Below are 114177 nucleotides of genomic sequence, written 5' to 3'. Positions count from 1 at the left end.
TGAGGAAAATGAGAGCCCGATTCAGGGCGGTGGCACTGCAAGCTATAGGAAAATAGATGTGGTATTGGCATATTTTACCAAATAAATTTTATATCTTTGAAACTGGAATACATCTTTCAGTTAATTGTATGTCTCAACTGGCAGCATTTCTCCTTTGTTAACAACAGGTAAAAATCACTGTGTATCTTAAATCTGATGGTGTCCTAGATTCAATGATTATAAGACCTGAAAATGAGTAAGAGATAAGGACTTTAAAGGCTAAGTTTTAAACCTGGGTGATTGAAAGAACTATATTAATTCTAACAAAAAAAGTAAGGGCATTTCCTTGACCCTATATAGAAGTCTTCCCAAATCTTCTGTTTGAGCAATGACCCATACATGATAATGCTACTCACTGACCTTCCCCATCTGAACTTATTAATTAAAAGTAAGAGGAAATACTTATTAATGACAACTTTAATATGAACATGTGTTTGACCTTCAAGAAACTGTCATAATTTGGGGATTCTCTGGCAGTCCAGTGGTTAGGATTCTGCACTGCCAAGAGTGTGGGTTCAATCCCTGGTTGGAGAACTAAGATCCCACAAGCCATTTGGCATGGCCAAGAAAAAATAAAAACTACCATAATTTAAAAGGAAGAGGGAATTGTCATTGAAAGGAGTACGCGGTGCTTAGGGATGGACGGCATGTAGTTTCTGGATTCAGCTGATACTCAAACATAACAAAGCAATGGATAACGTCAGTCATTTGAACAATCGGAACTTCTTCAAATACTGGCTCACTTCTTCCTTGGGGTAGGGACGGAGCGCAATGCAAGTGGGTATATTCTCTGGCTGCTCCATCCACAGCTTGTGGTCAATGTTCTTCTGTTGCAGCATCTCTGCCAGCAACTTTAAGGTGGTCTCATCCGGGGCCTGAAAGGAGCAGAACACAGGCTGAAAAGCCCACTTAGGAAGTGACAAAAAGCAAAAGCAAAAAAAAAAAAAGTATGAAGGGGGACTCCTCTTAACTGAAAGTGGAGTAACAGCTCTACCAAAGAAGGCGCTGTAGAGAATGTCTCCAGAAGCAACAGCTTCATCGCTCCATTTGCCATTCACTCTCTGAAGGGGTGGGAGTGGGGTAAGGTTTAATATTCCTATGTATAAAATGGAGCTTTTTCTCTCCCCTCCTGAGATGCTGAGGGAATGCTCTATCAGTAATTATGCTCTATGCATTTTCTAGTTCTGGTGACTAAACAGCCATCACTAATCCCACAGCCAGCTCTGACATTAAGAGTTGACTACTGGAAGGCTTTCTAAAATCACATCACTTCCACCTCCCTCCTACTTCCACCCCAGTCCACACAAACCAAGAAGGATTTTCTTACTGCTGGGATAGTTCCCCCTTGTTAACTCAATGGTGGGCAAATGAGTCTCTCGTGTCTTTCTGAAATCATTTCTCATCATCTTTATCACCCATGCGAATCCCATTACAGGAAACAGTAAAGCTATCACTCAGAAAATAAAGATCGTTAGTGTGTTATGTTGCATAAGGTGCGTGTGTGTGTGTGTGTGTGTATACACAACAAATATATATTGCCTAGAAAAGCAGAAGCCACTAAGATAACCAGAGGTTTGTCTTATCAAAGTAGAGGATGCTGGGATTGCTACTCTTAATCTATTGAGTCCTTTGGGCATGCTGAAGGACTTGCATTGACTTCCCTTCCTTCCTTTTTCAGCACCAGGAGTAGCATAGTAAAGTTAAGAGTGAGTTCAAACCCTTGCTGTACCACTTTCTGGGCTTCTCTTGTGGCTCAGATGGTAAAGAATCTACCTGCAATGCAGGAGACCTGAGTTTGATCCCTGGGTTGAGAAGATCTCCTGGAGAAGGGAATGGCTGCCCACTCCAGTATTCTTGCCCAGAGAATTCCATGGACAGAGGAACCTGGTGGGCTACAGTCCATGGGGTCACAAAGAGTTGGACACAACTGAGCAACTAACACTTTAACTTTGCACCCCTTACTCGTTGTGTGATCTCTGATAAGTTGTGTGGCTTAGCTGAACCTTTGTTTCCCCCCTATAAAATGGGATGATAATGCTTCCTAGTAGTAATGAGATTCAGTGAAATTAGGCTCAGATCTGTGTCTGGCACACAGTAAACACTCAGTAAATGGAGTTAATCATGGCATTGTCTTATATCTTATTGGTCTTTGTGGCTACAGGAGCACCTTTATTTAGTCAGTGGTGACTCCTAAGTCCCTTTCTTGAGTCACAGCTAACAACAGACTCATGACATGTCTTTTAAACTCAGAGGAGTCACCTAATCTCTGGGCTTCAGATGTCTCATCCGAGAAAATGGGTAAATATTTTATCTGCTAAAAGCAAGAGAGGGAGATGTCCAAACCACATGATTTCTTGAAGTCTTCCTATAAAAGTCCTATAAAAAGAATCCAAAGGAAAGACTATCTGTTTCTTTTCTGCCTTACAGATTCTCAGGACTTCTCCCTGCAGGTTACTATTTGATGTTTCAACACTCAACAGCAAGTTTTCTCTTGAAAAATAATGCTTTTGCCAGCTAGCCAAGAAGGAATTACCCCCAACCCTCCACCTCAGTTATTAAGATAAATTTTATAATAAGAAGAAAGCTGCTTTAAAATGAAAGCAATCATTTTTTCATTATAAAATATGTGCTTAATGTAGAAAAGTAAAAACAGAGAGAAGCATTACTAAAAAAACAAAATTCCACTATTTAGTATTTGGATGTATTTTCTTAGTTTTTCCTTTCATAATCTGGATCATTTTGTATGTAGAATATAGTTCAGTGAGCACCACATCATGAGCACTCTTGCATGCCAGCTAAATGTACTTCAAAAACACGACTTAGGAGGCTCAGTTCAGTTCAGTCGCTCAGTCGTGTCACTTAGGCCAGTTTCATAATAATCCATTATCAGGGCCGAAGTTTAGCCAACTCACCGTATTGGAAATTTAATGATTTCCACATTTTTTACTATTGTAAAACGCCCCTATGAGTATCTTTGTGCAATGCCCTTTGGGTGCATCTTGTTATTTTCTTAAGATACATTTCTAGAGTTCTACCTTCTAGAACTGACAGAAGGTAAGGGTAAGATCTGTTTGGCCATCTGTAAAAAGAACCTTACCAGTGATGCTAGGTTAATCACACTAGGGTTCACATTTATTTTCAAATTTTGGGGTCAGACCCAGGTAAATGTTTCAGTTTGATTTCACTTGCAATAAGGAACCCTGAGTCCCTACCCTTCTGGATCGGTTTTCTGGAGAGGGATAAGGACTGTACTTTTCGGCACAGCCATTAAAAGGCCAGCACAGCACTCAGGTAGAAAGGCGGGTAGAAAGCCCTCCGCCCTCACAAGCATCTATTTAAGAGGGACACAGGTGAGACCGGAGCGGCGCAGAAAGCATTTATAACCAGCCGGGTGTCCACTTCTCACACCGTCAGGCCCCGCCCTGTCTAGGTAAGGCTCGCCGGGCAGTAGCTCAAGCCCCAGAACCGTTTCCACACACACACGCGCGCGCGCCACACCCACTCTATGATGTTAGGCGCCCCCCACACACACAAATGCCACACCCACTCCATGATGATAGGCGCCCCACACACACACACACATACACACACACTAATGCCACACCCACTCCATGATGTTAGGCACACACACACACACACACACACACACACACACACACACACACACACACACACACACACACACACACACACACACACACACACACTCTAATGCCACACCCAATGCGTGATGTTAGGCGCCCGGACTCAAAACTATACCCACTTCCGGTCCAACGTCCTCAAGGTCCCACCCCTCTTCCTAGTGCCTCACCTCGAGGACCACCTTGCGCATGCGCTCTAGCTCCCGGAGGTAAGCTGCTGTGTGCGGGTGGTCGCGGTGAAGGTGCAAGGCCGCGGTGGCTGCGTGACAGGCCTGTGCAACCACTGCGCCTGCTGGCCAGGAAAACGGAGGCTGTGATAGATCCTTTCGTAACACCAAGTACTGTACCAGGATCTGCGGCTCTCCGCCAGAGGCCGCCATCTTCCTGCTCAACTGAAAGGCCGGGCCTACCCCGCGGTGCATGCCGGGATCAGGGAGGGGCGCTGAGCGCTGCCATGTTTTTGTACGGCGGTAGCGCAAAGCACGCTGGGACCGCTTGGCTTGATTTTTGAAGCCGAGGATGGCGGGAATTCTTGACCCTGGCTAGAGTGAGCAAGAGGAGAGGTGATAAAGGGAAAGCCAGACCCAGTGGCGGACGGGGCTCTGACCAGGGTGGAAGGCTGACAGGCCTCTTAACAGCCCCTTCCGTGTGCGAGGAAACCCAGAGAGGGCATCCAGAGGCGTGGTGCCGCGGTAGCGCGCAGGGACCGGGAGGTAGAGGCCGACTCGCACCTGGGGATGGGCCGGGCGGGTCAGGGAAGGGGCGTCCTAGCGAATACGCTTGCGGTGTCGGGGCTCAGGGGTGCGTGTCTGCGTTGTGTGGGCCGGCCCTGTGGGTTTGTCGTGAGTGTGAATACATTCTTGCCATTTTCTTTTGCCCGCAAGGATAACGCAATTACTGGTGCATGGACAACTTTTCTAGGAAGGCCTTTGAAAATCTGAGGAGGAGATGGAGCTGGCAAATACTTTAAGACAAGACGGCGAGTCTCGCGGAGGTATTCAAAGGTTCACATTTAACTGCTGCTCCTCAAAATAATTCTCAGGCTGAAAGCCCGTTTCTCCTCTAACCTGAAGTTTGGGAGTAGGATGGTGAACGAAACTAACATGGAAGACTTAAAGGCAGCTGAGATCATTGGAGCAGGAAAAATGACTTTTATTTCTAAGCTCTTTTCCCTTTTTCGACCAGTAGGCTGCATGCAATAGTATGCTGCTGCTACTAAGTCACATCAGACGTGCCCGACTCTGTGCGACCCCATAGACGGCAGCCCACCAGGCTCCTCCGTCCCTGGGATTCTCCAGGCAAGAATACTGGAGTGGGTTGCCATTTCCTTCTTCAATGCATGAAAGTGAAGTCGCTCAGTCGTGTCCGACTCTTAGCGATCCCGTGGACTGCAGCCTACCAGGCTCCTCTGTCCATGGGATTTTCCAGACAAGAGTATTGGAGTGGGTCGCCAGTGCTTTCTCCGCAATAGTATGCTAAATGTTCGTATTCAGAGCTGCAGTTCTAGCCAGTGAGCCTTCTTTTCTTCTCAGAACTTTTGGGGGGCCATTTCCCGCATTACTCCTGTGGAAGGGGCCTTGCCAGGCAGTGACCAGTGTTGGTGAGACCTGGGTTTGAGTCTGGCTGTGTCATTATAAATATTGTGACCTTGAGCAAGTTATTTTACCTTTCGCTGCCTTGATTGCTTCATCTGAAAAAATGGAGGAAAATAATATTGTGGTGGTGGATGTGGAACTTAGGTAATTGTTTTGATGCTTTTCATTGAAGCATTTAGCAGATGCATAATGTATAGGAGATAAAAACGCTTTAATTCTTTACATGCTTTGCAAGTAAAGGATCTAGTGTAAGTGTCTTAATATGTAGGAAGTGTTCGCAGATGCTTCATTGCTAGAGTTGATTAGCATTTTAAAACTAGGACCTCAACTATATTGGTCTTTAGTCTCTTGGAAACTGAGATGGCCAGTGTCTGTCCGTTGGTGAGCTTGTTTTCCTGTCTAATGCCCAGTAATTTTGGTGGACAGTTCTTTTAGTGTGTGCTTTTATAGTTCTGTGCTCCTGATACTATTCAGGGCTTCAGAATACTCAAGTCTTGATGGCTATCTAAATCCAAACAGTTACACATTACCACTTTGGGAAAACTTGTGTAAAACCCAATTAAAAAAAACCTTTTTCTGACCCTGTTTTCCTCTGGGTCACTATTATCACAGATAACTGAGAGTAGCTATATTTAAATGATTCCCTTTTTGAACAGTGGCCTAGTAAGTAACCACTTGTAGGTCAGAACTTTTAGGTTCTGCCTAAGTGGTTGCTGACCATTGACTTCTTGTCAGCTCCTCTAGTTTTATAAATTGTTGGCAATTGTTATCTACAATTTAACTGACCACAAAGTTCTGGGGAAAGGGTCACCATCTGTTCTTCCCTCAAGTGCTTCCTGTTCCTGGACTTAGAAATCCTTAGCTTTGTTTGAAAGTTCCTTTTTACTTCCCGCAGGTGTTTTAGCTCACTTGGAAAGACTAGAGACTCAAGAGAGCAAATCCCGTAAAAAATTGGAAGAGTCACAGAATGCACAGGCTCTTGAAGCCAGGATTCATGAACTGAAACGTCTGCGAGATAAACTGAGGGCTGAAGTGAAACAGCGTCAAGCCAGAGTGAGTAGAAGTGTGATCGATATTGGCAGGCTTTCCTGGAGTGTAAAAACCTAACATGATCTGGGATAAGCAAATCTGAATAATATGTTTTACCTGTGGTCTTAACTGGAGCAATTTCAGTCCTTGATTCCTCAAGTAAGCACACCTATAGAGTCAGCTGATATCAATATCATCTAACAGTTGGCAGGCCTTACTGATGGGTCAAGTGAATTCATAATAGTCTCTTAACCTGCCGTCATGGACATGAGTCTCTTACCTTAGTTTCAGCCAGACTTGAGTCATTAGTACTTTTGTCATTAATACCATCTTTCTAGAATCATCTTTCACCCAACTTGAAACTTCACAGTAAACTTTGACTTTTCCCTCTTTTAAGCTTTCTCTCTAGCCCAGATCCAATTGGTAAAACCTGTCAAATTCTTTAGATTGTCTTGGTGCCCCCTCCTCCACCTCCTCCTTACCATAGCTTGTGCATTATACACATGGGTCTTAATATTTACCAGGTTTTAGATGGTAGGATTATTGCAGTAAAGTTGGTTCTCTTCTAATATTTATATTTTCCAATAAATTTTGCGCAGCCAAGAAAATGTTCATAAAATACTACATTTTTCATTAAATTACAAGTTTTCTTGCTCAGTCACAAGCGTCCTCAGCCTTCCCTCTTTTTCTTCTCTTTCTCTTCCTTGTCTCCATTTCTTCTCTTCCTCCCTCTTCCCTTTCTTTTTTTTAGTAAAGAGGAAATATATATCTATACATTAATATAGATAGATAAATATGGGTATATAGTGCACAGATCTAAAGATCCTTTTATAGAGATGAGCATACTCTGGTAAGTACCACACAAATCAAGGTGTAGACTATTACCAGTACCTGAGAAGTCTCCCTCCTCCATCCTCCTAGTCATTTCCTTCAAGGTAACACTATTCTGGTTTCTGTTATCATAATACTGGTTTTACTTATTTCTGAGCTTTATATAAATGAAAAATGTATGAACTCTGTTCTGTCTGTCTTCTTTTGCGGATTGATTTCTCTGTGAGGTTCATCCATTTTGGTGCATGCTGAGGTCTTTCTTGGAGAAGGCAATGGCACCCCACTCCAGTACTCTTGCCTGGAAAATCCCATTCATGGAGGAGCCTGGAAGGCTGCAGTCCATGGGGTCACTGAGGGTCGGACACGACTGAGCGACTTCACTTTCACTTTTCACTTTCATGCACTGGAGAAGGAAATGGCAACCCACTCCAGTGTTCTTGCCTGGAGAATCCCAGGGATGGGGGAGCCTGGTGGGCTGCCATCTATGGGGTCGCACAGAGTCGGACATGACTGAAGCGACTTAGCAGCAGCAGCAGTGGTCCTTCTTAGCGACTGAACAGCAACAATGTATGTACTTATTTTATTTGGTTCTGCTGAATCTTTTAGTTGTGGCATGTGAGATCAGTTCCCTGACCAGAAATCGAATCAGGAACCCCTGTATTGAGAGCACGGAGTCTTGGCCACTAGGCCACTAGAGAAGTCCCCTGGTCGTTCTTTTTTATTGCTATATAATTATTCCATTTTAGAAAATATCCCACAATTTCTTTACTTATTGAACTGTTGGTGACATTTACATTATTTGGGTTTTTCACTTTGTGGGTATTAAGAATAATGCAGTATTCTTGTTGCTCTTTTGATGTAAAAAGACGTACTTTTCTGTTGAATTGCTGGGTCACAGGGTACAAAGATTATCTTTAGTAAATACTGTCAAACAGAATTTGAGACTGATTGTACCAATTTTACATTACCAGCAACAGTATATAGGGTTTCCTTTTTTTTTTCATCTTTACCAATACTTGATATTGTCAGTTTTAAAAAATTATCATTCTAGTGAGAGTATAATAATAAGTCACTGTGAATTAATTTGAGTTCTTTTAATTAATGGTTTTAAGTACCTTTTTTGGACACTTGAAAGTCTTGTGAAATGAACTTTTCAGAACTTTTGCAGAATTTTTATTGGGTCGTATATCTCTTATTAAATTGTAGAATATTTTACACATTTTGGTTAGAAGTACCTTGTTGTGTATCTGTATTCCAAATCTTCTTTTAAAGACTAACTTGCCTTTTCACTCTCTGGTGACATCTTGTGATGATGAGGAGAAAGTCTTCATTTTAATGAGGCTTGATTTAAGAATCTAACTTCATGTTTCCTTTGAATAAATATCTGCCTAACTTAAGAACACGAAGATGTTCTGTGTTACTTTCTGAAAGTTTTTATTTTACTTTTTACTTTCAGAAATACAGTCCTTCTGGAATTGATTTTTGTGTAACATGGTGTGAAATAGAAGTCATACTACTTCTTCTTTTAAAACATTATTTATTTTGTTGCACCAGGTCTTGGTTAATGGCGCTCTGGATCTGTAGTTGTGGCATGCAGTCTCAGTTGCAGCATATGGGCTCTAGCTCCTGACCAGAGATCAAACCCAGGCGCCCTGCATTGGGAGCACACAGGCCCAGCCACTGGACTGTGAGGGAAGTCCCTGAAGTTCACACTTGCTGTTTTTTTTCCATATGGGTGTGCAGTTCACTTAGTACCACTATTTGAAGGTCACTCTTCCCCATTGTATTGCAGTGGATCTTTGGGTCTGCTGTGGGCCCATCTTTGAATTGTTCTGTTCCATTGGTCTGTTGGTCTTTGTGCAGGTACCAGAGGTTTATTACTGAAAAGTTTTGATTCCTGTGGTTTAGGTCTTACTCTTCAGAATTATCTTGGCCATTCTTGGCCCCTCAAATTTCACATAAATTTGGGAATTGGCTGTCAGTTTCCAAAAAGAAACCTCCTTTAATTTTGATGGAAATTGCACTAAATCTATACATCCATTTGGAAAGAGTTGAAATCTTTTTAGTATTGTGCCTTCCAGTCATTGTACATAGTTTCTTGGGATGAATACTTAACTGTTTTTTAAGTCTTTTTTTTTCTTCTGTATGTGTTTAAAGTTACAAATTTCCCTCTAAGCATACTGTCTTAATCCACATGGGCCACAATAACAAAAATACGTAAACTAGATGGCTTATAAGCAACAAATATTTATTTTTCACAGTTGTAGTTGCTGGGAAATCTAGGATTATGACACTGGCAAATTTAGTGTCAGAGGACTTATTACCTCTTTTTAAAAGAAGATTTTATTCTGGGCTGCACTGGGTCTTCGTTGCTGCAGGGCATGGACTTGTGGTGACTTCTTCAGTAGTTATGGCACACAGGCTCCAGAGCATGGGCTTTGGTAGTTGTGGTACTTGGGCTTAGTTGCTCTGCAGCATGTGGGATCTACCCAGACCAGGGATTGAACATGCGTCCCCTGCATCGGCAGGCAGATTCTTAACCAGTGGGCCACCAGGGGAGTCCCCCTTACTTCTCATTGTAACATCACATGGCACAAGGGGCAAACTAGTGCTTTGGCATCTCATTTATAAGGACACTAATTCCAGAGACTATAAGGACACTAATGAAGGCTCTCCAGTTATGACCTAATCACCTCCCAAAGGCCCCACCTCCAAATACCATCACATTGGGCATTAGATTTCAGCATGAAGTTTGAGGGACACAAATATTCATAGCACATGGCTTTAGCTATATCTTGCAAGTTTTGATATGTTTTCATTATCATTTCAATTCAAAATATTTTTGATTTCCATTGTGATATCTCCTTTGTCCCATCAGTTTAAGAAGTATACTGCATAATATCTAAAAATTGGATTTGTTAATTAATTTTTTTAGTTATTGATTTGTAGCTTAATTCCATTGTGATTGAAGAATATGACCCAGCATGTGGTGAATTTTGATAAATGTTCCATGTTCATTAAATGTGGATTTTAAATTTTTGGGTACTGTATTCTCTCTGCATATCAAATAGACCAAATGTGTTCATCATGATGTTCATTTCTTCACTATTTTACTTGTCAACTTATTAGTTACTGGGATAAATGTGTTGATCTCCCACTATGACTGTGGATTTGTACATTTTTTCCCCTTTGATTCAGTTTTGCTGTGTAATAGGTACAGACAAATTTAGGATTGTTTTATCTTCTTGGTTGGTAAGCCTTTTATTTTTATGCAGCAACCTTTTATCATTATCAGCTATCCCTGATAGCTCAGTTGGTAAAGAATCCACCTGCAGTGCAGGAGACTCCGGTTTGATTCCTGGGTCAGGAAGATCTGCTAGAGAAGGGATATGCTACCCACTCCACTATTCTTGGGCTTCCCTGGTGGCTCAGATGGTAAAGCGCCTGCCTGCAATGTGGGAGACCCGGGTTTGATTCTTAGGTGGGGAGGATCCCCTGGAGAAGGAAATGGCAGTCCACTCCAGCACTCTTGCCTGGAAAATCCCATGGACAGAGGAGCCTGATAGGCTACATACAGTCCATGGGGTCACAAAGAGTCGGACAGGACTGAGCGACTTCACTTTCACTTTCCAATATTCTTAGGCTTCCCTGGTGGCTCACCTGGTAAAGAATCTGCCTGCGATGCGGGAGACCTGGGTTCAATCCCTGGCTTGGGAAGATCCTCTGGAAAAGGGAATGGCTACCTGCTCCAGTATTCAGACCTGGAGAGTTCCATGGACTGTATAGTCCATGGGTTTGCAGAGTCAGACATGACTGAGCAACTTTGACTTTATCATTATGCAGTGTTCCCTTTTATTTTAAACTTCTTGCCTTAAAACCAACTTTGTTAAGTATAACTTTGACAGTTCTTATTTTTGTAAGTAGCATATAGTTAGTTTTAATCCAGCCTGGCTGTCTTTGTCTTTTAATTATTTATCAACTTTTAATGATTCCTAACTTATCTAGAAGAACTTCCCTGTAGCTCAAATGGTATAGAATCTGCCTGCAGTATAGGAGATTAGGGTTTGATCCCTGGGTCGGGAAGATCCTGTGGAGAAGGGAACGGCAATCCACTCGTGTTCTTGCCTGGAGAATCCCATGGACAGAGAAGCCTGGCAGGCTGCAGTCCATGGGGTCACAAAGAGTTGGACACGATTGAGCATATTCATGGGGTCGCAAAGAGTAAGACACGACTGAGCAACTGAACTGAACTTAGCAACTAAAGCATATAACGCAATACATCTAGATTTCCATATAACACATATATCTAGATCTCCATCTCCATAGATGTTACTATTTGTTCTTTGTTCCTCTTCTTTCTTGCTACTTTTTGGATATTATTCCACTTTTCCATTAGTTTGTTAATTATATGACTTTTAGCATTTTTTTAGTGATTATCTTTGAGAAAAGAAAGTGAAAGTGAAGTCGCTCAGTCGTGTCCGAATCTTTGCGACCTGTGGACTGTGGCCCACCAAGTTCCTCTGTCCATGGGCTTCTCCAGGCAAGAATACTGGAGTGGGTTGCCATTTCCTTCTCCAGGGGATCTTCCCAACCCAGGGATCGAACCCAGGTCTCCCACATTGCAGGCAGATGCTTTAACCTCTGCTTGTTTTTCTTACTAGAATATACTTTAGATTTGTACCTTTACCACTTCATAGATAATTATAGAACCTAACATCTTTTCTTTCCCACATATGCAACCTTTCATGTTATTGTTGTATGTAAATTCTACATGTGTTAAACTCTATGAAACACTTCATCGTACAGTCACTGTGCCTATAAAGTTACATGCCTATTTACCCTTTTCAGTGCTCTTTAGTACTGCATTTCCATATTTTCATCTGGGATTATTTTTCTTCAGTTTAAGTAGGTCCTTTTGATACTATTATCAGTGTTGGTTTGCAGGAAATGAAAATTCTCTATTTTTGTCTGTCTGAAAGCACCCTTATTTCACTTTATTTTTCATGTTTAAATGGATATTTTTACTGGGTATTCAAATTATAGGTTGAAATTTATTTTCTTTCATACTTTAAAAACATTTTTTCATTGTCTTCTGGTTCCATAGTTTCTTTCAGATGTTAGTCTTACTGTTTGAATATAATGTGTCTTTTTTCCTCTGGCTGCTTTTAAGATTCTTTCCTTGGGTTTTAGCAGTTTCACATCATCATGTAGCTAGGATTGGTTTTCTTTCTTTATCCTGCTTTGTGTTACAGCACTCCTTAATCACTTGCAGTTTTCATTTGTTTGGAAAATTTGCCCAGTATCTCTTCAAGTAATGTATCTGTCTTGTTCTTTTTCTTTGTTTCTGGGGTTTCCATGTGTGGATTTTTTGTTTTTACTGTGATCTCTCTTATGTCTTTACTCTTCTTTAATCTAGCTATGAAAATATACCTATTTTCCACTTTTCTTATGTGTCCAGTCAGCTTTTAAACCCGTTGAATTCCTGATTTCTGTTAACTGTATTTTTTAGATTCAGGATTTTCATCTGATTCTTTTTAATAGATTCCAGCCCTTTGGTATGAATTTTGCATCCTTTAATCTGTGTTAATGACTATGTCTGATAATGCCTCAAATAGCTGAATCCCCTCAGATCTGCTTCTGTTGTCTTCTTTTTCCTTCTGGTTTTTAGACATCTGTTCCTCTTTCCTGATATGCTTGGTAATTTTTCTTTTTAATTCAATGATGGGTAGTGTTTGAAAAAAAAATAGGGATTCTGAACTATGCTGTCTTCCTGCAGAAAGAATTCCAGTTTTTTTCTGACAGGCAGATAGTGTATGGGCACATCACTATCAACCAGCTGAGGTCACCTGTTTCTGGTTTGCCCTCATTCATAGAGTGTAGTCCTTTGTGGAGGCCTTACTTGAAAGCTTGGGTGTGCTAAGACAGATGTGTCAAGATCCATCTTCTTTGGCAGGCCCTGACCTCCATAGTCTGCTCAGCTTTTTAATTTTCAGCAGCTTCTTTCTGTTATGCCTGGAGGACAAGTGTCATGCAGCCTGTTGGGTTCCCATTTCTATATCTTGGCCCATAGGAAGTCTGCTTTGGTAACCTCAGTCTCCAGTTTCTGTTGCCCTGGAACTGCGAGACTGCTGCAGAATCTAGCCTGCAGCTTTCTATTTGGCCTGTATGCCATGTGATAAAAATCAACAGGACTATGAGGGGGAAAACCCAACTAACTTCCACATTCATCTTTAGTCTTCAGTCTGGCTATTTTGGTGGTTCTCTGATGCCTTTAGGCCATTTTCTGTTTGTTTACTTGCATGATTGCTTATTTCTTTTTGGTATTTGCATCAGCTTGGGTAGTTGTCTCAGAAGGAGTTAGTCTGATAGCATCTACTGGGTTGTAGCTCACAGGGTGCAACTTATAATCAGTATTTCTCATCCTGGCACTTAAAAGCCTGCACAGTCTGGCCCAACTTTACCAGCTTTGCCTCTTTACAGCTGTTTTTGCTTACCCTAGGCTTTCCTTACCTCTTTTTCTTTCTCCTCTCACAAGACTATACTGCAGCCAAATGCATTGTTCTTCAGGCCAGCATAGTTTCTACTTCTGATTCCTGGTACTGTATATAACCCACAAGATTCTTCCTCTGCTGTGATTCATAGCACCAGCTGGCTGGCCACAGTAGCATTTCTTGATTCATAACCTAATAAAAAAAAAATACTCTGCATTTACATTTTTCCCATGTAGGTGAGGGCATGGGACTTCTATTGTGCCTCTGTACCCAGATAGATCTGCTACATGTCTTGCAGGTTAAAGCATCTACTGCCAATGTAGAACCTGACCAAATATTAGAGATTAGTGAGCAAGAAATTTTGGAGAGAAAACAGGAAAACATGAAAGCCATTCTGCAGGCATATCGTTTTACAGGTATAATTTTTTTCTCACTTGTTTCAGTCTGAGTCTCCTGTCTAGTGAGATAGTTTGCAAGATGTATTATTAGTCCTAGACCTATTTCATTAACACTGAATTTTGCCCCCCACCCCCCTGACATACACATGCAGAACTGGCATGCTATTCATAGGCAGCTTTACCTGCAAAATTGGCCCCTGTGCAGCAGCAGATTGGTTGGTGACTGGCTTAGACTATTCATTGTAGTGACTCAACATGTGCTAGACCGTGTGCTAGAACTTCCTTTACAGCTGGTTTGCTTGATGCCACTGTTCAAATAGTTTGAACCCCTCAAGTCTCTGTTTGACCACTAAAATGAGGACTTACTTACCTATTATCTGTATCATAAGAGGATTGTGAGAAGACCTGAGTACTACCGTAAGTTACTTGACACTCAGGAAAAAAGGAGCCATAGGTAAATTGAAAATTTTAAAATCTCTTCTTCAATAATTTGATACTTAGAATGTTTTTTTCCCCCCACCATTCTGTGGTTTTAAGAACACAAACTCAGTGAGTCAAAGTTAGAAGAAAGTCTAGACATTCATTCAGTGAGCATTTGAGCCCATGGTGTGTGTACTGGGTGGAGTTGAGGGGCGTGGGATGCACAGATGAAGCCTTTGCCTCAGGTCCCTTAAGGCACTGTCTTGTCCCAGGGATTAGCGGGAAGCTGACCAGCCGAGGAGTCTGTGTCTGCATCAGCACCGCTTTCGAGGGGAACCTGCTGGATTCCTACTTTGTGGACCTTGTCATGGAGAAACCACTTTGGATACATCACCATTCAGTTCCAGTCTTCATTCCCCTAGAAGAGATATCTGCAAAATACCTACAGACTAATACTCAGCACTTCTTGTTTGTTCTCTGGGAATACCTAAATGCTTACTCAGGGAGGAAGTACCAGGCAGATCGACTTCAGGTATCTGATCTTACAAAGCATTTTGTGAGCCCAGATAGACTTAAAAGAAAGGGACATGTTCTTTTGTACTTTAGATTGGTTCATAATTCCAAGCCAGAAGTTTGACTGTTGTCGTCCTAATGCTCATTTCTTATTTACATACAAGCTGTTTTCCACCTCCTCTTCTGTTGAAACTCTGGATGGGTACTGGTGAAGAGATTATTTACTCATGAATGGTGATTCTCAGGCTTTTATACTTCTTGACCCTTCCTTCCTCTCACAAAGTGGTAGGGTACAGTTGCTTTATTTTTAATTCAGTGAAGGCCCAGTAGATGACCTGCTGGGTGCCAGATATCTTTGCTGAGCCTTGGGAATAGGTGCAAAGCAGAATAATGATTTCTGAAAATGCCATAGAGGAATGCTGTCCATCTTTGCCTAAGCTCAGGCTTACATTCTTAGGGTTGTAACTTAGCTAGGGTTGCAGTAAAAAGGGAAAAAAAAAAAAAAAAGGAAATGAATACAAGCAGGAAATAAGTGACTCTTACAAGCTTAGCATTTCTCTGTGCATTTGGAATGACCGAAGCTTCTGGTTATCAGTTAGATACTGACATGTGAATGTAGACATGAAGCATTTCAGCCAAACATGTGACATCCCCTGAGTTCTTAGCAGAAATAGTGTCTCCCCAGCCTCTGGCCATTGACTTAGTAAGTGCTTCTTACAGGCCTTCTAGGCTGCTACCAACTCTTAATTATCTTATAAATCTCTATCATCTGTCCTTTTTTCAGGCCTTTCTCTATCCTTCATTTATTTCTGAGATTTAATTAATGGGCCCTGTTTTTGGTAGACATGTTTGATGCATCATAACCACTTATTGCCTCGGAGCTGTAATTGTCATATACTTTGTGTCTCTTTTGATCCCCATCCCCATTAGAGTGACTTTGCAGCCTTTCTTGTGGGGCCCTTGCAGAGAAACTCATTGTGCAACTTGCTGTCATTTACTTACAAAGTCGAGCCGGAAGGTCAGTCCTTCCCTTTTTGTGCTAGACTGCTGTATAAGGACCTCACGACAACCCTTCCAACTGACGTCACTGTTACTTCTCAAGGTAAGAGGAAGGATGCCTCCAGGAAGAAATTATAATATGCTCTGTGTTATTCACGTGATTGAAACAGAGTGAAATAGTGAGACTATATCAGCTGGTCCTGTTGAGATACTATCTTCTGTTTCTGTCCTGTGAACAGAAAAATACAGAAAAGGTACCAAGAATATCTGCCCTATTTCTGTCAGTTTTCCTCTCCTCTTTGTTAAGTAGTAAACATAATTATCCAACTTTTTCTTTCTCCTTTGCTCAGTCCACCGCCACCAGAGTTCTTTCAGCTTACAATTTGTTTTCATTGGAAACCCCTCTTAGGTGATGAGGTTACATCATAGGCTCGCTGTGGTGGCAAAAGCCTCTCTTCACTGTGAAGCCAAATAGATGTGACAAGTCGGCATACCCTTAGCTCTGCAGAGACCGGTCTCTGAATGGGAATTTTTCAGCGATGGCCGAGATTTCTGTTGTTAAATGTAACATAATGGACAGTAACAAGAAAAAGGATAAAATGTTTTTAGGAGGCAGGTTTCACATCATAGGTTTTTAGATATCTCTGGGCAGAGTCTAGGCTTCCCTGGTGGCTCAGAGGTTAAAGCGTCTGCCTGCAATGCGGGAGACCTGGGTTCGATCCCTGGGTCGGGAAGATCCCCTGGAGAAGGAAATGGCAGAGTCTGTGTTTCTGGTCTCAAAATTTCACTGGACCAGTAAGGGGCAAGGCTGTCTCAGCTGCAGACCAAAAATGAAAAAAAAAGCTCCACTGGTTGCAAATATTAGTGCTGTGAGATTCACAGATCCTGTCTTTTTTTTTTTTTTTCAGGGACAGAAGCTTTACCCAGCACGTGGGAAGAACAGCGAGCAGCCCATGAAAACCTGTTTTTTACGAAGCACCTACATCAGGTGTTTACTTCATTTGCAAAAAAAGGAGAAAAGCTGGATATGAGCTTGGTCTCCTAGAATATTTTCTTTAGGAACACATCAGAAGTGAGTAAACGAGTACTGACCACACTTGCGGGCAAGGTCCTGGGAACTGAAAACTGTTGAAAGGCTCAGACTCCTTTCCTGGGAACCATCCCTGGAGTCAGAACAGACACCCACTTTATCAAGGATGGTCAGGGGCAAGTTTCAGTCTATTGACCCTGGCATTTTTGGACAGGTCTCCAAAATTGCCTGGTCACTTGCTCCAGTGCTCAAAATCATCTCTTCTTTTTGAGATATTAATCACACATTTTAGCTGGAAATGAGATTTTTTTTTTTACAGAAGGCATTTTGTGAGAGAGGGAGTATTACCATTTAATTATGTAGCTTTTATGAAACCTTCAGCTAACTTTGTCTCACTTTCCTGTCTGTGACTTTTGAGAAGAAAGTTCTTAGAACTCTCAGGGTTCATGATATGACGTGAATCATATAGTTGAGAGAAGTGTGATTAATATTTGGTTTGGAGTGGAATATTCTCGGCCACTGCTTTACAAAGAATGTGGTGTGAGTACTAAGGATAGAGTAATTGGGGCTGTATGTATCTCATATCGTTTCCTAAAACATGTTGGGAGAGCACTGAATTTATTGAGTCAGCTCATGATCAGAAGTCTACTCATACCTTGATCATTGCAAAGGAAGTGGACCCCTCTCCTTTATCTCTTCCCTTTTCTGTAAGCTCCAGGCCCTGGCCATGCAATTGTCTTCATCCTCTCCTAGTCCAGTTAGTGAACCACTTCTCCACATAACCATGGCCTCCGCTCTGCTGGCTTTTTTTGTTCCTTGCCATGGGAGTATGTGCAAGGCCAGTGCATGGATGTGAAAACCTGTCACTTGCCAGGTCACAAATAGGAGTCATCACTACCCTTACTGTCCAAAGCACTGAGCTGTATTCTGGCCTCACTCTAAAATGGTCCTGTCCTAGAGCTGATGGCCAAGCAGTGAGCTGCAGGTGTGGGTGCCACAGGTAATTCTGGGAGGAGCACAGGGGGATGGTCGAGCAAGCTTGGACCACCATCTAGAAGGAAGCAGCCTAAGAATGAGAGGGAGGTGTTAGTTTAAGTTCTTGCCTTCCAGGCACACGGTAAGGACCAGTGTATAAGGATCAGTTCAGTCGCTCAGTCGTGTCCGACTCTTTGCAACCCTATGAACTGCACCACGCCAGGCCTCCTTGTCCATCACCAACTCCCAGAGTCCACCCAAACCCATGTCCATTGAGTCGGTGATGCCATCCGACCATCTCATCCTCTGTCATCCCGTTCTCCTGCCCTCAGTCTTTGCCAGCATCAGGGTCTTTTCAAATGAGTGTGAGAGAGAGCAAAGCACTTCTCAGATGAGGGCTGTAAACAGAATTGGCACAAATGATCATATTCAAGTTGAATAAAGCTTTTAATAAAACAGTCTTGTTCTTTATCAATACCTGTAAATTCTCTCTTTAAGCAGTAGCAAAGGCGACTGTAGCAAGAGCTCAAAAGGCAAGGCAATATTGGAGTGTTTTCTTAACAGAAAGTTAAAAATATAAATGTAGAAGATCTGTTTATATATTTTTCTTTCAGAAATAAAGTCCCTTTCCCTCCCTCCCTCCCACCCACCAGGTAAAAGGAAATATTGCACTTTCTGCTCCCATGACTAAGGTGACTGGGGTTCCAGAAGAACCTTTCAAGATTATCAGGACAAGGGCCATTTCACCTAACTCGGACCACAGACAAGCAGGTCTTCAGGGTGAAAAGCACTGCTTCCAGGTTCTAGCTGCGGAGTGAGTGGTGGCCAGTGAGTGGCCCTCATCTGAAGCAGAGCTGCTCCTCCTGTGCTCCCAGCCAGGCACAGAGGCAGCAGCCTTGTTCCACTTCTGGCGGCCCTTCCTACTCACAGTGGCCATGGCCTCTCTGGGTGGAAGAGGGCTGGTAAGAACTAGGGCTCTGGAAGGAACGTTCCAGTACTATGACTGTGAGCCCTCCTCTCTGGGTAAGCTAGAGGCACACTGAGGAATAGTATGGCCACCCTCAGAGCTCGCACATCCACAGAAAATGAAGGCTGAAGGAGATTTTTTAAACCTAAAGTCTATGTGAGTGTACACTTCCACAGCCTGGGTTGCTGGGACTTGGTCACATGTCCTTTTCCGAACCCTTTCTTTGATTCCCAAAAATAAACTCTCCCTCCCATTTGGATTCTCGTAGGGCTGGAAGCCATTCAGGAGTTGTCTACTACCTGGTGAGGCAGTGTGATTGAGGCGCCGTTAGGGAATGTGGCCAGCTTGTCTCGGCCCTTCAAGAAAAAGGTTAGCAGTTCCCCCTTCCCTTTCACAAAGATGGGCCCTCTCCTCACGAAGCGGAAGCCGTACTCTCGAAGGATGACTTGGGTTTCTTCCACCACCTGTAGAGGAGAACCGAGAGCCTGGGGTTAGAGAGTGAGCCTGGGCTAAGGGGCTTGGCAGCACCCAGCACAGTTCCCATACTCAGGCCCGCAGGGCTCCCCTCCTGTCCCCTTTGGCCTGGGCACAGATTGGGGGTGGGTTGGGGGCAGAGAGAAGGTTTGCCTAGCTCTTCTCTCTCCTAAAGGTAGCCTTCCTGCCTGCTCTCTTAGGAGGTCAACCATAGGTCATCTTGTTTGGCAACTTGTATCTTGCTTTTCTGTCCTCTTTGCCTTTTTTGTGGAGCTCTCCTGCCAGACCCAGTGACAAAGATCTGGTGGTTTTGAGGGGAGCACTTGGAGGCCTAAAATGTTAGCTAGTTCACACCAAGAGGCAGGATGTTCTTACCCAAAACGTAAACCTACATTTTGCAAATAGAGTTGAAATATTTCCTCCCTTCTACTGAGGCAGCTCTTCCCATTCTTGCTCTTTACTGCAACACTACCCACTTAACATTCTGGGCCCACAGAACAGAGGCCACAGTGCCCAGCAACACATGCACTGTTGTGATTCTGTCCCCTGGCCTTACCTGGATGTTGCCCATGACACCTGTGGACTCCATCCTGCTGGCTACGTTAACTGTGTTGCCCCAGATGTCATAGTGTGGTTTCCGGGCTCCAATGACCCCAGCCAGGACCCCTCCTTTGTTCATTCCTGAGGGGGAGTCACAAAATTGAGCTCAGCCACATCACAGAAGCCACCAACTCCTCTCAGTTTCCACCTGACTCCAGCCACAAAGCTCCTGGTTATATAACCTGATCTCAAGCCTGACTCTTGAGTTCCCAGAGGACAGAAATCAAGTCTTCTCATCCTCACTGTGCTCAGCAGATGTCAGCTGCCCTGCTGTGCTACGTAATTCAGTGCAGAAGTTGCCAGTTTCTCTTGCCACCCACCTGGTACTTCAAGTCTCCTGTGACCTTGCCCAGGATTGAGAACTCCCCTCCCCAGAAGTGTATGATGGGTGATGTTAATCCTGGTGGGCAGGACTGAAGTGACAGAAGATTCTCTGGAAAAGGAGACACACTGAAGCCCCAGCCAGATTCAGAAGGGAGGTCATCATAAACAGCCTGGGACAGGAATGGCTGAGCATCGCATTTTCCGTCTGATCACTGACCTAAAGACCCTTAAGCTTCCTTCAGCTCGAGAAGTGTGACCCTCCCCACCCGAAGTGCATCAGGTCTTTCCAAGACCCCTCCCCTGATTTGTAGAGTCCCCTGCTTGGGGAGGAGGCGCACAGCAGGAGAGGGCACGCTGAGCGGCCTTACCAATGCGCAGCATGAAGTTGTTGAAGGACTGGTTGTTGATGTTGGTGAGCGTGTCCTTCATGGCCAGCGCAAAATCAGCCAGATCTGCCAGGTGCTGCCAGCGCTCCTTGTCTGACTTCTCCTCCTGCACCAGAGAGTGGCTGTGAGCGCCGGGGCCAGCTGGGCGCCTTCAGCTAGCTTATAAACACCATCCTAGACATGTCTTTTTAAGGTCATCCATAAAATGGAGATGGCTGTTGGTAAAAAGTCTACAGATAACAAATGCTAGAGAGGATGTTCAGAGAAGGGAACCCTCCTACACTGTTGGTAGGAATGTAAATTGGTTCAGCTACCATGGAGAACCATACAGAGGTGCCTCAAAAAGAGTTACCATATGATCCTGCAGTCCTGGGTATATATCTGGAGAAAACTTTTAATGATATATGCACCCCAGTGTTCATTGCAGCACTGTTTACAATAGCCAAGTAGTCATGTATGGATGTGAGAGTAGGACTGTAAAAGAAAGCTGAGTGCTGAAGAATTGATGCTTTTGAATGGTGGTGTTGGAAAAGACGCTTGAGAGTCCCCTGGACAGCAAGGAGATCCAACCAGTCCATCCTAAAGGAAATCAGTCCTAAATATTTCCTAAAGGAAATATTCGTTGGAAGGACTGATGCTGAAGCTCCAATACTTTGGCCACATGATGCGAAGAACTGACTCATTGGAAAAGACCCTGATGCTGGGAAAGATTGAAGGTGGGAGAAGAGGACAACAGAGGATGAGATGGATGGCATCACTGACTCAATGGACACAAGTTTGAGTAAGCTCCAGGAGTTGGTGATGGACAGGGAAGCCTGGCATGCTGCAGTCTATGGGGTCTCAAAAGAGTCGGACACAACTGAGCAACTGAACTGAAGACGTGGAAACAAATGTCCAATGACAGATGAATGAATAAAGATGTGGCACATATATACAGTGGAATACTACTCAGCCATGAAAAAAGAAAAAGCCATTTGCAGCAACATGAATGGACCTAGAGATTATCACACTAGGTCCAAAAGACAAATACCATATATCACTTTTATGTGGAATCTAAAATATTACACAGATGAACTTATCTATGAGACAGAAGCAGACTCAGAGCAGACTTGTTGCCAAGTAGGGTGGGAGAGGGATGGTTAGGAGTTTGGGATTAGCACATGCAAACTATTATACAGAGACTGGATAAACAACAAGGTCCTACTGTATAGCACAGGGAACTATTCAATATCCTGTAACAACCATAATGGAAAAGAAAATGAAGATGTGAATATAACAATCATTTTGCATTTGTACCGCATGGTGCTAATTGGTGTGTCTTAGGGCACCCCTTCACACAACAAGAGTACTTCATGGCAGCTACTTTTATTACACCATTTCCCACCAATGATGTGTGGGCTGCCTCTCTCTTGCCCCCATCCATCTCCTCTAGCTACTGCTGGTTAGCTACCTTGTTGGAGCTGGTAAAGCCATTGGTGTTGACATCTGGGGTGACTCCTGAAGCTGCCATGTAGGTGCTACCAATGGTCTTGATCTTGGTGATGACACGGAACTTGGGATTGTCCAGAAGCTGAGGCCAGTGTTAAGAGAGAATTGTCAGCAGTCAAGGGAGATAAATGAGCCAACTAAATGACAGATCTGCCTTTTTTTTTTTTTTTTTACAACAAACCCATGAAGCATCTGAGAGATGTTTTCCTATTAAAGCTTCATTTAGCCAACATCTGCCATGTTATCCTGGGCCAATGTCCTGATTTTCTGAGCCTCAGTTTCTACCATATTAACACAGGGATAAAAGTGCCAGTCTTGAAGTGTTGAACATGTATGTAAAAGCATTTCCCCTGGTACACGTTATTAATACCTGATAAATGTTTGCTGAATCTGAATTTGAGGATAAGAGGAACCAGAGGGGCCTCAGAATCTTCTTTTGGCCAGACCTTATCCTATGAACTTGTAGGTGATTTCCCAGGCTCCCACCTGGGACCCAACATTTCCAGACAACTCCAGAAGGCCATGCGTTTTGAGGAGGAGTTTTTATGGGAAAACAGCAGCCAAAATAACTCCCAAACTTCTTGGGGTGCAGTCTGGAAGGGCTGACTTTGTGGCAGGATGCGGGGGCCAGGATAGTCACTCACAGAGTCAAAATCTGAGATGATCTCGTTGAGGAAGCGTAGACACTCAATGCCACCGTTATTGATGCTCTCCTCTGTGTAGAAGTCAGCAAAATTGGGCAGGGAGGCAAACATAACTCCAATCTCATCATAAGACTGGCTGTACAGCTCCTAAAGAGAGGCAGGGCCAAAGTGCTCAAAGACAGTCTAATGACATGCTACAAAAATGAATGTCCTTCACACCCATGACGTGTGCACTCAGCTTTTTAGACCCACACGTCTCCCAGACTATCCTGACTGAATTATTAGAAAGTAGCTCATTGCAACTTTGAAACCAAAAAAGAGCTTTGCTAGTTGCTGCCAACAGCCCCAACTCTAGGAACGAGGGCAGTGGGAAGCTGGGAAGTGAGGCATGAGAACCACTCGGACAATCAGTCGACAGAAAGGTAGGCTCCGCTAAGGCCTCGTCTTCTGAAACGGGCCTCGCAGAGATAATGGCTTGCGAAAACAATGTCTACGGTGGTGCTTTTCACCTAAAGAGATTCTTTCGCTTCTAATACTGTGGTGCTGTGTAGGTCCAGCCCTACCTGGACCCCCAGGCCATGTCACAAGAAGACAAAGCCAGAAGACAGCCTCATGGCTCCAGCATGGGGCCGTGCCTCACCTCATCTCTCTTCTTGGACCCCAGGAAATGGCGTGCCACATGCTCAGGCAGCATGTTGGTGACCAAGGCTTCGTTCCAGCGTCGCATCTCATAGACACGTTCCTTCTGGTCGTGGACCTCAATCTTCCACAAGAACAGTGTCCGTGCCAGCTTTTCCACCTATGGATATAGACACAGGCAAGGTGTGTGCCCTAAGCTGGCCATTTGAGGGAGTTCTCGGGTGGTCCAGTGGTTAGGACCAGGTACTTTCACTGCTGTGGGCCTGGGTTCAGCCCCTGGTTGGGGAACTAAGATCCCATAAAGTGAAACAACAACCAAAAAAAGTTGAAAAATGGGAACTTGAGAGGTTCCAACATGGAAAAACTGAAAGGAAGATGGAGATGGCTGGATAGCAGGGAAATGAACCCCAGAAAGATTCATCTCATCAAAAAAGGCTACACCCTACAGCTGGGGTGAGGATTCCAGCCTCTGTGGTTACAGGAGGATGTGAGGGGCCTCCTGGGACCTCATTTTAGCTACAGATGGGCCTTGTAGGTGGTGGCAGCAGTGGGGATCTCAGTGCAGGGAAGAGAATTCCCCATTTCCAGCAGGCTCCAGTTGCCAAGTGGCTGGAGGTGGCTGCAGTTCTCTGACAAGCCACTGGGTGGCTCCTGAGCTAATATGGAAGTAAGTCCCTTGTGTGGGTACTTCCCCTCCCTCTTCCTCTTTTTCCTTTTAACCAAACAAAAATTTCACCAGCTTCTTTCCCTTTCTGGCTCTGTAGTCAGTGTGTTAGTGACCCCCAGAGCCAGGATGAGTGGAGATCCATGAGCCCCTGGCCTAGGAAATTAAGAGATTTTATCCAGGCTTTGTGCCCTACCCCCAGGCTTCCATCAGCAGGTCAGAGCAAGAGGTAAGAACTCCTGAGGAAGAGACCAGAAAATGGCAGAGGTGGTGGCCTGACCAGGGTCACATGCCATGTGGGGTAAGGAAAACGGCATTCCCCAGGACCTTGGGTTCTTAGATCCTGGGGCTGCTTCTCAGGAGGCCCTGAGAAGTCGGCACGGAAGGGGTGGGTGTTCAGGCACTCACGTGGCGGGAGAAGTAGTAAAAGCTCAGCATCATGACAAAGATCATCACTGTCATCGAGTACTTAGACGGCACCAGGGGCAGCCTGTGGGGCCCAGAGAATTCAGTTGAAAGTGCGCCATGCTGCCCTCTGCTGACAAGGGAGTTTTTATCCTCTCTAACGTGGCTATTCTGTTTCTTATCACCCCAGAAAACTTTCTCAGCAGCTTAAGCACCTTCATATCAAGTCCAGATGCCCAATGGGCAGTAAAAATTTCCAAAATCACTGGGTTTTTGTCTTAACTGCCAGCCAACTCCTGGAAAGTTCTGGCTGCACTTGGAATCCACGTCAGGCCTTCAGAGCTGCTCCCTGGATGTTTCTTATTAAATACCACATCACCGGACTGATCACAGCAGTAGCCGCAACCATGTAGGAATCTGGAGAAGGGAGAGACTAATGTCTCAGTGATGGGATGAGGGCACAGTTGCACCGTGCTTTTCTATAACTGTCGGCCATATTTTTGTGTGGAGCTGATTGGTATTATATGCATATACCACAATTTACATATCCTCTTAGTCTTAATTTCATTGGGGTTCTCCTTTGATTTAGATGTTTGTATGTGTGTGGCTATTATGAACAGTGCAACTGTGGACATTCTAGTACACACATCTGGGGACAAATAACATGTACATTAATTTCTCTAAGGTGTATACATAGCAGTGGAGTTACTGAGTCATAGGTCTATTTTCACCTTTACTAATTAACTCCAAATTGTTTTCTTAAATGGTTGTACTATTTATACTTCCACCAGGAATGTATGGGTTACCATAATCCATGATGTTATCAGCCTTCTTAATTTTTGCCAGACTGGTTAGTGTGTGACAGTCTTTCCTGGTGTTCTTAATTTGCATGACCCTGATTACTTGAATGCCCTTAATTTATTAGTGCCTATTTAGACTTCTTTTGTGAAAGGCCTATTCAAGTCTTTTATCCATCTTCTCTGTTAGGTAATCTTTTTTCTTTTTTTTTAAACTTACCTAAAAGTCTAGTCAAGTCACTGCATCATAACATTCTAAAACTTCAGAGCTAAGACGGGATCTTAAAGAATTCTACTGATAACCTCTTCAACAGATGACACAGACTCAGGAAAACTGGCCTGCTGAGGCCCCACAGAGAACCACTGTGGTGGGGAAAGAATCCAGGTGTTCTAGTCTGAATGCCACAGGGCCCCTTCCTCCTCTGGCTTCTGAGGTCTGTTCCGCAGCTGTCACCCATGTGTCTTCTTCTCTTTCCACCTCTCCAGCCTGCTCTCTATTCCACCCTCTAGACCGCTCTGCATTCTCTTCACCTCAGGAGAGGCCAGCATGGCCAGATAAGCACTAAAGTCTGCTCCAACCTCCCACAGAAACATGCTGACTTTTCGAGCTTGAACATCCCAGACAGTGTGCCTCTGGAAGGATGAGACCCTGGGGCTTTGGCCTGTTGTATTTTGTCTCCTGAAGAAAGGGACCAGAAACACAGGGCAGGACGGGAAAGTAAACACCCTTACCTGTCAGTGCCATTGAGCCCCGAGCTGGAAAACACCTGCATCTTCTCTAAGGCCACCATTGGAAAGCTGTCGGGACAGATAACAGCACATACTTGCACCCAGCCTAACACTGAGGTGACCTGGGCCTTCCAGTCCTCAAGAAGGGACAGGATCCGTCCTGGGATTACAGCCAACCCATCTGTGAGAAGCCACGAACCCTGATTCCCATACAAGCCTTTGATCAGCCCTAGAAACAGATGGCCAGCTCACTTCAGGCCCATGACCTTGAAGCGGGGACTAGGGAGGCGGGTGGGAGGGAGACCATGCAGATCTCCAAACAGGCTTCATCTTACTCGTGTTGCTGGAAGCGTTTGCGGTCGTAGTCATCAAAGATGGGGCACCAGGCGTAGATATTGATGACAGCCACGGCCCCCGCGATGAGCAGCATGAGTGTGAGCTTGACCATGTGGCTGACCTGCACCAGCATGATGGTGGCGATGAGGGACAGCACGGCCACGTAGTTGTAATACTTGGGGTTCTCCACACAGCCATCCTCCACCTGCATCTCTGCGGTGCCGTTGGTGGGTCCTGTGTAGTACTGGAGACAGCTGAGCTGGAGGCCAGGACCGTGAGTGGGTGAGGAGAGCATGGGGTGCAAGGGGACAGCAGACACCGGTAAGAAAAGGCTGGGCCGTGGCAGCTGCCACTTCCCATGGCTCCCTCAGAAGCCCCAAGCAAGAAGGGAAAGTTTACCAGGGGATAGTAATGCGAAAGTCAGTAATTTCTGCTAAGAGCTTTACCATCATCTCTTCTAATGATCATGAAAATTCTCTTGTGTATTCTGAGTACTGGTACCATCATATAAGGGGCTTCCCAGGTGGGTCTAGTGGTAAAGAACTTGCCTGCCAGTGCAGGTTAGACATGAGAGATGCCCGTTTGATCTTCCTGAGTCAGGAAGATCCCCTGGAGAAGGGAAGGGCAATCCACTCCAGCATTCTTGCCTGGAGAATCCCACGGACAGAGGAGCCGGGAGGGCTATAGTCCATGGGGTCGTACAGAGCCAGACACGACTGAAGCAACCTAGCACACAACACACACACGATCATATAAAACAGGCCACCCTTGGCCAAAGTAGCAAAATTAGCAGGTGGTAAAGCCAGACTAGGAATCTGGGGTTTAGGTTTCAGGCCCAAGATGCTCTTACCCACATCACACTGTTGTCCTGGAGGAGCCGTGGGCCAGCCAGTCAGCCACCTCACGGTTCACTGTGAGGGCAGCCGGTCCCCGCTCAGACTCCTTTCTGGAATCTGGTTGCCAGTCCCACTGCTGGGCAGATGTGGTCAATGGAAAGTGCATCCATAAACCGAATCAGACCTACTTTGCTTCACTCTCACCCCCTGGCTCTTATCTGGCTTTGGGAAAGCCCTCAGCATGTGACTCTAGCGCGGGGAAAGTCTTACACTTAGCCAGATTTTCACCCCTCCCCTGGTGACAGGACCTCCTGATGTCCTGCCAGTGTCCACGACCCTGCTAGATAGTGGTCCCCAGACCCAGACATCAGGTTTCAAGGGTTCCTGACATGCAGGAGGCCTGGGCTTTCTCTTCCCTGCACTGTGGCTCCAGCTACCTGGGCACATGTCAGGGCTCTGAACCCCATTCCTGTTGAACTTGGATCGAATGGCCTAGGGCTTCTCACCTATATGCTGCCAGAATAAGTCTCCCTGCTGAGTTTTCTCCTGTGCTTCAGTGTTAAAGAGGACAACGCAAATAAGGTTATATTTTCAAAAAATAGGACTCATAAGAGAGTGCACCTAGTGCTAACAACATTGGAGGGAGCTATGAGGCCTGGTGAGAGAATACCAGTGTCAGCTCTAAGCGCCCAGTGCTTGATAACTGGCTGGTGGCTGCCCATAACTGCCCCTCTGCCCCTTCACGGAACCTGCAGGAACTGAGGAGAGCAGATCTCACGTGAGCTCAGTCGCTCAGTCCGACTCTTTGCCACCCCATGGACTGTAGCCTGCCAGGTTCGTCTGTCCATGGAGATTCTCCAGGCAAGAACACTGGAGTGGATTGCCATGCCCTCCAGGGGATCTTCCCAGTCCAGGGATCGAACCCAGGTCTCCCGCATTGCAGGCAGATTCTTTACCATCGGAGCCATCAGGGAAGCCCCAACAGAGAAGTAAATCTGCCACCAGCCTCCTGGGCTCAGTGAGGCAGCCGTCCCCGGTGACCCACCTCTGGAAGGTCTGGCCTCGCTCAGATGGATGAAGGCCCAACAGGAGTGCTCCTCTCGGGGAGCAGGTTTGCCTCCCTTGTCCTGCTGGACACCTGGCACTAGACTCACTAGGGGACACTTAAGACACGAAGAAAGCTTAGAGTACAGGGCCCCTGAGCAGTGAGACATGGAGGAAGAAAAGACAGGACAGGGGTTCAGAACTGCTTCAGTTCTCCACTGTGTTGCTAGCTGGCTGTGTGACCTAAAATAACTGAATTAACCTCTCTAAGCATCATTTTTTCACACGAAACTACAGATGATCCCGACCTCTTGGGATTATTATACGGATTAAATTAATCAACCTGCATAAAGCCCCCAGCACAGGTCCTGGAGCTGGGCTCCTGGATGCGGGGAGAGCAAGGAGCTGGGCCAGGGAGAGAAGCAGTCTGGGAGGTACCCTGGGGAGATGACCCCGCTGGTCGGGATGATCAGTTAGGAACCCAAGCGCCACTCAAACCTGTGTCTAGCAGCCAGTGTGGATAGCTGGGGGGACAGGATGGGCTGGCAACTGCTCATGCAGGTCAATTCAGAACCCTCTGAGAGCGGGCGTCCCTTCAGGACAGTGGGGGCTCACCATGTCCACCACGTTTGCCATGACAAGAATGAAGATGGCCAGCATGGCCCAGGTGTTCCTGGCCCAGCGCGTCCGGTCAATCCAAGTAGAGAAGGCCACAAGCTTCTTAGGAAAGGCCTATAAGCATGGAATTTCAAGGGCCTTGAGCCTTGACAGCTTTCTCCTCCATAAACATGGCTGCTAATCACTCTGCTTGCTCCCACACTTCCCAGGAACCTGGGAAGCAGTACTGTGCATGTGCATCAACCAAAACCCGACTGCGGCAGAACTGAGAAGGCACGTGGTCCCAGCTCAGCCTGCCAGTGCTGCTGACGGTGTGGGTGGCACACCGTGACCCAGGTATCAGAGCCCTTCCCAGAGCTGCTCGGGCATCAGCCCGGAGCCTGTGGGTGGCCCTCCAGCAGCAGTCCACTCCTGGCCTCTGGGTGGTGAAGCCAGGTCAGGGGAGTTTCCAGGGCCAGCTGACTTTGCCTGGCCCCTCCTGCCTTCCCTGGGTCAGTGTACCTAAAACCCCCAAGTTACTTGTGAGTTACCTGCTGGATTAAATTTCCTAAAATGCTGCTTTTCCCTTGTCATTCTGATCAAAACCTCTGCCTGGCACCCACTGCTTATAGGAGAAAGTCTTAATCCCTTGTGTCTGGCTTTGGGTCCTTTGCAATTGGAGCCAGTTCACCTTCCAGCCAGTCCTCTTCTGCTTTTCAACACAGGTTCCCATTTATCTTGATACAGGCTCTCTCACCCTCGCGTGCTCAAGGGCCTGGACCAAAGTGGGTGCAGAGCCAATAGTGAAGGAGTCTGTCACGAGCGAATGGATGGTGCTGAGCCCTCGCAACAGGAGTCATCTACTTGTCAGGACCTGACAGCGCACAGCTCCGTCAGCACCCGCTCTCACCGGGAGTGACACTCACTTCCAGACGGCTCTGAGCCAGGAGGAGATGCGCTTCTTACCCGCGGAAAGATGGCAGCCAGCGAGCAGATTGTCAGGATCAGGAGCAGAGCCTCCCCAACCACAAAGGTCACATAGTTCGTCATGAGCCTGTAAGAGAGGACACGATGAGGAAGGGCCCAGGGGCTGGGGGTGGGGGGTGGGCAAGGGCAGGGGGCTTAGTGAGCTGGGTGGGGGGCCAGGAGAGCAGAGGAAGGGAGACAGAGGGCAGACTCTCTAAGTGAGGCCAAGCGTGTACCCTAAAAGTTCCATGTGATTTCCCCTCCACACAGCTGCGTGCAGGGTCTGGGGACACGCAACCCTCCCCAGCTGTAACTGTTCTTTAGAGGCATTTCCCAGAGAAGGGCAGACTTACAGATGCCCTGGGTAGAGCCCAGTAAAATCTGGGATGGGATTCTTAGGAACAAGCCTTCTGCCATGTCACTATGATGGAAGGGGAGAGCATGGAACACAGCAGCTTATGGCCAAGGGCTGCTGAGCTGACAGTGTTCACTGCATCCCTAGACCTTAACCCTAGGTGCAAAGTAGACAGTAAATGTTTGTGGAGTAAATGAAAGAATTTGGTTCTCACAACAATTCTGAGTTAGCCAGATATTACTATCTTCAGATCATCAGCATCCTGATCTTTCACTTTACAAGGGGGCAAACTGATGCTCCAGGAGCCCTTAGTGATGTGTCCAAGTTCATAGAACAAATAGGCGACAAGCCACACCCCGAACCTAGGACTATACGACAAGTCCAAGGCTCTTTTAAGTTCCCCAAACTGTGATCAGAACAGGGCTCCACACCTCTCCCAGTGGGGAATCCCTGAACTGGAGCGAACTGCTGATCAGCTATGGGGAGAAAGCAAGGGAGAGGGCAGCCATCCTTCAGTTCAGGCTTCAGCAAGGACTGGGGCAAGGATTCCACAACACCCTGCCTTGCCCTGGAGGACCTGCTGCCGGGAGAGGAGACAAGTCTATACCCAGAGCCTGAAATATGTCTTTACTAAGATGAGCCAAGAAAGGGAGCAGGTGGGCCATGGTGATTGAGGTTGAAGAGCATCTCCAGCCTGTCTTCTTGTCCCAGCACCACTCAGGCCCACCCAGCCAGATGTCCATCCTCTGGACCCCTCCCTTCCTCAGCTTTCTCAGCCCTGGTGTGAGCTCCACTTTGACGCTAGTTCTATTCCAAGACCCAGGGGCAGACAGAAGGAAGGGGGTGCAGGGCGCAGTCCCAGCATTCCCTGGGCTGCTCTGGGGGGAACAGCACAAGGAACCAAGCCTGACGCCCTGAGTCAGGCTCCATCTGAGGCCTCCTCCCTTCAGGCCTCCAGCCTGGGTAGCTTGTCCCCTTCTGCCCTCCCAACTGTCGGGCCTGCCCTGCCCGCCCCTTACCAGGGGTCAATGAGGATCTCCACCACGGCCGTGCAGAGCAGGACGACGCAGGAGCAGCTGAAGGCAGCCCCGCTCTGCTTCTCCTTCTCCACCGAGTAGCGGGTTTCCATCTCGGGGTCCATGAACCGCATGGACAGGAGGAAGGTGTTTCTTTTCTTCACTCTGCAGTGCAAACAAGCCCCGTGAGACACATTTAAGAAGACTAAACTTCCTGGAGTGCGTGCCAGGGCTGCTCAAGGCTAAGACCAAAGGGCCGGGTGTCCACGGGGCCGCTTACACCTGGGCAGACTCCCGCTCGAGCAGCGCCTCGTTGAGTAGCTGGTTGAGCTCATGCTCATCCTCAGAGGCGTCCACCACGCGATCAGCCAGGTCCTGAAGGCGCAGCCTCCGGCGAGGGTTGGGGAACGAGGGGTTGTCGGCCTGCAAGGCAGGGCAGCAGAGTTGGGGGGGCAGGCAGGGTGGAGCGGGGAGAGGCTGGGGAGATACACGGCAGTGTTGGGGGAAAGAGAAACAGAAGGGATCACAGAGCACCGCCCCATGGCTCTCAAAACCATCTCCTGGGGAAAGTCTTCCCAGTGGTCTCACGTGGCTCCATCCTGCTTGGGTCTGGACCCAAAGCCACAGGCCTTCCAGCTTTCCCTGAACTCACCCAGGCCCCAGGCCCCTAACAGGAGCTCTGCAGTGACCACCCACTAATGGTAGTGTGGGAAGCAGCCACCGGGCTCCTGAGCAGGAGACCTGGAGTCAGAGACTGCTGCTGGGCAGCGCGGTGCCAGCACCTCCTGCTATGAGGACGGGGGTGTCATACAGCCGTATGCATCGGCATTCTCGGGAATGGAAAAGGCCCCCAGCCCTCGGGCTTAAGGGAGCTCTTAAAAGAGCTCAGATCTGGCTCATCTGAGGGGAGGAAGATCTGAGGGGGAAAGCAATGCAGAGAAACTAACAATCTTACTGCTAGTGGGGTGGTGGGGCTGGGGTGCCCCCTACCATTTTTATTCCTGGTCACAAAGGAAAAGCATCAGCTCCAGACACATGACTCCAGACCATGACTACACAGCCGTCAGTCCAAACGACAACTGGGACTGGGCTCGTTAGGGCTGTCTGGATGGGTCCAAGAGTCTATCCGGAAGCCAGAACCAAGATGCCCCGGGCTGGAGCTCAGGCATGCCTCGGATGGAGTCTGACCCGTATAATCCACGCTCCTCCAGCCCCAATTTCTTCTCTGTAACACAACACAGATGCTCTTTTCCAGCACCAGGAACCTCTCTCCCTGAAGCATATCTGAGAGCAATGCGACAATGGCTAATCGTGAGGACAGAAGAAATCACAGGCTGCTAATTAAGCCTTTGTGTCCTTGTTAGTGAATTACACTGCATTGGTATTCCACTTTCTATCAAGAAAATCACAACAAGGAAGAGTTACTCAGCATTGTGGTGCTCAGGAAAACCCAGTTTTTCTTCAGCCCCGTCCACCCTCTTGTCCTCCAGCACCTGGTCTGCAGGCACAGGGCAGCAGAGACCAGCGGTGAGGCTGACCAGCTCACGGCAGCCTCTGCAGGGCAGCAGAGACCGGTGGTGAGGCTGACCAGCTCACGGCAGCCTCTGCAGGGCAGCAGAGACCGGTGGTGAGGCTGACCAGCTCACGGCAGCCTCTACAGGGCCGAGACCCATCTCAGCACTTGCCTCTGTCAGTGGCTATACTGAGGAAGCTCTTCAGTAATGGATGGATCCTGGACAGGATCCTGAACTCCCAAAGTGGACCCTGATCTCAGGGGGACAGCCTGTTGATTCCTTTGGAAACCATCCATCTGAGCACAGGACTTGTGGGCTTTGGACCTAGCTAGAGAGGTGTGCACAGCCCTGAAGGCCCACTTCCAAAACAGTCTGGTCCTGGAGCAGTGTCCACTGGTGTCCCTACTGCCCTCAGACCTACAGGGTTAGGGACATCAGAGCTGGACCAGGCCGTGGCAGTGGGCGCGTTTTCTGACCTTAGCCACCGCATCCCCAGTAACTGAAGAGGGGCCAGTGAGACCAGGTCGGGGGTGACCTGCCCCAGGTTATGCAGTTCCAAGGATGGAGCCCGGCTAGGGGCCAGGCCTGCCCTTCAGCTCAGGACTCTTCACCTTCTGCCTCCTCATCTCTGCCCATATCCCGGGGCTCAGCCCCACCCATACCTGGGCATCTTGCTCCTCGGGCTCCTCAGATATAGAGCCGCTGGTGTGAATACTCCCGTTGGACTCCTTGGTCTCAATGAGGGCAGGGGAGCTGGGCTTTGAGGAAGGCGGCGCTCCATTCAGCAGGGCCTGAAGCAGAAGGGAAGGGCCGTCAGGGCCCCCAGGCACTGCCAGCTGCCCACCCAGGCGAGGGGCTGGTCTACTCTCTGGTTTGGAATCTCCCCACTAGAGTTCAGAGGCCTCATAGCCTTAGAAATCTCACTATTCGTTTCCTCCTCCAGAACATCCATTTTAGAATGGATTAGTATTAAATTTCTAGTATTAAAACTTTTCCAAGCAGAGAAAGATCCTAGTATTAAATTTCTAGTATTAAAACTTTTCCAAGCAGAGAAAGATCCTATTGTTCCAACTCCTATTTCTAAGTAACTCGGGGACATAGAGCTTCACAGGGATCATTTATGGGGTAGAGAGTCCTGTCAAACGCCTTCCAAACGTCTGAATAAATTCCATAAACCAGTTTCCCCAGGGATTAGTATTTTTCCTTGACAGAATAAATGAGATCCTCTACACAGGAACACAGTCCACTCATTCATTTACTGAGTATTTATTGAGTAGCTACTGTGTGACAGGAACTGTTGTAACTTCTGGGGACACAGACACAATGTCCTGACCTGGGAGCCCACCTTCTAGTGAGGACAGGCAGACAGCCGTGAAACAAAGAATAAATGATTACAGGAGGTCCGAGAGCAGGGCCTGGAGAGGCAGGGAAGGTGACTGTAAAGGGGAGGCTGGGGAGGAGTCACTGTGAGGATCACATTTCCGTAAACACGTGAGAGAGCACGTTATGCAGCTCTCAGGTTTTGGGGAGCAGGAAGCCTGGAGTGGGCATGCATCCAGAGTGGGTGTGCAGCCAGAGTGGGCGTGCACCCGGAGTGGGTGTGCAGCCAGAGTGGGCGTGCACCCGGAGTGGGTCTGCAGCCAGAGTGGGCGTGCACCCAGAGGGTCTGAGCAGCAGCCAGGAGGCTGGCGCTGCCCTACTTGAGCGAGTGAGTGAAAGGGGTCGGGCGGTGAGGACCTCTTGGATGGGGTTCCTGACCTCAGGGGATCTTGGCTCTTCCTCTGAGTGAGACGGGGACCAAAGGAAGATGCTGAGCTGGGGGAGGGGGGTGACATGATTCACCCAACATCCCTGCAGGATCACTCTGGCGGCTGTGAGCAGACAGGGCAGTGGGGCGAGGGCAGGAGCAGGGGTGACAAGTTGGGGGACCACCGCGCTGACACAAGCATGAGACGACAGTGGTGCAGATGGGACGTGGCTGCCAGGGGTGAGACAGAAGAGGGGGCCTAGAGGTGCATCATGCAAGAAGGGGCTCGTGGAGTGTAGACAGGGGGCAAGGGTGTCTTCAAAGGTTTGGGGCTGAGCAGTTAAAAGAATGGAGTTGCCACTGATCGAGACTGGGAAGACCAAGGAAGAGTGGGTTCTAGGGTAGAGAGAGGTTTGGGAGCTCAGCTTTGGACCAGTGGGCTTCCTAGGTGGCGCAGTGATGAAAAAAACCTGCCTGTCAATGCAGGAGACACAAGAAATGCAGGTTCAATCCCTGGGTTGGGAAGATCTCCTGGGGGAGGAAATGGCTCTACCCACTCCAATATTCTTGCCTAGAGAATCCCATGGACAGAGGAGCCTAACAGGCTACAGTCCACGGGGTCTCAAAGAGTCAGACATGACTGAGCACGCATGCACACACACACACACAGATGGAAATTCACACGTGACTGGAAGTTTAGGGCAGGGATGCCACGGGGCTGAGATCGCAATCTGGGAGCTGTTGGCGACGGCATTCAGGACAACTAAATGAGACTGGCAACAAGGTCCATAGGGAGGGGAAACATCTTTCCAACACTTGGGAAGGATTTGTTGTGATAACTCTTCTCACACTCTCCTCATCACTCTGTTCAACTAAACCATGGGGAGAGGTCGCTGCAGATGGAATGGCGTCTGTCACGTGAGGCCCAGAGAAACCCTGTCACCTCTGTCCCTGCTGCTCGCTGTCACCACTCACACATAGATCAAGCGTCACCTCCTCTATCTTGTCCGTGCTCGACTGCTTCCAACTCACTCCCTGCTGAGCAGGTTTGGTGATCTGCTAGCTCGGCCTTCTCAGAGCACATCTGGAGCAGGAGAAGTTCTAAACTACCGTTGAGCTCATCATAAAGGCTCATGATAACTGTCCTAAGCTGTCAGCACAGTTAACACCCCCTGGGGGCTGACGGATGCTGCAGCACCAGGTAGAGAAGACAACTAACGGATACGATCTAAGCAGGCCAGTATCTTCCGTTCTCCGAGAGAGATGCACCACGGTGCTGGGCACGAAGCGGGTGCCCGACACAGATCTGACGAGCATCATGTGACAGAGGGTTCATCTCATAAACAACAAAGTCTACAAATCAAAGGTGCAGCAAGTCCTCAAAGGTGAGATACGAATATGCCGTTCACAGAAGAGAAGCCCCAGGCTGACAACCATGTGGAAAGTGTCCAGTCATACTAATAACTGAAGAAATGCGATTAAAACAGTGAGATACCCTGGCTTCATCTTTCAGATGAATAAAGAAAAAAATGAGTCAAGAACCAGCAAGGGCCCAGGGAGGGTGGCAGGAGGAGGGGACATGGGTTAAACTTACATTGTACAGAACCTTTAACCCAGCTTTTCCACTTTGAGACATTTATATTTTTCAGGTAGGGGCATCTAAGAAACAGCTGAAAGTCAACTTTACAAAATACTGAAAACTTGGATTGCCTCAAAATGTCAGTACACGTTTTGAAGGGAACAGCGTCCATGATTCCATGAGGAATGGGTCGGCTCATTCGTCTGGTTGGAGCATTCGGGAAGAAGTCTGACTCCCGTCCATGGGATGCTGTCGCCTGTGCTTCTGTCCTGCATGGTGGCATCCGGGTCCTGGGGCCCAACAACTCAGACCCCACTCCTACTCACCCGGAGCCTCTGTGCCAGTGTTTCAAGCTACACATCCACGAACTCAACTTTTCTCTAATTGGAAAACTGAATAATGAAAAACAGCTTTATAAAGATAAGCCAAGACCCCACCTGTAACCCTCTCGGGGGTGTCAGGTGCCACAAACAACTCCTGATTCACATGATGCACCATGAAAGGGTTGACTGAATAAGGAAACACAAGATTAGAGCGAACAGGAATGTGTGTGGCCGTCACAAAGATACATTCGACTGCTGCACTGTGACTTCAAGGTGGTCCCTAGGACAAGCAAATTTGTGAGTAATTTTTTTTTAAGGAGTAACATTTTAAAATTTACTAAAAACTTTTGGCCAGAAACTGTAAATGTTCCATCACTTCACAAAGGTCACTGATTCCTCAAATGATGTCAGTTAGCATCTTACAGAATTGCTTAGAAGAAGATTTTTAGTTTGTTCTAGGGAATATATTGAAATTCCGCATGTAGCACTCATAAAATATGAAAACACAAGAATTCTGTGACCAGGTCAAGGGTCATTTCCTGGGGCTCCACTTTCCACCCTGACATTTCCTAATTTTCTGCAGGACAGTTTTCTACTTTTTCTGAGTTCTTTAGAGCATTTCCTGTTGCTCAGACTTTACCCTTGGCACAAAATACCTTGTACTGCCCTTTGCTCTAACACTGCACCTCTCACGGTTCTGCCAACTCTTCTACAATCTCATATCTAGGCCTGGGGGGTGGGCGGAGGACTCACTGAGCCGTTGAAGCCGTTTTGAGCAGCTGTCTTCTTCACCTCTGGCTTGGAAGCGATGATGAGGTAGGTCTCGATGCCCTTCTCTTCCAGGTAATCACAGCGACTGCCCCCCTCACCCGGCTCCACATCGAACTCTCCTTTCAGGCAGTCCATGGTGCTCTGGGAGATGTGCACGCGCCTGGGTTCCGATGAGAGGGGCCCTGAGCGCAGGCCACGCAGCCCCCAGCCCACCCGCTGCCCCCGGGACACAGCAGTGACCGGCGAGTCCTGCCACTAGCTGGCTGTGTGGGCAGCCCCGCACCTCCCCCTCTCTGAGCCTCAGCAGTCAATCCGTGAGATGGTCTGTCCTCCCAGGCGGCTGAGGATATCAGATGAGATAAGGAACTGAAGTCTGCTCTGAACACGAAGGTCATAAAGTCTGATTAGTATCTACCCGGTGTGAATCTCAGCTGTACCACCAGCTGTCAGGGGGTAGTAACCCATGTCTAGGGAGCCACTTTAGGGAGAGAATTGTCACTGCGTCTGAGGGAAGCTGCTGGACCCAGGCTGGGAAGGTTTGGCCACATCCCTGTCCATCCTGAGGACAGGGCCTGCCCAGCAGACCCTGACTGAGTCTATAAGGAGCTCAGTGAGATGTGCAGGTGCTTCAGGGCCTGTCAGGAGACTCTCCCAGCTAAAAACGCCCTCCACTGAGACCTGCACCCTGCAGGGGCTACGGGGACCTGGGAGCCTGGCAGCCCCACGGCAAGTAAAGGGGAGGTAGGACAGGCTCCTGCGGGGCCCAGGAGGAGGAGCTGCTCCCAGGTGCGGAGGCCTGGTTCTCCAAGGTCCCTTGTCCTTTGTCTGAGGGATGGCTGGGACGGTTCCCTCCCTCAGCCCCTATGCCCGTCCCCACCCTGGGAAGGAACACGCGCTCACCCAGGGATGCCGCCAGCCTCCATCTTGTTGGCCACGGTGACGTCGGTGGACCATACATCGTACTGCCAGCGTTTCTGGCCGAGGACGCCCCCCAGCACGGTGCCCGTGTGCACCCCCACACGCATGTCCACCCCAGTCTTCGTCTTCTCCCGCACATACCTGCCAGGTACCCACACAAAGGAGGGCGGGTTGAGCCTGCGCCTAGCCAGGCGGCCAACCCCTCCGCAGCCGCTACCAGCTGCCCCCCATGCATTCTGCCCACGTCTGAGTCACCCACTGCTGGGGTTACAGCAGGCAGCGGCCTGAGCCCACATTCAACAACATGTGTATGATCTGGGGGGAGACAGGGGGCCGGAAACAGCAGAGACCCTCTGCCCCCGAGGGACCTCCGACTGCTCTCATCCGATCACTCGTCTGTGCCGCTGACATCACCAAGCGCCTACTGTGTACAGGCCCTGTGCTGGGTGTGTGTGCGTGGAGGGGACCACCCCCGGCCTGAGACCTCCAAGAGGAGACAGACGTGAATTTCAGAATTTTGCCCAACAGTGATGGGAGTGGAGGTGAATCTCTAAATCCTGAACCATGGTCCCCAGGGAAAGGCAGTCCCAGCTTCTCTCCAGCCAGTCCTAGAGGAGGATGCTAACAATGGAAAACCACCCCCTTGGACACACGCCCAATTCCCAGACTCAGCAAGGTGCTTTGGGGGTGCTGATGCCACCCAGGGATCTCCAAGCTCAGGGTGCAGAGACCGCACTGGGAAAGATCCTGGGGACCCAGAGCTCACTGCCCTCAAGGCAGGAGCGGAGCTCTGAGCTCAGAGGCCAGGGTTCCAGGCCTGGCTCTGCTGCACATCAGTGGTCACTCCCCTGCTGCACTCGGATTTCCTGGTTCAAGAGACAGGCATGGGGATCTCTGAACTTATCTGTCCTGGGGGGGTCATGATGAGGAAACACAGGGAGAAGAGATGGGGGGACACTTGGGAGGAAAATAAAGAAAATGTGAGGTGGAGGCATTTCGTGATGAGGGCACCTCCCAGCACAACAAACAGCATGGCCTGAGGCTGGAAAAGCCTCCGTCGGAGGCTGCACCCACGTCACACCCTGATGGACCTTCCTCGGGGGCCTGGGCTGCACAGGGCCCATCAAAACAGGCCAGCTCGGAAGGTGTGCTTCCCAAGGGGCCGGGACCCATATTCTGGGAGCCCCCCCATCTCCCGTCAGCGGTGCCCCACTTACGAGATGGCCTCCACCATGGCGAGCCCCATGAGGATGGAGCAGACAGCGTGGTCCTCCCGGTAGTCAGGCAGCCCACAGATGCAGTAGTAACAGTCGCCCAGGATCTTAATCCGCAGCTGGTGGTATTTCTGAAAGGGTAGGGTGTGGACTGGGGTCCTGAGGCCCCCCTCCTCGGCCAGGAGGGGTGAGAGGCAAAGACCACTGGGGAAGGCTGGGTGGGAGGAAGTCGTGGGAGCCAGGGAGGAGGGGGAGGGGCAGGCCCAGGCCACGTGGGTGCCCCCTGCCCCCCACCGTGGAAAGCCAGCTGAGGGGCAGGGTACTTACAGCCGCCAGCTTGTCGAAGCGGGCAAAGAGCTCATTGAGCAGCTTCACAAGCTCCTGGGCGCTGCAGGCTGAGGACAGCTGGGTGAAGCCCACGATGTCAGCAAAGAGGATGCTGCAGGGGAGGAAGGCCCAATGGTGAGGACGCAGATAGCAAGCCAGGCTCCACGCTGCCCACCGCCAGCTCCCACTCCAGCTCCCAGGCAGCCAGGTCCTCGCTCAGGCCCCAAAGTGGTGAGACCCTGGCACATCCAGGGCACATTCAGGGCTCTGGCCTCTAGCTTAGCTTGTCTGTGGTGTCTGTACAAAGACGAGCCTGGACCATACAGCCCATCTCAGCCCCCAACATCCAGCAGCAAGGCAGCTCCTGCAGGGGCTGAGGTTCATACTGTGGGGAGGGGGTGCATGTTTCTAGTCCCCAGGAAGACTCTCGAACTCCACAGTCCTCAGTTGACCCCCCGAAGCCCCCATCCAGTGCTTGGAACCCAGGCCCGTGGCTGGCGCACCTGACGTTCTCATGGCGGTACATGTACATGGTGTTGAACTGCTGCTGGTCCTTCTGGCTCTCATCCTTCTTCATGTCCTTCAGCATCTCGTCGGCCACGTGCTTGGGCAGGATGGAGAGCATAAGGTTCTCCTGTGGGAGGGGAGAGGGTGAGTGGGGAGGGCAGGGCCGGTGTGGACACTCTGGGAAGAAATGCCCCAATCCTGGTGATAGACATGGGCCAGGAACCAGGTGACCTTCCATGGAGACCTGGCAGGGCAGACCCCACGCTGGGAAGCAGCTGGAGGCCCAGGACAGGTCAGTTCCTGCCCTGAACAGGCTGAGTGTTGAGACCTGAGCGTCTTCAGAGCACTGATGGGGCTCAGAAACCCATGGAGAGACTGAGTGACTCGTTACCATGAAGCACTTAGAGCAGCGTCTGCACACAGCAGGTATGCCATATACCTTAGCTGCTCTTGTGTCGCTTGATGTGAAGTGTCACTAAGGCACCGAGACAGAAAGTGTCCCAGAAAGACAAGGTCTACACTTGTCCCGGGCTTCCAAGCTGACCACAGGCTGACAGATGACAAGCTCCAGGGGGTTTTCAGGTCAGCAGGAGACCTTCTGTCCCTCGGCCAGGCCCTGTGAGCTCTGTCTGGTCCAGGCATCATGATGAGGGGACACAAAGAAGGATCCTGCCTGCCATGCTCGTCTCAGTGTTTTTCTCCCCCTGACATATGCATGCGGGGTGCACAGTAATACAAGGAATCAGCAGGTGTGTGAGGGGCTGGGGAGGACATGCCAGGCTGGGAGGATCAAGAAAGTCCAGCATGGTGCTGCCTGTCTACTGCAAACTCCACAGCCCTTGCCCACACGGTCAGGCCTCCCCCACACCCTCGGACTCTGCCCCAAACTCTGTCCTCCAAAATAAGACTCTCTGGGCTCCCTGGGAGCCTTGTGGACATCAAGATACAATCTAGTCCTGTGCGGTGGCCGCTCCTAGCACAGCCTGGGCTCTAGGACTGTCAACCAGGGCCAGACAAAGGCAGCAGCTGAAACACAAAGCTTTGCAGCTCTGATGCCCCAAACCCGGGTGCCTTGAAGACAACAGAACGAGGAGGTCAGGGCTCATCTCTGGGGAGTGCCACGGGGGAGACTGTCACATTTTGCATCATATGCTTCTGTAGCTTTTTGCAAGAGAATAGATGAGTTCTGAAAGCAGATCATCATTCAACGTCAAATTGTCAAATAATAAGACAGAGGCTGTGTTGTAAATTACGGCTACTGATCTTCATGTGCCGTGTGAGGCAACCTCATGGTTGACCAGAAATGGTTAAGCAGGCAGAGTCTACTTTAAGGCAGAGTCTGATAAGGGGCCTCCCAACTGGCACTGGTGGTAAAGAACCTGCCTGCCAATGCAGGAGACGTCAGAGACGTGAGGTTGATCTCTGAGTCAGGAAGATCCCCTGGAGGAGGGCATGGCAACCCACTCCAGTATTCCTGCCTGAAGAATTCCATGGCAGGGTCTACCTTAAGTCACTCCGATAAAACAGGTCTTAAATAAGAAGTAGGCATAGTGTACACAGAAGGGACAATTTGTCAGATGAGAAAAAATGCAACAAAGGGACTTGACAGAAAAGAACATTCTAGAAGGTGGAGGGCTGGAGCAGGAAAGTGGCTGAGTGGGCAGTGAAGGAGGGGCTAGGCCCATGTCACAATCCCAGGAGTTTTGTGCCAGCCAGGCTCTGCTCTCCTCCTCCTCCCACCACCTTCCACGTCTGATTTCACATCCCCGGATGGCTCCCACAGTGTTCTGCTCTGTGGTCCCAAGGCTTCCTCCATGTGACCCACTTGCTTTCACGGCCCCGACTCCCCCTGACTTCACTAGTGGCCCCTCCCAGTAGACAAGCTGGACACCATCTGCTTTTTTCTGCATGTCTTCCTGCCCTCTGCTCTGGTATCACTCTTTCTAGAACACCCTTCCTCACCGACCTGCCACCTCCCCAGAGCCCCCAGCCCCTGGCCAGGTGTGTTCACCCTGCTCCTCACTTACACCCACTTTACCAGCATCTTCGCTGATGCTGACCTTGTTTGCCCTTACATTTCAGAGATTCTAAACCCATTCCTGGGTCCTGGCCTCGACTGTGTGATGCTAACGATGGATCTTTCTGATAAATCCTCACACACATAGAAGGTTCCTGACAGTCACTCTGAGTCCAGGTAAAACTCCAACATTTCCTCCACTTCTCCTTGGAGGAGGGAGAAGCTGGGATCCAAGTGTACTTGCCAGGTGGGTCTCACAGAGGGCGCAGGGGTGGACAGGACAGGAGCCACCCAGGGTAGTCTCAGGGGCCCAGAGCGAGAGATATGATTTGGCCTCCCCAGCAAAGAGGCAGAGCCCCACCCTGCTCTTCCTAAGATAGCAGTTGCTATATGTTTTGAGAGTCATAAGAATGTTCCAAGCCTCTGACCCATTAATGGCTCCTCTGGGAATTTATCCAACAGAAGTAATCCAAAAGAAATAAAAAGATTTATGTGCAAGAAGAACCTCACTGCAGCATCACTTACACTTGTGGAAAAAACTCTAAGCAGCCCAAATGTCCAGAAAATGGCTCATTAGATTGTGACACATCCTCTGGATGGAAGATTATGAAACCTTAAAAATGACCTTGATGAAAACTGTTACAAGGAAAGAAAGAGAAGCAAGACACAGAACTATTCTGTGAGGGTGATGCTGGATACACGTGCATCTAAATAACAGCAGAAGGATATATGCCAGACAGAAACGGGCGATTCAATGCGGGAGATTGAATTAGGAGAAAATTCCAGATGTTTTTCGAAACTGCTAAATGGTGTCATCTAGAGAAGGAGGTGGCAACCCACTCCAGTATTTTTGCCTGGAGAATTCCACAGACAGAGGAGCCTGGCAGGCTATGAGCCCACGGGGTTGCCAAGAGTCAGACACGACTGAGCAACTAACCCACCTCCATATGGCGTCATACTGCTGCGGCTTTTTTAAATTACGTTTTAAACTGGAAATAAACACAAAACTTCCTGTTGCCTCCAGCTGTGACCTGACCCCAGCTTGTCTATAGCTACCACGGTTTTCTTCCAAAAGGACAATCCCGGCAAGGCCACTGAGCTAGCTCCAGACTCCTGTGTCTGCTCGGGTCTAACCTGAGAAAGAAGACTGACGGCCAGGCACGAAACAAGCAGGAGACCACAGCCCCGCAGCGAAGGGAGGAGGGAGGAGGCGGTAGCCCTCCCTTAGGAGCCGTGAGACAGAAGCAGCTCTCTGGGCTGCCTTCTTTCTGCAGTTCTCAGAAGACAGCACCTTGCCTGGCGAATGGACGCTACTGACCAATATCACAGCTGTCCCTCTTCTTCCCTAAAACCTTCCCGCGTACCCTGTATTTTCACAAACATGTACACTGCCTCCATTCTGCAGGTGCCCAAATCGAGGTGTGGAGGATTAGTGGTAGTGGTTTGTTCCAGTTCCTCGGGCCTCATGGAAGACCCAGAACTTGAACCCAGGGCTCTTTGACTGATGGAATCAGGGGGTTCTTCTTCTTACCCAAAGGACGCGGTTTTCTCACACTAACTTTCTCACCTGCATCAGATGTTGTTCTGCTACGAATGTGAAGTGCCCGAATCTTATCTAGTAAGGAGCTCACCTCGGAGTGAGCCCACCAGAACATTCTGTGGGCCCCAGTCCCCATGGTGCTATGTGGGAGGGTGGGTCCTCTGTGGTCGCCTCAGCATGGTGTCCTGGGGCACACCAGACCTCAGCTGGACTCCTCCTGATGGTCAGCAGAGGAGGAGGAGGAGGGTGCTGCTAAGGTGGGTGCAGGAGAGGCCTGGGCTCAGTCCTGGGCAGGCCTCACCCCACCTTCCCCGTGGGCTGAGGGGAGGAGGAGAAAGGGGCCAATGCTATGAGTTCGGCCTCAGCGACTGACAGTTGGCTCTGAATGTAACCAACAATGAGGGCCCTGGGATACTGGGTTACCCCAAAGCTGTGAGAGATATCAGCTCCAGCAGCTCCAGAGGGGCTCACTTAGAAGGGGTGCCAGCAGGACTCCCCTACAGAGCAGGTGCAGTGAGCTGCCACTGAACTGACCACAAAGGGCCCAAGGTGCCCGGTTACTTCTGGAAGTACTCGACACTGCCAGGAAGAGCAGCAACCTCTGGTGAGTCCTTGGGTGCCTAGGCTTTAGAAGGTTCCCTGGTTCAGCTAAGCCCACCTCATGAGACCCAAGTCTTCATGACCCCGAGTCTGGCCTGCAGATGGGGGCCTGAGGCTCACCCAGCCCAGGACCCTCAGCTGACTGGGGACCACACTGAAGTTTGTAAGCACCACTTTAGAAGCATTTGAGAAGGATCTGAAGGAAAGGAAACTGAAGGGAAAGGCACAGCCATGATTATGTAGTGAGGAGGGGCTTACTGGTATACCAAGAAAAAGCTTGTGCTGCTTAGGTCACTGCTAGAGACCCTGGCCTCCAAGGCCATGCTCAAGCAGCAGGCAAAACCTTCAACCAAGACCTGAGGATTAGAAAGAACACTTAAAACCCAGAGGACAAGGCAGCAATGAGATTCAAGTCACCTCCAGAAACTTGGACTGTATGAACAGTCAAAGATGCAGAGGTCCAGCCCTCACCCAGGCTCCTCTAAGAAAGACAAAATCCACTGATGATCACAGTCCCAAAGAACTGGGAGTAGAACAGGAAGATGTGATCAGAGTTTATCAGGAACAAAAAGAAGGCACAGGGGGAGGGTGTTCAACAATTTAGATGACCTTTTCATTTAAGTTTTCTTCTCCTTTAACCCTTTTTAATTTTTTTAATTAGTTTTTTGTAACATTTTCAAAACCAAATTGAAACTATCACCTCCACATCTTTAAAACTCCTGGCATTTTGAATTCTAACACTCAGCATTCATTATCAGGTGAATTCCTATGATCCACTCCAGACCCCTTCCTATCATCTCTCCTTTTATAAAAAATGATGTGTGTGCAGAGGCCACTTTTCTCAGGACTGTGCCTTTCCAGGCTGGTGGTGCCTGGAAAAGTTCTGGCAAGAGCCTGCTGGACATTTGCCAGAAACTAGACTGTGGGAAAAGGACATTTCCTTACCTTGAAGCTACTTTAAAAATCTGATGGTCTAGACCAAAAGTAGGGATCGAAGTTGGAGGTTGAAGACAGATGTGGAGATAATAGTGACTAACTACACAGCAGGCTTTGCTAAAGAGACAAATCATTTTAAAGGTTTAAAAATCTTATTGGAAGGAAGAAGAGTAGCTGAAGCGGGTAGAACAACAACAACAACAAAATCACTGAGTTGGGCTCAAGCTTCTAAGGCTCCTGTGACCCAGGGCATACACTGCCCCTTTGGCCTTGATTGCTCATTTGTAAAATGGGTTCTCTCTTTCTCTGTTCAAAGTGGAAATGCTTCCAGAAAGAAAACTTCAGAAGACACATAGGATGTCTTTATAGACTATCTGGATGGGACATCACAGGACAATTGGTTAATATGGATTTTACTCCCTAGTGGTCTGGTAAAATGTACAGAATGAAGTTCAAAGTGGGTAAATGTAATAACCAACTACAAGAGAATAGAACTGGGGAGGCACAGTGTATCAACACGGGGAAAGTCTAGCCATTTGAGATGCTATTAGATCTTAAATGAATCCACAGCGTAAAATGGTGCCTACACAAGTCCCTTGGCCCTTAAGAGATGTTAAGGTCCTGAAAGAGGAGGTGGTGGAGCTGCTGGGTCCTCCCCCAACAAAGAAACAGATCACCTGGGCCGTGGTCAGCAAGTGACTGTGAGGTGAGGGCGCTGGCATTGGGGCACCTGAGGGTGGGTGGGGGGTGGGATGGGGGACTGGGAATCAGCCCAGGAAAGGGAGGGTCCTGCAGCCTCACAGAGAATTAAAGTCCAAGGAAAGCTATTGTGTAGAAAAGGGATGCGCTTGCTCTGAAGGCCTCACAACAGAAGACTGCAGCAAATAGACTATTGCTTCCAGCGGAGGCAGAATGTTCTAAAAGTCAAAGGAGTTCAAATAAAGAACGTGCTGCCACAAGAGGTGGTGATCTCTCATCCTCAGATGCCATGTGAGAAGGCTGCAGGAGGGGGCAACCACCAATGGAGGACTGGCCAGCAGATGGGGATTCAGGGACCCAGAGGCTGTGACATGGTTCCACACGGAGAAAGAAGGCGGGTGAAGAGCCTCCCGTAGCCCCTGTCCAGCCCTCAAGCTTTGATGCTCATCCTGAAAATACACAGCAACTAAAGGCAAGGCCCTGACCCTCTGGGCAAAGAACCAAACGAGGTCCAGAAAGAGAGAGAAAGTCTCTGGTAGGCCTTATGAGTAGAGCAGAAGACTGACCTTGTGAGTCGAGGAGAAGGACCCAGGCCCACTCCAGGGGGGGGGGCTGGGTGAGCAGACCCAGGTGGGGTGGGGGTCCTGGTCCCTGGGAGAAGAGACCACAGTGACCCCAGGCAGGATGATCGGCCTCCTGAGCTGTGGTCTCCTCATCTGGTCACGTGCTGAACTGCTCAGATGAGCCCTGGACAGAGCACTGTGAGCACGGCCTCGGCCAGGCTTGGGGAAGGGACAGACCCAAGCCCCCTTCTCCTTAGTAGGGACTCATGCCAGGTCTCTCCTTCCTGCCGCCCTGGGATTGAGACAGAGGAGGGGGCCAGCACTGCTCCCAGGGGCCCTGAGTGGTTACAGCTGATACTCCGATGAGGCAGATTCACGAGTTAATTACAGCAGCGTGGCCACCAGGGACTGGGATAAATGAGCTTGGCTGATGAGAAGCTAAGTTTCTACAACATCTTCATGGAAGGGACAGAGGGAGGGAGACGGGTTAACTGTGGTGAGACCGACAGTGCCCAGGTGGTTGGCGCGTGTGTGTGTATGTACAGTGTCTGTATGAGGTAAGCATGTTAGTTCTGCTTATCTAGTGAAAGGATGTGTGTGTTCTTATGTGTACACACGCACACGCACACACATGTCACTACAATGGGCTGGGAGAAGACCCACAGCAGTCTGCAAACATGTCTGTTCTGGTCCTCATTTATCCACATTCTTGTAGTTTCCAGGCCACTTAGAAGCCAAAAGGTCACCAGCCCCCAGCGGGTGCCCATCTTGGTCTGACTACCTGAGCAGAGGAGGCAGAAGGAGAAGGAAACACCGAGTAGGAACCTGGCCTGTTAGCCCGGGGAGGTCAGGGCCCAAACAGCACCGACCTGACGAGAGGACACGGGACCACTTCATGTAATCTGGACGGTCTGCCATTTGAGTGTGAACAGACAGCCACCATTTAGACCCAGGGGGCCCACACGTGCTGCCTCATCCCAAAGACAAGGTCATGACTGAGGTCATTCAAAGAACAGTCACTGGTCAGCTAGGCAGACCCCTGAGCTACATGCTGTGAAGGTCAATGGTGAACAGTATTCCCAGGAACTCAGGGGAACAAGGCCGTCAAGTTGCATGCCGACTGGCTGGTCTCACAGGGCAGGAGTGCTTTGCTGTCTTCAGGCAAAAGCTGGGAGAGAGCAGAGGACGGAGAGGCTGCATAACTCAAAACCCAGCCTATCTTTAAACAAGATCTTCTGGGGCGAGACAGGCTCCAAGCCAGCAGCCCAGGATCTCCCAGAAAGACAAACTCCACACCCAACCTCAGAGTTGAGAGAACAGCCCAGAAACCATACAGACCAAGGGTCGGCCCCCACCCCTACCCTGCTAGAGGGGAGAGCGGGTGCGGAGCAGGTGGGGCTGACAGTCGCCTGCCTGGGTGCCCGTGCAGTCCCCAGAGACAGGCTACTGTGGGCCAAGGTGACCAGCATCTCAGGAGACAGCCTTTTGGGCCCAAAGATAGCCACCCACGTGGTATCTGGAGCCCTCACCGGACAGCCTGGCACAAAGCAGGTGCTCCTAAGAGGTTTGGTGAGTTAATGAACTGCCAACCAGGAGCCACGGCTCAAGGGGCAAGGCATCACCCTCCAGAACAGCACTTTCTGCAGTCATGGAAATGTTTGGTAATCTCTGCTGTCCAACGTGTAGCCACGAGCCAGCCATACGGAGCTCCCAAGCACATGAAATGTGGCTACTGCAGTGAAGGAAGTGATTTTTAATTTAAAAATTTTAAATAATTTTAAACAGTCGCAATGACTGTACACCTCTAGAATGCTACAAAAGCAATTAAGTCCAGCTCACATGCCAACTCTGAGGGGCAGAGAGCAGCTGCCCAGCGCACTGTGTTGAGAAGGATGCTGAGGTCACATCTGTGATCAGTGGAGAAGAGTGCTAAGATGCCTGCTGTGGAAGCACAGACCATCTGCTTTCGTCTTGGACCCAGAGCAAACTCACCACCTCCAGGCTAAAATCCTTAGAGCCATCTCTGACTGAGCCATCACTCTCCCATATCCCAGTCTACCCTCCAGTACCCTGCCTTCAAAACATATCCAGAATCTTCTGTTCTCCTCATCACTCCATCCTGGTCTGGGCCATTATCCTCTCTCACCAAAATTACTGCAAAGTTTCTAACTGGTCTCCCTGCTTCTACTGCTGTGTCCTCTCCACTAGCAGCCAGACTGATACATTTAAATCCTCCAAAGCAGGGTTCTCCTTAAGGGACAAGCCAAGGTCTAACAGCCCCATCACCTCTCTGCCGCACGTCCCACCTCTCATCCCCTCAGCTCTGCTCCAGCTGCACTGACTGCCTTGACGTTCTGTGAACATACCTCAGGGCCTTTGCACTTACTGCTCATTTCTCTGATCACTGCATGGCTCGCACCCTCACTGCCTTCAGGTCTCTGCTCAAATCTCATCTTATTAGAAAGACTTCTCTGGCCCATGACATTAAGCAGCAATCTAGACTCTGTTCTGTTCACAGCTGTATCTCCAGTGTCTAGAAGCATGTTGAAAGTATCTGTGGGATGAATCCTATCTTTGAGACAGTCTGACAATCTTATCCTGTTCCCATTTCATAGACAAAGAAACAGAGGCTCAAAGGGCAGAAGTAATTGGCTCAAGGTCATGCAGCAGATAAGTGCCCTGGCTCGGATGTGAATGCAAGTCTCACTCTGCACCCCATGCTGTCAGACCTTTCCATTTCCCAAGGCAGTCAGAAATAACAAGTTTTTATATAGAATGTCTACATTTTTAAGTACTGGAAAGTTGTGAAACTCTGGGCAGGTCAAAAAAAACAGAAACCAACAGAGTGGATGTCATCTGGGACTACTCGCCTGACCCTCCTAGTTAGTAACTCTCCCGAATAGATAGCCTCACCAGGATGGAGAGGGGGTGGGCCTATTGCCCAGAAGGGTTTTGTTGTGATGATTAAATAATTCAGTAAAAACTCAGCCTAGGACTTAGCACAAGAAATTGTTAAAAAAAAAAAAAAAGCACAACTACCCCTATTACTAAACAAAACTTCATCCTTCTAGCCAGATAAAGGTGGGGATGCACCATAACCCTGACCACGCTGGATGCAGACTGTGGACTCTGTGGCTGTGTGCAGAGGAAAACAGTGCTGGGCTATGTGGCCAGGGCTCAGGACCTTCCAGAGCCTGGCAGGGACCCAGCTCAGCGGCCACACAGCCCAGACAGGGGGCTGTCCGCCAGCCTCATGGGCAGTGCCACCAGTGCCCATTCCCCTGCCCCCCCACTGGCAGGGGCCCTCCCTGGCCTTAGAACAACCTTTCCTCTGAGGGCTCCTTACTTGCATCATCTAACATGCATTTATTTTGCCAAATCCTGGAATGTTAGAATGAAGACCATGCTGTGAAATCCAAGAGGTGAGAGCTGGAACGGAGAGATGCACTAATTCTTACTTCATGTCATGGGAAATTCACCTTCTGGGTTTTCTCAAACCAAGAAGCCTTCAAGGCTAAACTAAAAACACACTCGCGTGTGGTTCTGTGAAGCAGTTAAGGCAGCAGGGATCTCCGGAGGCTGATGCCAGGGGGTTTCCTCTGTGGTTCCCGTCAAGTAGGTGATGGGTTTGCCCCACCCACATCAGCTGCTTATATAACAGGATGTCATCATGTAAAGAGGGAGAGGCAGAGCTGCAGCGGACAGCAGGGTGCATCCTCCTCCTCCGCCCCCATCCCCCTACTGGCTCCCCGGAGGCAGGTCCCCAGTCCCAACCTCACTGTTGCCAGGACAACAGTGGGCACTCTGAGGGCTGACACTGGAAGCCAACCCCTAGGCTGGGAGGCAGCAAGCTTCTCACCTCTCTGTCACTCTCACTCCCCTCTCCCCACCAACCGAGGCTGAGATCACTCTGGGCCTTATTCTCACAGCTAAAGGTCTCAAAGGGAACAGGGATGCCGGCTTGGGCAGAGACATTCAGAAAAAGACAGGAGATAGAGTCCCAAGCCTCTCTTGCCTGAGAAGTCAGACTTTCATGGTAAATGGGTAAGGCTCCCCTTGGAGACCTGCTCAAGGACAGAAGGTCACCCACCCCAGCAAAGACTCCTGCGTGAAGAAGAAAGGCCATCCCTGGTCACAGGTGACCTGGGTTTCGGGCTGAAGTAGGAGGAGAGGCAGAAAGAAGCAACTGTTGTCTACACATCCCACCAGGAGCTGAGTGGGATGCCTCCAGTGCTCACCCACACTGAATTCGCCAGGACACCATAGAGCAAGGAGATCTGGCCCTGGTCCTCACTGGGGACGGGTGATGATGACTGCTTTTCTGACCCTGGGCTCCCCTGCAGCTTCCTCCTCCGGGAGCATGGGGACCAAGGGCAGTTCTCTTCCGCCAGTGAGGGCCTGGTTGGCTTCCTAACTGAATGTGATCTGAGGGGAAGTGCAGGCCTGCCTGTCCTCATCCTCTCTACACCCTCCCCCACAGGCTCCTCCAACCACTTCCCATCCCTGGGAAGTGATTCTGAGGATGTGATTCCGAAAGGTTCATCATTCTGCAGTCCGTCCTTGGTGACAGGTGTGCTGGGTAGATTTCCTGGATGCCTGCAGTTGCCAGGTGGCAGCTGGGGTGCTTAGCAACCCTCAAGGTCCCCAACTAAACCCTGGAGCTAAGGTCACATGAGAATGAAGAAAAACAACTCCACCCTGTGGTCCCACTGGATGGCCTGAAGTGTCAGATATGTGCTCAGCAAAGCAACAAGAGGCCCTCACCTGCCAGGGCCATGCTCGCTCTAAGAGCCTCAAACCCACGAGGCCCCACTCTCCCGGCAGAGGAGGAGACAAGCCGAGTCACTGGAACCCAAGACTCTGTCCCATCTCCTCATCACCCAGGGGCTCCCTTGTCTCAGCACAGCCTTTTTCACCTCAACAAAAAGGAAAAAGAAAAAAATCCCAGTAAACTTGAAAGCCTGTTCTAGCCGAGAGCCCAATTAAAAAATTGTATTTAAAAAAAAAAATTATTTTTTAAAAGAAACCCCTGGATTATGGGAAGTTTTTCTCTACTTCTCTGTATCTTCAAAATGTATCCAACAACAATAATATTAGTGGTAGACAGTTCAGGGTCTACTATTTCTGTTCAGTTCAGTTGGTCAGTCGTGTCGACTCTTTGTGACCTCATGGAATGCAGCATGCCAGGCTTCCCTGTCCATCACCAATTCCCGGAGCCTACTCAAACATGTCCATTGCCTCAGTGATGCCATCCAACCATCTCATCCTCTGTCGTCCCCTTCTTCTCCTGCCTTCAATCTTGCCCAGCATCAGGATCTTTTCCAATGAGTCGGTTCTTCACATCAGGTGGCCAAAGTATTAGCAAAGTATGCAAAGCTCAGCATCAGTCCTTCCAATGAAGATTCAGGACTGATTTCCTATAGGATTGACTGGTTGGATCTCCTTGTAGTCCAAGGGACTCTCAAGAGTCTTCTCCAACACCACAGTTCAAAAGCATCAATTCTTTGGCGCTTAACTTTCTTTATAGGCCAACTCTCACATTCATACATGGCTACTGGAAAAACCATAGCTTTGACCAGATGGACTTTTGTTGGTAAAGTAATGTCTCTGCTTTTTAATATGCTGTCTAGGTTGGTCATAGCTTTTCTTCCAAGGAGCAAGCGTCTTTTAATTTCATGGCTTAGCACTGTGCTAAATAAACCCTTTACATTTAGCTTCCATAATAAGCATATGAGACAGCGAAAACTTGAATATCTGGTTCTAAACTGCTACATCTGAGAATAAGCTGTGACTTTTATAAGGGTTAACACTTGCAAAACACAGAAGGAGGAAAAAAGACTTGAAGGATTATGCCTCTATCAGTATTTTTTCTTTGGACTTGTCTGTTTTGATCAAATATTGTACAATGTATACTGAAAAAGAAAAGAAACTCTTCCAACCTGTGTTCACCTGGCTGTGACTTGACTCAAATAAGAAAACAGTGGGCAACAGCTCACAGGATGCTACCACTTCCTTGGGGCCTGTTCCCTGCAGCTGGGGTTTCCAAACAGACATCTGTGGGGGGAGCTGCAGGAGTTCCAAAACAAAGAAGTCTTTTCTAGATAAACAAGGAAACCTTAAGTGCCTAAGTCCATTCTCATGCATTGCTGAGAGGAGCATAAATTGTTTGAACTTCTGTGAGACAATTTGGTAATATTTATCAACATTAAATATGTCAGTATGCCAGCAAATTTGGAAAACTCAGCAGTGGCCACAGGACTGGAAAAGGTCAGTTTTCATTCCAATCCCAAAGAAGGGCAATGCCAAAGAATGTTCAAACTACTGCACAACTGCACTCATCTTGCATGCTAACAAGATAATGCTCAAAATCCTTCACATCAGGCTTCAGTAGTACAAGAACTTCCAGATGTACAAGCTGGATTTTAAAAAGGCAGAGGAACCAGAGATCAAATTGCCAACATCTCTTGAATGATACAGAGAAAGCAAGGGAATGCCAGAAAAATATCTACTTCTGCTTCACTGACTACGTTAAACCCTTTGACTGTGTGGATCACAACAAATGGTGAAAAATTCTTCAAGAGATGGGAATACCAGACCACCTTATCTATCTCCTAAGAAACCTGTATGTGGGTCAAGAAGCAACAGTTAGAACTGGACATGGAACAACAGACTGGTTCAAAATTGGGAAAGGAGTACATCAAGGCTGTATATTGTCACCCTGCTTATTTAATTTATATATAGAGTACATCAATATGAAATGCTAGGCTGGATGAATCACAAGCTGGGATCAAGATGACTGGGAGAAATATCAACAACCTCATATATGCAGATGATACCACTCTAATGGCAGAAAGTGAAGAGGAAGTAAAGAGCCTCTTGATGAAAGTGAAAGGAGAGTGAAAAAGTTTATTTAAAACTCAACATTCAAAAAACTAAGATCCTCACATCCTGTCCTATCGCTTAATGGCAAATAGAAGAGTGAAAAGTGTTAACAGTGATAGATTTTAGTTTCTTGGGCTCCAAAATCACTGTGGATGGTGACTGAAGCCATGAAATTAAAAGACGCTTACTCTTTGGAAGAAAAGCTATGACAAACCTAGACAGCATATTAAAAAGCAGAGATATCACTTTGCCAACAGAGGCCCATATAGTCAAAGCTATGTTTTTCCAGTAGTCATGTACGGATGTGAGAGTTGGATCATAAAGAAGGCTGAGCACTTAAGAATTGATGCTTTCAAATTGTGGTGCCGGAGAAGACTCTTGAGAGTCCCTTGGACTGCAAGGAGATCAAAGAAAATCCTAAAGAAAATCCAGATAATCCAGTCAATCCTAAAGAAAAATCCTGAATATTCACTGGAAGAACTGAGGCTGAAGCTCCAATCATTTGGCTACCTGATGCGAAGAGCCAACTCATTGGAAAAGATGCTGGTGCTGGGAAACACTGAGGGCAGGAGAAGGGGGTGAGAAGATGAGATGCTTGGATAGCATCACCGACTCAATGGACATGAGTTTGAGCAAGCTCCAGGAGATAATGAAGGGAACAGGGAAGCCTGGTGTACTGCAGTCCATAGGGTCTCAAAGAGTTGGACAGGACTTCATGAATGAACAACAACAGCAACAGCAACAAATCAACATTAAAAATGCACGTGCCTGGTTCCTCAGAATATTAAATACAGAACTACCATATAACCCGTGATTCCACTTGTGTTTATTCCCCAAAGGCTTGGAAAGCTGGGACTCAGAGATACTTACACACCAACAGTGCATGGAGGCATCATTCACAAGAGCTGAAAGGTGGATCCCATCAACAGATGAACGGATAAACAAAGTGTGTTACATATATATATACTGGAATATTATTCAACCTTAAAAAGGAATGAAATTCTGATACATGCTACAACACAGATGAACCCTGAAGACATTATTCTAAGTGAAATAAACTAGTTACCAAAGGACAAATATTGTAGGATTCTACTTATATGAGGGGGCTTCACAGTGGCTCAGTGGTAAAGAAACCATCTGCAATGCAGAAGATGTGGGTTCAATCCCTGGGTTGGGAAGATCCCCTGGAGAAGGAAATGGTAACTCATTCCAGTACTCTTGCCTGGGAAATCCCATGGACAGAGGAGCCGGGTGGGTTGCAGTCCATGGTGTCACAAAAGAGTCAGACATGACTTAGTGACTAAATAAAAACAATAATGTATATGAGGTACCTAGAACAGTCAAATTCATAAAGACAGAAAGTAGAATAGTGATTTCCAGGGGCCAGGGAAGGGGAGGATGAAAATTTAACATTTAATGGGTATAGAATTTCTGTGTGGAATAATGAAAAAGCTCTAGAGACGAAGAGTGGTGATGGTTGTACAACATTGAGAATGTACTTAATGTCACTGAACTATAAACTTCAAAGTGTTTAAGATGGTAAATTCTACCTTATGTATATTTTATTACAGTAAATATACATATATATATATATACATGTTCACACATATATGTATACACATATAATTTTTAAAATGCACTGATCAAGCAATTCCACCTCTAGGTTTTTAGCTTTCAGATATATTTATACATATATAATATGGTATCCCTATAAAGATATCTATTATAGTAATGTTTGCAGTAGCATAGAACTGGAAATAACCTAAATGTCTACTTACAGGAGCCCTTTTAAATAAATGATGTTACCTCCACACAATGGAATTCAACACAGTCACAAAAAGCATGAGGCAATGCAATATGGACTTGGAACCCTTTCTAAGGGACTGGGTGAATAGAGAGTGCAGAAGAGTGAACATACCATCTGTGTGTGAAAAGTCTATACAGGCACACCTCGGAGATATTGTGGGTTCAGTTCTAGAACACGTGAATATTGCCATAAAGTGAGTACATGGATTTTTTGGTTTCTCAGTGCATATAAAAGTTATGTTCACACTAGACTGAAGTCTATGAAGTGTACAACAGCATATCAAAAAAAATACTTCATTGCTAAAAATTTTTAACCGCCACCTGACTCTTCAACAAGTCATGATCGTTTTGCTGGTGAGGGCCTTACCTTGATTTGATGGCTGCTAACTGATCAGGGTGGTAGCTGCTGAAGGTTGGGGTGACTGAGGCAATTTCTTAAAATAAGACAATGAAGTCTGCAGCATCAGTTGACTCTTTCGTAAATGGTTTCTCCATAGCATGTAAAACTTTCAGAACTGGAGTCAACCCTCTCAAACTGGGCTTCTGTTTTATCAGCTAAATTTATTTAATATCCTATTAATAAAGTCTTTGATGTCATTTCGACAATCTTCACAGCATCTTCACCAGGAGTAGAATCTCTCAAGAAACCATCTTCTTTGCTCATTCATAAGAAGCCATACTTCATCCATTAGTGCCATCAGTAATCAGTCACATCTTCAGCTTCCAGTTCTAATTCTGTCTCTCTTGCTATTTCTACCATGTCTGCATTATTTCCTCCACTGAAGTCTTGAACCCCTCAGTCATTCATGAAGGTTAGAATCAGCTTCTGTTAATGTTGATATCTTGGCTTCTTCCCATGAATCACAAATGTTCATAATGGCATCTAAACTAGGGAGTCCTTTCCAGAAAGTTCTCAATTTACTTTGCCCAGATCTATCAGAGGGATCGCTCCCTCTGGCAGAGGGAGTATTTTGTAAGGCAGCTATAGCCTTACAAAATACATTTCTTAAATAACAAGACCTGTAAGTTGAAATTACTACTTGATCCATGGGCAGAAGAATGGATGTTATGTGCGCAGGTATGAAAAAAAGCGTAATCTTGTCCTTCTTCATCAGAGCTCTTGGGTGACCAGCTGCATTGTTAACGAACAGTAATATTTTTAAAGGCATCCTTTTTTCTAAGCATTAGGTCTAGATGGTGGGCTTCAAATATTCAGTAAAAATATGCTGTAAACAGATGTGCTGCCATCCAGGCTTTGTTGTTCCATTTATAGAGCACAGGGAGAGGCGATGTAGCATAATTCTTAAGGGTCCTAGGATGTTCAGAATGGTAAATAAGCGTTGGTTTCAACTCCCAAGTCACCAACTGCATTAGCCCCTATCAAGAGAGGCAGCTCATTCTTTGATGCTTGGAGTCAGGCATTGACTTCTCCTGTCTAGCTATGAAAGTCCTAGATGACATCTACTAGAAGGCTATTTCACCTACATCGAAAACCTATAGTTTAGTGTAGCCACCTTCATTAATGATCTTAGCTAGAACTTCTGGATAACTTGCTGAAGTTTCTACATCAGCATTTGCTGCTTCACCCTCCATTTTTATGACATGGAGATGGCCTCTTCCTTAGACCTCAGAAACCAACCTCTGCTTTTCTGCTGCAGCTTCCTCGCCTCTCTCAGCCTTCATAGAACTGTTGAGAGTGAGGGCCTTGCTCTGGATTAGGCTTTGGCTTCAGGGAAGGTTGTGGCTGGTTTCATCTTCTATCCATATCACTAAAACTCTCCATATCAGCCATAAGGCTGTTCTGCTTTCTCAGGAACTTTTCCTTTGCATTCACAACTTGGCTAACTAGTGCAGGAGGCCTAGTTTCTGGCCTGTCTTGGCTTCTGACATGCCTTCCTCACTGCTGCTGCTGCAAAGTCACTTCAGTCTTGTCCAACTCTGTGCGACCCCATAGATGGCAGCCCACCAGGCTCCTCCGTCCCTGGGATTCTCCAGGCAAGAACACTGGAGTGGGTTGCCATTTCCTTCTCCAATGCATGAAAGTGAAAAGTGAAAGTGAAGTCGCTCAGTCGTGTCCGACTCTTAGCGACCCCATGGACTGCAGCCCACCAGGCTCCTCTGTCCATGGGATCTTCCAGGCAAGAGTACTGGAGTGGGGTGCCATTGCCTTCTCCGCCTTCCTCACTAAGCTTAATCATTTCTAGCTTTTGATTTAAAGTGAGAATCATGTGAGTTTTCCTTTCACTTGAAAACTCAGAGGCCGCTGTAGGGGTACTGACTGGCCTAATTTCAATATTGTTGAGTCTCAGAAAATAGGAAGATCCGAGGAGAGGGAGAGAGATAGGGGAGCGGCCAGTCAGTGCAACAGTCAGAGTAAATACTATTTATTAAATTTGCTGTATCAGATGGGTGCAGTTCATGGTGCCCCCCAAATAAATAAAATAGTGAAAGCAAAAACCCCTGATCACAGATCACCACAGCAAATCTAAAATTAATGAAAAAGTTTGAAATATTGTGAGAATTACCAAAATGTGACCCAGACACATGAAATGAGCAAATGCTGTTGGGGGAAAAAAATGGTGCTGGCAGACTTGCTTGGTGCAGGGTTGCCACAATCTTTCTTTTCCTTTCTTTTTGGACACACCACAGCTTGTGGGATCTTAGTTCCCCAACCAGGGATTGAACCTGAGCCTTCTGGTCTGGAAAAGACCCCGATGCTGGGAAAGATTGAAGGAAGGAGGAGAAGGGAGCGACAGAGGATGAAATGGTTGGATGGCATCACCAACTCAATGGACATGAATTTGAGCAAACTCCAGGAGAAGAGAAGGACAGAGAAGCCTGGTGTGTTGCAGTCCATGGAGTTGCAAAGAGTAGAACATGACTGAGCAACTGAACAATAACACTTCAATAAATAAATAATAACAGGAGCAACAGTGTGTCTTACGGCTGGCATTACAATGGAAGCCCAAGGACAAGGGAAAGACTCCTTCAAAGGGAAGAAAGTAAGAATCTGGCAGCTTAAAATTCTTTATCTGATTAAAAAGTGGCTTTCAAAACTGAAATAAAAATAAACTCTTCTAGCAATTAAAAGTGGGGGAGAATTTAGTGCCAACAGACCTACATGAAAAGCAGTATTACAAGGAATTCCTCAAGAAGGTGGAAGCACAGCAATGAAGAAGTGGAGTATAACCAAGGGTAAAACATGGGCAAACACAGGTAATGACTATTAGCTGTAAAAAAACGATAATTGTGTGAGACTGTTTTGTGGGGTTTAAATATATGTTGAATTAAAATACATTACAATCGAATCACTATGTGGTACACCTGAAACTAAGAAAATACTGTAAATCAACCACATCCCAATTTTTTACAAACCTGAAATAAATAAATAATAATATACATTACAGGGGCTAGAAAATATGGGGGAGGGGGAATTAAGTGTTGTGAGGTCTTTGCATTGTGACCAAAGAGGCAAAAATACTTTGGGGTAGATGCAAATGAGTCATAATTGACATTTATTGATCTTATTTCGGCATTTTGATACATACACATGCTAGGTCAAAAATCAAGTTCCAACAAATTTCACAGGGCTAAAATCATACAGTTCAGTTCAGTTGCTCAGTCGTGTCTGACTCTTTGTGACCCCATGAACCACAGCACGTCAGGCCTCCCTGCCCATCACCAACTGCAGGAGTCTACCCAAACCCATATCCATTGAGTCAGTGATGCCATCCAACCATCTCATCCTCTGTCGTCCCCCTTCTCTTCCTGCCCTCAATCTTTCCCAGCATCAGGGTCTTTTCAAATGAGTCAGCTCTTTGCATCAGGTGGCCAAAGTCATACAGAGCATGTTCGTTGACCACAGTCAAATTAACCTAAAAATCAACAATAAAATGATAACTTTTAGGAACTTCCCTGGGGGTACAATGGTTAAGACTCTGTACTCCCAATGTAGGGGGCATCAATTTGGTCCCTGGTTGGGGAATTAAATCCCTCAGGCCACATGGTGTGGCAAAAAAAAAAAAAAGGATAACTTTTAAACAGTCCCCAGATATTTGGAAATTAATTAATGTACTCCTAATGGCTTAAAGCTCAACATTCAGAGAACTAAGATTATGGCATCCGGTCCCATCACTTCATGGCAAATAGATGGAGAAACAGTGGCTAACTTTATTTTTCTGGGCTCCAAAATCACTACAGATGGTGACTGCAGCCATGAAATTAAAAGACGCTTACTCCTTGGAAGGAAAGTTATGACCAACCTAGACACCATATTAAAAAGCAGAGACATTACTTTGCCAACAAAGCTCCGTCTAGTCAAGGCTATGGTTTTTCCAGTGGTCATGTATGGATGTGAGAGTTGGACTGTGAAGAAAGCTGAGCGCCAAATTGATGCTTTTGAACTGTGGTGTTAGAGAAGACTCTTGCAAGTCCCTTGGACTGCAAGGAGATCCAACCAGTCCATTCTAAAGGAGATTTAGAATGGGTGTTCTTTGGAAGGAATGATGCTAAAGCTGAAACTCCAGTACTTTGGCCACCTCATGCAAAGAGTTGACTCACTGGAAAAGACTCTGATGCTGGGAGGGACTGGAGACAGGAGGAGAAGGGGACGACAGAGGATGAGATGGCTGGATGGCATCACCAACTTGATGCACATGGGTTTGGGTGGACTCCGAGAGTTGGTGATGGACAGGGAGGCTTGGCGTGCTGCAGTTCATGGGATCGCAAAAAGTCAGACATGACTGAGCGGCTGAACTGACTGAAACAGTTCATGGATCAAAAGCACCTCAATGGATTTATAAAATATGAATTTTAGAATTTAGAAAACTGAACTGACAACAGAAATATGACATATTGAAACTTGTGGAATAAAGCTAAAGCAACATAATGAGGGAAATCTACGGCAAAAGTACATGTTTTAGAAAAGAAATGCTGAAAATTAGCTATTTAAGTTCCATTTCAAGAAGATAAAAAATAACACCAAAATTAATCCCAAAGAAAATAGAAGAAAATGACAAAGTTAAAAGTATAAATTAATGAATTATAAAAATGTACAAAAACCGAAAAAGGTGTTTCATTGAAAAGGCTAAAACGTGAATTAACTTTAGTAAAACAGATTAAGAAAAAATTTAAAAATAGAAAGCACAAATTACCAACATCAGTAATGAAAAAAGAAACACAAATCCCATAGACAATGACACATAGAGACAAAATATAACACGCGTATAGCAACAATTTGAAAACTTAGATGAAATGGATAAGTTCTTGAAAAAACAAAAACTTTCCAAAACCCATACAAAAGGAAATGTAGATCCTTACTTTTTAGAGGGACCAATCTACTCATAAAGAAAAACTCCAGACCAATAGGGTTTCACAAATGAATTCTTCTAAACATTAAAAGAGTAACCTAAGAGAGGGAACATTTCTCCAGTTAATAAGTTGGCATAACCATGATACCGAAACCTGTCAAGGACAGAGAAAGAAAGTTAAAATGGAAAGCAGATCTCATGTACATAGTCACAAAAGTCCTAAAGAAAAACTCGAGCAAATGTTAACTCACAGGTGGCAGAACTCCAGTGCTTTTCTCATCCTCAAAGGGATTGACACAGATTATCCCATTTTACTCGCAAATGTATTATCATCTACACTTCACATATAGGGAAACTGAGGCCCAAAGACAGAAAGAACTAGCCCAAAGGCACACTCAGGCTCAAGTCCACTTGATGGACATTTACAGGCACCTGCTGCACCCCAGCAAGGCCTGGGGGTGTCCCCCTCCTCTCCCTTCACCTCCCTGGACCTCTCATTCCAGGGCCAGTGTCTGCCCTGCTGCCGCCACACAGCCCGGGCAGACAGCCAGATACCCTCTGGCTACTCCACAGTGTCCAGGAGGCCTGGAGCACACAGGGATGGTTCTCTCTGCCAGGCCCTAGGCTCCCTGCACTGACCCTGCCAGGAGCGAGCATACGGCCCGGGCATTAGAAAGCAGGCCTAGTGGCCTGACCGTGTGTCACCGCTCCCAGCTTTCCAAGTTACAAAGCACTTCTGTCTGTGTTTCTCATTTGACCCTCAGGGAACCCTCAGCAAGATGATGCTCATCAACATCTTCACTTTGGAGTAGCAATACTCCCACTTTGAAGATGAGAAAAGTGAGGCTCTCCAGGGTGGATAACTTGTCCAAATCATCCACACATGGAATAACAGACCCAGGGTGAGACACAGGGCCTTTCTCACCACCCCAGAAGGCCCCCACCCAGCACGGTGGAACGTGATTGAAGATGTCCTGGATTATACACTCTGAGACTGACAAGATCAACACAGAGGAGTATGCTCAAAACTGCACGGACTATATAAAAAAGAACCTTCCAGTCTAGCTGAGTGGTGACACACACATTTTTTTTTAATGTAGAGAACACAGAGGGATGCCTCCACAGTATGAGAGATCAAATGCAAACAAGAACCAAGCCAGTGTAGAAGGCAGAAATTAAAGAATGCCTTTGAAGGGGCTCAGTAAAGCCAGTAAAACAGGATTCTTTAAATAAGTTACAGCCGCAGCAGCTCCTCGGTAACGACAGGAAACAGGGCCGAGGAGAAGGGGACAGGTGTGATGGCCCCTTGTCACCATGGAAGTCAGGATGGTTCCCCTTCTAAAGCCTGTCTTCTGAAAGAGATGAGTCCAAGGCTCAGCTCAGACGCTTCTAGATCTCATTGGTAAACAGAGAGAGAAGGAACGCCCCAGGACAGAGGAAGCCAGGACACACCAGCTAAATGAGTCAGTGTGTGCTTTCAAACAGCACTGTCTGGAGAATGTGAGGTTCACCAATGGAACCCCGCAAAACTACTGTCCTGCCCACCTGGGTGGCAGGGTCCATGAAAACAGCAATTTGGGTGAACCTGCTGAGCCCAGAGCAAACAGCACCGCCTGAACAGAAAATGACATGGTTCCCAGAGCAGAGAGGCATATATTTTCAACCTACTGAGTTCGTTTATTCAGGGGAAGTCAACCTATGGAGAACAGGAAACTGGTGGATGAAATTTCTGAAGACCTTCAAAAAGCATCTGAGACGAATGCAGACCAAAAACTATTTAAAAGACTGAGTCACATGAGAGCAGGGAGCTTCTGCGGAGGATGAGGCCGGAGTGAAGCCAGTAAACAGCGTGGGCACAGCAGGCACTTCTCTCAATGGAAAATGTAAACAGCGGGGTCCCCAGGGCCTGGGCTGCTTTTACCGTGTTCACAAATGACGTAGCAGGAGAAGGCAGTGGGGAGCTTGCCCTGAGTGCAAAGGAAACAGTGCTCATGGGAGGAGGGATGAGGGGATGACAGACTTCACCCAAAAGGACCCTGAGGCCAGGGAATGTGTCTTCAACCCCCACCCCACTGCAGGGAGCCCTGAGCACACAGTAGGTGGGGAGCATGAGTCTGCACAAGAGGGAGTGACGGATAAGAGTGATGCCTCCAAAGAAACTGTGGTGCTGGAGAAGACTCTTCAGAGTCCTGTGGACTGCAAGGAGATCAAACCAGTCAACTCTAATGGAAATCAATCCTCACTATTCATTGGAAGGACTGATGCCGAAGCTCCAATACTTTGGCCACCTGATGTGAAAAGCCAACTCACTGGAAAAGACCCTGATGGTGGGAAAGACTGAAGGCAGGAGGAGAAGGGGGTGACAGAGGATGAGATGGTTGGATCATATCACTGACTCAGTGGACGTGAGTTTGAGCAAACTCCAGGAGACAGTGAAAGACAGGAAAGCCTGGTGTGCTGCAGTCCATGGGGTCGCAAAGAGTTGGACATGACTGAGCAACTGAACAGCAACAACTCTAGTAAAAGAGAATTCAAACTCCAAGCCCCACTGAGCCCTGGAGACCCAGAAGTAACTGGGCTCACTCCCTTCCGACAGGCCCCAAACTGGGGTCCCCGGCCGGTACTGCCCCAAGGCCTTCCCCAGAGAGCCTGACCTGCTGCTGACTCTGCTCCTCCAGGTTCATCTTCACCTCCAGAGACTGGCGGGCCTCCAGGAAGGCCTTGCGGTGCTTGCGGTCTGCCATGTAGTAGGACATGATGCCCACGACGATGGCGCACAGGTAGAGGAAGACGTTGGCCAGAATCTGCATGCCAAGGAGGAGGAGAGGAAAGGACAATGGTCAGGGCCCATCTTCAGGAGAGGGAGGGGACCAAAATCTACCCCCAAGTTGCCCAGGGTCCAGGGAGGTGTCTGGCAGAGCCTCCGGCCTTGAGCGGGGATTCAGATCCCTGGAGTAGACCCTGCCCTCCCACCATGGATGCCTGAAGCTATTCAAGGGTGTGGCTCCAGGCCTGGAAGGCTGGCAGGAGGACCACTGTTCTCCCATCCTCCTTTACATGGTAGCCAAGCTGGCCCATCCCGCCCACTGCGAGGCCTGAGTGGTCCCTCCGTTACTCATCCATTTGCCCACTCACTCGTTCAATGACCACTTACCCTTACTTCATAGGTGCATTTAGGCACTGTGCTGAATAGCTGGGGAGGAAAGTGAAAGATCTACTGGCCAGATGTGTATAATCCTAACAGCTACAGGTCATAGGGAATGTCACAGGAGACCAGAAGAGGTCCTAGGCTGATTGCATTGTCACAATGCTACCTAACATGTGAATCACAGGTTACAGACTTCTAGGATTCATGTGCATCCTCTGAGCCAGCTCACCTGCCACCTGGTGAGAGGGCGGCCAGCACCAACATCCAGGTCTCACAAGGAACTAAAGCTACAGGAAGCAGAAGAAGGGGTTTGGGATCTAATGTCGGTCTGGTGAGCTCAGTGTACTGGCACCAAGGGCTTCTTTGGGCATCAAGAGGCTGTTTCCCCAGCCCTGGCACCTGGCAGGCTCCCCTAGGTGTCTCTGGTCCCTAGCTCCCAGAGGCTGCCAGAGGTAACTTTGACTGTGGACCTGACATCCAAACCACATTTCCGGGTGCTGGCTGCTGCCGGCTCCAATCTCTGACCCAACTTGGTCCCATTTGGGGCTGGATCAGGTTCTAATTTCATACAGTTTGTGGGGTTTGCAAGGCAAGAATAATATTTTTTCCAGTAATCATGCATGGATGTGAGATCTGGACCATAAAGAAGGCTGACCACTGAAGAACTGATGCTTTCAAACTGTGGTTTAGAGAAAATTCTTAAGAGTCCTCTGGACAGCAAGGAAATCAAACCAGTCAATCCTAAAGGAAATCAATCCTGAGTATTCATTGGAAGGGGTGATGCTCAAGGTGAAGCTCCAATATTCTGGCCACCTGGTGCAAAGAGTCAACTCATTGGAAAAGACCCTGATGCTGGGAAAGACTGAAGGCAGGAGGAGAAGGGAGCAACAGAGGATGAGATGGTTGGATGGCATCACTAACTCAATGGACATGAGTCTGAACAAACTTCAGGAGATAGCGAAGGACAGAGAAGCCTGGCGTCCTGCAGTCCACAGGGTCGCGAAGAGTCAGACACGACTTAGCGACTGAACAACAAAGGTTCTAGTTCCTCCCACTTCTCTAAGAGCACTGGCTGTGAATCTTTTCCAACAAGGCCTGTTTCCAGGTCTGGTGCCTTTTACTCCCTTGAGGCTGCCCCAGGTTCCCTGCATTGATTCTCTGAGGGCCTGTCAGAGGTGAACAGACCTCTCCTCTCAAGGGTGTGGTTTTGTCCAGTGGAACATAATAAATTCTGAGGTAGGTGAAAAATGCAGGGAAGTCCATTTTAGATTTTTAAGCAAGAAGGTTTAATAGATAATAAGGCAAGTTAATTGTAATATTAATTTTCTGAGTATCCTTGGTTATGCTGTATCCCTTCTGTTTTAATGTTTCATCAGGGCTGCTGGTTGATACTAACTAGGAGAATCTACCACCCAGAAAGAAGCTTCCTAAAGAGCTTGTACTTGGCTACCAGTCTGAGCCTGGAGGTGTAGGGGGACACTCAAGAAAGGCCCACTTAGTAATGAATTAATTAGCAGCTGAGACGTACAATAACAGAGGTGTGCTTGGTGCTGGTAATCAAGTCACTGGGTGATCATTTCACAAGCTTCTTAGACAGTTGGTTCTGGCAATTAACAATAGCCTGATCTTGGGCCTGGGCAGCTCTGATGGCCTACACCATTTGTGGGGCAAGCAGGTGGGATCTTAAAGTCCTTTGGGACATCTCCTGTGCCTTCTTCTGGACCATGACAGCCCATTCCCACGAGCGATCAGTATCAGTATGGCCTCAGGCCACTTTATTAAACACCTGATGATCAAAAAAGCTGCTAATTTATAATTTATGTTCAGTGAGTCAAAGCAAATCACACAGATCACTGGGTCTCAAAGCCAGTCTACTTTGAGGTCCAGGAAACTCCACCAGCCCAGAGGCCACTCTCCATGGTGCCCATGGGGCCTTAGAAATCTGCTTGCCCTCAAGTTCATGGCTCAGGAAACTAGAGTGTCAAGGTCAGGCTGCTCCCCATGCATACTCATGGAATGGCGGCACCCCATCAAAGCCCACAGGAGGGCAGTCCAGATACAGTAGCCACCAGGCCGAGAGTCTCGGGACTGACAGGGCTCAGGGTCCTGGAGGGTAAGGGAGGCGCCACACATCTGGACCCGACACCTGTCAGTGTCAGCAACTGAACCAGGGGCTCCAGACAAGGTGGGATGACCTGGGGCCTCCGGCCTGTGTCTGCCCTGGCCACAGCCAGCCTGGGCTATCACATGGCTGGGGACAGAGCTCCACACTCAGGGGTCTTCCGGACCACTTATAAGAATGGAAGAGGCGAGCTGTGTAAAAGGTACCATGCTGAGATGCTTGCTCCTTGGAAGAAAAGCTATGACAAACCTAGACAGCATATTAAAAAGCACAGCCATTACTTTGCTGACAAAGGTCTATATAGTCAAAGTTATGGTTTGTCCAGTAGTCATGTATGGATGTGAGAGTTGGACCATAAAGAAAGCTGAGCACCGAAGAATTGATGCTTTTGAACTGCAGTGTTGGAGAAGACTCTTGAGTCCCAAGGACTGCAAGGAGATCAAACCAGTCAATCCTAAAGGAAATCAACATTGGAAGAACTGATGTTTAAGCGCCAATACTTTGGCCACCTGATGCAAAGAACTGATTCATTGGAAAAGACCCTGATGCTGGGAAAGACTGAAGGCAGAAGGAGAAGGGGATGACAGAGGATGAGATGGCTGTATGGCATCACTGACTTGATGGACATGAGTTTGAACAAGTTCCAGGAGTTGGTGATGGACAGGGAAGCCTGGTGTACTACAGTCCATGGGGTTGCAAAGAGTCGGAAACAACTGAGTGACTGAACTGAACTGAGCTTGTGTCAGGGATCACTGTTATGCATTACCTCCTGAGGCATCCACCAAAGAAAACCAAACTTGCAGACAGACCAGCAGAGAGCAGCTCTAGTGGAGAAGTTCCAAACCAAAGATTATAATCCCCAAACTAGAAGAGGATTCAGATTTGGTTCATGCCTGGGGCCATGTAGGCAGGACAGCATTCCTTTCATAGAACTGTACATATTTTAAAATAAAATCCATTTTTGCAATGCCACTTGCAGGAACAGAGTCTAGAAAGTACATTCAAGGGGAGCCCTGGACTCTGGCACTTTCCCTTGCCAGCCAGGTGCTGCCAGGTCAAATAACTAGCTGGAATTCATTTCATCATCTTTGAGCTGAGGGAGGGACTGACTCATCTGGAAGGTCCCTCAGCCCTGACACTGGTCCTCTGACCTCACTGAGGACAAAGGTTGGGATTGGAGACCTGGTCCCAAGAGGCCAGGGGAAGGACAGCCGGTTGGTTCCAGGTTGGCCAGAGATCCACACTGCCTCTCGTGCCCTGGGCACCCCTGGTCCTGGGAAACCTCACCCCTTGCTGACCTGCACTCTCAGCTGCAGGGACATGGAGGCAAAGGCCGCATCTGGGCCACGTGCTGGAGGCTCAGGCGGGTCCTGCAGGTGCTATCCACGCCAGGGAACCCCCTCCACCTGTCAGTGAGCGCATCTGTTTCCAGGTGATTCTTCCCACAGTCCCAGGCCTTGGGTCTCCTGGAGCTCTCCCAATTCCCTAAACTTGCTTCACCTGAAGAAAAGGCCCTCATGGGGTGCAGCTGCTCTAGTCCACCTGACCTCTCTCTCGTGCAGCCACCGTTCTGAGGCCTGGAAGGAGCTCGGTAACCCCTCAGGGCCAGGCAGAGGTGGAGAGAGGCTCAGCCCACGACAACAGACCAACTCTCAGCCTCCAAATCCAGGACACAAATCCGCCAGGTGATGCTGCCTAGCCAAGGAGACCTCCAGCCAAGGAAGCAGGGGTCTGCTCTGGGGAGGGCCAGGGGATGCATTGCAACAGGTCCCTTGGGGTGATGGGGGCCCAGCTGCTCCGCCCCAGGTGTGCACAGGCGAGTGGCAGAGCAGGCTGCATGCACTCCCAGTGGACCCCGAAATGCAGCCAGGGCCGGGAGCCCCTGCTCTAGTCCAGTTCCCTTGCCTGTAACACCTGCTCACATCACACCCTTATATCCTAGACACAGGCAGGCACCTTACCCGCCTCATCTCATTGAATCTTCACAAGGTAGGTGATGTTATTCCAATTTTACAGGAGAAGAAACTGAAATTAAACAAGGGCTCAAACTAGAGGATAAGGTTTCTTCCTGCTCGCTGAGTTATGTCCAACTTTTTGTGACCCCCATGGATTGTAGCCTGCCAGTCTTCTCTGTCCATGGAATTTTCCAGTCAAGAATACTGGAGTGAGTTGCCATTCCCTCCTCAAGCGGATCTTCCCAAGCCAGGGACGGAACCCGCGTCTCTTGCGTCTCCTGCAAGAATCCTCCTGCAGGTGGTCTCTTTGTCACTAGCACCACCTGGGAAGTCCTCTCTTCTTATTCTTTGATGCACAATCCCATCCTACAAGCACCCTTGGCTAATTTATATATTTATAACCCCACCTTTTCCCAGAAAGGCTATTAGATATTTTTCAACACTAAAATTAAAATTTCCACCAGGATACCAGCCCTAAGGCACTTACTGTGAGCTGCTTGCACTTTTCATCTGAAACAAAGCAGTACACCGACAGATTTCCACAATTTCCATACACATGGGTGGTCATTAGCTCTAGGCTCGGGAATTCCTAAATTACCTGATTCATATTTATAAATGTAAGTGTGTCTCACTTAGCAACAGGAATGTGCTCCCCCAAAACGTGCTTTGGATAAATGAGTTGTGCCTCCTTCGGCAATGAGCCCCCGCCCCCACCCAGTGCTACACAGAGGAATCAAAGGTGACCAGGAGGCCACCCCAGGGCCCACGAGCCCAGCGCTGCCAGAGAAGGTCTAGGGCCAGGGGAGGCCACGATGATGGACAAGGTGGGCAGCTGTCATCTCTCTAACTCATCTGCTAATATTGCCTCTCACACTACAGTTTAAAAGCTGCAGACCCAGCTTTGGCCCAGCTTTTGCAAACTTTTGGCCGCCAGGAAAGCTTGAACCCTGGAGAGAATCTGAGATGTGTCTTTCCCGTGATTACGACAAATGGGCTTCTTCAAGCTGAACCTTGAGCTCTGCTGGTCTGGGATAAATTTTCTGGTGCTCCCACTCCAGTGAGTGGGGAAGGGCCTTCTTGTCAGAATTCAACTCCCTCCAGAGCCGCCTTTCTTGTACCCACTGCTGCATAAATACCTCGCCCAACACCCCAGCCCACTGGCTGCCCTCTTCCTGCTCAACCTCCATCTCCTTTCCTCCCCTCCATCCCCTCCCCAGCCTCCTCACACAGGGTACTGTCCTGTCTCTCACAGACAGGGCACCTGGTAAGGCCAGCACCGCTGTGCTTCTCACCCCTGTGTTCCCAGAATCCCCAGACCTCACCCTGCACCCGATGCTCAGGAAGCCAGAGCAGTTGGGCTGGACACACCAGGCAATGAAACCACGACACAGATTCCCCACTCAGCTGACCCCTTCAGCCTCTGAACACAGATAAGCAGACAAGAAACCATCCTAAAATCAATCTCTGGCTCCCCACGACCTCCCAGGACCCAGCCTTCTAATTAACATCCCATCTGCAGCACCCCACCCTCTCCCACCCTACAGTCAGAGAGGAATGGGGCTTGGTCACTCCCCCAGGATGGTGCAGACCCCCAGGACAGCAGGAGGGGGACAGTCTGAGAAATATCCAGAGTATAAAGCAGAGCATACAAAGCAGCAAGAGAAGGGTAGGGATGGGTGGGGTGCCGTGTTCATTCAGGAAGAGGTTAGATGGCATTACACATGTCCAGAGAGAGATGGGGTCTCTGAAGCACGGTAACAGGCTCCAATACCGCAGCCAGTGAATGAGTGTGGCCCAAAGCCTCTGCCTCTATATCATCCAGAGGATGAATCTGGAGAATTCCGGCTCCACTTTCCAGTTCTGAAAGTGAGCAGCGGCCCAGATGCACAGACCCTCACTCCTGCTCCTCCCCATGGTCCTGGGCTGGCCGTGACAGCAACACGACCTGGCCCCCCACCTAGACAGGCAATGCCTGAGAAGACTGCTCTAGGGTGCCATTGACGTCACCTCCTCATGCCCTAGTGGCCTCCTTTAGACTGGGCAGCAGTCTTATCTCAAAAGAATTGTTCCTTGAGATGAATGGAGACAGTAGCATGGAAGCATATATACTGCTAAGTCACTTCAGTCGTGTCCGACTCTGTGCGACCCCATAGACGGCAGCCCACCAGGCTCCCCCATCCCTGGGATTCTCCATGCAAGAACACTGGAGTGGGTTGCCATTTCCTTCTCCAGCATATACACTACCATATGTAAAACAGATAGCCAATGGGAATTTGCTGTATGACTCAGGAAACCCAAACCGGGGCCCTATAACAACCTAGAGGGGTGGGAAAGCCTGGGAGGTGGGAAGGAGGGGACATATGTGTACCTATGGCTGATTCATGTGGATGTATGGCAGAAATCAAACTAATATTGTAAAGAAATCATCAATTAAAAATAAATAAACATAACTATAAAAAAAGAATTGTTCTTTTTTTCCTTTTAAACACAAGATTCTAAAAATAATGAATAAAATGAATGAATCTCCCAAGTGGGTAAACAATCAGAGTAAAACTTCATCTAACCCACGACAGCTGGACCAACTGTTTATAATACCCCAGCTCAGAAATGCAACCGTGAGAAAACTCCTTTACGAAATCCTTCCTCTTGGAATCTAACGAGTCACCACGTCCTGCACAGCCTCTAACAGCCCACAGGGACAGGGTTGGCTCCAAGTGGGGCTTTAAGATGGAAGTCACCTCATCAGAGGTAGGCTCATGGCTCAAGTACCCAAGCTGACCTCGCTCTGTAAGTTCATTCAGGCCTGCAAATTCCAGAACATTCCCCAAATGGGGGGTGGAGGGGAAGACTGCAGCTCCAGGGTGTCAGCTGTCCTCAGAGATCTTGTGAAGCTCTGCTGCTGGGGGAAGGCCTCTGTTCATTAGAGCTAACTTAGATGTTTGGGGGAAAAAACTCTCCCAGGAGCTGTAGGGCAGGAAGGAGCAAGGGAGAAGACACCTCTGCAGCAACCAGCCTCCACAACCTAAGGAAGACGGGTCAGAGTCTGCAATGACAGCCACACAGTGCCCACCAGGTCCTCACCTGGGAAGCCGTGCTCCCGGCAGCCCCTTGGAGGGGCCCACTGGTGGATGAACACAAACACATGACAAAGAGGCTGGGCCATGCAGTCACAGAGAACCTCCCCCATCACCAGCAGGCTGTGTGGCCTGGAGCAAGTCACTTAACCTCTCTGAGACTTGGCCTCCTCATCCTCACCGTAACCCTGAAGGCTGTTCCACTAAAATTAAAACAGATTCTCTGCAACACCACCTAACAGCGGGGTTGGCACAAAATATGTTAATGACATTTTTTTTATTTCTTCCAGAGAAGAGAAGGAAAATTGGTATCTAACACTTTTTATTTTAGGCTATGCTGTGCGGCATGTGGGATCCTAGTTCCCCAGCCAGGGATTGAACCTGTGCCCGCTGCATTGGGAGCGCAGAGTCTTAACCACTGGACCACCACGGAAGTCCCCCAATAACACTTTAATGAAGTTTTACAAGAACTTTCACATTCAACGGGTCTCCTAGCAATGTTGAAACTGGAACACAGATCTCCCTTTTCATTTTTCCCCCTAAAAGCAGAGAGTTTAAATTTCAAGACATTAAAAAAAAATTCTGTCCTGGCCCAGAAGACCAAACATTAGAAACCAGCCTGGCCAGGCATGGGTGGCCTTGGGGCAGGTCCACCACCACTTTCTTGCCCAGCAAGCACACCACCCAAACACAAGGCCAGGGCTGCTTTCCCCACGTTCCTGTCTTGGTAGCTGATTTGTGATGTGGGTCAGCAGAGGCTGCGTGAAGTCTATGGGGCTGGGGGACCCTGGGAGCTCAGCACCCAGTGAAGACCTGGAGCATTTATGCGTATGGGGAGGTCTGCAGTCGGTGAGGTCATGCTCCCGTGCTCCCCCAGGGTAAACACCAGCATCGTTGAGCCAAGAGATGACTGGAGTCTCTAGTCAATACAACCCTACTCACACAATGCAGAGCTCAAGCCTTGGGGCACTGTGACAAGCTCTCCCAGGTCAGAGGTTTTGTCAAGTTTCCACCACCTGCCTCAAAAGGACTTCCAGAAGCTTCCTACTTGTTTAATAGCTTGGACACGCCTCTGCTAAAAGATATTCAATGTTCACCCTCTTCCAAAACAAAGATGACTTCCAGATAGTCATCCAGCCATCTTGACGTGCAAGACAAGGTCCCTTGTGACCTGCTTGGTGACCAGAAGAGCTTTCCAGGTTGTGCAGCGGGGCACCACTCCAGACTCAGACACAACGGCTCCCCTGAAGACGTGGAACACAGAAGCCCTGACTGCGGGGCTCCCATGCCACTCTCACGTCTTGTATGTGGCTGCTACCCACCAGGCTCCCCTCACTCCAGCCACACTGGGCATCTCTCCAGTCTCTAACAAGATGTGCTATTTCAGGGCTCTACAGCTCCATCCAGAACACCCTGTTCTCTCCCCTCCCCGACCAGCGGAGGGCTGGCTACACACTGAAATGATCCCCTGACTTAACCAGGTCAAGCATAAGCATGCAGCACACCCTTGGCCCTTAGTCATCCCTCAGAAACCGTTAGCTGCTGTTACTATTTCAAGATTATCTCCAACACCCCTCCCTGATTCCCAGACAGAACCATCCATCCAACCACCCATCAATTTAGTGAATGCCCACCCTGTGCTAGGTTGGTACTTGGCATTTAGCAGTGAATATGGCAGAAAAAGTTCCTACTGTCATGGAGCTGATGATTTTGTAACAAAAGACAAATAAGCAATAAATAATTCAACAATAAGAGTATCAAAACTCAGCAGAGAATAGAAATGAGTGAGTGACTGGGTGGCTGCTGTAGAGTGAGTGAGGCAGATGGCTGGGCCCCGTTCTTCACTCCCCTGTAAAGTCCCGTTCAGCCACACCTCTGCCACGGCCTCATGGAGAGTGATGAGGTTCCTCCCTCCTGCTGACTTGGACTGTGTGATCTGCTTTGGCCAAATGGATGTCCGTGCATACGATACAAGCAAGAAATACGCTTGCTTCCCGCTCTGTGCTCTGCTGTCACCATGAGAACAACATGCACCAAAAGTTCACTGGTCCAGTAGAATGAGAAACCCATGGAGGAGAGCTAAACTGAAGCTGCAGCTTGTAGCCAAAACCAGCTGAAGCCCAGCCTACATCAGCCACACCCCAGCCAACCCACATCCCAGGCAACCCACACACATGTGAGCAAGAAATGTGCGGTTGTGACCCACTGACGTCTGGGCTGTTTGTTACAAAGCATTAGGTGAAAACAGCTGACTGTGGTTAGATGGTTAGGATAGGTCTCCCCGAAGCCGTGTTGTTTAAACAGAGACATGAACGTCAAAACAGTCCCAGTCACAGGAAAAATCAGAAGAAAGAGCCTCTTGGATGGAGAATGCACTGGTGCAGACTCTTTCCCATGAGACAATCCTCCCCGCTCCAACTCCTGATGCATCTGTGTGTATCACCCAGACAAGGATACAAGGAACACCTGTGGTCAGGGTGTGTCTTGTACTCACACTTGCAGCTGCAGGGCCTGGCCCAGTTTCTGGCACAGAGCAGAAGTTAGCTGCACGGATGGCTATCATAGAAAGAAACTGAACGAACAGTCCATTCTCCACTGTGGTGTCCCTTTAGTAAGAGCCAAAATCCAGCCGCAGAAAGGCTGGAACAGTTCTCAATTGGGGCGGGGTGGTGGTGATCTGGGGACCATCTGGCAATGTGTCCGGGGACATTTTTGATTGTCACAACTAGGGGGGAGGATGCTCCTGGCATCTCCTGGGTGGAGGCCAAGGCTGCTGCTGAAGACTGCAGCGTGCACCAGGCAGCTCCCACAATGAGGAACTGTCCAGCCCCAGATGTCAACAGCTCTGAGGTTGAGAAACCCTAGCCCAGAGCAATGCCTTCTTCCCTTTTGATTCCTGAGTCTTCACTTGAAACTTGCTTTTGGACTGAAGAACAAGGAACTCTGAGAACAAAGATGGAACAAGAAGATTTTTTTTATATCAATTGTAGACCTCATGGGCTAAGAGCACAACACTACCAATACTTGCTAAATGAAAGGACACAGCAGCTTGACAAATGCTCCCACAATGGACAGAAGGAAGGTCCAAATCCCATAGATAGAGACAATTAAGACCAGAGAAGGGCACCTGGTCTGTTTCCTCCCTGGAGGAGCAGATGCAGGAATAAACATCTCACAGTTGGCATTTGACACTGATGAAGGATTATCTGCTTGAAGTCTATGGACCAGGTTAGGGAGAGTCAGTGAACCTCTAAAATAGGCAGGGCGGGGTGGGGGGGCCCGGAATTTTTGCCCTCTTCTGGGGAGCAAATTCCATTGTTTTCACCAGATTCTCCAAAGGGTCTGTTTGCCCAGATGATGAAGAACCACAAAACAAATCAAAAGTGCTCCATCTCCTCGTGCGGCTTCACGGCAGAAATACAAAACATCAGGTCAGGGCACTTTGTGTCTCTTCTTACATATGTGACCCCATTAGTCACCTTGGATTTTTTCCTCAGGCCAAATGATTCCCTTTCTACTTAAAGGAATCTATTTTTAAAATGTTTAATCATGTTTGACTTCAGATTTTTTTTTTCAACTCAACCCACAACTGTCCCAAGTTCTTACTGAGTGATGGACCCCATACTGGGTCCTGGAGAGTGAAAAAAGAACTTCAAGAGCCCAGATCTACTAGAGGAAAAGAAGCCACAGGAAATGCAGGCAACACAGACTGGGAGAGGAGAGGAGGACAAGCTGGCAAAGGTGGCAGTCCCTACAGTACAGCAAAGTGGTTCAGTTATACGTGTATATATACACATCCTTCTTTATATTCTTTTGCACTACAGTTTATCACAGGATATTGAATATAGTTCCCTGTGCTCTATAGTAGTCCCCAAGAAGGAGTAAAATGGGCTAGTCACACTCAATTGTGGGTTTTCACACATGCTGAGAACACAGAGCTTTTATAGACATGTTAACAGATGGATCAGTAAGCGTGTCAGTGCGTGTGTGCTCAGTTGTGTCTCTTTGCAACCCCATGAACTCTACTTTGGCCACATGATGCGAAGAGCTGACTCACTAGAAAAGACCCTGATGCTGGGAAAGATTGAAGGCAGGAGGAGAAGGGGATGACAGAGGATGAGATGGTCGGATGGCATCACCGACTCAATGGACATGTGTTTGCGTGAACTCCGGGAGTTGGTGATGGACAGGGAGGTCTGGCGTGCTGCAGTCCATGGGGTCGTAAAGAGTCGGACATGACTGAGTGACTGAACAAGCCAGGATGCTCTGACCATGGGATTCTCCAGGCAAGAATACTGGAGTGGGTTGCCATGCCCTCCTTCAGGAGATCTTCCCAACCCAGGGATGAACCTCCAATCTCTTCTGTTTCCTGCACTGGCAGGCATGTTCTTTACCACTGGCACCACCTGGGAAGCCCTACGATGTGCGTGTGTGCTCAGTTGTGTCTGACTCTCTGCAACCCCATGGACTGTAGCCCGGCAGGCTCTTCTGTCCATGGGATTCTCTCGGCAAGAACACTGGAGTGCATTGCCATTTCCTCCTCCACGGTAATACTTGGATAGTAAAAGTAACTTAACCCAATTTCTCACAAGGACCAAAGTTAAATACAGAAAAGGCAAAAAGTAATAAACTGTACACTCATGGAAGTCACCAGAACAATGAGAGGGTTCCAGCTGCCTGCTCTGGCCTTCTCACCTCTAAGTAGCCCTACCTAGATTGAGTGCAGAGATCCTGACTTCCTGGAACCGTCTTTGAGTGAGCTAGAGAACAAATGCACCAGCCCAGAGGAGCATACCATCTGAAGACAGAAGGAGAGTTCTAGAATCCCAGCAGTATGACCACCACACAAACAGCACAACATGAAAGGGATCTGCAGACTCACAAGCACACCGAAGCCTCTGTACACAGAGCCACGGAACTCAGCAAACTTGGGATTCCAAGGACTCCGTACCTCTAGATGCAAGATGACTCATGTCCTGAGAGTAGAAATTTCTGCAGACTCTCAGCTGCAGAAACCCACATCATGTCTTTCTCCTTGGAGATTTGATTCCCTCTCTGCTCTCTGACTGCTTCTGAGGGATTACTCAGCCTTGCTCAGCCCTGCAGCCTCCCAGAGCCTTGCCTGGAGATACCCGGGATGTGGTTTTTTAGTCACTGGTTCTGACTCGACCCTTCAGTGCTTATTCCTTAGCTGCTGTTTCTCTAGTTTCTGATCCAAGTGCATTAAGACTCAGGAATCTAAATTTTGCACCCCCACTCCAGGTGACTCTCTTTCATTCACTGTTCTAGCTGGTAGGCATGTGAGCTCAGTCGCTCAGTCATGTCTGACTCTTTGCAACCCTATGGACTGTAGCTCTCCAAGCACTTCTGCCCATGGGATTCTCTAGGTGCTATCAGTTCGGTTCAGTTCAGTTCAGTCACTCAGTTGTGTCCAACTCTTTGTGACCCCATGAACCGCAGCACGCCAGGCCTCCCTGTCCATCACCAACTCCCAGAGTTCACCCAAACTCATGTGCATAGAGTCAGTGATGCCATCCAGCCATCTCATCCTCTGTCGTCCCCTTCTCTTCCTGACCCTAATCCCTCCCAGTATCAGAGCCTTTTCCAATGAGTCAACTCTTCACATGAGGTGGCTAAAGTATTGGAGTTTCAGCCTCAGCATCAGTCCTTCCAATGAACACCCAGGACTGGTCTCCTTTAGGATGGACTGGTTGGTTCTCCTTGCAGTCCAAGGGACTCACAAGAGTCTTCTCCAGCACCACAGTTCAAAAGCATCAATTCTTTGGTGCTCAGCTTTTTTCACAGTCCAACTCTCACATCCATATATGACCACTGGAAAAACCATAGCCTTGACTAGACGAACCTTTGTTGGCAAAGTAATGTCTCTGCTTTTTAATATTCTGTCTAGGTTGGTCATAACTTTCCTTCCAAGGAGTAAGCATCTTTTAATTTCATGGCTGCAATCACCATCTGCAGTGATTTTGGAGCCCCCAAAAATAAAGTCTGACACTGTTTCCCCATCTATTTGCCATGAAGTGATGGGACTGAATGCCATGATCTTCGTTTTCTGAATGTTGAGCTTTAAGCCAACTTTTTCATTCTCTTCTTTCACTTTCATGAAGACGCTTTTAGCTCCTCTTCACTTTCTGCCATAAGGGTGGTGTCATCTGCATATCTGAGGTTATTGATATTTCTCCCGTCAATCTTGATTCCAGCTTGTGCTTCTTCCAGTCCAGCGTTTCTCATGATGTACTCTGCATATAAGTTAAATAAACAGGGTGACAATATACAGCCTTGATGTACTCCTTTTCCTATTTGGAACCAGTCTGTTGTTCCATGTCCAGTTCTAACTGTTGCTTCCTGAGCTGCATATAGGTTTCTCAAGAGGCAGGTCAGGTGGTCTGGTATTCCCATCTCTTTCAGAATTTTCCAGTTTATTGTGATCCACACAGTCAAAGGCTTTGGCATAGTCCATAAAGCCAAAATGGATGTTTTTTCTGGAAATTTCTTGCCTTTTCCATGATCCAGCGGATGTTGGCAATTTGATCTCTGGTTCCTCTGCCTTTTCTAAAACCAGCTTGAACATCTGGAAGTTCACAGTTCACGTATTGCTGAAGCCTGGCTTGGAGAATTTTGCTGTAGTAAATATAAAAACAAAGACAATATCCTGGAAGCTTCCTGGTTCTTTAAACCAAACTGTGAACATTGCAATTGCTTTACATCAACTCCCTCTGCTTACTGCCTGTTTTTCTTCTGTCCATTTATTCTCTTGCCTAACAATCATCTGATCCTTCTCACCCTGAGTTACAGAGTCACCATCACACACTGGCTTGGGAGGAACCTGCCAAGCCACGGCCCAGTCCTCTCCGTGCACCATCTGAGTCACGTGACACACAAAGACTTTCAAACTCCACAACTCAAATTTAAAGTCCTGGCAAGCTATCACCATTCCTAACTTTCTTCAGCCTGAACTGTCTTGAATTAGCACCATCTGAGTAGGCTCCCAACCCTGGCAGCTCCTGAAACTCACCTGGGGGCCATGCCCGGGCAGCATCCCAGAACAGTGAAATCTGAAGCCCAGATGTGGGCATCGTTCAAAAGCTCCCAGGTATAGCCCGGGAACAATGGGAACACCCAAGCTGGTCGCAGTCTCCCCAGCCAGCCCCAGGCTGAAGGTCCCATTTCTGCCAGCCAAGGGTTAGGACCACAGTTCACTCAACTGTGCACCCAAGATAACAGCACCCAGTGCCAAGTAAACCTCAGTAAGCCTTTGTTGGCTGACTGGTCTCCCTGTTTTTGGTGCTCCTTTCCACATCTCCAGTGGGTCATTCATTCCATCTGGTCTTTCTGGGTCTTCCTCATTGTCCTCCTCCTGCCATCATCTAGCCCAAACCCTCACCTCCCCCAGGACTGGGCACAGATTTGTTTCCCTGGCCATTCTCTGGTCTTGCTAATCTACCCTCTGTTGAGTTCAGTTCAGTTCAGTCGCTCAGCTGTGTCTGACTCTTTGCGACCCCATGATCAGCTTTCTACCCTCTGGGATCATGTTAAAATTCCACAATTACCTTTTTGAAAGTTCCATCTCCAGCTCAAAACACCTCAAGTGCTGCCAATTTTACTCATTCTGGTATGCAAGATCCTACATAACTCTGTCCCCTAGGACCTTTTCTAAATATCTCCCACAGTCCCCGGATGTAAACCACCTGGTTTAGCCAAGTTGATGTCCCCAACATTGTCACTCGGCACGTGCTCCTGAACCTCAGCACATGTCACAGCCCACACTCTGAGGACCCTCAAACTTTTCCACCAAAGTACATGTGGAGGAAGCTTCACCTCTTTCCCTGCTGGGGCATGCAGCTTCTGCATTCTATCCCATAAAAACCCATGTTTGTATTACTATTTTTAAGTGTTTTAAATGCTTGCCTTTGAGTAAAACACATAAGCCTGTCTGTTACATTACACGCTCCACTTGGGCAGGGACAAGACCTGTTCCAAGGACCCTGTGTGGCCCCCACTGGACAAACACCTGGCACATAGGAGGCGCTCAATGACTACTGAGTGAAGGAATGAATCAATGGGGTATGGAGGGGGGAGGGAGAGACGGAAAGGAGGGAGGGAGGAAAGGGTGCAGGGCGGGAGGATGGAAACAGATGTTACAGTCCCCCTGAGTTATCCCCAGTACACCAGGCTAGCACACCCTTGCATCCATCCCAATGTGAGTAGTGCCCTACCTGAACTGGCCCCTCCATCACCTTCCTCCCTTCCTTCAAAATCTAGCTGACCTCCACCCCTCCACAGAGCCTTCCGGGATGGCCCCACCCCTGAGCAATCACACTCTCCTTGTGTTTCTTCTCTAGCTTCTTAGAGAGGAAATAAGGGCAAGATAAGCCATTCAGAGGGGAAAAAAAAAAGTTTAAATATGCAGGCATACTCTGATCTCAGAGTAGAAATGAAATGGCGCAGGAGCAGAAACACCAAAATGTCAACAGCGCTTATCATGCAGGGGAGGGAGATTTAGGATGACTTCTGTTTTTTTCCTTTTCACCGCCTCATCTTTCTGCAGTGACTCTCTCTGGGCAGAGACAATAAAGACAAGGGGCACTATGGGAAGTTTCGGCTGCTCCCTCCACTTGCTTGAAACACCCTAACCACCACCAGACCAGGACCCTTAGAAATAGAGACTCGTCTTCAGGGAAACTCCCTCTGGCACTGGGAAGGACCTCAAGAAACACCCGGTGGTGGGGAGACCCACCCAGAACCTCCCCTGTGCACATACCTGTTTCTACGGGACATGCCTCGCCCCCCACCAGATTTCTCAAAGGGCCATCTGGGAAAATAAGCTTTCTAAGGGTCTTCAGACAATATCTGGGCACAGCATCGGATGGCCTCGCCCTCGGCCATCCTGCTCTGCTCTGTGTAATGCAGGAACACACAGGCTTGCAGCCACCAGGAGTGAAGGGAAAGCCCTGCCCCAGACCCTAGGGGTCAAGCCGATCATCTATCATTTATCATTCAGTGCCAACACGTGCAGAAGAGGCACTATCTCCTGAACTGGAGCTGGTTCTGGTTATCCCCACAGAGCCATCATCGCCTCGTGCTGACAAGCCTTCCCTGGATAAAGGTGAGGGTGCATCCAGCTGGCAAGTTGGCTGCCATGAATCCTGAGTGGTCCCACTCCAGGTCATCACCACGGGAAGGGAGATCCTCTCGTTGTCAACTGCAAAGTCTCTTACAGATGAAGCCAGGTGGCTCACTGGGTCTAAGTTCCCCTCTGGACCTGGTTTTCATCCTCTTCTCTCAAATGCTTTGTCCACTTGTGAGTGCCTCCACTGTCCTTGCCCTCAAAGATCGGCCACCCAGCCGGCAGGGGCTTTCTCACCCTGGGAACACATGTATCCCAGGCTCCCAGGAGAGCTCTCAACCCATCCCCTGACTTCCTGAGAAGCTTCGATTTCTTAAAATAGTTCCCTTTGGTTTCTGCTGAATTTTCCCACTTATCAGCCATATGCTTTTGATCAGATCTTCTCTTCTAACCTGAGTGGAGGATTAAAGCCCATCACCAGTATGGCCAGTGGTCTGCCCCATTGGCACCCGAGTCCCTCCCGACTCACACTCGGTGTCACACTGCTTGTGGCATCCTTCCTCTGGGGGCCCCCAGGACTATCGGTCCCAACCCCTCTCAAATATATTAACACACACACACCATCTCTCTATAAGGTAAACACTCAAGGACAGTAAAACACAGCAGTTAGAGACTGGGCTTGAATTCCAACTCCACCACCACGGGTTGTGGCCTTGGGAGGTGTCATCACTGCTCTAAGCTTGCTCCCTCCTCTATGAAATGAGAATAACGGGACTCCTACCTCAGGGTGGGTTAGGGAGCTCATGAAAACGATGCGTGTAAAGCACCTGGACTCTCTACTTGTGTTGCACGGGCTCAGCAGTTGCAGCATACGGGCTTAGTTGCTCCTGGGCATGTGGGGTCTTAGTTCCCTGACCAGGGATTGAACTCATGTCCCCTGCATTGCAAGGCATATTCTTAACTCCTGAACCACCAAGGAAGTCCCATAGATCATTCATTTTAGATCTTCTTTATTATCATTAGCATTTAGTGCTATGAGTTTCCCTCTTGGCACTGCTTTGTCTGCATTCCAAAAATTTGGTATGCTGTGTTTTCACATTAACTCAACACATTTTCTAATGTTCCTTGTGATTTGTCTACCCATTTATGCATGTCTTGCTTAATTTTCCAGACATAATTTGGAATTTTCAAGATTATATTTATTTCTACTTCAATCCATTATTTTTGTCAGATAACATTACACTTTGCATGATTTTAGTAACTTTTTAATGTACTGAATCTTATGGTGGTCCAGACTGTGTGTCTTCACGAACATTTCAGTGCATTTGAAAAATATTATACTCTCCAGTCGTTGGGTAGAGAGTTCTATAAATATCACTTTGGTCTGGCTGGTTGTTAAGTTCTATTAATGCATACTTTTAATTTGTCATGTGTTCTATATTCTTTATACTTCTAATTTGTCTATTTCTTTTACCAATAACTGAAAGAGGTGTGTTGTAATCTTCAAATATAATTACAAATTTGAAAATTCCTTTAAGTTCTATTGTTTTTTGGCTTATATATATATATTTAGGGTCTTAATGTCTTTTTGATGAATTGACTTGTTTATCATTATGAAATGTTCCTCTTTATTCCTGATAATTTTCCTTTTTCCAAAGTCTGCACTGTCTGTTACTAACATAGCCAGCCATCTTAGCTCTCTTTTGATTAGTGTTTACATGGAATAGCTTTTTCCATCCTTTTAAATCTGTGTCTTTATAATAAAAACGCGTCTCTTTATGACAGCTTATAGTTGGTTCTTACTTGGTTATCCATCCCATAATACCTGCCTATTAAATAGAGTCATTATATCATATACATTTAATATTATTTTCAGTATTGTTGAATCTAAAACTATCTTTTGTCATCTACTGGTCTTATTTGTTCTTTGTTACTTTTCCCCTCTTCTCCTGCCATCTTTTGATTTTGTCTATCATTCTGCTGTATCTCCATTATAGGCTTGTGTGCCACACCTCTTTGTTATGTTTTTTAATGGTTGCTCTGAGATTTACAACATAGGCATACCTCAGAGATATTGTGGGTTTGGTTCCAATCACTGCAATGAAAGAGAATATTGAAATAAGGCAAGTCACACAAGTTTTTCCAAACACATAAAATTTACGTTTACACTATATTGTAGTTTACTAACTGTGCGATAGCATGTCTGAAAAAACAAGATGGTGTGTTAAGTCACTTCAGTCATCTCCAACTCTTTTGAGACTCTATGGACTATAGCCCACCAGGCTCCTCTGTCCATGGGATTCTCCAGGCAAGAATACTGGCGTGGGTTGCCATTTCCTACTCTAAGGGATCTTCCAGACCCAGAGATTGAACCCAGGTCTCTTTCGTCTCCTGTATTGGCAGGCAGGTTCTTTACCACTAGGACCACACCCTAATTAAAAACAGACTTTATTGCTAGTCACCTGAGCCTTCAGCAAATCATAATCTTTTTGCTGGTGCTTCGAAATATTGGAAAAGTTACGAAAATATGATCCAGAGACACAAGTCAGCAAATGCTGTCAGGAAAATAGTGCCAATAGAATTGCTGTATGCAGGGTTGCCACAAACCTTCAATTTATGAAAAGCACAATGTCTAAGAAGTGCAATAAAGCAAAGCACAACAAAATGAGTATGCCTATGCTGCTGCTGCTTCTAAGTCGCTTCAGTCGTATCCGACTCTGTGCGACCCCAGAGACGGCAGCCCAGCAGGCTCCCCCATCCCTGGGATTCTCCAGGCAAGAACACTGGAGTGGGTTGCCATTTCCTTCTCCAGTGCATGAAAGTGAAAAGTGAAAGGGAAGTCGCTCAGTCGGGTCTGACCCTCAGCGACCCCATGGACTGAAGCCTACCAGGCTCCTCCGTCCATGGGATTTTCCAGGCAAGAGTACTGGAGTGGGGTGCCATTGCCTTCTCCGGAGTATGCCTATAGGCATCTTTAATTTAATGTAATCTATTTCATGGATACTTAATTTCCAAATACATGGGGTTTTTTTAAGCATCTTAGATATTAATTTCTCATTTTGATATCAATTTCTCATTTAAATGCTTTCTTCTCTGCAATGATTCTGTGTTTTTCAATCTTCTAACCTTATTGTGGCTTCACTGGCTAAGTCAAAGATCTTGGTAAATGTCACACTGCACTTGAAAATATATGGGTTATTTTCAAACATCTTTTGATACTGATTTTTAACATAATTCTACAGTGATAAGAGAACAGACTCTGTATGATATCAACACCTTTAGACCATGAAATTTTTGCACCTTGTTTTATGTCCCTGGATATGTTCCAGTTCTCCTGGTTTATAGTCTATGAGAACTTGAATAGAATTTGTAACCTGCCGTTGTGTGAAAATTGTATAAATCTTAATTATGTTGAATTAGTTTACAGTGCTTTTCAAGTCTATATATCCTTCTACTTTTCTGTCCATTCTATTGATTTTGGGGAGTTTGATATTGAAATTCCAACTAAAAATCTTAATTTACTTAAAAAACTGTAAAATATAGAACTATATGTAACTTTGTTCTGCATTTTTCAAGTCTCCCTGTAAATGTGTTACCATACTTCCATAATTTAAATTTTTAAAAAAGAAAAAAATACAGTCTACATCAAATATTATTACTTTACATGAAGTGTAAGAAAATTATAACAGTATATTTTCATTTCTTCCTTTCTGTCCTTTGGGCTATTGTTATCATACATCATACATCTACGTTATAAACAGTACACTGTTTGTTTTTGCTTTATACAGTCTTTTAAAGAGATTAAAAATGAGAAAAAATAACGTCCATAGGCCTGTTTATTCTTTTTGTACAGTCCAAATTTTTATCTAGTATCAATTTTCTACTGCCTGAAAAACTTTCATTAATGCTTTGTGGTATAGGTCTGCTGGTCATGAATTCTCTCAACTTTAGTTTGTCTATTTAAAAAGAAAGTCTTCACCTTCTTTTTTTGAAGGATATTTTTTGAGTATAGAATTCTTGTTTGATCTATCTTTCAGTTCTATTGTTTTCTGCCTTTAATAACTTCTGGCCAGACATCTACTATCATTCTTATCTTTGTTCCTCTATGTCTTTCTTTCTGGTTGTTTTTATGAGTTTCCCCTTAACTACTAGGATTAACTAACTTGATTGTGATGTGCTTTGGTATGATTCTATTTTTGCTCTTTATATTTATTTGAGCTTATTATTATTTGAGCTATATTATTTTGAGCTTCCTGGAACTGTGAATTTATAGTTTTCATTGAATTTGGAAATTTTTTCACTATTAGAAAAATACTATTTCTGTCTTCTCTCTGCTCTTCTTCTGGGATTCTATTGCTTCCCACTGCCTACAAAATGTAGTCAAAGCAATTTCAAATAGCTTTCTGGGTCACCCATTTGAGATCCCAAACTACCTTCCAGATTCATCTGTCTCATACACCCAATTCTGCAGTCAAAGTTGTGTGTGTGTGTGTGTTCAACCCCAGACCACTGCCCACCAGCAACTGTCTCTGCCCCCTACCAATCCAGGGCTCAAAATATATTTCTCCCCTCAAGGCACAGTTCAGTTCTGCCTCCTCTAAGAGACCTTTCCCAACTAAGGCAGAATGATGCCTTTTCTCTGTACTCTCACAGGTCGTCTGTCATAGTGACTCCCTGAGAGCTTGAAGGCATACTCTCAGTCAATGTGGGATGAGTCCCACCCTCAGCCCCCAAAGAAAGAAAGGCTCTGGACTCAGTGATGGGAGTTAAGAGTGACATTATGTCAAAATCCACCTAAGCGAGACTTTCCAGAGAGAGAAGTTGAGCACACAGTATTTTAGGAAGAAGTGAGTCAGTCAGCATCTCTCCATTTTCCAAAGGGAAAAATAGACACACAGCAGATTAAGTCAATTATCCTGAGCCAGAGGAAATATCCTCCAAGGATCTTCACTCTCAGACCAGTCTCTCAATGTAGCCGCTCAAGAGTTGGAAAAAATCCCATTCCAGCTTCCAACTTCCTTCTTATAAAGTCAAGGGAGCAGGAGGAGGCAATCATGTTCCAGGAAACCACTCAGCTCTTGGATCCAGGTCTCTGAGGAGAGAATCCTTGCCAAGGCCCCAAGAAAGCAAACAGAATTCCCCAAATTAGAAGAACTAAAGCAAAATGAATCAAGCAACCAAGAGCGGCTCACCAGCAAAAGACATGAAGCCTGAGGCCATCCCAATTTTTCACTGGAAATTCTTTCAGGGGCCCAGAACTCCACAGCATCCAGTCAAACATGCCCACACCAGGTGACCTGCCCCCCTTTCATCTCCGCCTCCCATTCTCATCATTCTCCCCACACAACCACAGGCCCAACAGTCTCCTCTCTAAACAAACTCCTCCTAACGCCCCACTGGCCCCTCACTCGCTTTTCACTCCGTTACTGCAATGTCACCTGCCTCCGACACCCACCAACCATTCCTACCCACAGCCCTTTGAAGCTGCCATCTCCACAGTAAGTTCCTGAATCAGAGCCACACAAACTACTCATGAACTCCTTTTTGTTTCCTGTTCCCATCGCGGGTCTGTGCCCCAACACGTGGTGGCCACGGTGGAGCACAGTGCTGGCCTGGGGGCCTGGAGGCCGAGGCTACAGACAGAGGCACTGAGACTGTCTCTCTGTGAGGCCTCAGGCAAGTCACTTCCCCTCTGGGCCCCCGCATCCTCTCTGGAAACACTCAGTAATAACTCAGAGGCCACCCCTCCTGGCAGAAGCAGTGTGGGCAGCAGGGGAGCGCAAACACAGGAATGAGATCCTCTTAGGTGCAAATCCCAACTCCTCCCGATTTGTAAATACCACTCAAGCAAAATGCAGTGTGCCACCTTCCAACAGGGAACCTCTGGGGTTGTTCTAGTGACAGATAAGCATGTAATCATAGTAACACTTGCATCTGAACGGGGCTTTGTGGTTTACAAAGTGTGTCCACTCATCCTCTCATTACAGCCTTCACCACAACCCTGGAGGAGCTGGGACATCATCATTACCAGCATGACAAACGCACAAGGCAAGTACTATTTCAGGAGCTTTATTATATCACTCAGAGCTTTAGTAATGAAGGCACATAGCGGACTAAGCAACCTGACCAAGCTCTCGGAGCTGGAAGAGACAGAACCAGACATGGAACCCTGGCATCTGGCCCCACGTCTGGCTCCTGCTTACTGGGTTCGTGTCCTCTATTCTCCTCACTCACTAAGGAGAAGACCAAGCTCAATGACATCAAGTGGCTTTCCCGAGACCCACACCCACAGCAGGGCAGAGTTTCAACTCAACTCCTGTTCACTGACAAGACAACGATGAAACAGACAAAATCAGAAACACAAGGGATGTCAGCACTTGGTGGGTATGTGGATACTGTGACTCTCCATCAGCTCAAGGAGTGGCCGCAGGTGCCCACGAGAGGCCACCAGCATGGACCCCACGGGGGGGTGCTCCTGGCTGAAGGAGGGAAGGGCTACAGATCACCAAGGACATGTGACCAGCTCGAGGTGGGGCACCAGCTACTACAAAGGAATGTGTGGATATTAGCACTGAGAGGTTTGCTTCATTGATTTGCATAAACTTACATAAATAACCTCTCAATCTCAAATGTGCATATATCACACACACATGCAAATTCAAAGAAAACTCTCTGGATGTATGCATACCACATACTTAGCAATTGTTGCCTATGGGGAGGGGAGCGGCAGAGGAAAGGGGGGCTTCATTTTTATGTTTATATTTCTGCCTGAGTTGAACCTGCCGGCCAATACAAGAGATGTAACAGACATGGGTTCGATCCTTGGGTTGGGAGGATCCCCTGGAGGAGGAAATGGCAAACCACTCCAGTATTCTTGCCTGGAGACCCCCTTGGACAGAGGAGCCTGGCAGGCTACAGTCCGTAGGGTCGCAAGTGTCAGACATGACTGAAGCAACTTAGCATGCATGCATGAAATATTAATATTTCTTACAATAAGAACAACATATGGTATAGAAGAAAAAATTAATCATCACCTCTATCTGTAAAAAGGGACCTAATGTTAACAGCAGGTATCCTTGAAGGATAATACTATGGATAATATTTCCCCATACTATTTAGTATTTTCCAGGCAAAAGCAGAGACATTACTTTGCCAACAGAGGTCTGTCTAGTCAAAGCTATTGTTTTTCCAGTAGTCATGTATGGATGTGAGAGCTAGACTATAAAGAAAGCTAGGCACCAAAGAATTGATGCTTTTGAACTGTGATGTTGGAAAAGACTCTTGAGAGTCCCTTGGACTGCAAGAAGATCCAACCAGTCCATCCTAAAGGAAATCAGTCCTGAATATTCATTGGAAAGACTGATGCTGAAGCTGAAACTCCAATACTTTGGCCACCTGATGCAAAGAACTGATTCATGTAAAAAGACCCTGACACTGGGAAAGTTTGAAGGCGGGAGGAGAAGGGGACGACAGAGGATGAGATGGTTGGATGGCATCACCGACTCAATGGAAATGAGTTTTGAGTAAACTCTGGGAGTTGGTGATGGACAGGGAGGCCTGACATGCTGCCGTCCATGGGGTCACAAAGAGTTGGACATGACTGAGCAACTGAACTGACTGAACTGAACTGAGGCTTTCCCCAGTGAGCACATTTGTTACTTTTATATTAAACGGAACCATATGAAATGAAATTGCCATCGCTTGCATGTTGAAAATGGTTGGATATTGGTTATTTCATGTGATTCAACTTACTCATAATTCATGCAACAACATTCAACAATGCTGGAGGGATTGCTCTGTGCCGGGCCCATATTCAGACAATGATTATTTTTTTAAGAAAATAAATAAACCAAGCTCACTTGTAGGCAGGACCTGAGGGTACTGTGTCTGTGTCCCCAGGAACCTGTGCAAACATGTGTCCAGAACCATACATGTTTGGCCGAGTGAAGAGATAAATTAGCAGACAGAAGGACAACAGATGCCCATCAATAGGCACACACATGCAATTAGACTTCCTAAGCAGTCAACAACAAACACAGCATCCCTGTAGGAAAAGAAGAAGGCAGACAGAGAAGAGGATGGGTCAGACTCTGGGTAACTTGATAAGCGTGCTGGTCTTTATTGCTCTGGCAGGGCAACAGGAACACAGAAGCTGTGGGGAAGGGAAAGGCATAAGGGGCATGCAGGCTGCAGAGGGACATGGCCCAGTTCAGAGGACAGCCCAGGGAGGCAAACACACCTCCAGCCCCAGGCTGCAGTTTCGGTGAATGGTCCCTGGGACCAACTCCTCTGCTGTCCCCACTCCCTTAAATAGCATATCCTGCCAGGTCAGGGACATTCTGTCAGTGTCTGGGGAGCTATCCTACCACCTAAGCAGCAGTGGGTTTCTCTAGATTAACTTCCATTTTCACATAGACTCTAATTCTTTTATTAAGACCTCATTGGAAAAGAGCCTGATGCTGGGAAAGATTCAGGGCAGGAGGAGAAGGGGGGTGACAGAGGATGAGATGGTTGGATGGCATCATCGACTCAGCGGACATGAGTTTGAGCAAACTCCGGGAGATAGTGAAGGACAGGGAAGCCTGGGGTGCTGCAGTCCATGGGGTCACAAAGAGTCAGACACGACTGAGCAACTGAACAACAACATCTAAATTTCCATGAATGGAGACCACCCTCCCCACCAAACCTCAAATTCCAGCTGTGGTTTTACACCTCTAGCATTTGTGTCCTGCAACAAGGCAGGATGGGCAGGGTTCTGAGAGCAGGCAGGGGAAAATGTGTCTAAGACGGGAAAAGGCACCACGTCTCAGTTTGCAGCCAAAGAAAGTGCGAGGATGATGTAAGGCCCAGAAACCACGTCACCTGAGGGCTTCATGAAAAAGTGCAATGGGTTAGGCTGAAGAGAAGACTGAAAGAGAGCAAGATGGCTGAATCCAAATACCAGGAAGGTGACTGGGTAGAGAATGAGAGGCAGACATGAGTTCCTTCCCCTGGATAAACCAGAACCAGGACCAGATACTTAGAGGGGCAGGATGGGGCTCCAGATGGAGGGCCAGGAACACAGGACGGCACTAAAGTCCTCCAAACCCATGTTCCGGATTAGTCAAGTCCACCCACTCCCACAAAACCTGCCGACCTTATGTGCACAGCTGGCAGGACCTCTCTAGAACTTTCCTGCACATCTGCTCCAATTTCTGGTGGTGGTGGTAGTTTAGTTGCTAAGTCGTGTCCGACTCTTGCGACCCCATGGACTGTAGCCCGCCAGGCTAAATCCGCCAGACTCCCCTGTCCATGGGATTTTCCAGGCAAGAATAGTAGAGTGGATTGCCATTTCCTTCTCCAGGGGATCTTCCCAACCCAGGAATCAAACCCAGGTCTCCTGCATTACAGGCAGGTTCTTTACCGACTAAGCTATGAGGGAAGCCCATAATGTAATTAAGAACCTAAACAAATAAAATATCAGTATGAACAACAGACAGTTGTTATTTCTAAGAAAAGTAAAATGAGCATTTTGGAAATTTCTGAATAAATGTGAGTAACTAACAGAAAATGCTGCTGAATTAGCAGTGGGCAAGACAACAGTAAAATTTAGCCAAAATAAAAGTCATAAAGATCTAAGATTCAGTCCCTAGATTATTTTCAAGTGACTTTTAATCTTCTCTCCACTTTAAGGAAACTAGAAATTACAGAGGTCACATCTTACCTACAGAAAGTCACAAGGAACACCAAAAAGGACACCCAGAGGCAATGATCTTTCCTTTCCACAAAAGACAAGTAGCTAGATGTTTTCAGCTGAAATAAGCTACTTTAAATGCATATAAATGTTTATATTTATGTGCAGCTTTTTTGTGATTGCTGGATTCTACTGACTTTTAAAAATCTACTTTGTGGAGTTAAAGTTTACATACAGTAAAAAGCACCCATGTAAAATGTATATTCCCTCGCCATCCATGTAGTGATTAGGACTCTGTGCTTTCACTGCAGGGGCCCCGAGTTCCATTCCTGGTCAGGTAACTAAGATCTTGCAAGCCATGCGGCACAGCCAAATAAGAATAATAATAATAAAATGTTACTTTGATGAGTGTTGACAAATTCACACAACTGTGTGACTACATCCACAGTCACCACAGGGAACGCCTCCATCACCCCCAGAATGTTCTTTTGTGCCCCATCCAACCCCCTTCTGCCCCACAGTATCTAAGGCATCATGGCTCTTACACACACAAAATGCATCAAGGTCATCTGGTGATCACCAATGCTTACCACCATCTAGCTTTCATTTTTACTCCCTTTTTTTCATATACAGTAAAATTCTCTTTGTTCTGACACACAGCTGTATGACCACTGTCAAATAATTTAACTTTTGGCATCAACTGACCAAGCACCTGTGTCAATCTCTCCAGGTTGAAGGACTGTCACTGCTTTTGGACCTGACACCAGCCATGCTCCATGTTCACTCTCTGATTCTGGGCACCTTGTTATCTCTGTAAATTGAACTGCAAGCTCCATGATCTTTTCTACCCCTAAATCCAGCGATGAGTGTTGTGAGGTGGGCATGAAAATGAACAAAATGAGGCCACCCAGGAGCAGTGGGCACCCACAGCTCCCTTATTCGCAATAATGGAAGTAAACAAGCTTCACATTGAAATCTCAAGCATTCAACTGAAAGGAAGAACACATTTGACATTCCTCCAGTCTAAATCATTCCAGAGACTTCCTTCACTGTGTCTCTCACCTGCTGCTACTCTTAATTGATCCTCCAAAAAGAGGGAATAAAGAAAAAAGATATTAAGTGAAAGGCCGTGGCCGTGATGCAAACAAACAGCCCTGCATCAAAAGTACAGAATTCTTGGGACTACCCTGGTGGTCTACTGACTATGACTCTGCACTCCCAATGCATAGGGCCCAGGTTCGATCCCTGGTCAAGGAACTAGATCCCACATGCCACAATTAAAGATCCCTTATGCCACAACTAAGGCCTGGCACAGCCAAACAAATATATTTATTTATTTATTTATTTATTTTTTACAAAGTACAGAATTTTTTGTCCTCATAGGGAACTTCATCTGCAAAGTATGCATTTTGTTTCTTAGACAACAACAAGAAAAATGGTGGCTCAGCTAAAGTAACCATCCTATGTAGGACCCTTTACTGACATAAAGGGGCAACATCCCAGATCTGTCCCAGAGACAGGCCACGTAACAACTACAGCCCCAGTGTAGGGAAGGGGGGGACTCCTCTGTTTTCCAGAGTGCTTGATGCAGCACAACGAAAGGTAAACTGTAATCATGTGTAGGAGTTTAGAAAACAGAGAGCTGATGAGTGAGAAATTGTGGCACTTTTCTTGCAATCTGGGGGAGGCTGCGTCTAGCTGACAGCATCGCCCATTACTGGGAAACGGGCCCCGGAGGGTAGCAGGGGGACTCCCAGCCCCAGCCTGGGAGGATGATCCACTTCAGCACCAGGCAATGCTCTTTGCTCAGATTCCCCTTCAGGAAGTGACTGATCTGGTTTCTTAGGAATTGGTAGTAAACTTGTAACAGACAGGGTGTTACCATCCTTCGAGAATGGTAAGGGCCACATACCATCAGCAGGTTGGTGACTTAGCCTTGGGTTTATTGGTCAATCTCTTAAGAATGTGGCCCATGGGGATCAATTCCCCACTGCCCAGCCCCCTTGGGTGAAAAACTCAGCCTTCTGGGGGCTTCAGGGGCAGCCCTGAGCCCAACCCCGGGCTGGGCAGACAGCTCCCAGCCTTCCACTGCCAGCTCTGACTCAGCTGGCCCCATTTCATGGGGACCAGTCCTCAAATGACATGGGAACCACCCACGACCACGGAATCTTGCGAGCGTTCAAATCCAGTCTGCATACACTGGGAGTTCGAATGGGGGTAAAGCGTGGTATGGGATTTCTTCTGAAACGTGTCATTTTCTTTTCTGTTTACAGCTTGTTTACAGCAAAGAAAGGGCTCTTGAAGAGAGGAACAGGAAAAGGTTTCATCATTATTCAAAGCAAACTTCTTAGGAACCACAAAGAGGAATTCTGCTGGAAGGAACGGCTGAAAATGTAATCCTAGGAAGGAAGATACATCAGACACAAAACAGCCAGGAGGGGAAAGGAGAGAGGCACCGGGCCTGCTGGTATTACATATACATAATAATAATAATAATCAAATGAAAATGAGATGATAAATAAATAAAATTAATAAAGTAAGAGTAACCAAATGTCCTACAGAAAAGGAACAGTTGAATTAATTATGGTACATTTAGCCGACATCATATTATGCAGCCATTAAAAATGATGATTGTGAACACTAATTTAAAACAGAAAAAAGTCTGTGCTATAAAGCTGACTAAGTAGAGAGTAATGCATACAGCTTTGTAAAAATTTCTAGAAAGGAAGGACTAGAAAGACACACACACACAATTCGTTATTATAGGATTGCAATAAATTTCTCTCATTTCCAAAGTTTCTGCAATATTAGATGGCATTTTATAATTAAAAACACTCCTTAAAATAATCCTTTCACAAGGAGGGGGAAAGAGCCAGTTGGTTACACAGAAGAGTGATGAGGAAAATGATGACGAATAAACCTCGTCTGATTCATTCATAGATCAAAGATCAGAGATGGTCTGTCAAGATTAGGTTCAATAAAGAAATAAACAGCTAGCATTTTCAAGGTGCTTTACAATTTATAAAGTGCCCTTACAGACCTATCCCCCCTCACCCACAAGGTGACAAACACTCCCGTGAGCAGTCCCCCACCTGACACCCCAGCCCTACTTCACCATGGCTCATCTAAAGCTTCCCTAATGCAAAAGAACCCTGGGCATGGGTGTTCCATGTGGGGGACTGTCCCCCAACAAGGCTGCTTCCTAGTGTTTGGTCCTAAGCCCTCTTCCTTTTTGATTCTACACACTGTCCTTAGGCAACCCCTCATCCTCCCTATGGTTTTGGGTACCACTTAAAGGCTGATGATCCCCAAATCTAGAACCCATGACCTCTCTTCTAAGCGCCAGATCTTAAGCCCAGGGCCTGGTATACAGAAGGTGTTCAATAATGATCCACTGAATAATCTGATAGTTCCACCTGGATATCCCACGGGCACTTGAGCCTGAACTCATCTTCTCCATCCTCTGATTCCATCTTGGTGAGTGGCCTTCATAGCATCATGCCTGGACTACTTCAATAGCCTCCTAAACAGTTTCAACCTTACTCAAGTCCACCAGAAGGATTCTATTAAATACAAATCAGATCCTATCTGTCTCCTGCTTCAATGAAGCCTTCAATGAAGCCTCATCATTAGAGGAAAAAGCCAAAATTCCTTCCATGAAGCCTCATCATTAGAGGAATAAAGCCCAGATTCCTTAGCCCTTCCACTGCTTAGCTTCTCTATACCTGTATCTCTAGCTCCTGCCACCCACTCCTGCTCCTGTCACACAGAATTCTCACCAATCCAAAGCAAGTTAGAATCTCCTATGACTCTGATCAGAAAGCCCTGTTCCCGTTGCTCCCCCTGGTAAACTCCTACTTATCCTTCAAAACCCAGCTCAACAGTGAGCTCTTAGGAAGCCTTCCTCTGTTTCCTGAGGCAGGGTCTCTTTCACTAACAGGCTTATACCACAACCTGGGAGCTCCCTGATGCCAAGGGATGACTTTCACTCATTCTTTGTATACTCCTGCCTAGAATGATGCTTGGTAAGTAACACAGGAAATATAGTTTCTCTTTAGACTAGAGGAACTAGCAGGAGGGTGGGATGGGATGGTGAAAGCTCCAACTCTGCTCAGTCATTCTTCTACACGATCTTATGCAAATCATTTTTGCCCAAGGTCAAGATTAGAACTAGGCCAACAGGATATCAATGACTCATTTTCTGGGCACCTAAAACCCTTTTCTATTACTGCTTTTTCCCTAGACAAGAAAAAAAAATTTATTAACAAGTGGTAAGGAAGTACAAACTAGCACTCTTGAAGAGTTATATAAGTCTTGCTTTTAAAATGTCATTTTCAAATCACTTAAATTAACATCAGAACGTTTCCCTAGCCTGGGTCTAACCAAATATTTACCAAACTCTCAGAGTTGATGAGGAATGAAATAAAGATAAAAGCAAAGCAGGAATGTATTTATTCAATACACATGTATAGAGGGGGAGTCAGGACCAAGGCACCGCAAGGGGCTGTACTAACGGCCTTACTCTCCCTGGGGCAAATGACAATCTGCTAAGACAGACAAACTGGACGTGTTTCTGATGGATGCGCACAAGCAAATTTCCACCTCCTGAGAAAGGAATACAAACCGGGCTGCCCATCTAGCTGATATGTGGAAAGGACCAGGATTGGTGCTGGGGTCGTGACTAGAGGCAGTGTGCCCTCCTCCACCCCGGACAGTGCCCTGGACAGAGCGAGTATGTGTGTTTGAAAAAGAGAACAAATTCTTCTTCAGAACATAAGGTAAATCACAGGCAGACGAACCATGAGCTATCATCTTTTCATGTGCAAGGCAGTTTTTAACTTTGAGTATCTTAGAAATGATGTGTTGGGTCTCATAGAGAATCAATACCTTCAAAAAGTTATACACAGTATCTGCAGAAGACTGGTTCCAAGGACTGTCATGAATAACAAGGGCATATATTAACATGAAGTGGCACAGTACAACGAAGACAGTCTGCTCTCTGTATGTGTAAGTTCCACATCCACAGATACAGAGAAATGACTATACTGCAGACCACACTTCTAACTTCTGAAGCATCCTAAGGTATCCCACCCAGACTCATGGCTCTCTTCATCTCCTTCCCCCAACATCCCTCATGCACCCCCTGGTTTAGTAAAAAGCCTCAGAAGACGGCGGCCCTCCATTCCTTCCTTCCTCGTATGTACATAACACTCTCACATCAAGGGGTAGAATCAATTTCCCCTTACCCTGCACCTGGGTTACCCCTTGTGACTTGCTTTGACCAAGAGTGATGGGTCTAGCCTTTAAAATCTCTGATAACTACCACCATGCTGTGAAGAAGCCCAAGCTAACCACGTGGAAGGGTCACTTAGAGAAGCTCCAAGGCTCCAGGCATGTGTGTAAGACCTTGTTAGGCTCTGCCAGCATAGCTGTCAGCTGAATGCTGCTGCTGAAAGAAGCAGTCCAGGCAGCCAAGTGAGTGGCCTTGGCCAGTGCATGGGAAGCAGGGCAGCACCCAGCTGAGCACAGAGAATCGTGAGATTAAATAAACTGTTACTGTTTTAAGGCACTAAGTTTGAGGTTATGTTATATAACCACGGATAACTGAAACACAGAGTAAATGAAGGGATGGTGGTGGGGATTAGTCACTAAGTCATGTCTGAGTCTTGTGACCTCATGGACTATAGCCTGCCAGGCTCCTCTGTCCATGGGATTCTCCAGGCAAGAATACTGGAATGGGTTGCCATTTCCTTCTCCAGGGGCTCCTCCAGACCCAGGAATTGAACCCAGGTCTCCTGCATTGCAGGCAGATTCTTTACTGACATGTATAGTAAGGCCACTGAGAAATAGGCAACCCCACATTAGTGAACCTCCTAGAAAGCCAAAATGTAATCCTTATTCATCCAAACTTGTTCTTATCCATTTCTGATAAAAAATGTTTTTAGAATGTAGTATTAGACTTTACACTAAATGTAACCTAATGTTTTCTTGAAGTGGGGGTCGTGATTATAGACATGGGTTATATAAGGTCCTGTAATGGAACAATGCCTCCTCCAGCCAGGAAGGTGTATACAGACTATCGGCTGCAGCGCCCAGACAGCTCAGCCTCTCCATAAGCAGCAATATGTCTGCCCCCAGAAACACCTCCTCGCCCCCTGCGTTGCTCCTTCTGATACTTGTGGGTGAAGAAACTGAGGACCCAATCCTGTTGGAACTGTATCTCAACAGATTCTCAGGGAAGATCTCAGGGGTTCTTTTATGATGGCAGAAGAGAAGGAACTCTGGAATTCCACTGGCCAGGTTCATATCCTGCTCCTCCGCTTGCTATGTAGCCCTGGACGAGCCATTTCACTCACATATTTCAGTGTCCTCATCTGTAACGCAAAAATACGATCTGCCTCTTGCTGGAAGATGCTCAACTGAAACACTGCAAGAGCTCAGTAAACGTGAATACCCTGTCCATCCCCCAGGTTCACTGGGTCTGTACCTGGGGGTTATCTTTAAGTTCAAAATCTGAGTGTCGGTCAGGATGGTACCCACGGAAGTAGATCACCACGAGTGCATGTGTTCATGAGGGCACAGGTCGGAGAGGGGGTGGCCAAGTGTTTATTCAGGGTTGGAGGACCCAATTGGGGCTTCCCAGGTGGCTCAGTGGTAAAGAACCCACCTGCCGATGCAGGAGACTCAGATTGGATCCCTTGGAGGAGGAAATGGCAACCCACTACAGTATTCTTGCCTGGGAAATCCCATGGACAGAAGAGCCTGGGAGGCTACAGTCCATGGGGTTGCAAAGAGTCAGACATGACTGAGCATCTTGACTTTCTTTCTTTAAGGATAGGAAAAGGCCCCAGAAAAAATGAAGCCAGGGGAAGGGACTGAGAGGAAACTTTCTGCAAAGCTGTTACATGTTCAATAACTGACCATTCTTTCCCCCAGGCAGTTGGGTTCAGTGGCCTCCCGGTCCCCTCCTATGTGTTTCCTTGGTATTCCAGTTCCTACATGATGCCTGAATACACACTTGTGGAGGATGAGCCATCTGTCCCACTGTGGGATGGGGGCAGAGCCCAGGGCCAACGGGACAAGAGACCTACTCCCAGTCTGTCTGTCTGTCACACACACATACCTGTCTGTCACTCACACACACACACACGCGCGCACGCGCACACACACACACACACACACACACCTCTCGGCTGCTGCAAGGAGCCAAGAGCTGGGTTGCTGTTGCCCACTCCCAGTCTGTCTGTCTGTCACTCACACACACACAGATACCTGTCTGTCTCACACACACACACACAAACCTACACACACACAGACACACACAGACACACACACACCTATTTCTGAGGCTGCAAGCCCCAGGCTATGCCCCCCCACCTCCCCATCCAGCTCCTGTTCCTGCTCCCTGCACTCACTTCTCATGAACTCCTGGCCACGCCTCCACCAGGAACATTCTGTCACAGGCTTCTCCCCTCTTTACATCCAATTCCCAGGGGGAAACAGAGGGGTGCTCCCTGTGATATTTTAGGGCCTCCCGCCTCTTGGCCCTGTTCTTCAACGCTGCTTATAGCAAAGGCATCAGGGGACAGCCAAGGACGCAGGAAAGAGGTCGCAGAGAAAAAGAGGCTTTCAGGGACGCCCCCTGCCCCTCACCCATCATCCCCCCCCAACCAGTGATCCCTCCCTAGTTACCAGTCCTCCTCCCTTCTCTCATCCTCCCAAGCCTCACTTTTCTCATCTGTAAAATGGAGCCAGTAACACCCAAGATCAGTTGAGATGATGCGTGTGAACCTGAGTTCCAGCCCATACACAGGACATCTGCAGCATGAGCTCCCTCCAGCCTCCCAGAGCCAAATGCGCATTCACTAGGTGGATGATCTGCTATGCAATTTGTAGGTGTGAAAGGAATCACACGTCCATGGCTCCATCATGCTCTAATTTGTGAAGGTCTTAACAGGCTATTAATTTCATGAGAGAGTTTTGCTCCTGAATAGCCTCTTTGCTAGGAAATAAAGCTGTAAAATATTTCTCAGGGGTTCCTCACCCCTAATTTGCCAGACTCATTTTTTAAGGACCCTCTCAGAAGCTAACAGATGTCTGCGGCCACATGTGAGGGCCTTGGGAGCAGCCACTGGCCACAGGAATGTTCCCCATCTTGGCTGCATCTTCTTCCTGCCCCATCTTCCCCTGTGTTCTCACCCATTAGCAGCTGCCTGGCCCTGCCCTTGACCCCTTCTCTGCTTCATCAGCTCACAGATGGGGCAGTAAAAGGCAAGCTGGGCCAGGACCCAGGCAAGGGGAGAGATGTGGGGAAAGCCAGTTTGCTTCTCCATCCCCAGCCCCACGCTGTGCTCTCCTTCACCACAGCCTCTGACATCATTATCTGACTCTCTTCAGTCCCAGACCTGCAAGCTGCAAGGCCCATACTTGTTGCTCAGTCAAAGCCACTCACCCACTAATAAATGAAGCCCTAGTGTCACCCCATCCCACAGCCCCTGACTCCACCTGCTCTTCCTGCCGGAACCCCAACCAGCCTGCCTCCATGAGAAGAGCCAGGCAGGGTAGGCTGGGTGGCTTGCCTCTGATACTTCAGGCTACCCCAAGGCCCCATGTCCTTCTATCTCCTCCCACCCAAGACTCAAGTACGGGTTTGTGGGGATGAAGGGCCAGAGGAAGCACACTCAGGCATTGGGAACATTCCTTTGGTGCTGCTGGCACTCACAAAGCCCCAGAAACCCAGTGTCTACTTCTAACTGCGACCCCCACCAACCCAGGAGAGAGTCCCTGGCTGGAGCCAACAGGTGATAGCAGAAGACAAAGCAAAAGGAGTCTGTGGGCAGGAGAAAGCGACGCAAGGAAGCGCCCGGTGTTACTCGGACTGTTGGGGGGAAGGGGGTCTGGCTGCTTGGTCCTCATATCCCTGTCCTCCAGCCCTGCCCTCTTCTATGCTGGCACCCCATCCCGGGGGGCTTCAGGGGCCCAGGGGAGCAGCAGGCAGGTGAGCTTCATCCCAAGGCTGTGGGGGAGAGGTGTCCAGGTGTTCTCCCCACAGCAGCAGGGGGCCACAGGGGGCCGCAGGGGGCTCAGGGCTCCATTGTGCTCCTAGAAACTGAATGCAGGGCCCCTATGACTTAAGACTTTGGTGGGTGGGCCTGGGAATGCAGGCACCTTTTCAAAAAGTCATATTAGTCCCAAACAAGTGACTCAGAAACTTCTGGAACACAGCCCACTGAAGGCTGGGGCCTCCTGCATTCTATCTCAGGCTCCCAAACAGACCCTGGGAGCCCCGTCTCTCTCCCCTTCTAGTCCCAAAGCTGTATCCAAGGCACTACTTCCATGTCAAGGTCATGCTCTCCTGGGATGCTAACAACTGCTATTCTTGATTTACTTATTTTTCTTTTTTTTTTTCCTGTTTCCTGATCTTTTGGAGTTTCTGTTTCTTAGCGCCCCAAAGACATCAGCAATCAAGTATTCACCCTCTGGGCTCCAATGTGGAGAATGTCTGATTTGCCTCCTTCATGGGCAGCAAAACATACTGGAAATTTATGGGGTCCAGGGACCCCGGCAAAGAGGAAAGAGCTAGAAGTGACTGGTTAGATAAAGGAAAGGGTTCAGAGTTTGATCCCAGGGCCCAAGGGCTGCTATGCCCACCGATCTGCCCGCAAGCTGTGCTTTTCACTGATTCCCAAAAGGAATGCCTCTCACCATTCTTGCCCAGATAGCTTCCAGCAGGACCCTCAGCTGGCAAGGGCACAACTTGAAGTTCGCCAACTTGGAAGTCATTAGGGGTATGGCAGGCTGTCACCCTTTTATGAACAGGGCCTTGGGAGGAAAAGGGACCTTCTAGTGTCCCTGCATGAATCCATGTACACCAGCCCAGGGCTGGGCCCCTGCAGAATCAAGGCACAAAGCTTCTGTGAGACGACTGCATGAGCCAGAATGGGAAAACAGGAAGAATCTTGGTCCAAGAACCGGGAGAAAAGTTAAAACAGAGGAAAAAACCTGTGTTTTCCTCTAACCAAAAGGGAGGCAACGGGGCGGCCCCACAGGGTGCTTGCATCGACCACCGGCACTGCTGTGCCCCTGGAGACTCAGCCCCACATCCCAGGAGACTCTGGCTGAGATGGGGGCGGTGGTGTGACATAGAAGGAAGAGTCCTGAAATGGGAATCTGGACACGGACATTGCAGCTACCCACTGCCATACCTAGCTGTGTGGACTGAGAGAGGTCACTCTCCATCTCTGGGCTCATACACAAAATGAGGAAAAGGTAGCGAGTAGGATACACAGCTGTGGAATTCATAGACTCTCAGCCCTACGGAACCCCCATCGCCCCATAGGTGACCCAGCTCAGAAGGCCAGGCATCACATCTCCGCAGCCCCTCAGCACCTACCCAGGGTCTTGGCATCCAGTGGGGAGCACAGACTATTAAGTTGAAGCCAAACTTCTGCCCCTTCCAGCAGAAGGATTCCTCCAGAACCAGCAGACCCTCCCTCACTGTGGCTGGCTACCCTGTCCCCGTCTGCATCCCCACACCACGGCTCCCGGGGGAGACCACCACTCCATCATCTGAGCGCTCAAGCACCCTGAGCTCTCAGCAGCAGAAGTGGGATCTGTGACAACCACACAGTCCTTCACATCTTGTTCTTTGAGGTCACCCACAACCTTTCATCTTGATAACAGCCGCTTTAGGCAGGCAAACACTGTCCCCACTGGGCAGAGGCACACTGAGTCCACACAGTCAGCCTCTTGCTGAAGCCACTCAATGCCAAGTTAAGAGGCCAGAAGCCAGGGGAGCCCTCTTTCCCCACAAGAGTCCTTCCCGGCAGGGGTCAGTGACAAAGACAAGGCTGCCTCACTTGAGATCAGGCCCAGGCCCTTCCGGCCACCCACTCAGGCTGGGCGTGGGTTGACAGAGTGGCCAATGTCCGGAAATCCTCTGATCCCTCAAGCCAACCACAGACCAGTTCTCCTGCAAAGCCAGGGGTTGAGAGAGAGGTGGTCCTTCCTACACACGTAGATGAGACTCCCAGACCACCCACCGTCCGAAACAGGTACCACCTCAGCTGAGAGCCCCTGGGGAGGGAAGTCAGTGGCCGGGTCAAAAGGCGGGACTCACCTCCCTCAGCAACTGCACTCCCTTCAGCCCATCCTGCTGCTGCTGGGCCACGGTGACCCCCAAGACGAGTGTGTGCACGACGCAGGAGACCACGGAGATGATGACAATGGGGCTGAGGCTGAGCGGCAGCGTGATGAAGAAGGAGAAGACGAAGAAGGCTTGCCAGCCCACCGTGTCGCTGGCCGCGTGGGCACGGGAGAAGTTCAGGCCCAGGTAGGAGAAGACTTGGGCTGATATCAGCAGCCACAGCAGGTAGGGCACCACTCTCCGAGTGACCCGGTTGGGGAGCAGCCCCTTTTTGCAGAGCACGAGAAGGATGATGTCCAACACCAGCCCGACCCCAGCCACGGCCAGGGGGGCCAGCTTGTCGCCAGAGAAGACCACGGCGCACATGACCACCACATAGCAGTCGAAGAGGGCCGCGAAGACCACCAGCACCAGCAGGGTCTCGTGGCGCTGCCTCTTGAAGTAGGTCTGGTACAGGTTCTCCAAGGACTCTGGTACGAAGGTCAGCCGCATGAAGCGAGGCAAGCAGAGGCACGACCCCGAGTTCCGGACAGAGATTTCATGGGTCCGGCCCACCCCGCGGTCAGGGTCCGAAGGCAGGCTGACCGAGTACTCGGCCGAGTACTCCGCGGAGTACTCGGGCTCGGAGAAGCCCTGGGTCCTCGGCATCCTGGCTGGTATCTGCTTCTACTGGCTCCGGAGAAGCCGGCCGTAGAGCAGAGGAAGCGCTCTGGCACCGGCCACCTACCGGGACTCTCGGAGACCTGGGGCCACTTCGGGCAGGAACTCAGAGCGGGATTCCAGGGCCCAGGGAGCGCTGACCATCTGGAACTTAAAAGGACATCACTGAGTAGAAGCCCCTCTTCCTTCCTACCCGAGCAGAAAGCTCCACGACCTGCCCCAGCCCTCCGGGAAGAATCCTTGCTGCCAGAGGCTCCAAAACCGAGGCCTTTCTCCCGCCACCCCAACGCTCACGGCCACCACCCGACCACACACATACTTAGTCTTGTCCACCCAAACACTCTGCTTCCTGTCTCCGGCTGTGGACGGGCCTGGCTACCTCTCCACCATCCCTGGTCTCTCACCGTGTCATCTCAGTCTCTTTCACCCCCCTAATCTCCTCATCTAAGTCGCCTCCAGGCCCGAGTCTTAGAATGTGAGGATAAAACATGCTCCAAGAAACCAGCGCCAGCCTGGGGGGTTCCTGAATCTTTCTCTGTTTACTTCCCTTCCCAGCCAGCCCTTTGGCCCCTGGGGCTCCCCATCTCCGAGCACTGTCTGCTCCGGAAGGCAGGCCCTGCCCCTGCGCTTACCTGTGCGGGAACTCGAGAGCCGCGTGGCCCGGGCCAGTCCCCTCGCGGGCTGCGAGGCCGGGTCACGCGTGCAGCGGGAGGGGGCAGGAGGGCTTGGCGCGCCCGGGGGCTGCTCTCCACGGAGCCGCGCCGCCCCGCTAGCGCCGCGGTCCCCGGTCCCCCCGCCGGGGCGCGACCCTCCCGCCGTCAGGCCGGGAAAGGCGCAGGGCTGCCCTTCAGCATCCACAGGCGCCCGGCCGCTGGAGAAAAGAGGAGGAGGCGGCGGCGGCTAGAAAATCCGGGGGCGCCAGCCTCTTGGGCTGCGGCTCGCGGGCCCGGCGCCCTCCCTCTGGCCCCGCAGTGGTCGCGGTGGCGGCGGCGGCAGCGCGGCTAGGGGCGCACCGGGGGCCCTTGGCGGCGGGAGCGCGGGCCGAGGCCGGGGAAGCCCGCCAGCATCCTCTGCCCCGCCCGCGCGCCGAGCGGAGCCAGCCGAGCCCGGGCGCGCGGCACAGTGAGTCCCCGCGCGGCGCTGGCGGCTCCGGGGCCACGCGCGCTCCGGGCCCCGGGAGGCGGGCGGCGCCCCTCCCTCCCAGCAGTCGCCGCCCTTTCGGCGAGCTGGTCCGGAGCTGGGGCGGGGGTGGGGGGCAGGGGAGGTGCCGAGGGGAGGTGCTCCGCTCGGGACCCCGACCCGGTGCGGGGGCAGGAGGAGGAGCGCGGGGGCGAGTTGCAGGGGCTCCCGCGGCCCCACGCTCCGGCACCGGGCGGCGATCGCTGCGTGGAAGCTCGGGGTGGGCGGCGGCAGGAAGGATGGGCTAGTCAGGGCCTTCCCCCCGCAGGCCCGATCTCGGAAGATAAAAGCCCAGGACGTGCCCTCCCGCAGGTGAGGCACGCTCGGGGCATCCCGGGCGCCCCCTCCTCTACAGCGGCTTCCTTCCGGGCTCGGAGAGGAGGGGGCTGAGGTTTGGGGAAGACTCCCCTGCCCGGCGCGCCAGGCCTGTGTCCCCGCCCACCCTGGCAGCCCAAACGCCGGCCTCAGCTTGCCGCAGAAGGGCCCGCAACTGAGCCCGATTCTTGTAGGAAGAGGGTAGGAGTGGCCCAGGAGGCACGTGGAATTGGGAGAGACCCTGCTTCAAAACGGTCTCTTGTGCACATTCCACCTGTTTGAGGCGTTTTTTGAATGTAGGATCGCTGTTAAGAACGAAGATGCTCCTTTGAATGGTTAAGTCTATCAGTCTCTTGAAAGTTAAGTCGCTCAGTCGTGTCCGACTCTTTGCGACCCAGTGGACTGTACCCCACCAGGCTCCTCCGTCCATGGGATTCTCCAGGCAAGAATTCTCCAGGCAAGAATACTGGAGTGGGTTGCCATTTCCTTCTCCAGGGGATCTTCCTGAACCAGGGATCGAACCCAGGTCTCCCGCATCAGAGGCAGATACTTTAACCTCTGAGCCACCAGGGAAGCCACCAGTCTCTTTCACAATAGTGTAAATTACTTTCCTCGGATTTGACAAAACGTCTTGTCAAGATCAACCACAGGCTTTAGGAATTTAGATAAAGGGAGAGAAGGGAGGTAAGTTGTTTTGAAACACAAGAGACTATGTGGAGGGAGGAGGAAGGGAGTTGCTGAAGATGCCAGCCCTTTCAGGGTGGGCTCCCTGGGAAAGCAGAACTGGGTAAGAGAAGAGAGGAACCCAGACCTCCAGTCCCTGGATGAAGGTGACTCCTGGATCTCTTGAGATCATCTGTGAGGGCCCTTTGCAGAACCTCAGGGGGTAGATTCGTTAGAGACTCGATCCTACCACAGTTTTTCCTGTCTGTTTCTCATACTAACTACAAAAAACTACTAACCTCAGCTCAAACCTGTCAGGGTTTGCTTCCAAAGGTGAGAAATATGACATCAAATTAGGAGGAGGGTAATTTCAATAATCCCTGGGTCAGGAAGATCCTCTGGAGAAGGAAATGGCAACCCACTCCCTTATTGCCCAGAGAATTCCAAGGACAGAGAAGCCTGGCAGGCTACAGTCCACAGGGTCACAGAAGAGTAGACAAGACTGAAGTGACTAAACAGCAAACAACAGTTTCAATAAAGCAGCATTTCCCCCCATTGGAATTCAAATATTTATTTTGAATCGTTCAGTTCAGTCGCTCAGTCGTGTCCAACTCGTTGCAACCCCATGGACTGCAGTACACCTGTCCATCACCAACTCCCGAAGCTTACTCAAATTCATGTCCATTGAGTCAGTGATGCCACCCAACCATTTCATCCTCTGTCGTCCCCTTCTTCTCCTGCCTTCAATCTTTCCCAGCATCAGGGTCTTTTCAAACGAATCAGTTCTTCGCATCAGGTGGTCAAAGTATTGGAGTTTCAGCTTCAAGATCAGTCCTTCCAATGAATATTCAGGAATGATTTCCTTTAGGATTGACTGGTTGGATCTCCTTGCTGTCCAAGGGACTCTTGAGTCCTCTCCAACACCACAGTTCAAAAGCATCAATTCTTTGGCACTGAGCTTTCTTTATGTCCAACTCTCACATCCATACATAACTACTGGAAGACAGACCTTTGTTGGCAAAGTAATGTCTCTGCTTTTTAATATGCTGTCTAGATTGGTTAGAACTTTTCTTCCAAGGAGTAAGCGTCTTTTAATTTCATGGCTGCAGTCAAAATCTGCAGTGCTTTTGGAGCCCCCAAAAATAGTCTGTCACTGTTTCCACTATTTCCCCATCTATTTGCCATGAAGTGATGGGACCAGATGCCATGATCTTAGTTTTCTGAATTTTGAATCGTTACACAATGTTAAAGGAGGCACGGTTTTTATGTTTAACCAAGTGCTCATGCTCTTGCTTTAATCGTGTTTGACTCTGTGCGACCCTATGGACTGTAGCCAGCCAGGCTCCCCTGTCCATGGGATTCTCGGCAAGAATACTGGAATGGGTTGCCCTCCCTCCTCCAGGGTATCTTCCCAACCCAGGGACTGAATCTGCATCTCTTATGTCTCCTGCATTGGCAGGCGGGTTCTTTACCACCACCAACACAACCAAGATACATGTGTTAATAAAAGGAAAAAGAAAAAGCTGATAAATTGAGCCTGCTTGGGCGCAAGGGATAAGCACATTGTGCCTTCTGTGAATCCCTCCTGTTTTCCTGGCACACATGCCAACTCTTGGGGTTCTGTGGAGCTCCCCACTTGGCAAGGCCACGCCCAGCCCCTGGGCCCTGTGGGTTTCATGATGAGCCTGCTTCCACCACCCATGCCCTGGCCTCTCCTTCCCACAAATCCCGTGAAGGGAGCGGGTTCCACACAGAAATCTCTCACCCCCTCCTACCCTGACTGCTGACCTCACTGCTCTGCTCCCTGGCCTTCCACAGTCCTCCTCTCTCAGCCATGCCACCTGTTCAACAGACCTGTGCTGAGAGCACCCAGGATGCCCAGCCAGCCCAGGCATCCATCAGGAAAGACCAGAGGAGCCACTCTTGCCCGTGCTCTCAAGATGCTTGCCGGCTCTGCCAGGGTACTATGTCCACCAAGATAGACCCTCAGCTGAGCACAGGCCACCTGAAAGAGGGCCTTTCAGGACCAGAGGGGAGCATCGGATTGTCTGGATCCTCTGCCAAGGCTCAGCAGCAGGACAGCACACTCCCAACCCTGTTCTGAAACCTGGGTCATATGCACAGCCCTTCCCTATGGATGTGGGAAACCCAGGAGGGCAGCTGCAGCCCCTCATTGAAGCCAGAGGCAACTGAGTAAGAGAGGCGGTCAGGGAAAACACAGCTAGTCAGAGACAGACAATGAGGCCACAAGAGTCTCAGCTGTTTCCCTCACGGCTGCTTCTCCGAACGTGGCACCTAGTGGGTGCTCAAAACAGCCACTGAATGAGTGGATTATTTCCTTAAGGAGAAATGGCACTTTATAAGTGCACCTGGCTGTCCCTGAGAGGACCAACAGGCCTTATTCACTGATGCTGGATGTGTTCTGGGCCAGGGTAAATTAAAGATAACTAGGGACTATCCTGGGCTTCCCAGGTGGCGTTAGTGGTAATGAACCCGCCTGCCAATGCAGGAGACAGAGGAGATGCAGTTTCCATCCATGGAATGGGAAGATCTCCTAGAGGAGGGCATGGCAACCCACTCCAGTGTTCTTGCCTGGAGAATCCCATGGAGGAGGAGCCTGGTGGGCTACAGTCCATGGGGTCGCAAAGAGTTGGACACGACTGAGCGACTGAGCACACACGCATGCAGGGACTATCCTGGGGAGCCAGTAGTTAAGACTCCAAGCTTCCATTTCGGGGATGCAGGGGGTGTGGGTTTGATCCCTGGTCAGAGAACTAAGATCCCACATGCTGCAGGGTGAGGCAAAAATAATAATTATAATAAATTTTAAAAATAATAAAAATAACCCCACTCAAGTGAAAAGGGAGCGAAGTGTCTTCAGTTTCTAAGCTATGCAGCTTGCATTATCTGGACAACTGACATGCATTCTTTTACAATCAAAAGATAAAGTAAATCTATCTTGGAAATACACATGCACACACCCACACAACCCAAGACCATGAATGGCTGTGTGGGTGACTTGCCTATGACACATGTCCTAAAGTGAAGACAGAATTACGGGCTTGGCTAGAAGCTTGGAGGGTGTCCCAACCTCCACCCGATCCCAGGATCCACTCGGATAGGATAGCTGTTTGCCCAAGGCAACTTTTGTTTGTATGGTTTGAGACTAGAGATGATTGCTGAGAATTAATGGTTATTGGATAAACAAGAGTGGTGTGCCCCCCTGGGGAAAAGCGGTGGCTCCTGAATCCAGCAAACAATAGATCAGAGCAGAACCCTGGAGTCCTGGGGAAAGAGAAGTAGGAGGAGAGAAGATCCCCAGCTCCCCTGGTGCTGGGCCCCGGGAGGGCCCTGATTGGGGCCTCAGCTGAAAGCAGAGCCTGACACAGGCCTGTGTGCAGGTGGTTTAATTGGGAGAGTGACTCCCAGGGAGGGAAGACAGGAAAGCCAGTAAATACAGAGTGTGTGCCGGAGTGGTCCCTGCCGCGGGCAGTGGGGCTCAGTCCCTCTGGGACCCTCTGAGGAACCGTGCAGAAGGCACCTGGGCATGTTTGGCTGGGTGACTGGAGCAGGGGGGGAAGGGGGATGGTATTTATCTGTCTGCTTCCATCCTGCAGTGGTTGAGGGGCCCCAGTCGGTGGGTTTACTCTCAAGTACTTGCAGGCATGCCGGAGTGAGCCTCAGGGAGGCTGAGTGGTGGGCAGCGGAGCAGGAAACAGGACACTCATGCAGAGAGGCAAGGACTCTACAGGGTGTACCCGCAGCAATTGCAGAGTAGATGGGTGGGCCGGGAGGATGTCTCCTACAGGGCCCGGACCCCTCTGGCTCAGAGGTTCAGAGCCTTCATCCTGGAGGACAGGAGCCCTCTGGAGTCAACCGTGGGCACTGGCCTAGATGCTGCAGGGGACTCAGACAGATGATTCTAGCTCCCCAATTCTCAGTGTCCTTGTGGTGGATAACAGAGACTGCCCCCTAGGAAATGGGGCTCAAGGGCATCAGTGTGTATGTTAGTCACTCAGTCGTGTCTGACCCCATGGACTGTAACCCACCGGGCTCCACTGTCCATGGAATCCTCCAGGCAAGGATACTGGAGTGAGCTGCCATTCCCTTCTCCAGGGGATCTTCCCAACTCAGGGATTGAACCCGGATCTCCTGCATTGCAGGTGGATTCTTTACCATCTGAGCTCCCAGGAAAGCCCAGCAGAACAGCTGGAAGTCTCTTCAGAACAAGTCAAATGGGAGTTACTGGCCACCTCCTGGCCAGGTCGCCCTGCCACTCTGGTGCTGCTGTTCCTGCGGGACCTACTCAGAGCCGGGCTGGGGTGCTGTCTCCCTCGGGCCCTGCCTGTGGTTACATCTGGGTCCCTCTCTTGACCCCACCGTGGCTTTCCTCTCTGACTCTCAGCCCAAATGTCACTTCTTTGTGTCTCTCTGTCCTTCTCTGTTTCTTGCTGCTTCTGCGTCCGTGTTAAGGTCTCCCCGGCTCTGCCTCTCCTCTGGGTCGCTTGTTGGACCACTGTGAGCATGTACAAGTATGGGTCTGAGTGTTTCGGAGTGGATGAGTACATGCTTTGTGTTAGAGTCTGTGGCAGTGAGAGTTACGTATGTGAGATGAGTGTGAGTGCACGTGTGTGATGAGTGTGATGGGTGAGCATGCACATGTCTCACCGGCACAGCCACACTGCCCTAGCGGGTAGGCTCCGGCCTCATCCCCTCCTCCCCTATCTGACAGCCCCAGTGCCCTGCTCCCTTCCTGGGGCCTCTGGGTGGGCAGAGAGCACAGTGAGGACCACCTTCTCTTCCCTGGATGGGGGTGTCTCTGAGTCTGTTCCATCCTGGGTGTAAGCATCTCCTCATGAGCTGGGCCAGCTCTCCTCCAGCCCAGCGTTTGAAACAGAGCAGCTACTCCATAACCTGCTGCTGAAATAACGTCAACTTAATACCAACCATTCATCCCCTTGCACGCACTGGTCCGTGCTGCCCCATGGGCGGTGACCCTGTTTCCTGTGGGAGCCTGCCTCCAGGTGCTGTGGTGTTCTTTCCTTCAGCTTTATGACTTGGGTACTTACCCAGGTCCCCATTTTACAGGTGAGGAAACGGGCTCAGAGACGAGAGGGGACTTGCTCCGGAGCCCACAGCAAGGAAGGGGCAAAGGAGGGCTGGACTCCAGATGCTCCAGGTGGTGCATAAGCACGGCTCCAGCGGGAATCCTCAGAAGCGTGCTCCGGGCAGGACACTGTGATCTCAGACTCAGTGCCCAGCTTACGGCCAGGGGCACCCAGAAGAATCATGGCTCCCTAGATGTCAGAGCTGGAAGACACTCAAAACATCATTCTGCTTCAGCCTGGATGAGGAAGTTGAGGCCCAGACAGGTTAAATTTGGGGCAAGTAAGACACATGCCCAAGGAGTGCAAAGCAACACGTGGGTGCTGAGTAATCCCAAGGCCTCTATGGGAATGTCACGTTTCCAAAAACACTTGAGCCAGGGCCCCTCTGGGAAGAGGCACCATAGAAATATGTCCTAACGAGCCTCTTCTAGCCTGCTGGGGATTCGAAGGAGCAGAAAAGGATTTTGAACACTGAGAGGTGACAAGGCCCAGGCCAGCAGGAGATGGAGGCCTCCGCTCCAAAGTGCCTCTCCCTCCCTCTGGTCCCAATACTCAAAGAGCCCAGTTCTTAGGGGGTCAGGCTAGGGGCTTCGAGAAGGGCTGGCTCCATGCCCTCGTTGCAGATATGCAAACCTAAACCATTCCAGCAGCCACTCCCTGGCCTGGCGCCCCATCTCAGGACTCGGGAAGCATTTCATGACCCTATTCTTCCTCTCTCCTCCCCTCACCCATTCTCTACTACCCCAACTAGGGCATTTGATCATTCCAAATCCAGATCTGATCTTATCCCAATCTTCCTAGCCGTCCCCCACCCACCAAGGTGCTAGGGGATCAAATGTGATAATATTTGTAAAGTGCTTGTTGTCATTTTCCCCTGAAGTTGTCCTCAAGGACTAGTAGTCATTTTTCACTTGGAGATCTGTAGTGGGTTGCCCAGTTCCTTGTCACCACCCTTCCAGAAGATAGGTACATGGCCAAATCCTTGGAACCTGTAAATGTGATCTTATTTGGAAAAAGTGTCTTTGCATCTGTGATCAAGAGATGAGATCATCCTGGATTGCCTGGATGACCCTAAATCTGATGTCTTTAGGAGACACACAGGGAAGACAGGCATAGATGAGGAGGTGCTGTGATGATGGAGGCAGAAGCTAGAGGGATGTGGCCACAAGCCAGGGAACACCTGGAGCCCCCAGAAGCTGGAGGAGGTGGGGAGGGATTCTCTCCTCCAGCCTCCAGGGTGTGTGGCACTACTGGCCACCTTGATTCTGCAATTGTGGACCCCAGACCTGGGAAAGAGTACAATTATGCTGTTTTATGCCATCCAAGTTGTGATAACTTGTTCTGGCTGCCACAGGAAACTAAGGATCCAATTGTACATTTCCATACCTATACTTCCTGGTGACTCAGGCGGTAAAGAATCTGCCTGCAATGTAGGAGACCCGGGTTTGGATCTCTGAGTCAGAAAGATCCCCTGAAGAAGGGAATGGCTACCCAGTCTAGTATTCTTGCCTGGATAATCCCATGGATAGAGGTTACAGTCCACAGAGTTGCAAAGCGTTGGACATGACTGAGTGACTACCACTTTTCTCTCCCATAGCGTGTGAGTTCTGTTGATACAATGATCCTGTTTTGGTTTTTAAACTGCTGATTGCCCTATGCTGAGGGCCGAGCAGGTCACTGGTAAGTGTAATCCTTTTCTGCAGCTGCCATAATAAACTGCCACAAACTCAGTGTCTAAACGGTGCAGGTGAGTTAGCTCACAATTCTGCACATCGGAAGTCCAGAATGGGACTCACTGGCAAAAACCACGGCATTGGTAGAACTGCTTTTTTTCTGGAGATTGTAGGGGAGGACTTAAATCCTTACCTTTTCCAGCTTCTAGAGGCTGCCCACAGTCCTTCCCTCAGGGACCCTTCCCCAGTCTTCAAGGCAAGCAATAGTGCATTTCTCACCATTCTTCCATAGTCACACCCCAGAACCAGAAAACGGTTTTCCAATTTGAAGGACCCATGTGATTACCTTGGACCCACTTGTATCATCTCATCAAGGCTCTTAATCACATTTCCAAAATCCCCTTTGCCACGTAGGGCAGCATCGTCACAGCTTCTGGAGACCAGGATGAGGACAGTTTGGGGAGACATTATTCCACTGATCAGGGGAGGCTCCTGACATGCTCTCCAGGCAGGGTTTCTACTTTTGATGCTGCACTAAATGCACTAGCAGGTAAAATCTGGAGGTCGTAAAGCATTTTAAAAGTCTCATTTAAAAAGGTACTTTCTTCTGAGAGAAAAGAGGCCCTTGAAATCTTCTAGTGCAAGGTAAAGCTGGGAAGGAAAAGGCCCTCCTGTGGGTCCCTCTCCCTTCCATGTCACCTAATTGGCACTGTTCCACAACTGCTGGTTGGGAACAAGAGGACATTATGGGCCCAACAGAAGAATGGATGCCTGAGGTTCATGGGATTCATTCCAAGATTCTTCTCCAAACCCCCTTTTTGCTGTCTTTGGCATATCTCCCGGAAGCACACACAGTTCAGACAATTTTACTTCCTCAAAAAGTGTCTATGGTTTTCCTACTGCCTTCAGATTCAATTCTAAAATCTTTAGCATCCAGGATACTCCTTGGTTGGGTCCCCACCTACTTGTCTCACATAATCTTCATGGTTCTATGCCAGAAAGATGATTATATGTCCATTTTACAGATGAGAAAACTGAGACTAGGTTCATAACTTGCCCAGGGTTCCATAGCTGGTAAAGGGCATGGCCCGAGTGTACACCCACACATCTGACCTCAGGCTGTGCTATGCAATCTGACCTGCCCAGTCTCACTGGACATCACTGGGGGAATAACCCTCCATAGCCTGCCCCCTTGCTTGGCTAGGGGTCAAGTTAGCATTGGACCGTGGGGAAAGCAAAGCAGGAGGAATGACACGTCCTAACCAGCTATAGCTGATTTGGGATAAAAAGTGGTTCAAAAAAGGATGAGACCATCAAGGAATAATGCACAAGAAGGCACAAAATGATAATTACCAGAAGACAGTGGTCCAGATTTAAGTAACGCCCTCTAGGATTCATTTCACAAAGTTCTCAGGCCCTGCTGGTGTGCTGACTTACACTCAAATTAGACATGAGCAGGTTAATCATATCCATGTGCTTCTGCAGACAGTGATTTTTATAATTATTAAATAACTCACACTGGCATTACTTTCCCTCTCACATTCTTAAGAAAAGATGCTATATACTCAAGGGGTGGTAGAAATAAGTTAGCTAACAAGCTTTGCCACCCCTCTTCCAATCTTCCTTTGCCACATGGGGGACACCGGTGTTATATTGAGGGATATCTGCTAAGTTTTTTCAAAACCAGACCAAACACTTGGTCCTTTTTTTTTAAAAAAAATCATAGCTCTTATTTAAAAAAATTCTTTTTTCACTTTATTGAAACCCGCTTCAGTGAAGTGGGTTCAGGGTGGGTTGGAGCAACTCTGTCTCTCACCCACCCTCCCCTCCTTGGTGCCTCTGGCTTTCCATGCACCCAGCCCTGCCAAGTGGGAAGCCAGCGATGGCTCTGCTCATAGCTGAGCAAGGATCAGAACCCCTTGTGAGGGTCTCTGGTTGAGATGGCTCTGACCCTTCCATTCACTATTAGGCCCGGATTACCTGCCAGCTTTAGATCTGTTTGGACAGGAAAGCTTATAACTCTGCTCTGCTATTTTTAGCAGCTGTTAGGGTTGAGTCAGTCTTTCTTCTGCTGGCTTGGAGGCCTCTTGCTCTTTCTTTCTCGTGCCATCAGAGACTGGCTCTGGCAGTGAGTGCCCGTTTGCCTTCCCTGTACTGCTCTCTTTATCCCTTTCTTAAGGCAGGACAAGTTTTTTGTTTTGTTTTGTTTTTTTTAAAGAAACCTATTTTTAATTGGGAGATAATTGCCTTACAATATCGTGTTGGCTTCTGCCACACAACAACGCGAATCAGCCATAAGTATACATATGCCCCCTCCCTCCTGAGCCTCCCCCCGAAATTCCTCACCCCCATCCCACCCCTCCAGAGAAGGCAATGGCACCCCACTCCAGTACTCTTGCCTGGAAAATCCCGTGGACAGAGGAGCCTGGAAGGCTGCAGTCCGTGGGGTCGCTAGGAGTCAGACACGACTGAGCGACTTCACTTTCACTTTTCATTTTCATGCATTGGAGAAGGAAATGGCAACCCACTCCAGTGTTCTTGCCTGGAGAATCCCAGGGCCGGGGGAGCCTGGTGGGCTGCCGTCTATGGGGTCGCACAGAGTCGGACATGACTGAAGCGACTTAGCAGCAGCAGCAGCATCCCACCCCTCTAAGTCATCACAGAGCACCAGGTTGAGCTCCCTGCACGTGTACAGCGGCCTCCACTGGCTATCTATTTTACATATGGTAGTGTATATTTGTCAATGCTTGTCTCTCAATTTGTCCCACCTTCTTCTTCCCCCACAGTGTCCAAAGTCTGTTCTCTATGCCTGTGTCTCTGTTCCTGTTCTGCAAATAGGTTCATCAGTACCATTTTTCTAGATTTCATACATAAGTGTTAATATACGAAATGTGTTGTTTCTGTTTCTGACTGACTTCACTCTCTATAACCGGCTCTAGGTTCAGGGCGGGTTCTTAGGGGTCTGTATTTCTTTGCTTCTCTTAATAAAAGCTTCCCAAGTCATCTACATTCTTTTCATCTTCTTCACGATTTTGGATTAATGTAGCTGTAAGTGGGAATTCTTTTTAAGTCAAGCCCAAGTTCAAAAATGCCTTTAAACAAACAAAAAATACATTTAAATAACTTTAGAGAGAATAATATAAAGGATTTGACTGTTAGCTATAAATTGGTACTCATTGTTCATTGTGTGTGTGTGTGTGTGTGTGTTTTATCCCAGAGTCTAACAGAGTGATTGGCATAGAAAAGGCACTTAATAAATGCTTGATGGAGGAAGGAATGCTTAGGAATAAATGAATAAATTCTAAGGTGTTAAAGGCTCAGTGATTAATCCCTCTCAAGGGTAAAACTTATAATTTAACACACAGAACTTTTCTTTAATCAATTGCAAATGGTGGAGTTCTCAGCCATCTCTCCTGGAGTGGGGCCAGAGGTGTTTTTGGGTATTTGGGTTGTATTAGAATTGTTGGGATTATTTCTGTCCTATGTAACCCCAAACTCAACTCACAATGGCTTAACGGTAGAGAAAATATCTCTATAACAAGTCTTTGGTTAGAACAGGTCTGAGGTTAGTTATTTGGTGGCTCAAACCCATCTGTAAGGGGCATGTTGCTTTCCAGATTCTGCCCTGCCACCCTTGGGGAATCAGTTCTGCCATCACAGGCTACCTCTCCCATCTTGGCCAGCTGGCACCACAATCTAGCATCATACACAGATACATTATTCCACAGAAGAAGAGAAACAGTTTCCTCCCATGCTGCCCTTTTCAGGAAGACGAAATTCTTTCCTGGGAGCTCCCTAGAATGTCCATTATCTTTTGGCTAGAGCAGGGTCACGCACCCACTTCCAAATCAGTCACTAGAAGAACTGGTACCACCATAAACGGCTTCAATCACTCATGA

The 114177-nt window shown here is 48.3% G+C and overlaps 3 protein-coding genes across 10 annotated transcripts; 1 reads left to right on the top strand and 2 right to left on the bottom strand.

Moving 5' to 3' along the window:
- Positions 1-438: 438 nt before the first annotated feature.
- PTRHD1 (peptidyl-tRNA hydrolase domain containing 1) lies at positions 439-4102 on the bottom strand. The gene is made up of 2 exons (XM_006055065.4): positions 3851-4102; positions 439-914 (listed from the first exon to the last, which is right to left on the bottom strand). Exons 1-2 carry the CDS (start codon positions 4100-4102, stop codon positions 744-746), a joined length of 423 nt encoding a protein of 140 aa, XP_006055127.1. The 3' UTR covers positions 439-743.
- Positions 4091-19185, top strand: CENPO (centromere protein O). Of its 5 annotated transcripts, none has more exons than XM_006055061.4 (8): positions 4101-4243; positions 4565-4674; positions 6171-6328; positions 13925-14042; positions 14717-14976; positions 15888-16059; positions 16865-17028; positions 18615-19185. In XM_006055061.4, the coding sequence occupies exons 2-7, from the start codon at positions 4629-4631 to the stop codon at positions 16999-17001; spliced, it is 891 nt and encodes a 296-aa protein (XP_006055123.3). In that variant the 5' UTR covers positions 4101-4243; positions 4565-4628; the 3' UTR covers positions 17002-17028; positions 18615-19185. The 5 variants fall into 5 exon arrangements, with proteins under 5 accessions (XP_025117240.3, XP_006055123.3, XP_044782118.2 ...); XM_044926183.2 differs by lacking the exon at positions 18615-19185 and adding an exon at positions 18097-18419; XM_025261455.3 differs by lacking the exon at positions 18615-19185 and having other exon boundaries at positions 4091-4227; positions 16865-18419.
- Positions 19186-19209: 24 nt separating this feature from the next.
- Positions 19210-102518, bottom strand: ADCY3 (adenylate cyclase 3). Of its 4 annotated transcripts, none has more exons than XM_006055058.4 (22): positions 101973-102513; positions 100654-101490; positions 63135-63284; positions 40125-40255; positions 39622-39733; positions 39298-39425; positions 38063-38221; positions 37145-37322; positions 33405-33533; positions 31509-31651; positions 31232-31393; positions 29858-29945; positions 28910-29026; positions 26414-26673; positions 26082-26147; positions 24556-24637; positions 23485-23643; positions 22845-22991; positions 22163-22282; positions 20695-20818; positions 19959-20083; positions 19210-19392 (listed from the first exon to the last, which is right to left on the bottom strand). In XM_006055058.4, the coding sequence occupies exons 2-22, from the start codon at positions 101326-101328 to the stop codon at positions 19210-19212; spliced, it is 3438 nt and encodes a 1145-aa protein (XP_006055120.3). In that variant the 5' UTR covers positions 101329-101490; positions 101973-102513. The 4 variants fall into 4 exon arrangements, with proteins under 4 accessions (XP_006055120.3, XP_006055121.3, XP_025117235.3 ...); XM_006055059.4 differs by having other exon boundaries at positions 100654-101484; XM_025261450.3 differs by lacking the exon at positions 22845-22991 and having other exon boundaries at positions 101973-102518.
- Between the last annotated feature and the right edge of the window lie 11659 nt (positions 102519-114177).

This window comes from Bubalus bubalis, chromosome 12, assembly GCF_019923935.1.
Source record: "Bubalus bubalis isolate 160015118507 breed Murrah chromosome 12, NDDB_SH_1, whole genome shotgun sequence".
NCBI lineage: Eukaryota > Metazoa > Chordata > Mammalia > Artiodactyla > Bovidae > Bubalus > Bubalus bubalis.
Note: the sequence above shows the minus strand (reverse complement) of the source record. Positions and strands in the feature narration are given on the sequence as shown.

Bases quoted from the DNA above. Each gene is read 5' to 3' on its own strand.
- PTRHD1 (XM_006055065.4), bottom strand. From the start codon at position 4,102: ATGCACCGCGGGGTAGGCCCGGCCTTTCAGTTGAGCAGGAAGATGGCG. The intron at 915-3,850 runs GTGAGGCACTAG...TGCTCCTTTCAG, and splicing joins TGCGCAAGGTGGTCCTCGAG to GCCCCGGATGAGACCACCTT.
- CENPO (XM_006055061.4), top strand. From the start codon at position 4,629: ATGGAGCTGGCAAATACTTTAAGACAAGACGGCGAGTCTCGCGGAG. The intron at 6,329-13,924 runs GTGAGTAGAAGT...CATGTCTTGCAG, and splicing joins TGAAACAGCGTCAAGCCAGA to GTTAAAGCATCTACTGCCAA. The intron at 16,060-16,864 runs GTAAGAGGAAGG...TTTTTTTTTCAG, and splicing joins CGTCACTGTTACTTCTCAAG to GGACAGAAGCTTTACCCAGC.
- ADCY3 (XM_006055058.4), bottom strand. From the start codon at position 101,328: ATGCCGAGGACCCAGGGCTTCTCCGAGCCCGAGTACTCCGCGGAGTAC. The intron at 26,148-26,413 runs GTAAGATGAAGC...CTGTCCCGACAG, and splicing joins AAACGCTTCCAGCAACACGA to CTTTCCAATGGTGGCCTTAG. The intron at 22,283-22,844 runs GTGAGTGACTAT...CACTGGCCTCAG, and splicing joins TCATCTCAGATTTTGACTCT to CTTCTGGACAATCCCAAGTT.